The sequence below is a fragment of the Protomyctophum parallelum genome (genome assembly GCF_964188405.1).
Source record: "Protomyctophum parallelum genome assembly, chromosome: 3".
NCBI classification, from domain to species: Eukaryota; Metazoa; Chordata; class Actinopteri; order Myctophiformes; family Myctophidae; genus Protomyctophum; species Protomyctophum parallelum.
The window spans coordinates 11,237,295-11,372,327 of NC_139698.1; the positions used below are offsets into that span (position 1 = coordinate 11,237,295).

At 43.6% G+C, this 135,033-nt stretch overlaps 3 protein-coding genes across 3 annotated transcripts; 1 reads left to right on the forward strand and 2 right to left on the reverse strand.

The window, feature by feature from the left end:
- Positions 1 to 2,908: 2,908 nt before the first annotated feature.
- Positions 2,909 to 81,865, reverse strand: eny2 (ENY2 transcription and export complex 2 subunit). Its single transcript, XM_083760936.1, has 6 exons — positions 81,853 to 81,865; positions 5,553 to 5,638; positions 5,315 to 5,392; positions 4,895 to 4,965; positions 4,288 to 4,362; positions 2,909 to 3,247 (listed from the first exon to the last, which is right to left on the reverse strand). Exons 3-6 carry the CDS (start codon positions 5,380 to 5,382, stop codon positions 3,174 to 3,176), a joined length of 288 nt encoding a protein of 95 aa, XP_083617062.1. The 5' UTR covers positions 5,383 to 5,392; positions 5,553 to 5,638; positions 81,853 to 81,865; the 3' UTR covers positions 2,909 to 3,173.
- A 1,857-nt stretch (positions 81,866 to 83,722) lies between these two features.
- On the reverse strand, positions 83,723 to 91,725 carry trhra (thyrotropin-releasing hormone receptor a; the record flags this gene model as incomplete). The annotated part of the gene is made up of 2 exons (XM_083762007.1): positions 83,723 to 84,148; positions 90,913 to 91,725. The coding sequence occupies 2 exons, from the start codon at positions 91,723 to 91,725 to the stop codon at positions 83,723 to 83,725; spliced, it is 1,239 nt and encodes a 412-aa protein (XP_083618133.1).
- Positions 91,726 to 108,419: 16,694 nt separating this feature from the next.
- On the forward strand, positions 108,420 to 109,416 carry tmem74 (transmembrane protein 74; the record flags this gene model as incomplete). The annotated part of the gene is made up of 1 exon (XM_083760237.1): positions 108,420 to 109,416. A coding segment is annotated over one exon (711 nt), but the record flags the coding sequence as incomplete, so codon positions are not given.
- Positions 109,417 to 135,033: the final 25,617 nt, after the last annotated feature.

Genomic DNA, 135,033 nt, shown 5'->3' on the forward strand with positions numbered 1-135,033 from the left:
GCAGCCTCATTAGTGTGTAGAAAACAGTTCCCAGGAGACACAACAGAGTGTAAATACATTTAAATCCTGTCACACTGCAGGTCACAGCATGCCAAGTTCTCGCTATTCTACTTTTTGCTTCTTTTTTTGTTCTTAAAATGAGAATATAAATGCCACGGAGTACTGCAAGTGTGTAGGCTTCAAAAGAGCTGCAACCCCATGTTGCACGTCTCATAAATTCTAGAGAGGGAATTCAAAGAGAACTTTATCGAGCATGGCATTCACACATGCTGACAGTAAAGGGAGCCAACTGCATGCTGGGCCTTGGGAATTTGTAAGGGCCTGTGGCCATTTTGTTTTGCTTACAAACACCCTCTGTGACCTTTTTTGTGCTTAAAGTGCTTTTGTGCTCCGTGTTGACTGTGACAGATGCAAAATAAATGAAAAACTAAATCATGTGTATAATTTCTTACATAAGATGGATAGACTTTGTATTTAGGGTGATATGCATCCAATTTGTACCGTCACAGCATCTGCACTTGTGAACATACACCCAAATCTGAAACTGTGATATAAATCATGTACTGTACCACACTGCATGTGTGCACAATTTGAAAATATTTCTGACATGACTCAATTTTGTATCGTCTTCTGTTATATTGTAGGCCAAAACCCAGTTGTTTGTACAGTAAGAGAGGTGTTTATAGTATCTAAATGTTGCCAAGTTCCTTAGAGAAAGGGCTGCCAGTGGCTCAATATATAGAACCACACTTTTGGCTCCGCATTAACTGTTGACACAGCTGCTATCATGCTGAAATGATATGATTCCATGGGTCCTGACTCCTGACCATATCACCCCTTCTCGTTCTCCTACACACACATGCACGCACGCACGCACACACACACACACACACACACACACACGCACACACATGCACGTGCGCACACGGGGTATATTTATCTTTCCCTTTTAAATGTCATTGGGCATTGCTCTGACACAGCTTGATATTGACATCAGGGGAATGAGGTCATTCCTGCCCTTTGTTGTTCAGAGGGACCAGACACTGGACAAATCTATTAGCCACAACATGCGATTTGTGGTTATCTTTCTGTCTCACTAGAACCCAGCTTCACCAACTAACATCTGAATTCTATTTATTATTACTATTATTATTTTTTCTCATTGTTTCTCTTTAATTGACTTTTCTAGCCTTTTATGATGTGCAGAGTTGTCTGGTTACTGTACAGCACCTCGGCAGAGCTCTGCGGGGCCTTGAGTGACGAAGAAAAGCTGAGAACAGAGAAAGTAAATAAAAATCTTGTATGATAATAAATTGCATCACCTGTAATTCTACCCCGCAAAAGGTTCTGAAGTTTACTGTATTGTGTCGAGCCCCCGTGTGCACGGTCCAGGGAGATCTCCTGATAACATGGGGATTGATGCAGGCCATTAAAGTAGCGTGTGCGCCCGGGCTGGACGGGTGCGTTCCATTTGGCCTCCCCAGCAGCACTGTATATCAGCATGTTGTCACCTGGGCTGATGTCACAGTGGGTCCTTCGGCTAAGAAAGCACGCCGTCTGTCTTCGGTGGGTGACCAGTGCAACGACTCACTCACTACCCACTAATGTGCTACTCGTGCCGAGGGGTGTGTTGCTCGGGTTCACGTCCCCTCTGAACGTCATATATAACCAATTAGCCATTCCGCATGTGTAACTAGAGAGGTTTTAACAAAACAAAAATGATCTGTGTCAGCTTGAGGGGGGGATTTTGTTAATTTTGTAAAATCCATGACTATTATCTAAGCAGGCAGCTCAAGTCTTTTATCGCTTTGATAAGAGGTTTATGATTTTGCACAGCAGCATGCAAAAGAATGGATATAGCCGAGATGGTGGTTGAACATGTCATTGGCAGGACACAAAGGTGCAAAGGTCATGATCCAGCTTTTTACAGATTTTGACAAACCATCACAGCTAGGTGATTTTTTTTTTTTTTTTTTAATATACTTGTCCACCCAGTGACTCTCCCATTGGAACACTTGTGTGCACTTGTTCACTGTGCACCGAGGACCTTGAAACAATTCGACAATCCTGTTCTGGGAGGGCAATTTGTCCTTGGTGCATCCACATGAGTTATACCTTTCCGTGTGAACAGGGTCACTCCTGTTTATCTTTTCATAATCTCCCTCTTTCTACCCCAATCTCTCCCTTCTGTCAGGAACACCCTGTTATTCTAGGAAGTAAAGCAGCAGCCGTCTTGTCATCAGGGGAGCATGGATGTTTGGATATAAGCACAGGGGATGTGTCATTTAGTCAAAGGACAACCTTATTTCAGTGCACGAGCCCAGTGCGTTTCAAGTTACCAGGGTAAATTGTCCATACAGCTCCATATATTCTGTCAAGCATTTGATAAAGACTCTTTTCATGACTTTGTGATATTGTTGTTTTGACTCTATCTTTGAAAGACTAGGCATGAAGTTGGCTACTGTACCTCTGAGGTTAGGCTACACATACACAGAGCTATGAATGAATGGAACTCTTTTGACAAGAGTGTGCTATAACCCATTCTGACCTGAGATCAGATTCATACGAGGTTTCCACTGGACACACATTGGTCTGATTGACCCATTCTGACCTGAGATCAGATTCTAAAAAATGTCAGTCGTTCTTCGATTTTTCAAAAATAGCAGACCTACAAGCTCGTATCGCGCCACTCGGTGGCGCGATATGAGCTTGTAGATCTGCTATTTTTAAATAGCTAAAGCATAACATGATGCCGACACCAAAATGGGTGCCCGGTCAGAATGGGATAAAGCCACTCAATTTCATATGAACTATGACAGCACAGATAATATTTGTCAACTTGAACATCACTCCAAAACGTTTATGTGCCAACCTAAATGTGTGAGGTCATACACTTGTCAAATAGGCGTAAGATATGCAATTAAAACTTTATTCATACAAGACATTTCATAAACAATTGAGAATTGAGTGTGCAAGGTACATGATGCATTTGACAACACTGGTTTAAATGAAAACAGAATCAAATAGGTAATGTTAGACATTCAGTTAAAACCAATACAAAAAACTGCGCAAACATCCAAAAGACAAAAAAAAGAAAAAGAACAAACTTCTACATCATGACAGCATAGGCAGGTGTGAAAATAACGTGTCAAAACAATGGATTGTTGTTTTGTTCATGTGGCATGCTGAGCCAAAAAGGATCTTATTCTCTGAAGAAGCTCCTTCTTGACACTGTCTGGCACTAAGGCTAAAAAGACAGAGAGACATTGGTCAGCATGACATTACAGAACAGCACAATTTACAAGTCCTCTAGCTAGCACAGTGGTTCTCAAACTTTTTCATTATTTGGCCATCTGATGATCTGAACTGATGCCAACCAGCCACAGCCCCACGTCCTGTCAATGTAGCAGCCGCAATTTGCAACACTAGATCTATTTCATAATGGGTTGAATCTAGAGTTTCAATACCCTCCATTGACAGCCCATAGATCCAAATCGAATTTCCGCTTGGATTAAACAACGTCAAACTCACCAACATTGCAGCTGTAGGGCAAGCTTGAATTGTCCCCTTTCATTCTGCAAAGCGTTTGTTTCATAAAAATCCACCATAGACATGCTATGAGCTACTTTGTCAAGAAATTCTGTGCGGGTGATTACGTTTTTGGAAGCGCTCGTCGAAGTCACTGAACGGCCCTGCGTACCATCCGTTTCGAATTTGCACATAATGCAGGAGGCAGCAGCACTACCCGTTAATAAAACCCCAAAAGAATTTATCACGGCATGGAATTTCTTAGCGGAAAGTAGCTCATAACATGTCTACGGTGGGTTTGTATGAAACAAACGCTTTGCGGATTGAAAGACGATAATTCAAGCTTGCCCTACAGCTGCACTGTTGGTGAGTTTAACGTTGTTTAATACAAGCGGATCAGAAATGGGCTGTCAATGGAGGGTATTTCAACTCTAGATTCATCCCATTATTAAAAAGAAATCTAGTGTTGAAAATTGCACCTAGTCAATGAATTTGATAGAACAATTCAGGCTTACAGAAAGAAACGTCTAGCAACGATACTGCATTCCAAACAGAATAGAGTTATACACATAGTGCACATTTGAGACAACCTGGCCGTGAGTGTTTTAAATTACATGCATCATAAATAAAATTCCTCATAGAACATGGCGCTCCCCTGCCGCTTACATTTAGCACAAGACATGGAAAAGATGTGTTGAAAAGCTACAGTATAACCTTGCTAGTAATATAAGTGAGCACACTGAATATAGCTCTACCTACCTCTTCCTTTGGGGGTGATTTCCACCACAAGGTCCTCTACAGTTACATGCTCCAAGCCCTTCTCTTTGATGACTTCTGCAATGAGAGAGAGAACACTTCATTACAAACTAGGATTTTTTTTTTTTTTTTTGCTAGCCTGCAATCTGGCCACCAGATCTACATGAATTAATCTAGACGACTTTAACACATTAAAACTGGGAAAGCATCAGGTTTTACTTTTAACCATAGTTTATACTTTGACTATTCAATACAAGCTCATGGTGTGCCACACTATAAGCTTGTAGATGGCAGATGCTAGATAGATAATTAGATAGATAGATAGATAGATAGATAGATAGATAGATAGATAGATAGATAGATAGATAGATAGATAGATAGATAGATAGATAGATAGATAGATAATTTATAAAATGCTGGAATAAAATATTGAGATGGGGTCTGCAGCCAAATACAAAATTTATTGGGAGTGGCATTGACATGAAAACTTTGAGCACCACTGAAACACCCTAAAAAACCGTTTAAAAGACATTTGTAGAATCAGCCTCAGGTCAGGTCTTCATTGAGTAAAGTGCATGCATTTTGGTATGAAAGGTGCTCTCATTTGTACCTTTGCAGTGAGCCTTCATTTGGTCCTTCCATCCACATTCAGTCAGCTTAGTTCTCAGCAGCTCCTTCAACCTGCCGACCAAACAAATCCAAAGTGCAGGTAAGATTACTGGACAGTCAGTGTGTGTGTGTGTGTGTGTGTGTGTGTGTGTGTGTGTGTGTGTGTGTGTGTGTGTGTGTACTGTCCAGTGAACAGATTAAAAAGTAATGTTCAGATGAATTGAATATGAAGGATCCCAATGGAAACAATTAAACCATAGGCCTATAGTGGTTTCTTGGGTTATAATTGTATAAATCCTCCTTGTATTGAACTGCACTTTACTGTGTGTGTCCCCCCCCCCCCCGCCTGAAGACTGTTAATACAATTAATAAAATCCATCAATCTTGTTGACATAACAAGAAGTCTGTCTGCATCACGTACCTCTCTCGCTCTCCCATTTCAGTCAATTTCTGGTTTATGGTTGCCCTCATTTTGGAATCTTTACTCATATTCGTGTACCTGCGAGATAAGGAAAAGGACAGCATGTCATTTATGGTTTGTTAGTTAGTTGGCGATGCATTTTGATAATGCTAAGAGTAGCTGCTAATTAGCGAACAACACTGTCGGCTAGGGAAGCTAAGTAGCATATAGCCTTTAACAAATTCCTTAAACCACTCACCCCAAGCAATAAACAAAATGAGCATGATGTGTTTACCACATCAAATTACCGAGGTCAAAATTGGCAGATTCAATTGTTATTGATATAACACAACAACCTAATATTCCTACACAAATCAGATTCCCGCATGGAACAATGTATCGGCTGAAGTAGTTCCTAGTTGCTATACCTACTTGCAAGTTGCAACATGTAATCCTCGTTTACACCACTAGATGGTGGTATTGGCCAACAGATGAATCGTTAAGGATGGCGACGAACGCTTCAGCTCTTTATGCAAGAAGAAGATGCTAAATTAAATCGACATTGATTGTCTTAACGTTGTATAATTCACATTCTGAATAGAGCATAGCAGTGGGCGTGGTTTTCTGGTTCCACCGAAAAATCGTCCATTCATTATTTACCATAGAGATTTACAAAAATATTATATAATATCTATTATTTTAAGCCTAGAATCAAGCCATCCAGGATCCTGGTGAATCATGACCATAAAACCTTGTTCACAGAATCAAAGGTTGTGATTGATTGATTGATTGATTGATTGATTGATTGATTGATTGATTGAATACTTAATACAGTTTAATAACAGTTTGCAAGTACAGTACAGTACAGTGGAACAATTAATACAATGATGCTAAAAGGATAACACAAAAATCCCTAAGGGCTTGTTTCCATTGTGGTGGGGGGGGGGATTGATTGACTGACTGACTGACTGACTGACTGACTGACTGACTGACTGACTGATTGAATACTTTCCCAGCCAGCACGCCCACTTGGTGCCCATGCGGGATACATGGGTACCAAGTGGGAATGGGCTTGAACTGGGCAAATTATGAGGGTCCCACGTGGTCTACACGTGGGCTAACTGGGCATGGGTTGGAAGTAGGCAAGCCCATGAAGGTCCCACATTGTCTACACGTGGGCTAACTGGGCATGGGTTGGAAGTGGGCAAGCCCATGTAGTTCCAACATGGTCTACATGTGGGCTAACTTGCATGGGTTGGAAGTGGGCAAGCCTATATAGGTCCCACGTGGTCTACGCGAGGGCTAACTGGCATGGGTTGGAAGTGTGCAAGCCCATATTGGTCCAACATGGTCTACATGTGGGCTAACTTGCATGGGTTGGAAGTGTGCAAGCCCATGTAGGTCCAGGTAGAACCCACTGAAAGCCCACATGGGCAAGCCCAGTTAGGACCCACTAGGGTCCCACATAAAATTGCCTAGTTGGGTCCCCCTTAGGGCCCATGTAGAACCCACATGGGCAAGCCCAGTTAGGACCCACTAGGGTCCCACATAAAATTGCCTAGGCGGGGCCCAGGTAGAACCCACTTAAAGCCCACACGGGCATGCCCAAATGGGAACCATCTGGTGCCCGCTGACAAGCCCACTTGAGGCCCATATAGTTCAGCCCACCTTGAAACCATAAGCTACCCATGTCAGCCCCACATCAATTGCCAAGGTGGGGCCCACCCATAGAGTATTAAAAGGATAGAGACTGATCTGGCGCGAAGCTCCGCCCCCTCCTCTATTCATGTCAGTGGAAGTTGCTCAGTGGCGTTTTGAAGCACCCAGGGGGACCGTCTATTTCCGCCTTTTTGGGCGCATTTCCGCATTTGACCTCCAAAATTTGGAGGTGAAATGCGGAAGTGCAACCGAGCGCTCAATGTTAAAGCCCAGCTGCACGGGGTTTCCTCGTCATGAATCCACGGGTCCGCCTGCAGTCCTTCCTCTTACCACTAGGGCCCAGCGCTTCAACATTGGGATGCCTAGCTGGCCCCTTGGGCCCACCTAGGACCCAGGTAGAACCCACTTAAAGCCCACATGGGCAACCCAGGTGAGAACCATCTGGTGCCCGCTAACATTTCCATGTGGGTCCCATATAGTTTTCCCACCTGGCTCCCACATAGGCAGCCCACCTCTAAACCATATGGGACTCACGTCGGTGTGCTGGCTGGGTAATAGTTTGCAAGGACAAGTACAGGTAAGTACAGTACAATACTGTCTCCTAAAAGGATTTATTCAAGAAAGCATTATGACTTGTTTCCATTAGGGTCCTTTTATACTCAATTCATCGAAAAGTGAGATTGGTTGTGACATCATAGGTAGATAGTCTACAGACACAATGAGACAGTGGGACAGTAGCCTGCTTTTGTCTGGAATTTTGGACCTGGTGCACTATTAATCCTAGGCTAAAATGTAAAAATGTTCCTGTCTACTATGTTGAGGGTCTTTGGTAAACATGCATTATCGTAATTGATTTGAGTCTTATTTCTCGTAATGTGGCTCTGCAGCAAGGTCACAACAACAAATGCAATAGGCTATGCGCCCTGTTCTTTTGTTGTATGCTTTGTATTTCTGTGTACTGTGGATAACTGTCTATCTGCAAAACAGGCGACCACATTAAATTATCTTATTATGCCCAGGTATAGGACTATATCAGTGGATTTGCAACGTTGCGACAGATATGCCTTTCAGTAGTCTGGGCTGCTTCTAAACCCACCATATCCTTTCTATTCCAAATGAATCCCAATATTTTCTTTTAAAACGACCCTAAGGACATCATTTCAGTTGAATCAATGAGGTGTGTCCACTTTTACGTTTCACATATCTTTTCTGCTCTTGGGCATTACAGTATACCTACGCTCTGTGAGCTTCTGTTATCTAATCTATCACAAGTTTTGGTCGAGTGAAGGCTCAATGGAAGGGTAACGAATGGATTAGTTCTATTTATTTGAGATGTAGAAAAGAAAGTGTGATATTAGAAATCTTCACACAAAGCCACACATTTTTCAAGAAAGCAGACAATAAAGACAATAAAGTAGGGATGTCTGATATTATATCCCACAGTATTGTGTCACAATAAAATAAATATTGTGTTAATTCCACGACTGCATATATCGGTATCGTTTGATATTGGTATCGGAAATTAGGAGTTGAACAATGTCAGGATATTGACTATCGGAGAAAAGACAAAATAAATCTGACAATAAAATTAAGATAAGACCGATACTGACTTTGGCTGGTGTCGTTCAAAAGTAGGGAAGTGCAACGATAAGAAATTGCAGAATAAGCAAACAAACAAACAAATCCCTAATGTTGAAGCCATGATTGATAAATATATTTGTTGGTTGTTTTTTTTTTTTTTTTTTTTTTGCCTTTTATTGGTAGATGTACAGTAGGTAGACAGGAAACGGGGAGAGAGAGAGATGGGGGGAAGACTCACAGCAAAGTTCATCGGGATCAGGACTCGAACCCGCGACACACTGTCATGCAGGATTACCAGCCAAGGTGCTTGGACCACTAAGCCGGCCCAGACCACCATGAATGAACCACTTAACTTAAAGTCAAACTTTCTCCGGAGAACAAAAGACATTAGATTGTCTGACTGCCTATCTGCTCAATTAAAAATCTGGAACTTTTTGGTCTCTATAGTCTATAAAGTTGAAAACCGTCAGATTTAAAGGTTGGAGGCTGAGCTCTTCAGTCTTATTTCATAGATGCTATATGACAGCCTACCACCACTTCTGTTCTGCTCTGCTCTGCAGCTCAGTTTAATTAAACACTTTACTGACTTCTGCAAGGCCTGTACAAGTTTAATAGCCCACGCTTTATTGAACTTAACCCAATAAGACCGGCAAAGTATTTGTGTCATTTCTTATTTGAGCTAAAACGCATTATTTTATACTTTGGCTATGCAAAAATAGCAGATACACATGAATTTGGGAAAAATGTAATACCGGTATGTATTGTATATTATTTTTAAAGCAAATCATTGCTTCTGGGAGGTCCCTGGAAGAAAATATTTTTAGATGGGGGTCAGAGGCCAAACGCAAATAACTTTGGGGCCCTTAATTGACATGAATAAGTTTAATCACTTTAGCAAGTAGCAACATACGTTTTTCAGAAAACTGTAGAGAATCAGCCTCAGGAGTTAATGAGTTAAAGCTCCCTATAGCAGAGTCAGAACATTTCCCAAACTGACAGGTGGTCCAAAGATTTGCATTGTTGGAGACGAAAGACCAAAGACGGAGGTATAGCCAAGTTTGAAGAGAGGGGTTTCAAAGCTGTTACACATCCAGAGAGACAGGCTCTCATGCCCCTTACAGAAAATGATGGTGTGAGAATACTTTTTTTATTGCTCGTACAAGGTTGACTCCGTTTAAATTTCATGGCTAAATAACCGAATCTGTCTTCTGGAATCTCGTGGAGAATTATTTCCCATCTGCCACAGAGCCATGGATTGAAGTGGATTGCCATCTCCTGTGTGAGGCGTCTATGCCGTGCAACACTTTATGACAGACTGATGGATGGGTTGCAGGTTAACCTTCCTTGTCAGCGGGTCTAGACTCTAGAGGATGGAGAGAGACAAGCTGTCCATCAGCAAGTGAAGTTTGATTTAATTAACAGCTGGCATTTTAGTCGGTGGTGGTTGGACGTGCAGAGGATGATGACATGATTGTGTGTGTGTGTGTGTGTGTGTGTGTGTGTGTGTGTGTGTGTGTGTGTGTGTGTGTGTGTGTGTGTGTGTGTGTGTGTGTGTGTGTGTGTGTGTGCCACTCTTTAGATTAAAGGACCTGCTGTCAGTGATCTGCCTTTGGAGATTGAGAGGGAAGGGACATAAGGTGTGTGAGGAATTGTCCCCCCAACCCACATGCCGCGAAACCATCCTTATCTCCTCTCCCCAATCCCCATCCTCCACAAACTGGTCGAATCCCCATAGTATACTTTAGCTTTAGCTTAATTACCAAAGTTATCTGGCCGGGAGCAGCCCAATGCAGCTGGACAGCATGGGGGGAGGGGTGGCGGGCGAGTGGGTGGGTGAACTTTCAGCACAGACGATGCATAGAGACTCTCTCTGAAAGGCTTCTGCATGACTGGGTGACCATAAACCACCAAACTGATGCAGGGGAAGAGAAAGTTAAAATAATCTTTAAAGAATATCATAACTAGACTGATGCAATCACCCCAAGATACTTTTATGGTTTGCCTTGCCCTTGTAGTCAACAGCCCTGCCCTTTTCCAAGAGGCCAATTAAGCTACTGATGTGCTAATAACAGTTATATGTTACTCCAGTTCACGCTTGGCACTATTAACAAAGCAAACACCCACACTTCCGTGAAAGCAAGATGCAGGCAGGGAAGAGTGAACCAGCTGCAGCAGCCCACACGTTGTCTAATGTTCATTAATTGTCTAGTAATGTGATGACAAATTATTCCTTTTCAACGATCATAATTAACACACAATCAAAGGCAGTGTTCATTTAACTGACAGTGTAAAAGTGGACACTTCTTACACTCGGATTTTGCTTCTTTGAGGCACCAGCCTAATGATTCTTTCTATTTGATACTTAAACAGAAGGAGCAAATATATTATTCAAGCTTATTGAGGTTGTGAAACCGTGAGGGTGTGAGGCTCTTGTGGTCTGCCTCAAGTTCTCTGAGTCCAGGGAGGAGGGAGCAGGTGCTATTGCAGTTTGTTGGATATGATTCATCCCATTCCATGGATTTTGTGGAGTAAAATAACTCTGTATTCAGTCTCTCCAGTCAGCACATAAGGCAACTACTTCACATAGATCAACCTTTATTGTTCCCAGCCCCAGGTGTCATATAGCAGCAACAGCAGAATGCATAAAACACAGGAAGGGTGCAGGAGGAGTAGAGAGATAGATATGAGTAAGAAGAGGGAAAAAGTTACAACCTGGTCCGCAAAGCCATGACAGATAAGATGGGAGGCAGTAGACGGTGTGTCGTGACTCGTGAGGCACATAACAAAGTAAAAAGAAAAACTGAAAGGAAGCTAGCTGCATAACATAACCAAAAGTGTCCCTGCAGGGAGAAAGAGACTGTATCAGCCACAACTTTATAGACTGGACCCAGGTGTTACCAGGTGTTACCAGCACTGACCTGACAACCCAACAACGATATGACAACTACTGTAAGTAGACTGATTTGCAAGAAAAAGGAAAATCACAAAAATACATATATCGTCTATGAACGGATATTAGTACAGATTACTGGTAGTGGGGGGCATGGTGGTGCCTGCAGTTGGTAGCGCTGTCGCCTCACATCTAGAGAGTCCTGGGTTCGATTCCCGCTGGGGGCGTGTTCTCTCCTCAGTGCCCATACCCTAGGTGGGGTTGACAAAAGGGCCTTTTTGTGTGGATGTTTTTTTTCCTATAAGTTTTTGCAACCCATTTTCTCACCCAGTGTCAATTATCTAATGTAATCCTGGGTGCTACACTTCCTCTGCCAACTTGGGGGGGCAGCGGACTGACCTCATGCTTCCTTCTATGCATGAGGAGTCCAAGCTGCTTCTTATCACCTGACAGGGGGAGTTTCCCCGGCCAGACGTAGCGCGTGGAAGGAACACGTTATTCCGAAGTTTCCGACCAGTTCCTTTCCCCTCCATCAGGTGCCCCAGCTGGCCAGGGGGAGGTCGTTTCGAGACCAGGATTACTGCATGTTTTTTGTCAAGGTACCTACCCTAGGGGACACGGGGAGAACATGCACACAGAAAAGCCCTTTCGCCAACCCTACCTCGGGTGTGGGCAGTGGGCACTGATGGAGGGGAGAGCACGCCCCCAGTGCCTACACAGCATCCCCAGCGGGAATCGAATCCAGGACATTCTAGCTGTGAGGCAACAGCACTATGGACTGTACACTACCCTTAACTGTTCCTCTATTTACAAACTACAATTAGTACAGAATACAGCCGCTAGAATACTCACCAATACAAACCGCAGAGCACACATAACACCGGTACTGGCTGAACTACACTGGCTCCCTATCAAATATAGAATCGATTTTAAAATCCTTTTAACAACATATAAAGCACTACATGGCCTAGCCCCACTTTATATTACAGATTTATTGGTGGCAAAACCAAATGTAAGACCCCTCAGGTCCTCTGACAAAGGCCTCCTGAATAAAAAAACTAATTGAAAACTAAGGGGGACCGGTCCTTTGCAGTGGTTGCTCCCACACTGTGGAACGCCCTACCCCTATCAATTAAAACTGCAGAGTCTGTTGAAGGTTTCAAGTCCAAGTTAAAAACTCATTTATTTAGGTTACATTTTATCTTGTAAACGTTTACTTTTAGTTTGACTATTACTGTTGTCAATTTATGTTTCTGCTCTTACTCTTTGTTGTTTGCTCCTTGTGCCTTTGTGCCTGTTTTAACTTGATTGTTTTTACTGTACAGCACTTTGTAACTTTGTTTTGAAAAGTGCTCTATAAATAAAATGTACTTACTTACTTACTTACTTACTTACTTACTACCGACTGTGCCACCGTGCTCCCCCTTTCTGTGTGGAGTTTTTATGTTCTCCCCGTGTCCCCTAGGCCTAGGGTACAAAGGTACCCTCACAAAAAAACATGTAGTAATCCTGTTCTCCAAGGGCAGATTCACACGGGACACTGACTTGGCAGATGTTGTGGTAGTGTGAATGCCTTGTACCGTTCCCCGGACCACATAACATTGAAATAATAATAATAATTAAAAAGGATAACCGCTAGTGGAAACAAGGCTGAAGGCTGATATGCAGTGATATTCAACTGGTGGCCCGCAGGCAAAATTCGGCCCATGGGGAGTTTTCTTGTGGCCCTGGACAATGGAATTCCATATTCAAAAAAATATATCTTCGATAGTTGGTTGTACAGGATGAACATTTTGAATGTTTTTCATAACTGTTAACTGAAACTCTTTACTGGTTAATAATTAAGGCGTTCACATCAAGGCATGTTGCTTGCTGTCCACTGTGTGCTATAGCCTAGTACAAAATGATGTCCATTGTTACAATATGTGCTATAGGACCAATGGACCATCATTTCCATTTTGGTGACTCATAACTGCATTTACGCATTTTGATGTTTGATCATTTCTGTGCCAGCTAGACCTTTCATGCACATGCAGGCTTTGATTTTGGATTTGAGAAAAAAGGAATGATGTATTTCAATGTGTCCTGTTCACCGGGCCCTGCAGGCTTGGAATGGTCTTTGTGGGAAGAACAGTGCAGCCGAGCTGGCATGGAAGTGTTTCCATGCATGTTGACGTGTTTCATGAATCTGTTGAGAGTCACGGCATTCAGCCCGGGACGCCCTTGAGAGATTGAATGAAACATATGACTATGTGTAAAATCCAATGGGTGGACATAGAGAATTATTTCGTTGGTGTGATGGTCAAAATCCAGAAATAGCTGAAGATGGCATGTTAATTAAAGAACCACCTCACCGATTTTCAGCCTATCTTCATATAATTGATCCTCAAGTTTGACCATTTCTCTAAGACATTATTGTTATTGTGTGGTTATTGTAATTGTTATTATAATAGGAGGGCTGTGGGTAGTAGAGACAGAGACAGAGACAGAGACAGAGAGACAGAGACACAGAGACAGAGAGAGAGAGAGAGAGAGAGAGAGAGAGAGAGAGAGAGAGAGAGAGAGGATGATGTGTTTCATGAAGAGCATTATGACATTCTGCCTCGTACACTGTTGAGTGATTGGAGTCTATACTCAAGACTCAGAGAAAGTGGTTGCTGCAAATAGAGGGAGATGGCATGTGAAGGACGCACTGCACTCCCAACTCCTGTTGTGGTATGTCATGTTGATGTGAAAAAAAGTAGCCAGCGAATCACCACAAACTACTTGGAAATGTAAGCTAGATTTTCAAAAAGTTAAAATCAGTTAAAGACCTGATATGTGTACTTTTACTATATGCTCTTCTTCTGTCCTTAGACCTTCAGCTCCGTTGCAGCAAGCCAGTCCAGTGTGTCATTGTCTAGGTCAATTAGCCCACGATCACCATTCGGTGGCTGGTATATAGGGCAGCTGGTCAGCACGTGTTCCACATGGGGGAGATGAAGACAGCCTCCACGTGGCCTCCCCCGCAAGTAGCTAAAGAGTAGTTGCAAGGTTGCATGCTCTTTAAGCGAAACAAGTCTTTAGAACGTCCACCGACCACAGCCCCAGAGCTAGCGCTCCTCCAGCTCAACGTCAAAGGTCTCACCACTGCCAAGATCAACATCCTTGAGCAATTAGTCAGCAAAAACAACGTGACAGTGATCACCCTGCAGGAGACCCACCAGGAAAACAAGAACATGAGGGTCCCTGGGTACACCTTGGCCGGCCACATCGCCAGTAAACATCATGGCATGGCCACATTATGCTAATTTAACACGTTGACCCAAGGGTCAATTTAACTTTTACTGGAGTAAAACTATCTGTTCTTTTACTCAAGTATGGCTCTCAAGTAGGCTACATTATATACCACTGTTTAAAAAAAAAGATAACTTGCAATGCAGAATTTGGAGCATTTGCGTCATTGTTACATAATGGCTACCTCCAGGCATCACTTTAGATGGGAAGTACCTTCACACCACAAAAAAATAAATAAAGTAATTTTACAATTGTGGTTCGGGTCCCTGCCTAATCTAGTTGAAAACCCCTCATCTACAGTGTCCTAATCTAAATCTCACCAGTGACAGAGAGATCATTTCTCCATCGAATAATATGTGTTTGCTGTTTTCCTTGGCCTGCTGAATGTGATGCTGAGTGAGGATTATAATTATTCTACATAGCGAGACAGCATTCCTGGCTGTGTATACCTGTAACTCCATCCATGCAGTCAAATGCAGGGACCAGCTGTACTGTTAAGCCCAGCTGTGGATTAGGCTCTGAAATATAATTATTTTCAATTTCTCCCTATATGGGCATATAGTAAGATCGCCTCGCTCTCAATGAGCTTTACATGAGTAAAATCATGTGAATGCATTGATTTTTCTCAGTTTATAAGGGTTTACAGTCCTATATTGTGACTGGCTACTGCTGAAATAGCCTGATGAGTCCAATATACCAATTTATACTTTGTAAAAAAAAATGTGCTGAAAATAGTTCACAACGCGTCACATTCCATTGTGTATTCGGCACATTATGGCACATAAGTATGAATCAGTCTATAATCGGCCACGGTTTTGTAAACCTGATGTGGGAGAAAAACATCTGGAGGTAAAGTTGTCAGTGAAGTAGACTGGATAATATGCCTCTTTGTTGCAATTCAGACGTGTGATAATACGTTGCTGCTTACATTTGACAAAAGCTGAGACCCCTGCACTGGCTGCACACACATGCGCGCAAACATGTAGTTTTACAATTAATTTATGACCACTGCATGTACAGTGGGGCGGCGGTGGCTCAGGGGTAGAGTGCCTGGATGGTAACCGTAAGGTTGCCAGTTCGAACCCGGGCTCCCCCAGAGTTACTGTCGAAGTGTCCTTGAGCAAGACACTGAACCCCTAATTGCTCCCGATGTGCTAGTTGGTGCCTTGCATGGTTTCCGCTGCCATCGGTGTATGAATGTGTGTGTGAATGGGTGAATGTAATGCACAATCTCTGTAAAGCGCTTTGGATAAAGGCGCTATATAAATGCACCATTTACAAGGACACAAATATTGAAGGTGCAGTGGAGTATAATTACAGTATGAACCAGTGGCATGCGGTAGGTTTTCACAATACAGAGCATAGTACGGAACGGCAGTTCACTGGAGTAGAACTAAGTAGCAGCATCTTTGCCATAATGGTGGCCAGTGATAGCAGCCAGAGACAACACAGCGGAGCCCCCTTTTTGGGCATCCTATGTTGTTGAAGCCCTCTTACGCACTCAAGCATGCGCACGCACGCACGCCACACACACACACGCATGCACGCACTCACACGCACGCACGCACGCACGCACGCACGCACGCACACACACACACACACACACACACACACACACACACACACACACACACACACACTTTCTCAGACATGCTTACAGTTAACACTATTATTACTCTACTTACAGGACAGCGGAATAATTATGTTCATTTATCATTCCCCCCGGTGACCATTCATTTTGTGTAGTAATTGATGTCTTCAGAATTCTGAATACATTTTGAAGTAATGCATTCACTAAATGCTTTAAGAATTAGTTCCCAGCCGGCCAACAATCAAACCGCTGACTTATGGTGTCAGGCCTTTTATTCGCGCCCTAATCACTCCGCTATCAGTTTGCCCCAATTCTTTGAATCTTGAATGTTGAATCAAGAAATGCTGAATCACGAAAAGAGAGCTGAGACAGAAGGCAAAGCTCTCTGTCTACCGAGCAATCTTCGTTCCTACTCTCACCTATGGTCATGAAGTGTGGGTCATGACTGAAAGAATAAGGTTGCGAATACAATGATGCTCTTCATTTCAACAAGGTAGAAATATATACTGTAGGTTACATGAGTAGCCTATATATTTCTATAAAGTGCAGTGCTACTCGGCCCATGCATGCAGGTCTTATTGTTGTACAGCCAGACATCCAGAAATAATTATAATTATAACCGAGGAGTGGGAACTACTCTAAGATAATTGCTCAGAAACGCCTCCCAGGCGCTGTGACGCGTTGTGAGCTTGTAGATCGACTATTTTCAGTGTAAAATCTGTCATTACGACGGTGTCACAGTCTGAGTGGGAGTGTGGGTGTGTCTGAACCACCTGCATTCTATCCCCTGCAATCATGCTCACAGTATTTAAATCTAGGGTGCGTTTGGAAATAGTGGTGGGCGGTGACGTGACTGACGTCACAGAGTGAGTTCAGTGTGCCTTATTTACGAACGACCACAGCTCTGACGCATTCATTCCGGTGCGCTCGGAAATGCGCCCTGAACGCACTGGTGTGCTCTCTTGTCGTTCGTTTATTCAGTGCACTCGGTGCGTTGTCGTTCGAAAATCCAGTGCGCTTGCGCACCTGGTGTGCCGAGTGCCCGCACTGAGCGACCCTACCCTGAAGCTGGGGTCGTCTGGTGTGAATGCGTCACAGCTGTGGTCGTTCGTAAATAAGGCACACTGAACGCACTCTGTGACGTCACCGCCCACCACACTCAACAAACTGACCACATTCCCGGTGCGCATTTCCGAACGCACCCTTTGTCTCTCTGCAATCCTTGCCAGATTGTCTTGTGACCTTCCAAGCACCCAAGCACTATTCAAGCCTTGCCTTTGCCATACTGATATCTGTTTTGCTTTTTCTAGACCACGGTTTTTGCCAAGCCCTTGCCGATACTTATGCCCTCGCTGACTGCCTTTGGATTTTGACCTTTGCATTCTACTGTTTAGATTTTTTTGCTTGCCCCTTGCCTGTTTTTTAAGTTTGTGGATTAAAACCCGTTTTCAGTGACTTTGTGTCTGCATCCTGAGTCCTTTCCACGTGTGCCTGACAGACGGCATCAAGGCCCGCCAAAATACATTTTAGTCGACTAAATCAACTGTAGATTTAGTCGACTAAAATTGTATGATATTTAGTTGACTAAAACTAGACTAACACTAAAATATTCCAGGTGACTAAAATACGACTAAAACTAAATGAAATTTCATTCCAAAGACTATGAGTAAAATAGACATTTGCTGCCAAAAACAACATTGATACTGTGTGATGAAAAGATCTACACTACAGTATTGTATACTGTACAATTGGGGATCAACAGTATATTGATCCCTGTTGTTGACAAGTGGACTGGACACAGATACATACGTTTTTTTTCCCTGATGTGAACATAATACAGTAAAGCCTCCTTCCACTGCACACAGAGCACGTGAAGCAATCACTGCTCTTAAATACAATCACTCTATAGCTTGTCCATGCTTGGCACTTTTGACAGCATGATGCCATGGGACATAATCTGTGTGTCTGTGCGTGCATATAGATATATAATTGTCTGATATATCAGTCAGTCTTGATTAACCCATTCTGACCGGGCACCCATTTTGGTGTCAGCATCATGTTATGCTTTAGCTATTTAAAAATAGCAGATCTACAAGCTCATATCGCGCCACCGAGTGGCGCGATACGAGCTTGTAGGTCTGCTATTTTTGAAAAATCGAAGAGCGACTGACATTTTTAGAATCTGATCTCAGGTCAGAATGGGTTCATCAGACCAGTGTGTGTCCGGCGGAAACCTCGTATGAATCTGATCTCAGGTCAGAATGTTTTAATAATAGAGCTGCAGTGGCCAGTGCTTTGACTTACAATGGGGGGAAAAGTAATTATAAAATGTTGCTACTAGATTAGATGCTTATCTAGCCTGTGGAGCTGACTACAACCCACAGTGTCAGTACACTTGAAATTATGCCAACTCTATTGTTTCTAAAGCATGACAAAATGTCTATTATTTCCAAGAAAATGGATTCCATTAATTTCAGTACGGTAGGAAAATGTAAATTTGAAGTTACAGGATAGCAGATTATGTTAATGTATGATGCCCCCAGTGACCTTTGCTTTTGTGTAGTAATTGATTGAGTCTTCAGAATTTTGAATACATTTAGAAGTAATGCATTCATTAAATTCTTTAGGAATTAGTTTCCAGCCGGCTGACAATCAATGAAACCGCTGACGTGGTTTTATCAGGTTGTCCCAATTATTTGACTGTTGAATATTGAATCAAAAGCAACATTTAAAATGTCCCTCTTCAACTTGCAGAGACTTGAAACTTGAAACACTATAGGTAATCCCGCATGAGATGGGTAATCACTTATTGTCTCCACCAGGCCGAAGGCATGGGGGGAGAGTATGTTTTGCACTCCGTCCGTCCGTCCGTGTGTCCGTCCGTCCGTGTGTGTGTGTGTGTGTGTGTGTGTGTGTGTGTGTGTGTGTGTGTGTGTGTCCGTGAGCAGCTAATCTCGGCCACCGTTAACCCGGTCGATGCCAAATTTTGCACACAGACTCCCTGGATGCCAACGATGAACCTCTGCCCCAAACTTTCCAGAACGGCCTGTTATAGCGCCACCAGGAGGACGCTTTGTGCAAAACAAGTTGTTGCACAGTACACCTACAGATTTTGTCCAAACATCACGCAAATTGGTACACAGTCTCTCTAGAGCCATTCAACGAAACCGGTCTTTCAGAGTTTTTACTTTTGTTGCCCTTTTATCCAACCACCAGATGAAGGCAAGCTGCAATGTCCTACATTCCTATCCTGGTGGAGACCTGTGCCCAGAATGGCACTTTTTCTAGTTTCTTATTTTTTTATTGTGTACTATTTTTGGGCAATGCTGTCATAATGATGTTATTGCATTTCTTTCTTCAAATCATCTGCGGTGCATCCCGCTTGTCCAAGCAATACTTGTATGCATGACTTTGGAGAAAACAAATATACTAAAAAATAATGGGAAAATGTTATGTTTATTTATGATTATGGCCGCGTAGCTCTCAATAGACAGTGACATTATATTGGTCTTCTAGAAGCCCTTATTGAATTCGGATAGTAACCAAATGCCTTTGCTTTCCTAAACGAGACAGAGTAAAGGGGTGATTTGTTGCTGGTGATGAATGGGAGGGGGGTGGGGGGGTGTTGGGGTAGACGGAACGATGTGATCGCTCATGCTTTCTTGTCTGGGGTAAGGGGGGGGGGGGGGGGCACCAATGCTCCCAGAGTTCATTTGCTGGAAGGCTGGCCATTCTTGATTAATGGCTCACTTTGTCACTCGTGTCTCCTCGCACCCGACCTCACACACTCACACACACATACAGTTATTCTATAATGTATGCACGTACATCCGCATGCACACAGACACGTAACACACAAGCAGTCGGTATAAGGACAGGTCTTTTGTGAAATCGTTTTTAAATTGTTCTGCTAGCTGCTATCCAAAGACAGTAGCAGCTATCCTGCTGTCAGTGATGAAGGAGCTGAGGTGCAGTGTTTGCCGCTAACGGGATGTGCTGTCACAACTCTGCATCCATCATGGCGTTGATGAGCCTGGGTTCACCATGATTCACCACTACTTATGTCTGTGCAGGATGAGAAATGAGCACCATTTGCATAGATTTTCTATTTTGGTGTGGCTTGGCAGTTTCGGTTTCAATTTGCAGTGTTACCCAAAGTGCTTACATAACCAGAATGTGTTATTGAATGGCAACCATCAGGCCTGTGTGTATAGGCTGTATGCCCTGGAGGAGCTGGCTATCAATGAAATGCATCCCTCTGTCTGTGGACTGTAATTTGGCACAGTACATTTTCCTGTTGTTTTATGTGAATTGCACCACACATACAGTAACTTCATAGTCATATTCTTTCACTTTTTGCTGCAGTTACATCATGCATGCTGACAGCCCTTCACAGTAGGATAGTATTTCAGTCTTGACAGCTCAGTGCTAGAAAAGCCATTTTATTAACTATAAATAAATAAATTATATTATTATATATTAATATTGGTGAGCAGTCTCACCAATACACTTCCCTATACTAGTGTAGAAATTGAGGCATTGACTTTCTCAGCAATTTAAGACCAAGCAGAGAGCCCAAGGAAAACAACGCAACTCTGAAGGTTTTATTTTCAGTGTTAAATTAACACTCACTGCACATTCACTATCTGAATTAACCGTGTGTGTATAATGGGCATTTGAGCTAGAGCCCTATTTTAATCGTAATTTCACCTACAACATAAGGCAGAGAGTCAGATAAACATGATTCACTGACACCCATATTTATTCACCAACACTCCTTGGGCTATAAACGGCCATAGCAGCAGCTACTTGACATCATCACATTTGTGATTATGGCTATGCCCGTTTTAGCCTAAGGAGTGTATTTTGTGCAAAACTAATGCTTGGAATGGATTCAGCATCAAAAACCCCTAGTTTGACATGTCACATGCTACATAAAGCATGATGAAATTTAGATTTATTCCCCTTATAGGTTGTTAATGGTATGGTCAGAAATGATGCCAATGCAAGTTGGCATCCGGCAGTTTCTACATACTAAACTTTTTTTTTTTTTTTAATACTGTTTTTATTAGGCATTTTTTGTATATGACAACTTCAGAATATCTTTGACAATAATAATGAGTTATTCAGTTATATAAAATGAAAGATAATGACAGGTAATGTAAATTCCACATACAATACATAATAAAAAAGATATATAAATGTGATAAAAACGAAAAAACAAAAAAACAGTTAAACAATGACAAATGTGAACAGACAAACAAAACAAAGACCAATGCAGGACAGACACTCTTGCTCTCAAAACTTTCCCAACACGTGTTGTAAATTAACTGAATTACAGACATTTCTTTTTAAATGAGAAAAAATAAAATAAAGAAAAAATACTCAGTTCCTTTTTTTTCTTTTCTTTTCTTTCCAATTTTCTAATATGTTATCTATTGTGTAGGAGGGGTTAGCGTGCACCTATTGAAATGGTCAATGAAGGGTTGCCATGTCTGGTAAAATCTATCTTCACTCCCTCTCAATTCAAACTTTATCTTTTCCAATTGCAAGTAGTGCATAACATCTTTCATAAGTGTAGTGTGAGTGGGAGCCTGTGCTTGTTTCCAATTCAACAGTATCAGTCTGCGAGCCAGTAGTCACATATTTTACCATGTTATATTGGAAAGTAGACAGTTTGACCCCGGGCCCACTGACCCCCAGAACTGCTGTCAGTGGATCCGGGTCAAAAGGTCTTCCAACAATGTCTGACAGTGATTTAAATATACTTTGCCAATATGATGTTAGTTTAGTGCAGTGCCAGAACATATGAGCTAGAGTGGCCGGCGACTGGCCACATCTGTCGCAGGCTGGATTCACATTTGGAAACATTCTGTTGAGTTTTTCCTTTGACAAATGTAACCTGTGTAATATTTTAAACTGTATAAGACCGTGCCTGGCACATACTGAAGAAGAGTGCACAAACTTTTGAGATGTAGACCATTGCTCGTCAGTGATAGATATTCCTAAGTCGTTTTCCCAAGCAGTTTTTAAATACTCCAAGGAGGCATTATTATCTAAACATGAGAGAGAATTATAAATAATAGAAACACCTCCTTTGAGCAATGGGTCAGGTAGAAATATAGATTCCATTGATGAGTTGGGAGGTATGTTTGGAAATGAAGCAGTGTGTTGTGTTAAAAAATGTCGTATCTGTAGAAATCTAAAGAAATGTGATTGGGGTAAATTGAATTTGCGTCGTATTTGTTCAAAGGTCGGAATTAACCCATCAATATAAAGATCTTTGAAGGAGTGAATACCATTTCTATGCCACACTTTAAACAATGCGTCAGAAAGGGACGGTAAAAAAGCATGGTTAGCGACCAGAGGTGCGCGCACAGAACCCGGGTGCCAACCGAAATGCCTTCGTATTGAGAGCCAAATTTTGAGAGAATGCCAGACTATGGAATTATTTGGCAACTTAGTATATCTTGAGGCCACTGGGGAAAAGATTAAAGCTGACAACGATGTTGGGGGACAACATTGACCTTCAATAAATGCCCATGTAGGCAATTGATCTTGGAGCCAAAATGAGAGCGCACGTAAATTACACGCCCAGTAATAGAGTTTGAAGTTAGGTAATCCCATTCCGCCATCTGATTTAGGCCTCCTAAATCCTTCCTTATTCGGGGGTGTTTCTTATCCCAAATGAACTTGGAGATAATTTTATCCAGATTCTTAAAAAAAGTGTTGTTAACAAAAATTGGAATACATTGGAATAGAAACAGATATTTAGGGAGGACATTCATTTTAATTATATTAATTCGGCCGGCAAGTATACTAAACATTTCTAACATAAAACGTTGGTGTACTCAACATGTCCGGGTTCACATTCTGGCTACTAGACTAAGTGGAGATTATTGAAATACGATGAGCATTCATCCACGAGCCCTATAGACCTTGATTAATGATCTCTAGCAGGTGAGATGGGGACATGGGGCCTGCAGAAGCCTGGGGCCTGCAGAAGCTAGTGACATTTTAATGTGCTCAGTGAGCATGATCGAGTCTCATTGGATTGGTAGGAATTTCCAAGCCTTATCCCACATTTATACAGGACACACCAGCTGCCCAGGAACTGCTTTTGTGTAAAAAAGATATACAACGCAGGTTGCCAACTGGCATAAGAGACAAATACCCACTTTCAGTTAATATTTTAAAATCCCACCTGTGTGAATTGAGCAGTGCAACTATACATTTATTGTTATAGTTACTGGACTGTACTGTGCTCTGAACTGTATTGTAGTGTACTGTGCTGAGAAATGACAGAGTTACGGTGTGGGGGTCCCTGGAACATCCAGACCCACAGGAACTCACCCAGGTGGCCAGCCCGGTTCCGGCGAGCCTTCCCACGTCCGAAACGGTGCAGAAATGACAGAGTTACCGTGTTGCAGCTTTCCGTGCTCGGACACAGTGGCCCACGCCCGGTGAATCATGTTTATCTGCCTCTCTGCGAGGGAGGGTGAAATCCATCCGACCGTCGAACCTACCGACCGCGCTGTCGGTCGGGTCAAATGGATTTCGCCCTTGCTGCTCTCTGCCTTATGTTGTAGGTGAAATTACGATTAAAATAGGGCTCTAGCTCAAATGCCCATTATACACACACGGTTAATTCACATAGTGAATGTGCAGTGAGTGTTAATTTAACACTGAAAATAAAACCTTCAGAGTTGCGTTGTTTTCCTTCTCTGCTTGGTCTTACACTAGTATAGGGAAGTGTACACAGTAACTATTTTGTGTGTAAGTATAATTAACCTGTGAAGTATAATTCACCTGTGAATATTTAGTATCAAAATTGATTTTGATACTAAATAAGGTTGATGCCTTAATTTGTGATGTGGAAGCAAAATATTTTACCTTTTTCCCAGAATAATAATATGACAGTCAGCTTCACCGTCTTTAGTAGATGTAAATGTGAAATGAATGAAGATTGAGCAACTGCATGGCGGATATTTCTCTGCTGCAATACATCTTTTATAAAGCAGTCAGACGAACTCTGACTTCAGTGACTTGTTTTGTAATCTGGCTGGCTGTCAACCTCTCTCCTCCTGCCATGGCTGCTGGCTTCCTCCATTAATAAGTCTGCCTTCAGGAAAATACAACTCCACAATGAACATTGCAAATATTATATTAGGTAATAATATATTTAATACACTGTTTTTGTTAGGCAAAGGCGAAGGAGGAATGGCAGGTGGTAATTAGGTGCGGGTGATTCCGTGGCCGATAGCGTATACATACAGAGCATGAGATGAGATATACTTTATTAAACTCACTGTACGATGAGATGAGATATGCTTTATTCATCCCAGAAAGGAAACATTGGGTACATTGGGTCCATTAGGAAATGATGGTGGTCTTATATAAGTGCCTTGTTCTTTTTTGTTATTTTAGCACCATTTTGAACACAGCCACCCTCTATTTGTACTGAAGGAAATTTCACAGCCATTGTCATCAGAGCCTTTTGAAAATCCCTGCATATGCCTTGCACCCACTGATCTTGCTGTCCCTCGTGCAATCAAAGGAAACATGCAACCTTGTTGTGGGTGCACTCGATCCGTTTCCTGCCGTAATATCCTGTCCTTTGCTGTCTCCATTATCCTTGGAACGCATCACGAGACTCACGACTGAATCATTCTAGAACTATGCTATGTTATGCTTAGGTTGCCATAGTGACTGATAAAGGTACGGCACTATACCTGTGGATCATCACCGGATGTTGTGCAGCATGGAGCATGGTGAGGGTCAGCATATGACACATTATTCTGCGATGAAAGGTTAATGCACCGCCTTACTAATTCCACTCCCCACCTCCTGTTGTTCGCAAAGCTTTTCATCTTCAATCAATGACCCATTATCCCATCTGGACACCATTTTGAATGTTACCAATACTGCATGTGAGTGGTTAATGGGCTCAGTCCAGTCAGGGACGAATTAAGCCCTACGAGGCCGGTCATTTTTGCAGGGTCCCGATGGCTTATTTGTCCCTGAGTCCAGTGAATGTAATATTTTCTGTCTCTCACTTAGAGTGGATAGAGGTTTAAAAAACATTAAAGGAAAGGGAAGAGGCCTCATGGAGGCCAACCCTCCAGAAGGTTCTAAGAGCCAATCTGCTGTAAAACATGGGCCCTCAAGGTTAGGACATGTTGGTAGCTGTGTGTGTGTGTGTGTGTGTCTGTGTGTCCTGGGCATAACTTGAATGCCGTCTTACCAAGCGGCCTCACGGCTTCCGAGAACCCAATTAACGCATTGACTGCGGAGGACGCACAGATTCTGCGTCGGAGAGACCACATTTCTGTGTGTTTGGACTGGAGAGTGTATGCACCGGCTTCCATGACTGCCCAATCCAACCTGTTGGCTATTAGTGGAGTTTCGCATCACGTGCTTAACTGATTGCCTGAACTTTGTCTTTGTGACACATAACATTTGTGCCAATTTAAGTTCTATGGAACAGAAAGTGTGAGAGCTGAGAACATGGATGGAGTGAGCCACGGTGAACGAAACAGGCGGCACAATGCACATGGGGCTGAATCGCCAGATGCGTGAGTGAAGCGACGACCGGTTAATGCTGCACGTACTGTAGCACTGACGCATGAAAGAGGAAGAGCAAGCTAATCCAGTCTGAGGGCTAATGCAGCGCGCAAAACCGACACACGTGAGAAGGAGGAGGTCTTTCCGTAAAAGTGAGATAAGACCTCAACATGTCAGACAACATGTGTAACAACTACATCAGGTGTATTGCGCATGTTGGTGTATATTCCCAACTTGCATGGTTCCCATTTTGCATGGTCCTGACTGAGTAGGTTGGCGCCCGAAGGGGTCGCCATATTAATCATGTGTGTGTGTGTGTGTGTGTGTGTGTGTGTGTTTGTACGTGCGTATGCGTTTTACATACCCATATTAACAATGAACTTGCACTAGAGAAGCCAAGCACTCAGGTTTCTTCTAGTAATTTGTTACCAGTTGCATGGTTTAGTTTTTGAGTGGTGCAACCACTCCAAGAAACAGCAATGTCCATGTTCACCTATGTACCTATGTGTCTATGTGTCCGCCTATGTGTTAATGAGCACGAGTATGACTATTAGTACCAGTAGGGGCGCTGTTGTGCCAGAAACGGAGAGAGAGTGCTGCACTGTTGCCTGCTAATGAGAGAGAGAGAGAGAGAGAGAGAGAGAGAGAGAGAGAGAGAGAGAGAGAGAGAGAGAGAGGAAAGGGGGGGGGGGGGAGTTTCACCACTCAGTTCACACGGGTGTAAAAAATATATATATATCAGAAAGATTACCAGCACTCAAGAAAATGTCCTTCAGGCATTTTATTTGGTTTTGACACAGGCAGCATACAGAGGAACATAGCCTACGTGTTTCAGCTTTGTCTTAACACTGAAAACGTCTCTGTATGCTGCCCAGCATGTGCAAACTAAATAAAAGATTCCTGAAGGGCATTTCCTTTTGTGCTGGTAAATTAATCCCTGTCTTATACCACAATGAATAATAATACCTTTGGTGTGAAAGTCAAGTAAGGTAAAAGACAAACTGGAACAGGTAGCAGGACCTGAAGAAAGCACCCAATCATTCAGCAAATACTGTATATGAAAAGTGAAGGGGTTCGTCAATAATTATATCATATCATATCATAATAGACAGTGGAGAAGGCCCTTGACATTAGCCTGGCTTGGCCAGCCTCATAGCGGGGATTCACTGAAGATTATTCCCCGCATCAGTGAACCCTCGCTATGAGTCTGGCCGCGCCAGGCTACCTTGACATACCCTTGACATGCTTGCTTTACCCTTCATAAACAATTTTGTCAATTTGACATTACTAACAGTAAAAAGTGATGAAACACATGAGAGACAGAGTTTATAGCCATGCAGCATCTCAACTGAACACATGAAAACTAAAACTGATGTAGAAGTATCACAGCCAACTATAGTGATGAGCTCCTTTCTTCACACTGTTCTGAATCTGACACCACTGAAGACAGTGAGGAGTGGGAGGAGACCAGGGAACATCAGTCAGCTTTAAACACACTGAAATCGCTCAAGACACAACATGTAGAATGACAAAGATTGCATTTTAGTAACAAGCTGAAATCATTAAAACAAACTCCATCCATGAAGAGTCACACAGCGAACACTATACTGATTGATTGATTGATTGATTGAAATATTTATTAACAGAGTAACAACTCAATACAAACTGTGAGTGGAGAAAGACCTTTTACTTGTACAGTTTGTGAACAAAGATTCGTCAAAGTGGTGATCTGAAGAGACTGATGACTCGTACAGGAGAAAAAACCCTTTACTTGTACTCTTTGTGAACAAAGATTCAGTCAGAATGGTGTTCTGAAAGAGACACATGAGGACTCATACAGGAGAAAAACCATTTACTTGTACAGTTTGTGAACAACGATTCTGTCAAAGTGGTCACCTGAAGAAACATGTTAATCCATACAGGAAAAGCCCCATACTTGTACAGTTGAAAGGATGATCTGAAGATAGACATGACTCGGTCACATGATGACTCATACAGTACACTATAATTTAATTTTAGTTTTTATTGTAATATTCGGTATTTGTCTCAAGGGAGATTAAAAAAGTTCAGAGAAATAGCTCACAATGCATCACATTGAGATGCGTTGGGAGCTTATTTCGACAAAAGCGCTTACAACTGGCTTAAAATATTATATATACGGTGTGTGTGTGTAGGCCATTCTACCGAATTGGTTCAAATATATATATATATATATATATATACACAGAGAGAGAGAGAGAGAGAGGGAGAGAGAGAGACAGTGCCCACTGCGAATGTGGGGACCCATTACAGACTGTGGAACACGTGCTGACCATGCAGCTGCCCTATATACCGGCCACCGAATGGTGATCGTGGGCTAATTGACCTAGACAATGACACACTGGACTGGCTTTCTGCAACGGAGCTGAAGGTCTAGGTCTATAGGACATACGAGAGAGAGAGTAAGAGCACATACAAAGGGCCACAGTCCTTTCTGCAGCTGATCACAGTTCAAATCACTTTCCTGTAAGTATACACGTGAGTCATCTGTGTGAGTAAGAGCGTGTGCCACATAAATATCTATAGTCCTTCCCACAGCTGACCCCAGTTCAAACACCTAATGTTACTTTACTACAATCACCCATTTACACACTGACGGCACAGGAAACCAACCATCCTGCTCACCGGGAGCAGTTTATGGTTCAGTGTCTCTCGAGGACACTTCGAGGACACCTTTTTTGAGCCTGTTTGATGCTTTCTAACCTGAAATAATACTGGCCATAGATCAAACCCACGTTGCGGTGAAATGCATGCAAGTCGGACCAAACAGGTTTTGCCAACGCATGAGGATGTGCTCTGGTAAATGCAAATTCACCCTAAAGGTCCCTGCACACTTTATAAATTATAAAGTTTTGTGATTGCGACCGAAGGTCGCATTTACTATGAAATCCTGCTTCTCGTGTCCGTCACATAGACTGTAAAAAATATGGACAAAGCGTTCTCCGGGTCTAACATGAACGTAAAATGAAGCCTGTCAGTCCTTGCACTGTAAATCGCCATCTTTCTAGATCCGTTTGGGCCCAGCTGGCCATTGGCTGGCCCAGACAACGAGGCGGGACTTCCCCCCTTCTTCTCCGTTGGTTTTTATTTTGACTCGAGTGGGAGGGGAATCCCGATCATAGACTGTAACGGTAGCCACGCCCCTCAGAACATACGCAACTTTATGATCATTTTTTTAATAAATGGGACCATAATTTTCCAAAAAGAATATTATGACATTAGAAATGAGACTTTAAACTAGTGACTGGAAGCAGAAAGTATTCATGACCATGTTTATTAAGGTAATACAGTCTAGGTGAAGTTGGGCCCAAATACATGGACTTCTATGGGGCTATGGGTTTTTCTGGGTCCAATGACAGCGCCACAACAGGCCATTGTATGAACTTTCAGGAAATCCCGATTTCCTCAGTGGCTTCACAAAATATCTGTCTGACTACCCCCCTGGTCCGTCACACCACCATATATGGTTGCCAATCCATTATGCCTTGTGACATCACGTGACGTGACGTCATGGAGACCCTTAGAATCCTGCGTCTATAGCGTCCGTCACACGCACCACCATATATGGTTGCCAATCCATCATCCCTTGTAACATCACGTGAGACACTTAGATTTCCATATATGGATCTGACCTCGTGACATCACGTGACATCACGGAGACCCTTAACGCCTCCATGGTCATGCCTCATGACATCACGCCTCGCGACATGTCACGCCACCATATATGGCCCTCTCCATATATGAAGATCACGTCAATTTGTTCGGGAGTTTCCATAGTGGAAATTGTTGATGCGTATACCTGGTTGCTACAGTCACATTCAGCATTCATCATGTAATACTAATACTTAAAGTGATCAATATTGTAAAAACTCATAAAGTGCATGCAGATAGTACCACTGTGTGTTAGAATATATGGTACACACTATTAGTATAGTACATTCGCAAACACTTAAATCCCCACTGGCATGTGTCTATAGGGTCCGGTTTAACTTGGCGTTGCTAGTCTTGTTTTCTTTGTTGTTGTTTTTTTGTTGCTGTCTTTTCAGTATTTACATGGACTGTACGTTTGTTTGTCATGTATATTTCGAATATGCCAATAAAACAAACAATTCTATGCATTTCGCATCACAAAGAAAACAATTCAAAATAAATAGATTAAAATATAGCAAGAAGAAATAATAGGAAAAGACAAAGAAAGAAATCTAAGCATATCCGAAAAGGAGTGAGAATAGGTCAAACTTATAAACTCCCACCCCTCTGTAGAGTACTCATGAATTAACCATTTTCTTCCTCCCTGTATCTTGAAAATATCATGTTTTTGTACAATGCTTTAAATTGATTGATACAAGGAGATTGCTTTTGTTCCTCATTCAAGCTGTTCCAAAGTGTTACACCAGAAATAGATATGCAAAAACTTTTCAATGTGGTATTACGGCTTAATTCTAAGGGGTCTGCAAGTATTTAGGGAGCACGCTGACAAGTAGGCAGGTGCATTCCCACTCAATGATTTACGGGCTAATGGGCGTAATGAGTGCATTTTAATATTGTATGAATATACTTTGCTGGCCTTGAACAATTCAAGGGAAAGTGTGGCCTTTACAAGTTCATTTCAGAAGAGCCACTCATTCATATGGGCTGCAGCACGTTGCTATCTGTCTATGAGGAAGAGAGCGATGAAGGGTGTGCATGGATTGTGTCTCTCTCTCTCTCTCTCTCTCTCTCTCTCTGTCGTTGTGTGCTTTTGTTTTGTCTTGTGTGTTTGCCTGTGCTTATCTATGCACCTGGGCCTGCAGTGCACATGCATAAATCTGCATGTCCTCATGATGCCATACACAAGCCACTCCAACGACTCCAGTGCCTCTTGTTCTGGTCTTCCTTCTCCCCCCCTGATGGATACATCCACATCTGAGTGTCTCAAGTTCTCAACTAGTGCTCCCATCTGCTCCTGGGTGACTTGGATAGACTCTCAGCTGATTGGAGGGGATGTTAATCAGGTGATTTGGCTGAATCAGTTCAGTTGATCCCATCTGCGCGGCCGTGTGCATCTGCTTGAGAAAGCCATAGATTTTTTGAATGACCATGACTGTGGTTGTATTGGGGAGCCAACTTGACCCTGCATCACTAAAGAGGCTTATACTGAACAATCCAGCCGGCGTTACACACAAATAAACAACCCCTCTGAGCTGCCCACAGTGAGGTCTGATGGGGTGAGCAGTTCCCCTGTGCTTTATTTAAGATCTCCTCAAATCGATCTGGCAAATTAATCTCAAAATCATTCATCATCAAAAGCATTTTCAGCACATCAATTCATCACACTAATTGAAACCGACGGGGCAAATACCTGCATATTAAGACCATAATGCCATATAATAGTTTATTACATTATCAAATGCAAGACGTTGGGCTTATTGATAGTGACATCTCATTCCTAGATTCCCAATGGTACATCAGAGGGCATTACTGGTGTTGATTTAGAGATGTATATGGGTTACGGGTTTATACTTAACTGTGTGATGGTGGGCACCAGAAATAGTAGATCAACAAACTCATAATGTAAGAGCCATAGTGGGGGTTAACGAGTCCTATACTCTGCACCTGTGTGATATTAGGAGGTTAAAATGACCTGTAGAATGCAGCTCTGTGAGTTCTGAGTTAATTGTATTAATGAGCCTTAGCCAATGGGATGCTGCTTATTGCCATGTTGATTAGCAACTCATATTGTCTGGGGGGTTTGCTGGCAGTGTGAAGTGAAGTTTTTGACCACACGTACACACACAGAAAGGAAATACGTTTTTGTATTGTTTTTTGATCAAAGTAAAGAACCTTTTTTTGTACAATACTGTGAAGAACTCCATTTGTGCGTCAAGCTTTTGCCCTAGCCATAGACTGCTACATTTAAGTGTGCAAACTTAAAGAAGAGGAAGTTTGCCTACGCATAACATATTACATATGTCATGTTGCGACATGTTGTTAGCTTGTAGATGAATTATCAGGCAATAGAGCGGACCACCTTCCTGTATGTGACGACCACTTATGGTAGTCAATGATCAACACTTTCACGCTGATTGCACCAAGCGCAAAAACGTTTCTTTCTCTGTTTGTGTCTAATGTGAAAGTCATCCCATCGCTGGTGAGTAACAACATCTACTATATTATTATATTATGGTGGTTTACAGAAAAGGGAACTGGCCCTTTACTTGCTAGGTGGCACTGGCTTCATATATCTATCACTGAATTTCAGGCTGTGGAATTCGATCAAATGAGATATCCTGATGCTGGTCGCTGCGGGGAACAGCAGCAGAGATTTTTCAAACCACAGTCTGCCCTTGATTTTCTTTTCAACACGTTTTTCCCGCCCCACCAATCTTCCTATATCCACTTTAAGACAGCACAACTTAAAATACAACTTAAAATGTTAATACTGTAGTTGCTGTAATTTAGTTTCTTTTTTTTAAAGGATCCATTGCTAATAAGACAAATATGCCTTAAAACATTATATTTGCCCTCTATAACTAAAATTTAAAAAAATAAAAACTTGAAATATATTTTAAATTTCTTTCATAAATAGAGAATTTTCACTCAATAGGATCTGCTCCTATGTCACAAGTTGATGATGTCATATGTCTATGTGTGGTCCAGCCTTAGAGTATATATTAATAGAGACGGCACCCGGAGGAAACCCTGAGGCGAAATGGACATAGTGGCTGAATTTGGTATTTGCAGCGCTGGGCCAAACACATGAACGCGCTGGTCCGTTGACTATCATAGCACACGTTCATGATGATACGTGAACGCTGTTTCAGTGATAGTCAACGGCCAGCGCGCGCATGTGTTTGGCCCAGAGCATGGAGCATGATGTAAATTAGCCGTGCCGTGTGCATTGAGCGGCTCGGAGCGGCTCGGAGCGGAGGACAGTTCTCGCTCCGGAAGTCAATCTGACACATTTAAAAACCCGCTCCGCGCTCACGTCAAAATCCCCCCGCTCCGCTCCTCGCTTGCTCCGCGCTCCGCTCACATGCTCTGGTTAACTTTGGCCCAATCAATCCCAGAATGCACTCTGTTCCTACCTTGATCTCATTGTGAGCTTGTAGATTGGCTACTTGCAATGTACCGGCAATGCATGTCAGGAGCCACGGGTGAGTCTTAACCAGCCACGCATGATGTCATACTGTTGCATGTCGGTCTGTTAGTACCTCTGACCAACGCATGCGCCCCCACACACTCGAACACTCACACTCACATATTGACGTCCAGCGTGCTTCATGAGGAGTGTTTTGGCAATGTGGTGCGATGGTCCTTAAAGACTGTAAGGCCTGGTCTAACAATCCCACTCTCCTGACGAGCTGGGAGCTTGTATAAATTCACTCAGACTAAACCAATATGTTTAATACCCCTGCTGGCACATGGCAACATGCTGTTTCTTCATATTTCTCAAATGGATGCCGATTTACCAGGGGTCGTTTACACTCAGAGAATGATATGAAGCCCTGTAATGCCAGCTGCCCTTTTCCCTCCTCTTGAGTAAATCTTCTCTCATTTCCCGTCCTCTTCCCACATTCCCTCTTGTCACTGATGATACACTCACTTTCCACTCCTCTCCCGCTCTACCTCCTGCTGCCAGACACACACACACACACACACACACACACACACACACACACACACACACCCACATGCATGCACGCACGCATGCGCGCACGCACCCACAACTCTGTCCCCACATTATGGAAAATCCAAGCGGATCCCAATGTATCATGATGTGCCTACTGTATATGTCTCAGCTTGGTATGCCTGCCCTTGGTTGGATAAACTCAGGCAGCAAGGAATGCCTGGGTGAGAATATACAGAATAAAATCTCAGAGGATTTTTGAATTTTACATATTTTCTTTTACATATTTTTCCAGTAGTCGGTATTATTATTTTTTTTAAATAACGCGTTATGATTGTAACGTGCACGTGATCTCTTGATTGTTCAATGCCGTCATGACGTCATCGCGTCAGTATGTGACCAGTTTGAACGTGCCCAAGGAAGATTAGAGAAGGAAGTGACATGGTCATGATGTGCACAGAGTGCACAGTACATCATTTTATTTGAGGATTTAAACAGCAGCAGGTATAGTTTCTGTTCCGGAGGTATCGCGAGATTTTGCTGCCAGACAGGAAACGAGGAAACAGTGAACAGTCTTGCGATAATTGGCACGTTCATAAACATACTTTTTGCTCTTTAGATACCTCTATAAAGGTATCTAACAGTGTACACATTGAAAAGCAACACAGCAGACAATAATGTGTTACATGTCTTCTGTTATTTGCCAGAAGCAATTGCTTTACAAAAGATCTCAGTCATTCAGAAATAGTGTTTGTTCATGAGCTGGTCACTGAGCTCTCACTAAGCTCAGATCTGGTCTGTAAGCAAAGCCAAAGAAGGATGTGCAAAGTCAGTGAAGTGGTATCACATCGTATCACATCCATCATGTTAAGAAAACAATGATGTTATGAAAAAACAGTTGCTTCAATGAAATATAATTTATTTATGCCATGTTTAATGGCGTTTTTAGCATTTACGGCATCCACGGTGAGTAACAGTTACTTTCAGTTTAATAACTCACAACCTGTTTCATCAATTGAAAACCTTTAAGTGGTTTATGATAGCAGACATGTGTATGTCCTTTGCCTGAAACTATTACATTATGTAGGTGAAAGGATCTCTGAGTAAAAGTGTGATCTCAAAACGTGAAAAACTTTACAATCTCGCAAAAATAAAAAGTAGCCTACCAACTGGCTTTTCAACACGCAGCCAGTCCAGACCATTCAATTGTTTCGATAGAGCGAGGGGAGGGGGAACTGGGCTATTTCCCCATCAATTTACATCTGTGCAGCATTTCGTTCATAATGTTGGCTTGGCTACTGACAGCAGGAGACCTCAAAACAAATTGAGAGAGAGAGAGAGAGAGAGAGAGAGAGAGAGAGAGAGACGTCGCATTGCGCTATGACAAAACCATAGCGCAATGCGCATAAAGCCCCATGGTTCGGTTTTAGTAGGATAGACAATTCGAATACAAAACAACTCGCCCCTTTACCAACTCGCCCCGGGCGTACAACCTCAGTAAATCAAAGCCTAAACATAAAAATAAAATACTTTGCCCCTATTTGATCAGGGGAACTGTCATATAGGACATTCACCTTTTTCTTTCTTAACCACTCTAGTGTTGTTTTGGCCTTGTGCCTGGGATCCTGCTGAAAGATGAACGTTTATCCAAAACTTCAGTTTTTGAGACTGAAGCAGGTTGCAGGAAGTATCTCAATTTATTTTTCTTTTGCTCCAGTCCATCCATTCTTAATTCAAATATAACACTTGTATTTGCAGTTCTTGATATGGTTGGGTGGTGCACTCCACTCTCAGCCACTGAACTCTGAGCTCCTTCAAAGTGATTGTTGGCCTCTCTGTGGCTTTCCTGACAATTCCCCTTCTGGGGCTCGGATGCTGAGTTTGGAGGGATGACCTTGTCTAGTCAGTGCCTGTTTGTTATGATGCAGCTTCCATTTTCTCACTATTGATCCATGAGTGCTACTCACTGGGATGGCCAAACACTTGGGCTGATCCCAATTCCCAAAGCTATTAAACAGTAAGCCACTGACAAGCCTCAAGTCTGGATTCCTTTATGCCTATATGAACATGTTTGAAGCATCAGTAGTAGAATTAAACTTCCTCACATCACAAGTAGCCTACGTAGTAGTAACGTGGTTGAAATTAAAAAGATTTAGACTGTGGCTAATGTGCATAACACTTTAGAAGTCCCAGTATGCACTGGCACACATTAAGGCATAATTATAGGGTTCACATATTACACGGTAACGCTACAGAACAAAACATTCAACAGATAACACAATGCCTATACCGACTTTTCTCCAGTGAGAGTAAGTGAAAATTAATAGTTTAAAAAACATAACAAAGAAATGCTATAAGAAACAACAATTAAAAAAAAAGTTACCCTTAAAGCAGCTACTACTAGCGAGGACTTCCGCTGTAATGTTTTAAAAGGACTCCTTATTGAAATAAACGAGGACAATTTGAGGCGAATGGCCAAAGGGATACAGGATTTGCATGTTCTCCCAGTGTAGGGTAGGTACTGTACACTCACAGCTGGTCAGCTGGGGATATGATGATGGAGGGATTGGAATAACATGTTCCTTCCACCCACTAAACCCTTCTAGTTCTATTTTTGAATAAAGCACAGAGCTGTCGTAGTGATGTTCAACACAACACAACAGGCTTTTTCCCTGTGCTTGTGCCTTCCTGTACTGTAATGTGAAGTAAAAAAAAAAACAAGCATTGTTTTTATGCCATGAAATTTTTATTTGTTATGCATGATAAATGAGATTGTCTTTTTTATTTTACACATTGTTGATCATATGGTGGTCAACAATTGAGATCAAAAAGAAAATATGTCAAAAACACAATACTACGTTGATTGCACTTTTTCAGACGCCTTTCGCCCTTTTGCATTTTTGTTCTGTGTAATGTAATCCCCCCCAATGCCAATAACAAAACCGCCTCTGCTTGGCCTGGCAATGGCATCCATTAACATTTAATGTGGCCATGCACTCCTGTGATAAAGCCCTCAATGTGTTCCAAGGCTGGGGTGAAGGAGCTCGGCTGACAGCTCATTGCAGCGGAAATGACTAATGCCTCTTTGCATTAGATGGTCATTGAGGGCTAACAGGGGAGCTCGCCATGCTCTTCAGAAATTAAATGTCAGACTTTAATATAACTTTTTTACAAGGCTCTTGAAAATATTGGATCCATATACTTGTTAAAGGTAATTTCACAAAATGAAATCTGAGCTTTTGTGCCAAGACCAGAAGTGCTTATTGTAAAAAGGCTACTAGTGGTATTTCACAAAGACTCTCCTTTTCCTGTAGCTGTCCACATGAATCAGATTTCTCTCCAAGCTCTTATGGGGTGCGTGTACACAATGTACATCATGCTGTGTTGAACAAGCGAGGACTCTTACCCTGCAATTGTCGCAGTGCTCATGGCAACGAGCAGGATCTATATTTTTCTATCATTGTGGTGTGATATTTTGCTTGTCACGACAGTACGGTTTCCCTTTTAGCTGAGTCAGAGCCATTAGCCGACAGCCCCTTCCCACTGAACCAGCAGCCGCAGCCTCCCACTATAACCTTCCTTAGCTGCAGAAGCTCACTAGCAGATCTGACGAATGACTGCACATAGTGTAACAATGCCTCATACATAATACATAATTCAGTCTTGTTGTGGATCCTTCTTCCACTGAACGCCATGATCAATCAATGCTGTCACATTTGTTTGCGGGATGTTTCCATTGCATTTCCCCTTCCTCAGTGGGGGAGCATACTTTGGTCCGACATACTGTACCATTGGTTTGAAGGAGCATTGGTCCGACTAGGGATAGCGTTGGGGATTAGGTTTAGGTGTGCTGCCCCGTGCTCGCGGTTATGGTTAGGGTGAGGGTTTGGGGTAGGTAGTCGATCGGACCAAAGTAGAGTACCCCCTCAGTGGCAGGGTATGCATGCTCAGTGCTCTGCTGCCAATTGGTGGCCATCGAGATTGCTATTTGCAAGTGTTTTGAATGGACTTTGAAGGCATCCACAGGCCCTTTTTGAAGCCCTGTGCGGACAGAGCTTTACGCGGCCCCGTCCAAAGCCAAGCTCCCAGATACCTTATTGAATTATACCCCACCCACGGTGAATTATTGTGACCATAATTGTGATTTCATGGAGGACTTAAGTTTCTCAGTTCTTCTCAGATTGGCAGTAGGGCAGGACCCGTAGTGGACATGTACGGCCCTTATTTATCAACCCAATTTTGGGTGTACACCGTGTTGATAAATAAGGGCCGTAAAGTGTACAGATTTTATGCAAATTGATAAGGAGAAAAGTATCCTGTTTGAGGCCAGAGTCAGGCCCATATACCGTATGTGACATTAATGTGGAGGCTTGGAACTGGTGTGCCTTTGGAACACGAACACACAAACACAAACGGGGCTCTCTATAATACTAATGACTGCACATAGTGTAACATTAATGCCTCTTCATGGGGGGGGAGGGGGGTGAATGAGGGCTGTAGCCCAGGCCACATAATTCAGTGGAACTTTTGTGGAACCTTCTTCCAATTGGTGGCTTTTTTTTCCAGAGCATTCTTTTCACTCTTGTACAGTATAGTTACTGTCTTAGTGATCACATTAGATCACATGTACGTAAAGCAGCCTCTCCTGCAAATGAGCAAGGTGAGGATGACTTGCATTCTTATGAGCCATTATAGAGGATAACAATTATATTACCCAGAGTTCTACCAAATAAACCACCATCAGATGCTGCAGATTGGAGGAAACAATAGGTGAAATACGTGCTAAGTTTAGTTATATGATTAAAAACAAAGACAGTATGGAAAATTTGGATCATCATCACAGTCACTGATTGAGTAATGATATTATGCAACCCATCTGCAAAAAGAAATATCCTTTGATCCTTTGATTTTGTCTGGGGGCACCACAGATGACATTCTGTTCAATCTCCTCCAGCCCTCCTATCGGTGGTGCTCCTTTGTTTTCATTCCACAGATGACATTCTGTTCAATCTCCTCCAGCCCTCCTCTATCGGTGGTGCTCCTTTGTTTTCATTCCACAGATGACATTCTGTTCAATCTCCTCCAGCCCTCCTCTATCGGTGGTGCTCCTTTGTTTTCATTCCACAGATGACATTCTGTTCAATCTCCTCCAGCCCTCCTCTATCGGTGGTGCTCCTTTGTTTTCATTCCTAATAACAACAACTCTATACGTAACGTGAGATGCCGACAGATTCAGCTGCGGAGCTCTGAATCTGTCTTGAGAGACATATAGGCCAGGGGATTCACACTGAGACGGACTGAGTCTGTTTGATTTGAACCGTTCCTGAATACGGTTGCCTGGTCCCCGCTGGCCATGATTCACATTGGCCGAGATTCAACAGCGCACCCGGGGTACACTTCATTCAACTTATGTGTCTCAGAGGGGCGCTGTGGACTATGGGGCTTTGGGAGACAGAAAATGTCATGTCACGGAAGAAGAGTCACTTTCAGAGTTTAGAGCAAATAATAAAGTTTGGCTGTGTTCCTGACGTTGTTGTCTTGAGTTATAATAATAACATAACAACAATACACAACTAAAGCTGACGTCACTCGCTCATCCCCTGGTTCTAAGGGGTTCACGGAAGTAATTTCTCTATGGAGAATAACATGGGGTCATCTTAAAATCGTTTCATGTAAGCATTGTGGTCCAAAACAAGCTGTCTCTACGTTATTGTCAGGGAGGTGTCTCTGTATCGTTTGCGACCGTCAGTCATATATGATACAGTCTGTTTCTAGCGAAAAACTAATTCAGTAGCAGTAACAATAGCGTTTTCTCTCAGTCAGTTGATTCTTCATATGCATATGAGTGAAACGGCCTGGATAATTAGTTTATTTTTCAAACAGTCCTTAGAGACAATCTAAAATCCCCCTATGGGGATTACAATGGAAATAATAAAGTACATGAACCCGTGGATTTGAGGGGGAATAGGAAGAAAGAATAGAAGAGAGATAGACAGGGAAAGAGATACAGGCAAATACAAGTAGTAGCAATAACAATAATAATGAATTATATAGGATAATAATGATATGTATGATAATATTAGGATATAGTGTAGTGGTGTAATAATAATATTATTACACCACTACACTATATCCTAATATTATCATATTATATTATGATAGCAGTCCATGGTCGTGCACTGTGAGAGACTAATTACTTAGAGCGACAGAGAGAGAGAGGAGTGTGTGTGTGTGTGTGTGTGTGTGTGTGTGTGTGTGTGTGTGTGTGTGTGTGTGTGTGTGTGTGTGTGTGTGTGTACATGTGTGCGTGTGTGTCAATTTAACAAAGGTGCAGACGATCAGAAATCAGCAGAGAGTGAGCAATGTTTGCGCTACTCTATGCCGAATTGAAGTGGACTCCCTGGAAATAAAAACGTCTGGGTTTCCGAGGCTACACTTTGGTGGGCTCCATGAAGAGGCCTGGTCCATGGTCACACTCGGCAGTCAGTTGGGGTTTCATATTAGAGGTCCAAGACTTGAAGACTCCAGGCTCCATTTTCCCTAAACTTATCCCTAAACTTCTTTGCCTTTTTTTACTATTTTGAAAAACATTTTTGAATAGTTCAACTAGCCAATCCACATTGACACGTTGTGAGCTTGTAGACTGGCCATTTTAACTATTCAAAAATGTTTTGCAAAATAGTAAAAAAGGGCAAAGAAATGTAGGGATATTGGGTTTTTACTTTTACAGGGCTAGTATAGAATCAATCTTGAGATATGGTATGTGCAGCTGGTTTGGCAATCTAACTGTGAAGTACAAATCTCATAAATAATAAATAGGCTAGCAAATATGTCTGGGAAGATCATGGGCATATCCACACCCCATCACTCACAAGGCCATTTTTGAACAAGCAGTGATACGACAAGCTCGGAATATTGTTAATATCTGACCCTTTGCATGTATTGAACCGAGAGTACGAGCTAATGCCACCCGGTAGGAGATATAGAACTCCACGGTGTGTGTGTATAATAGATTTAAACACTCATTCATTCCCCTGTCAATCAAAATGCTCAATCAGAGATTGCTGAATGCAGGGGGGAATGTGTGCAATATCTCAGTTTTTTATGTTGGTGTGTTTCATGGTGTTTTACTTTTCCTTCTGTGAATGTGTATTTGTTGTTTGTACTCTGTCTCCAAGACACATTTCTCCTTAGGGAGACAAATAAAGACAACCTTGAACTAAACCTTGGTATGTTTGTCCTAGCTGCAGTGCATGGTATGTGTTTTTTTGTGTTTTTCTTCCCATGGCTCGTGCTGTGCTACTCAAACACTAGTGGGTTATCAATCATTCTTTGTCAACATTCAAACTACCAGAAGTACAAGTAAAAGTAAAAGAATGTGTCATTATAAAAATATATTAATTATGATTATAGTCCACTTCCTCCTTTTAGTACAGATGGCTTTCACATTGCAGCAATCTGTATCCGAGACTTGATTGATTGTGATCCCGGGTATGGTTGGGCAATCCGTTCCCAGGAACGGTACGCATCATTCACACTACCACAACATCTGCAAAGTGGTCCCAAGTGCGCACCCGGGACCATAGTGTGAATCCTCCCATAGACTCGAGTGGAGAGGCTGGAGACTCTCCACTTGATGCATATACTGTATATAGACGACAAATCCACAAAGGGGTGCCCTGGGCACGGCCATAGCTGAGGTGTATTAAGCACAGCTTTACACCGCAGCACTGATTATCTACACCTGGCCTACAGGGCACTCCTTCATGGATTTGTCTATATCCAGACCACTCTTTCAGTTCCAACAGTCTCAGAGTTTACAATGAGGATTTTTGTTCTGTATTCTTTACCATCTCACTGTTTTTCACCCGGTGAAATCCTGCCTATGGCATCAAATTGCTCAGGGCACTGCTCCTGTAATTGTTAATGAGGGCAACAAAGCCTCTTAGGCTAATACTTTGCAGGTCATGGTTTAACAAGACCAGTAATGAGTAATGATTTCTAGTAATCTTGGTAGCGGGCAGGGTCAACAATACCTCCCCCTCCCTCCTCCTCCACCACCACCAAATGTTTTTTCATTGTTTCCTCATTTAGTTTCTCACATTGCTTGTTTTGGAAAATTGAAATAATGTGACTCGGTGACATTTCATTATGTGGATTGACGTATATTTAATCTTGTGGATCAACAGACAAAACTCCAGCTGCAGCTCAATTCCTGACGGCCATCGATCTGTTCTATTTGTAGAAGAGAACGGCTTTAAAGGACCACTTCACCACTTTTCAACCTATCTTCATATGATAGGTCCTCACTAATAATCATGAAAAAATGGCACAATTGTTTTCTATTCATTCTGTGTCTCATAGGAGGTCTGTGGGCAGTTCAGAATCCGTCTTCCAGTGACATCATCGATGGGGAATACAAGCTAATAGGAACTGCAGGCTTTCTAGTCCTGAAAAGTTACAATGCGAAAATGGAAGCCATCGTTCTCACAATAATGAAAATCTAAACATTTTTGTAAAAAAATCTTGTTTAAAAAAAAATCTGCCTAATGATGATGTCACTGGAAGACGGTTTCTAAACTGCCCACAGCCCTCCTATGAGACACAGACTGAGTAGAAAAGAATTGTGCCATTTTATCATGATTATTAGTGTGTACCAATTATACGAAGATAGGTTGTAAAGTGGTGAAGTAGTCCTTTAAGTTTGAAATAGATTGAGCATAATGCATAATGCAGACAGGCCATCGCATCATAGGGCATGTGGATCAGATTATTAAAGCAAGCTGGGTAATTGATTTCCTGTCAGGTGTCTGCCATGTCCTTACCATGTCCTTGCCATGTCTGTATCCCGGCATATTTGTATGCACTTTTTGTCTCTTTCTCTGTCTCTTCTCTTTTGACTCCTACTCTACTCGACACATCTGTCCTCATTAATCAGGCTTAAGCGGCAGCATGGAGAGAATGAGCTTGTTAATGTTCTCGTCAGAATCGCACTCAGTGCCGTGCTCGTGTCTGCTCACTTGCTTTGTCCTTCCTGCCTCCGTGTCTTACCGTCTCATCTATTCGCAGGTGCTTATTCCCCCAGGAGGACTTAATGAGCCAGAAGTTTGGACATGCACAGTTGCTTAGGGCATCCATTTCAACAGCCCATATGTTTTCACAGTGCAGATGAGCTATCACAGACCAGAGTGATCCTCACCTCTGGCTTGTCACTTTGCATGATCATGACTGACGGGAGTGACAGCCAGATCGAATTGACACTGTAATGTGTCAAGTATAATCAATACAGGCTGCACGGCGACGGTACAGGTGTGTGACCATGACATTAAATGGTCTCGCCAACTCATACGTCTAAAATAGTTCATCTCGTCATTCCATCCCCGGAGGTCCTATTCTGTCGTTAAGTCAGACGTCACTTTGTAGTCCTACTACGTCACGTCCGGGTCCAAGAGGCACCTGCTCCCGTTCGCTTCTTATAGGAACGTGTGAGTAACCTTTTTCAGAAAGGAACCATTGAGGGTTAAAATGGGTATGGAGTTATTAATTAATGAAGTGTTCTCTGGCTCTGACGGAGGCACATGCGGCATGCAGGGCTCCAGACTAACTTTTTTCACCAACGTCCCGGAACCGTCCCAAAATACAATTTGAACCGTCCCAAAGTGAATGTATACCGACGACCGTCCCGGGAAAAAAAGTTTAAAAAAAGGACCACTCAGATTGCGAAATTAATAACTGTATACCTATTGCATAATAGAAATACAATACATGCAGTAGGCTACATTATTAGTTTGGCTTCATGTTTCTTCAGTAGATAGAGAAAATACACTGATTTAGTCAAAATGCTCCCAGATGAAAAATAGGGCTGGGTTAAAAATGTTAATCGAATTAGAGGCTTTGTAATTAATTAATCTAAATTAATCACATTTTAACCGCATATCAATATTCGACCTGAGAACAGTGATATTTATTTTCATATGGATTTTGTTATTTTGGTGAATCAATGAATAGTGACTACAGTAGCTATACAACTTTGGTGGTAGGCTGCTTGATCAAGACCAAAAGATAAACGTGCAGTAATGCTATGAATACTCAAATGATTTACATGGGTGGCATGAGAAAACAAATAAAAAAAACTTTTTTAGGGGGAACACTAAAGATGAAGAAATAAAATCAATAAAAACTGTGGAATGAGAGCGTTTTTAGGAGTGCATTCTACAGTGTTGGGGCAGCAATTCCAGAACAATCTGTTGCTTCAGAGGATACCAACATATTATTCAATTTGCCGTAACCATTTAATCTGGTCAGCTGTGGGTTGGACCGACGTGGATTTGACTTGGACTAACATTAGCCCCATATGGAACCCGTTATAATGTAGCTCTATCAGAGGGAGAGGTTCCATGCGACACATGTTAAAGCAGCTAGCAAGCCTAGCCCCATATGTGCCCTCTCCCTACGCTCATCGGAGCTACAGAATGAGCGTAGGGAGAGGGCACATATGGGGCTACTAGCAAGCCTAGCATGGAAGCTAACGTTGGTGTAGTGTAGCGGTAGCCCCGTGTCCATATGGAACTTTTCCCTCCGCTATAGCACACAAGACACGACCATGGTTTTATCCACGCTTGTCCAACCGATAGTTTTTCAATGTAAATGTCCCATCCACGGGGCAGAAGTAATATAAGCAGCTTATTGATTCCTTTGGATGAATGGTGGTGTGTTCATGTTGTCAACTTGTCTGACTGACGGCACTGCAGATAGTGCAAAAAGTGTCAGCAGCGCCTGATAGTCTCATGCTGCTCAGCGCTGCACGCGATATACGCATTTTCAATGCAAAAACTTCTCTCGTCCCGAGACCGGCCCGAATGAGATACATTTACGTCCCAAATAGATATTTTATAGTCCCCGGGACGTCGGGACGCCGTTAATCTCGAGCCCTGGCGGCATGTCTTAAAAACCGAAAGCGAGGTGAGTTGGGAGGCATACTATCATCCGACAGAGCATTGCGCCGAAGGAGCAATGCTCCGAGGTGCGCTGCGGGTCGGGAGAGGGTTGCGGTTAGGTTTAGGTGTCTGCCCCGGGGGAGGTTAGGGTGAGGGAGGAGGTAGGTTGTCGTTCGGACCAATGCTCCGTCGGATGAAAGTACTGCACTCAGGTGAGTTAAGGTCATCCGGTCTGTGGGCTTCACTCTTGGGAGTGAAGCTCCTGAACTGGGTCTGAAGAGAGAGACCCAGGGGGGCTTTTATTTTTGTCATCTTGACGGTCCAGATTCCTCCTAGCTGCATGTCTGGGTATTTGAATCATGTGACATTTCCCCATGTTTATCAAATCTGACAGGATGGTAGGTCAAAGGGCAAAAGCAAGTTGAACTATATTTTTCACTAACTGTCATGTTATTGTATAAATACATATTTAACCTGTTTTGCAACTCAAGATGCCCATTTCATTTATAGTATAAATGTCAGCTTGGTGTCTGACCTTTGGGATGTAACACAGAGTGCATTCATTCAATTATTGAGAGACTTTTATAAAGACATTTTGCATCAGGCCTACTTTTATCTGGTGGATTTCACAAAGGTCAACAAATTCATTCAAGTTGTTATATTAGTGCAATGTCTCCCTCCTGGTGGGAAAGTGGGATGCTCAGCGGTTAATAAGTGGTGTTCTTCAGCGAGACACCTGCGGCGGTGTGGCCGATGTTTCTAATTCAGTATTTAAGTCAGACGTCATTTTGTAGTGCTACGTTACGTCCGGGTCCAAGTGGCACCAGCTCCCGTCCGCATCCCATTGTAAATAGAATATCTAAACGCGTGAATCTTTTTAAATTGACGTTATTTTTCAGAAAGGAAGCCATAGAGGGTTAAAATGGGTCTTAATGCTTCCAACTCGAGTAGAATTATTAATGTTTTGTACAAGTGTCCATGACAACAAAAATATATGATGTGGAGACAATAAAGACTATTATTATCATTATTATTGAAGGTGGCAACAGTCCATTTGCTCGGTAAAATATTTCGGGGGATATTTACAATGTGTGCAGGCTTGAGTATGTTGAATCTAGTTTGCATTAATGAGGATTTAGTTGACACAATCAAATAAAATGGCGATAGTATTCCATGTGGGGCAGACGGCCTGTCACAGCCAGATTTTGGAGAGCAGCGCAGCTTTGTTGTTGCGAGGAAAGCGGTAAAATTAGACTTTCGTGGTTGTTTTCGTCTCAGATTTAGTCCGACGGAGCGTCACAGTATAACTCCATGGGGACACAAAAGCGACACAAAAGTAGGACCCGGAAGTATCTCAGGAGGGGGCGCTCACGTCACAGCTAAAATACTGAATCTATCCATTCCACGTCACCATGCAGTTTCTTCAACACAGATCGACAGACAGGTGAGAGAGTAGGCTACGTGAGAAGATTTCCTTCTTAAAACAAATAGCATGCGCTATCACTTCAGGTCCAGAAGTTACACCAGAATAATGTAACAAAGATGTATTGTTTAACGGCGGCTGCATTTCAAAATAAGCTACTCCTACAAATCTGTTTCCATTTGTACATTTGTAGTTAACCATTTAAACTTTAATTTGAAAGAGAGAGAGAGGTTGATGAAATGCTCCACTCTGAAAGTGTGATCTGTAACAGTGATGACGTAATAGGCAATCAAACATCAAAATGTACATGGGTGCATGCATGTGTATGCAGTTCACATATCAACATATGTCAGACAATTTGTTATCGTTTTCTAGACTAATTTATACATATCTATACATTACAGCCGTGATTGCATTTATGATTGTCTGTAGACTTAACATTATTTATAATTCATGTAATTAGTTTACTGTAATTACATTTTGTTTATTAAGTTACAGCAGTGCTCGGTGTGTGTGTGTGTGTGCGTGTGTGCGTGCGTACGTACGTACGTACGTGTGTGTGTGTGTGTGTGTGTGTGTGTGTGTGTGTGAGAGTGTGTGTTTGTCTAAAGACTGTCCGCTTTGTTTACAAAAGGCTTTGTTCTAAAGACGTCTGCTCTTGAAATTATGCTTAGCTCAGGTGTGGTTATAACGTGCTTTCTTTGCGTGCTTATAGCCTTATACAGTAGGTGCTTAGTAAGTGATTAGTGAATAAGTGTTAAATAGCTGTGTGCTTTCACAAGTTGGGTAGAAACACTATTTAAAGCAAGGACGGCGACTCTACGTCCATGACGTCCTCCCGGTGGATGCACATTCCCCATAACCAGTAACAACCTAATAACACAACAGTAAAACATAACAGAGAATGCCCACCGAGGCACACGCTCTCATCACCCGAGGGTTTCTCAGAGTGGTTCTTGAGGGCGCTCCAGGGGGTTCCCACCAAAATGAGAACAGTGTAAAAGAAAACAGGTGATGGATCGCACCGAGTGCATGGCAAGAGTACATTTAAATTATTTTTTATTTTCTACAGACAGACGTCGCGGCTATCCAGCCTTCACCAATGTCATGCTGATGAAGGCTGGATAGCCGAAACATCTGTCACTGCTATGTAGAAAATACAAATTATGTAAATGTATTCTTGCCACTGTGTGGATAACGACCCGAGAAGTCAGAGCGCGGTGGTCACAAGAGAAGTCAACAGTGTAAACAGCCCATGCATCTACTATGCCTGTGTGTGTATCAATTTTGTCACGATCTGGTGGTGAGGAGTCAGGACCCAAAAGCTGGACAGCCAGGCAGCCAAGGCAGGTAGTGATCAAAACCCAATGGTTGGGTGTTTTGATACTTGTGAACAGAACAGAACAGATAACACAAACTAACATGAAGTGACACCAAACAATAGCTCAACAAGGACTGACTGGGGAACACTAATGTACTTTCCCCCCGAATATGCATACTGAGCGATAGAGACTCTCTTTCATACCGATTGCCATCAGACTGCATAATGCATACGAATTCTCTCCCTCAGTCAATGCATGGTCTTGTGTGATTATATGTCCATCTAACCCTGTCTGCTGTGTTTCTGTCTGTCTGGTATATTATTTATTTTATCACATTTTATCACATTATGTTCTTCTGGGATAAGAGATGAGATATCTCATCTTCATCTCATACACCCGACAGGATTACACATAGCTAGAAAACAGCTGGGTGAAGACAAGAACAAATAACCATGAAAATTAAAACATGAGCAAAACACAGAAATATATCAGGAAAAGTCCAGCCATTGAACTCCAGATAACCCAGGCCTCATCCTGGTTTAGAGTATGAGTATATATATATATATATATATATATATATGCAGATATATAGTATATATGCAGATCCACAGCAGCTCAAGTATTTATAGTTAGTTTGGTTTTTACAGTATTGCATCTTCCATGTGGTTCATTCTCCATGCTGGTGCAGCTACCATGACATTTGAATTTATCTTTGTGGATCAATAGCTTTATTAGTGTTGGTGACATTCTCTTATCTTATCTTATTAGGCCTATAAACAGACCAACAGTGCTGTTGGGTTGGCGCAATAAGCGGCTGGAAATGAGCACAGAGTCAGGAGGTAAAATGCAGCCACACCGTGATTTATTCCCAAAAGAAGGTTACAGCATGGGAAATGGCATGACACAAGCAGCATACAGATAGGACATGTTGGTGTGCAGCTCCACCATGTCCTCTCACTGATCTAACACTGAGTGTGTGTGCTTGCTGGCAGCGTGAATTCCGTTTGTGTCCGAGCATAGGCATGGCAATGCCCCGCCTGCCTGTGATTGGCCTACCGACACTGTCCTCCGAGGTGGATATGCTGGATGCCTGGATAGTCTGATGCGAGAGTGGTGGGATAGTATGTTTATGCCGTTTGCTTTGATGGAATAATTGATTGAACATGCATGGCAGCCTTTTATAGGCAGCTGAAACAATCAGTGCAGACTCTACCATATTACCGGTCAAACATGCAACACTTCTGAACCCCACATAACCCACATCACATGAGCCTATAAATCTATATCACTACACCGGTAAGTAAATATCAATTATGCCCACTATTGCAAGATAAACCAGAAAGATAATCTCCCATTATCATTAGCAGCTCCAATGCTAGACCTAGAATGCCTGTGATCATTGAATTAACTTCGTAAATGTTCATGTATCAGAGGCATAGAACGGTCCTGCTTCATTTCTGGTCGGACGTAAAATGGGCGGCCTAATAAATGCTCTGTTTGTACTCACCCATTAAATAATTCCAAAGACGTGGAGTGAAATATGGTCCTCTAGTTTTATATCCATGTGAAAGTTCTGGCACAAAACATGTATTTAGTCAATTATCTCCACTTTTTCAAGAGATGCACACGGACGTCTTTCTCTCCGGGCGAGCTGGGGGGCCGGAATGATCGATGAACTGATTTTAGCAATACTTCCTGTTGTTTGTCAGTGCACCTGTCAATTTGTGATGACGTCTTCGGTAAACAACAGGAAGTATTGCTAATCAGTTCATCGATCATTCCGGCCCCCCCTCGTGCAATGATCACAGGCGTTCTACAGTAGGTCTACTCCAATGCATAACTCAAACACCCCCTGGCCATTTCACTGTGGTCCAGTCCAGACCAATATATGGTGCTCTGGTAGCCTGAGGACTCTTTCGCCCGAACACACTGGAACAGACAGAACAGAAGCAGTAAGTATTCAATTACCCATAACACAGTCTCATATTACATAATTGTACTTATATATTGCCCTGAAAAATATTGTACTCTTAACTGTATTGCACTTGCCCATCATGACCAAACCCTCTGTCCCTCTGTTTCCCCAGGTGGTACTGTCCAATGCATGGCCATCCTGCCGGATAGGAAACAACCCATGTTCATAATACTTTCAATGAACCAGTTCAATCATGACTTTTCCTTTGTGTGCAAATACAACTGACTAAAGTGCATATATGCTGTGCAAATATAAATACAAATATAAATACTATATAAGTAACGGAGGACCACTTCGTTACAAGTGCAATTAATTAAATAACATAATGGAATATTAGCCTCACTTTATCTCGTTTGATAGCAACAACTGTCCTGCAAGGTAACATGTCATAAACTGTTGCCCCATTCTTCATATTGATCGCATTCAGTCGCGTAGCACTCACATGCTGGACATGATAACGTTAATTAAAGCGTGTGAAGGTTCAGGACATAGACGGGACAGATTGGGCCATCTGTTGGGTGACGACGGTAGGAACTGGAGATGAACACCCAAAACAAAGGGAGGTGCTGACAACTGATAAGAATGCCAGGACAAAAGAAAAAGAACTATCATTGCACACTCCATAACGTTTCCTTTTATGCTTAAAATGTGATGACAGTGAGTGTACTACTAGGGTTATGCAACCTATAATGTTTTATTTTATATTTACAGTAGCTATCCACATAGCAATGAAACAGCAATGAAAATGGAAAAAGGACCATGCCAGTGGTCTGGCATGTTTAACTTACTGACTAGCCTATGACTCAACTTGTCATTTCCACTGACCATTTTTCAAAGCTTACCCTCCTGTGGTTTGTATGGTCTTTGAGGAAGCCAATGTTTTCCATTAATTTCAGTACAGTATGAAAATCTACTTGCAGGGACTTGAAACTTGCTTGAGGCAGGTAATTCCAACACAATATATTGTATTGCATTGTTGTTATTGTTATCAATCATCTGAATCCTGCCGAATGCATGTCGCCACAGGTGATTTTTAACCCACAGCATGGATTAGTTGTAACCCGCCATGCATGTTGGGAGCCACGGGTGATTTTTAACTTGCAGCACGGGTGAGACTTAACCGGCCACGCAGGTCTGACTAACTGACCGACTTCAAATTCGACGTGTTATAAAGGCTTTCACCTAGAGCTCCATATATGGAGACAACCTATAGCCCTATGTATGGAGACAACAGCAATATCCAGCGCTGACATCATATATGGATATACACGCCTGCCTGACACGCATCTAGTGAAACATATATAAGAAGAATCCGAAGAGGTTTAGGCAGCTACAGTAGCAGCATTTGCTATGCTCCTTGCGAGAGACTCTATTGCTTTCCGTACAAGATATTTGGATATTTGGTCATGCATGTGTAGACCTATTGTGTTGCCTGATTTACCAATTACCAGTTACCACACACTGTTCTGCATGTGCCTCTGCTCTCCAGCTATATCGCTTACTGTCAGCCTGTGCTGCTCCCTTAAGCAGCAGTTTGGAGAGGCAGTGCATGGCTGATGACTGGTGTCACTCACAGAGTGTCTTTATCTCGGAGAAAAACCCAAGCAGATAAGACCTGAAGAAGTGGCAGGGCGTTGACCAAGACGCTGCTGCACATATCTCCTCCACACCTGTTTCACTGAACAGAGGTTGTTGTTGATGCCACTATATCCTAACCTGACTTTGCCAGATGGGGGCGGTATTGGGTAACCATGTTCCCCAACACCACAACCATCTGGGACCTCTCAGGGAGTTCAGCTAACACCGAACAGCTCCCGGTTCGAACCAATCAGTGTGAGCTAAGGGCGGGATATGTGCGAAACTGGATGTGAAGCTATATAGACACGTCAATATGATTGGTTGTGTTTGCACGCCCACACGGTGATAGACAGACGGTCCCATCCAATCATCTACCAAGCATCTTGAAAAAAAGGAACAGCCCCGTCATCGAATTTGCTTCCGCGATCCCAGATCCCAATAAGCTGTGAAACAAATTTGTGTAGCAAGCTTCTTGGATCTGGCAACGTCAGGTTAACTATATCCTGCATGTGAAGAATGCATGGAACCGCTAGAGAATGTACGTTTGAGGGTGCTTTAGAATAGATCACTGTTTCACGGTTATCACGAACACTTTACTTGTTCGGGACCCATTTGTGGGTCGCAGACACATATTTATGGGTAATTTTTTGTTTTTTTGTTTCCTATATTTTGTTTTGAACCACTGCTCTAGATGGAGTTAGAAATGGGGGTGTTCAAGCTGTCATATGACAGCATCGCTTCTGGGCCGTCATCCACATTCATAGCCAAAGTTGACCACTTTATTATCTATACATAAACCAGACTACTATAGGCCATCGCAGCTCCCGCCCACTTTCAGAATGGCGAGAGCTCCAGAAGAGGATTTCACATTCATTTAGTCCATAGACGTTTCAGAAAGTAGCCTCATGACAATAAACAAAAAATATTTGCGCAACAAATAATTACAAAGCAGAAAGAAAGGGCAGGGTACAACACTGTGTACATATGTTTTGTCAAAAATGCTGAAACTACAATCATTGCGAATGATGTTGAGTGAATTACGTATCCCACTATGTTAAAATAAAAACGCCTGTGGTTTCCGAGGCTACCCACTATGGGACAAACAGTTTTGGCGTCAAATGCGTCTGCGTCGATTTTGCAGTGCAGTAATCTGGGGGCGGTAACTATTTCCGCGAGAACTGAAACCTCCACCAAACACAGACATCATCACCGGATGTTAGACTTTAGCATTGTGGCCGGGTACTTCTCTGAGGTCACGAATGAAACATGTTTTTGCTAAAACTAGAGTGATATTATACATATGGGATTATACATTAGCATAATAGAACCATTTTACAAACAGGATCCTAGTGGTAAGTGGCTGATAATAAAATTACCTGTGGTCTAATTGAATGTGGCATTTACTTCTGGAGCCTCACTGCAACGCCCTATTAACTGGGCATTGGCATACTGCTACTGCAAACTGCATAAAAATAATAATAATAAAATGTATTTATATAGCACCTTTCATGACATAAATGCAGCACAAAGTGCTTTACAGAGCAATTTTAGAACAGTGTTTGACAGCTGCATTAATTAGGTGCATTAATTAACACATTTGCCCCAGCAACCAAAATCACACAAATTAAGTGACTAGAAGATTATCTTCGCTTCCGTGAACACACCTACAGTATAGGCCTACCTCAGGTTGTTAAGGAGTCAGTGCTGAGCAATGAAGTTGATAAAGAATTCCTCAGGGAAAAATATAGCGGGAGTGAATCAGTGACGCAGTGGCTGAATTCTTAAATTGAAACAATTGGCTCAATCATTTTGAATGAAGTGCTGTAATACGGCATAACTGCTCTGTTTATCAAATAGACAATCTTCCCCTCGAAGCCTGATAGAGACGCATGGCAGCACAAGATGTCACACTTAATATACTCAGAACATTTTATCTCTGTGATTGTGAATGAGATATTCAAATTGAAATTACTATGCTCACTCTCAAATGTTTGTGGAGCTGGGATTATTTCCCTTAGGTAGGAACCTTTTCAAAACAACTGTGTGCAGACAACTGTGTGCAGGCCTGTTTTCGGAAACAATTGGCAAATCGACTAAATTGGGGAGAAAAAGATAAGTTAACTTACTAAACTACGTTTTCATCAACTTATAAACATCATTTTTCGACCGCAGACGAGATCGTGGATTTCACAATGCCACGCCAGACTTCCCGGTCCTTCATTGCCATCCCCAGTTCCTGCTTACTGTTCCTGCTTACTTACTTATCAACTCATGGAGAGATGAGTAATAGCAATGATGAACTACAAGCTGTGAGCAATGCCCAAGAACTATGGTAACAGTGAATGGTTTTGCTTTTTCTGTGACGCTCATACCAGCCAACAATATTGTCTGGCATTATTGTCTGGCTTTCCTAATCATCACCTTTCCAATATTGTTAATAGCCCTAGAATGTCTGTAATCTTACATACATTTAATGTATTCCAAATACCAAATACACAGCCATATATCAGTCCTATCAGAGCAGTTAGCAGACTGACCACGTCAGCATGTCAACTTGTAGCACTGCGTGTATACTCACCCAGTAATTCATTAATAAGACTTTGAGTCAGATATTGTCCTCTAGTTTCATATCCATGTGAAAGTTCTGGCAGAAAACATATATGTTATGTAAAATATCGCCACTTTTACATGAGGAAAATCTAGACTGTGGCTCAGGAGGTAGAGCAGGTCGTCCAATGATCCATGGGTCGGCGGTTCGAATCCCGGCTCCTCCTGTCTACATGTCGAAGTGTCCTTGGGCAAGACACTGAACCCCAAATTGCTCCCGATGTGCTGGTTGGTACCTTGCATGGCTTCCGCCGCAATCGGTGTATGAATGGGTGAATGTAATGCACAATCTATGTAAAGCGCCTTGGATAAAGGCGCTATATAAATGCACCATTTACCATTTACCATTTAGACTGAAAACATAAATAAACATAAATGTCGATGTACGTGACTGTACTCATGTAAGAAAGACGCAGGAGCGCAAAGATGTATGGAGAACCGGGATGACTGGAAGCGACGATGGGGGCTCGTCTGTGGTCGACCTACTGTAGAGCAGGGATTCCCAAACTGTGATGTGTGCACCCCCTGTGGTGCACGAGCACCTTCTAGGGGGTGCGTGACATGAAAAGGCTAATGGTGCAGAATATAACTGTATGCCATATTCAGGTCATATACTGCATATACAGTATGTGGATATGCATATATTTGGATATAGGAAATATCACCTTATGTGACATACTGTATATGCAGGCGGCCAATTTCGAATATGTCACACAAACATTTCATTTCCATGTGGGAGTTGCGTCAGCTAGGTCGGAGGTAATGGCCAAAAACGTTGGGAACCGCTGACCTAGAGAGAGAGGTGCAGGAGAAGTGAGGGACCTGCGGGAAGGAAGAGGTTGTAATCTCAGGAGTTGATGGCTCCGTCATCATGCCTCACAATGCCCCTTAGATTATCCACTATCAACCATGGCCTCATGGGGCTTATTGCTTTACTTTATCAGTGTTTAAAATTAACCTCATTGGGGCATGAGAAGCTAAACTGATCATGAATGAAACATGACATGGCATGATGTGCCCTGATTCACCAACGTATGATCAGTGACCTTTTGAGCATTCCACATATAGATTTACTGGAAAAAAAGAATAATTTTGTCTCTCCTTAGTAAGTCACGGTCCTAGGTAACTAGGTAAACAACATTTTCATCAAGTGTGAAGAATAATAGCAGTGATGATTTGAACCACACACTGTGAGCATGCAGTGCCCAGTGAGTATCATTTAATTAGGTGACTCACAATTTTCATGTGTACTGATGAAAAAAAGAAAATGTAGAAAATTGACATTTTGCCAAAGTTTCGCATGAGCACACTCAGTCTCATTAGTAGGTTATGATGTCCTTTCTTCAAGCTTGTCCTTGGGTAATCATCGACTGTGGTGTAATAAGGTCATTTAAACAGAATAAAATGGCCCTTATTCAGTCATTTGAATGGGCCCCTGCAGACTATGGTTTTTCTCCTAATGAATACACAACATGAAGCATCATTCACAGTGCTGTCTGCAATTATTTTAATGTCAAGGTGAGTTATTATCTAACCTAACATATATTATATCATCACTGAGTAAAGCATTTTTGAGCCTCTGATCAGTTCAGCAAAGGTTTCTGTGTGCTAATCTAAATCTGTACACAGACCGTTTGTTCATCATCGAGTTCTCAAATGAGAAACTGTTTTCTTTTTTACAAGGCTACTCTAATACTGGACCGGTTCGCAGCCGAGTGTACGGTGGCTGGGATGAGGATCAGCGTCTCCAAATCTGAGGCCATGGTTCTCAGCAGGAAACCGGTGGATTGTGCAGTCCGGGTAGGGAATGAGGCATTACCCCAGGTGAAGGAGTTCAAGTATCTCGGGGTCTTGTTCACGAGTGAGGGGAGAACGGAGAAGGAGATCAGCCGGAGAATCGGAGCGGCAGAGGCGGTATTGCAGTCGCTGTACCGCACTGTTGTGACGAAAAGAGAGTTGAGCCAGAAGGCAAAGCTCTCTGTCTACCGAGCAATCTTCGTTCCTACTCTCATCTATGGTCATGAAGTGTGGGTCATGACCGAAAGAATAAGGTCACGAATACAAGCGGCTGAAATGGTGGCTGGCATCTCCCTTAGAGATAGGGTGAGAAGTTCAGTCACACGAGAGAGACTCGGAGTAGAACCGCTGCTCCTTCGCCTGGAAAGGAGCCAGCTGAGGTGGTTCGGGCATCTGGTTAGGATGCCACTCGGGCACCTCCCTAGGGAGGTCCTCGACGCATGTCCCACTGGGAGGAGACCCTGGGGCAGACCAAGGCGCAGTTGGAGGAAATACATCGACTCTCTGGCCTTGGAACGTCTCGGAATCCCCCAGGAGGAAGTCACTAATGTTGCTCGGGAGAGGGAAGTCTGGAGCTCTCTGGTGGAGCTGTTGCCCCCGCGACCCGACTACGGATAAGCGGTTGAAGATGGATGGATGGATGGATGGATGGATGGACTCTAATACTTGGAATTGGAATGCGTGAATTTAGACGATGTTTAGATGTTCTATATTTTTGTTCCATATTTTTGTGTAGTTGTTTTTGTTGCACTGTTGTTTCGTTGTTTGAGTGTTTGATGTTTAATGGACCACATGGAAACAAGCCTTTCCACAAAAGGCTCTGGTCAGGCTCTGCCAGTGGGCCTAATCAGCCTAAATTCCCTCACCTGTGCAATTTCCAGCCTCTGCCTCAGCCAATTGATTCCCACGGCAACCCCACACCTGACAATTGATTAGCCTACTTAACCACAGTCACAGTCAGTCCGTTTGCCCTCTTCACACACAGGCAGATACAGAGATCTCCATGTGGGACACTGATAGACAGTTAAAAAGGGTGCTGTGACAATGGGTATTATTAGGTTCCCAAGTTGCATCGTTCTCAAGTAGGCCGGTAGCCGACGGGCACGTACAGGTCTAGTTATTAAGAATTTGATGATGATGTTATTGATATTTTTTTATGGAGGGACAGACAGTAGGCTGACAGGAAATGGGGAGAGGGATGGGGGGGAAGACATGCAGTAAAGGCCGTCGGGATCGGGAGTTGAACCCATGGCACACTGCCAGACTGGAATACCAGCCAAGGTGCCTGGACCACTGAGCCATGGCCCAGGCGATGATGATGTTTGATGATGATATATAGACCCACATGACGTCACAGGGGAGGAAAGCTATTAAATAGCAATAATGGAAATAACATAGTGGGCTCGCCTACTCTAGTAGCTTGCTGCTCTACCATGATGACGATGTATAGACATGATGTCACAGCAGAGTAGCCAATGAAAACGGGCTGAGAATAAAGAGTGACTCGCTACTCGAGTCCACAATAAAGGATGATAATAATATAAGCTTAAACAGGGTTACAAAGTGCTTTACAATTTCATTTCATAGGAACCAATGAGGCTTTACTGTGACAGAGCAGCCTCTGTCAGAGTAATGTACAATATACATTCATTGTATTGTTGCTGTATATTGCTGTATATATATATAACGGGTTGATTCTCAGTCCCACAGAAGGTGCACATTCTGCTGTGACATGTGAATTAATACTTGTGTTTATCTATGCAGATGCTGTAGTTGGGAAGCTGCCTTGATTGTCTGAAGAGAGCTCTGATTGCTTGTGGTGTTAAATGCCTTGTGATTCGCTGACTGCTTAGCCAGGGGTGGAGTCAGGAGTCTATATAGAGGGGAAATGGCTCAGTAGTGTTGGTGCTGCCATGGGGAGAGGTTGACACCAGTACCTCTCTGTTCACAGTTAAGTTGTGTTATGTTGTTTGAGTTGTTTTGAGTTATTTCTTTTCTTTATTATTCACTATGTTGTCCAGGCCTGGAACTTAATTAAAACTTATCTTCACCTGCAAGTCTGCCTCCTGTCCAATATGTCATTTTAAAGGTTTTATTACTGACAAACAGCCGATCCACAATCCCACTTGGTAACAATTGGTGGCAGTGGTGGGATTGTAAAGCCTCCCAGGAGGAATTGTCAGTAGAAAACCTAAAATGGCTGGACGAGGGCGCGGTAGCAAACCATTACGACCTACCCGGAAAAACGCTGTGCAGATGACAGAAGAGGGTGAGGAGTCTGAGGAGGAGCCTGAGGAGGAGCCAGAGGAGGAGCTGGTGGCTGGGGCGAGTGGGGGAGGGGCCACAGCATCAGATGGATCCCAATTAGCGGCGGACCAGCACCTGGTGCTATACCCAGATCCTTCAGTAAAGCCAAAGGGGCCACCTGAGAAAATCCTTCCAACTAAGTTAAGTACTACTCCTTCACAAGGGGACCTTCCTTTTGGGCAACAATTTATGAATGAAATGAGACAATTCATGTATAGGCAACAAAGAAATGAGAAAATGTTGTTTGATGGGCTTGAAGATCTGAAATGTGTTGTATATCACAAACCCAAACAGGATAGGGGGACTGATGACCCAGCTGGTCACCAGAGTCCCTATGATCTGCCCACTCCAGCTCAGCAACACCAGCAGCCCAGCCGATGGACAACGCCGACACATGCTCAGCCGGAGCAGCAGCCCATCCGCCGGTACGACGGGGCCCGGATTCCAGAATTCAGTGACGGTGAAGACGTGGAAAGCTTCTTCATCCGCTTTGAGCGCATCGCCAGGACATGGGGGTGGAACCATGACGAGTGGGCTCCTCGTGTGGTCACCCTTCTCACCGGTAAAGCATTGGAGGCCTATGCCAGCATGGACGAGCAGCGTTCTCACCTCTATTCAGACATCAAAGCTGCTGTCCTTGCCAAATACAACGTGACCGAAGAGACCTACCGCCAACGTTTCAGATCTACTAGTACCCCAGCAGGAGAGTCGACCAGGGAGACCTACAATAGGTTGAAGGGACTCTACAGGAGGTGGATGCGACCAGAGACCAAGACGAAGGAGCAGATGGCCGAGGCATTGATTCTAGAACAGTACCTGCGTGTTCTCCGCCAAGATGTCCGAACATGGGTAAAAGAGCATCAACCACAGACGGGAGAGGAGGCGGCAAAGCTGGCCGAGCGGTATCTAGCGGTACATCCGGAGCCACCTCGTGAGCCACATCGTGAGCCTTCTCGGCACAACAAGGTGACTGTGGGTCAAGTTAAATCAGAGGGTGTTAAAGGTGATGCGGTTCTACCCAAGTATGATACAGGGGGCGGGGCAAGGTCTAAAAATGGGACATTTACCTGTTTCTATTGTCATCAACCAGGGCACAAAGCAGCTTTGTGTCCGCTTAAGAAACCTAAAGAGGTTAATATGTGCTATGTTCCTAGACCAGAAATTCAACCCACTATGCAAATTGCTGGTTCAAAATCTCCATATGCAACCTCAGTTCTTGTTAATGGGCAGGTTGCTAATGCACTGTTGGATACCGGTAGCTCCCAGACACTGGTGAAGGCAAAGTTTGTAGATAATGAGTCTTTAAACTTTGAGAACCTAGTAGGTTTGGGGTGTGTTCATGGGAAAGAACAAATGTATCCTACTGCTGTTGTGAATATTGGGGTGGAGGGCCAAACATACATGATGATGGTGGGGGTGGTTGATCAACTGGCTTATGATGTAATTTTGGGGGAGGATCTACCAATTCTAACTAACCTTGTTCAGGCTGTGTCAAAGTCATGTGCTGTGGTTACTAGGTCTCAGGCCAAGGGTTTGCAACCCCTTCCTGATGTACATCAAAGTATGTTTGAAGGTGGTACAAAGGTTAGGAATGATAAAAAGCAGCGTCGCCAAGCCAAGCATGTGGGGAAGGCCAGGGTGCAGGATCCAGTCCCAGTTGCTCCAGATCCTGACACCACGCTGCTGGACCCACAGTGGCAAGTCCCTGACAACTTTAAGGAGCTACAGAGAGCAGATCCTTTGCTTCAACCTTTGTTTGATAAGGTATGTGAAGTAGATGGTGAACCTGTTAAAGCAGCTAATTTCATTGGTGATAAATACATTCTCAAAAATGAGCTTTTGTACAATGCAAACAGTGAGGTACCTAGGTTGGTTGTCCCTAAATTGTTCCATCAGTTAATTCTAAATTTGGGACACCACGTTCCATGGGCGGGACATCTAGGCCAACAGAAAAGCTATGACAGAATCAGTCGCAGGTTCTATTGGCCTAGACTTTACCAGGATGTTCAGGACTACTGTAGGACATGTGCAGAGTGTCAAAAAGTAGCTCCAATCCGGAAATCAGATCGAGGACCGTTGCAGCCTTTACCAATAATTGGCACACCATTTGAGCGTATTGGTATGGACATAATTGGTCCACTGGTGAAAAGCAGTTCTGGGCATCGATTCGCTCTTGTAATCTGTGATTATGCAACAAGATACCCAGAAGTTTATCCATTACGCTCTATCCAAGTCAAACATGTAGTCCGGTGTCTAATTGATCTGATTTCCAGAGTGGGTGTGCCAGTGGAAATTTTAAGTGATCAGGGTGCCAATTTCATGTCAAAGCTGATGAAAACTTTGTACAAGCAGCTTGGTATCACGCGCATTAGAACTACACCGTATCATCCGGAAACTGATGGGTTGGTTGAACGCTTTAATGGTACACTCAAAAGCATGCTGAAAAAGTTTGTGGATGAGACGGGTAGGGATTGGGATAAATGGATTCCATTCCTGCTTTTTGCATACAGAGAGGTTCCACAAGCCTCAACTGGTTTTTCACCTTTTGAGTTGGTTTATGGCAGGCAGGTTAGGGGGCCCCTGGACGTACTCAAGGAGGGTTGGGTGGCTGGAGAGCCAGCCCAGTGCAGCGTTGCCTCATACATCCTCCAGATGCGAGACAAGCTGGACCAGATGAGAGAGATGGCCCAAGAACACCTGAGGGAGGCCCAAACCAAGCAAAAGGTGTGGTATGACAAACATGCCAGAGAGAGAGAACTGAAACCTGGGCAGAAGGTACTGTTACTGCTCCCATCCGGTACATCTAAGTTACTTGCTAAATGGCAGGGCCCTTATGTTGTGTCTAGAAAAGTTGGACCAGTAACTTATGAAATCCTGTGCCCTGAAAGGAAACGCCAAAAGCAGATTCTGCATGTCAACCTGCTGAGAGAATTCAAGGAGAGGGCTGTGGCCCCAGCTGCCAAACCAGTGATGATGGTGCAGGTAGCAGAGGATGGAGATGATGAGAGTGACATGGAACCAGTTCGACCACAAGGGGGTGCCATCGAACCTCCTGAACATCTGAGTGGGGAGCAAAAACAACAACTGGCCCAGGTACAGAAGTCATTCATTCCCCTCTTCCAGGAGACACCAGGTCTCACAGAGGCTATCAGCCATGACATAATTCTGAAGGTCCCTACACCAATCCGGCAGAGGCCCTACCGTGTTCCTGAGAGAATGGTGGAGTCATTGAGGAATGAAATAGCAACCATGTTGGAGATGGGTGTCATAGAGCCTTCAAAAAGCGAGTGGTCAAGTCCTGTTCTTTTGGTGCCTAAGAAAGATGGAAGTGTTCGATTCTGCACAGATTTTCGTAAGTTGAACAGTGTTAGCTGTTTTGATTCTTATCCAATGCCTAGAATCGATGAACTGCTCGAACGATTAGGCAAAGCCAAGTACATGACCACATTAGACCTTTGTAAGGGTTACTGGCAAATCCCACTCACTACTGCTTGTAGACCTTATACCGCCTTTCGGGCACCTACTGGTTTGTATCAGTACACAGTGATGCCGTTTGGTCTTCATGGGGCACCTGCTACATTTCAGAGACTCATGGACAATGTTCTAGCTGATTGTGGCCAATATTCAGCATCATATCTTGACGATTGTGTCATTTTCAGTGAGTCATGGCAGGAGCATCTCCAGCACCTTGAGCAGGTCCTCCAGAGACTTCAGAAGGCGGGGTTAACCCTCAACCAAAAGAAATGCTCATGGGCACAGGAGGAGGTAACATACCTGGGGTACCGCATCGGGCATGGCCAGATCAAACCGCTGGTGGAGAAGTTGGAGACCATTAGAGGGATACCCAGACCGCAAACCAAGAGGCAAGTACGGTCATTCCTTGGTCTGATTGGCTGGTACAGAAGATTTGTGCCTCATTTTGCCACAATCGCTACGCCGATAACTAATCTCACTAAGAAGACTGCTTCGTCCCACCTTCCGTGGACTGACGAATGTGAAGAGGCCTTTAAAAAGTTAAAGGAGCTATTATGTCAAGATCCTGTTCTGAAGAGTCCTGATTTCAATGACAATTTTCTTGTACAAGTGGATGCCTCTGATGTTGGCTTAGGTGCTGTTCTAGCCCAAGGAGAGCCTGGAGAAGAGAGGCCCATTCTGTTCCTGAGCAGAAAGCTGTTTGACAGAGAAAGGAAGTACTCTACTATTGAGAAGGAGGGACTCGCCATAAAGTGGGCAGTGGATTCTCTTAGGTATTATCTGCTCGGACGGGAGTTCACTCTTCAAACCGACCATCGAGCCCTGAAGTGGATGCACTCGATGCAGAGTCAAAACTCAAGAATATTGCGATGGTGTCTGGCTCTTCAGCCATACCGCTTTACAATTGAGTACTGTCCAGGGGGTCGAAACATCATAGCTGACTATCTGTCACGTTTACCAGGTATGCACAACCCAGAAGGAGAGGGGGTAAGAAATGTGACAGAGCAGCCTCTGTCAGAGTAATGTAATGTACAATATACATTCATTGTATTGTTGCTGTATATTGCTGTATATATATATAACGGGTTGATTCTCAGTCCCACAGAAGGTGCACATTCTGCTGTGACATGTGAACTAATACTTGTGTTTATCTATGCAGATGCTGTAGTTGGGAAGCTGCCTTGATTGTCTGAAGAGAGCTCTGATTACTTGTGGTGTTAAATGCCTTGTGATTCGCTGACTGCTTAGCCAGGGGTGGAGTCAGGAGTCTATATAGAGGGGAAATGGCTCAGTAGGTTTTGTGCTGCCATGGGGAGAGGTTGACACCAGTACCTCTCTGTTCACAGTTAAGTTGTGTTATGTTGTTTGAGTTGTTTTGAGTTATTTCTTTTCTTTATTATTCACTATGTTGTCCAGGCCTGGAACTTAATTAAAACTTATCTTCACCTGCAAGTCTGCCTCCTGTCCAATATGTCATTTTAAAGGTTTTATTACTGACAAACAGCCGATCCACAATCCCACTTGGTAACAATTGAAGGGACTCTACAGGAGTGGAGTCAGGAGTCTACCGTGTTCCTGAGAGAATGGTGGAGTCATTGAGGAATGAAATAGCAACCATGTTGGAGATGGGTGTCATAGAGCCTTCAAAAAGCGAGTGGTCAAGTCCTGTTCTTTTGGTGCCTAAGAAAGATGGAAGTGTTCGATTCTGCACAGATTTTCGTAAGTTGAACAGTGTTAGCTGTTTTGATTCTTATCCAATGCCTAGAATCGATGAACTGCTCGAACGATTAGGCAAAGCCAAGTACATGACCACATTAGACCTTTGTAAGGGTTACTGGCAAATCCCACTCACTACTGCTTGTAGACCTTATACCGCCTTTCGGGCACCTACTGGTTTGTATCAGTACACAGTGATGCCGTTTGGTCTTCATGGGGCACCTGCTACATTTCAGAGACTCATGGACAATGTTCTAGCTGATTGTGGCCAATATTCAGCATCATATCTTGACGATTGTGTCATTTTCAGTGAGTCATGGCAGGAGCATCTCCAGCACCTTGAGCAGGTCCTCCAGAGACTTCAGAAGGCGGGGTTAACCCTCAACCAAAAGAAATGCTCATGGGCACAGGAGGAGGTAACATACCTGGGGTACCGCATCGGGCATGGCCAGATCAAACCGCTGGTGGAGAAGTTGGAGACCATTAGAGGGATACCCAGACCGCAAACCAAGAGGCAAGTACGGTCATTCCTTGGTCTGATTGGCTGGTACAGAAGATTTGTGCCTCATTTTGCCACAATCGCTACGCCGATAACTAATCTCACTAAGAAGACTGCTTCGTCCCACCTTCCGTGGACTGACGAATGTGAAGAGGCCTTTAAAAAGTTAAAGGAGCTATTATGTCAAGATCCTGTTCTGAAGAGTCCTGATTTCAATGAGAATTTTCTTGTACAAGTGGATGCCTCTGATGTTGGCTTAGGTGCTGTTCTAGCCCAAGGAGAGCCTGGAGAAGAGAGGCCCATTCTGTTCCTGAGCAGAAAGCTGTTTGACAGAGAAAGGAAGTACTCTACTATTGAGAAGGAGGGACTCGCCATAAAGTGGGCAGTGGATTCTCTTAGGTATTATCTGCTCGGACGGGAGTTCACTCTTCAAACCGACCATCGAGCCCTGAAGTGGATGCACTCGATGCAGAGTCAAAACTCAAGAATATTGCGATGGTGTCTGGCTCTTCAGCCATACCGCTTTACAATTGAGTACTGTCCAGGGGGTCGAAACATCATAGCTGACTATCTGTCACGTTTACCAGGTATGCACAACCCAGAAGGAGAGGGGGTAAGAAATGTGACAGAGCAGCCTCTGTCAGAGTAATGTAATGTACAATATACATTCATTGTATTGTTGCTGTATATTGCTGTATATATATATAACGGGTTGATTCTCAGTCCCACAGAAGGTGCACATTCTGCTGTGACATGTGAACTAATACTTGTGTTTATCTATGCAGATGCTGTAGTTGGGAAGCTGCCTTGATTGTCTGAAGAGAGCTCTGATTACTTGTGGTGTTAAATGCCTTGTGATTCGCTGACTGCTTAGCCAGGGGTGGAGTCAGGAGTCTATATAGAGGGGAAATGGCTCAGTAGGTTTTGTGCTGCCATGGGGAGAGGTTGACACCAGTACCTCTCTGTTCACAGTTAAGTTGTGTTATGTTGTTTGAGTTGTTTTGAGTTATTTCTTTTCTTTATTATTCACTATGTTGTCCAGGCCTGGAACTTAATTAAAACTTATCTTCACCTGCAAGTCTGCCTCCTGTCCAATATGTCATTTTAAAGGTTTTATTACTGACAAACAGCCGATCCACAATCCCACTTGGTAACAATTGAAGGGACTCTACAGGGGTGGAGTCAGGAGTCTATATAGAGGGGAAATGGCTCAGTAGGTTTTGTGCTGCCATGGGGAGAGGTTGACACCAGTACCTCTCTGTTCACAGTTAAGTTGTGTTATGTTGTTTGAGTTGTTTTGAGTTATTTCTTTTCTTTATTATTCACTATGTTGTCCAGGCCTGGAACTTAATTAAAACTTATCTTCACCTGCAAGTCTGCCTCCTGTCCAATATGTCATTTTAAAGGTTTTATTACTGACAAACAGCCGATCCACAATCCCACTTGGTAACAATTGAAGGGACTCTACAGGAGGTGGATGCGACCAGAGACCAAGACGAAGGAGCAGATGGCCGAGGCATTGATTCTAGAACAGTACCTGCGTGTTCTCCGCCAAGATGTCCGAACATGGGTAAAAGAGCATCAACCACAGACGGGAGAGGAGGCGGCAAAGCTGGCCGAGCGGTATCTAGCGGTACATCCGGAGCCACCTCGTGAGCCACATCGTGAGCCTTCTCGGCACAACAAGGTGACTGTGGGTCAAGTTAAATCAGAGGGTGTTAAAGGTGATGCGGTTCTACCCAAGTATGATACAGGGGGCGGGGCAAGGTCTAAAAATGGGACATTTACCTGTTTCTATTGTCATCAACCAGGGCACAAAGCAGCTTTGTGTCCGCTTAAGAAACCTAAAGAGGTTAATATGTGCTATGTTCCTAGACCAGAAATTCAACCCACTATGCAAATTGCTGGTTCAAAATCTCCATATGCAACCTCAGTTCTTGTTAATGGGCAGGTTGCTAATGCACTGTTGGATACCGGTAGCTCCCAGACACTGGTGAAGGCAAAGTTTGTAGATAATGAGTCTTTAAACTTTGAGAACCTAGTAGGTTTGGGGTGTGTTCATGGGAAAGAACAAATGTATCCTACTGCTGTTGTGAATATTGGGGTGGAGGGCCAAACATACATGATGATGGTGGGGGTGGTTGATCAACTGGCTTATGATGTAATTTTGGGGGAGGATCTACCAAGGCTACCTTAGGTAATTTGATGATGATGTTATTGATATTTTTTTATGGAGGGACAGACAGTAGGCTGACAGGAAATGGGGAGAGGGATGGGGGGGAAGACATGCAGTAAAGGCCGTCGGGATCGGGAGTTGAACCCATGGCACACTGCCAGACTGGAATACCAGCCAAGGTGCCTGGACCACTGAGCCATGGCCCAGGCGATGATGATGTTTGATGATGATATATAGACCCACATGACGTCACAGGGGAGGAAAGCTATTAAATAGCAATAATGGAAATAACATAGTGGGCTCGCCTACTCTAGTAGCTTGCTGCTCTACCATGATGACGATGTATAGACATGATGTCACAGCAGAGTAGCCAATGAAAACGGGCTGAGAATAAAGAGTGACTCGCTACTCGAGTCCACAATAAAGGATGATAATAATATAAGCTTAAACAGGGTTACAAAGTGCTTTACAATTTCATTTCATAGGAACCAATGAGGCTTTACATCACATAAAATGACTTGAATGGAGATCAAAGATATATCAGAAAGGTTAGTGTATGTGGGCCGGTGTTGATTGACCTCTGAGTATACAGGGCCAGATCCAATTCAGGACCAGAGAGAATGCCAAAGAGACAGGCCATGTGCTTTGTTCGTCTCTCCCTCTGTGAGCACATGGCAAATAGGGCAGCTCTTGACCGGCTCTGAGGAAAGACCGTCGAAAGAAGTACCACTTAATTTTCCTTTCATACATTCAGACTGCATGCACACTCATGCAACACAATGTCTTACATTGTCCACAGGAGCAGGCACTATAATTTGGATTTAGAGTTAAAAACAAAATCTCACCCGTGTGAAGTGAAGCCGGGGCACTCTTATCATCGTACATCTTTTATATAATTTAATTTATATAATATATAATATAATACTTTTTTTTATATACTTCCTCATGAATTAATTTGTCAACATGCCCTATAGTTCTTTCAAGTCACTGAGATAAGGCATTACACAATGCCACACACTATATCACTTCTCGGTCATGTTATACATGATTTGCTCAGACACATATGATGTGAATTCTCCTTTCATTGTCAATGGCAAATGTGGCACGAGTTAGGACAAAAAGCTGTATATATTTATTATATTATTATAAAAAATCACACCCGTGTGAAATGAGGGGCTCTTGTCATCGTACATCAATTTATGTTAGCTGTCACGGTTCGCAGGTGTTAGGACCCAAGTGCAGAACTCAAACAAAGGCAGGACAAGAAGATCACATAAACTTGACTTTACTAGGGAAATGACAAAGGATAACAGAAGTACATACACATGATACACTGAACTTAAAACCTGACACTAACTTAAGATCCAGCACTGAACAAACACAAGGCAGAGTTTAAATAGTCACTGGAGCTCATCACCCAACCTGGCTCAGCTGGTCCCCACAGGTGATGGCACTCAGGGCAATCAGAGTCAGAGGAGCAGGACTTGGGAGAGACAGAGGAAACTCATGGACAAACAGGGGGGCTCAGGACGTGACCATGACATTAGCGGACATTTGGTATTGCTACATAAGGTATATAAGGTGGTCCCTTATTGGCCAAGCACTCCTACCAACATGTGATTGGTTAGCTGATTTGCTCGTTTACATATGACGTACATTTTCCCTTCAATGTGAATGGTGTTTAATGTTTTGATGTTTAATTTACGTCATATTTAGCGGAATTCTGACGTCATTTCTCCGTTCATCGTCAATGGCAAATCTTGAGACGTGTGGTGTAAAAATCACACCTGTGTGAAGTGAGGGGCGCTCTAATCATCGTACATCATCATCAAGAATGGTGGTTCCCACCGACATACAACACTGTAGCTGTTTATAGGAGGGGTCGAGGGGACCAGTTAAGGTCTTCATCAGGGAGAGAACTAGACTGTCAAACACACAATGCATTAAATAGTGTCTAGTCTGTTCACGTGAACTTACAAATGGTTACCATGGTTACCATTGGTTACCAATGTTGACACACCTGACCGGGCTGACTCAACACCGCACGTGTGTGTAATGCATAGATAATCAGTCAAGAGATGCACGTGAGTGCATGAGCAGTATTACCAAGATACAACCAATGAAGAACATGTTTATTCAAAAGGAAGCAAATGACAGAAACATTTTAAAAGGAAAATTTGCTTATTTCGAGTTGACTTACTTGTTTCTATTTTACATAATTTCCCAATCTTCCTCTTTTAATGTATCAATTGAGTGAGAAGCGAGAGAAAGTGAGTGAGTGAGAGAGACAGGGAAACATCTAACAAATTAAGTAATTAACCCACTGTTGTTCTGTTGGGCGTCCTCTCTAGCCCATGGTTTTGTCCCTCTGACACTTCAATCCAGTTAGATGAATTAGATTAGATGGGGGGGGGGGGGGGGACCAGACTGGATGATGTGAGACACACTTCTATAGGAAAACCTCTCTTGCAATCAACAAACCACTCTCACATCATGTAATTGCAATTGGACATCAATCAATGTATTTTTTTGTCTGACCTGTCCCAGACAAATAGGTGTGTTGTAAACTAAATACTAAAGTACTGGACCCTCGTCTGGTTTGACAGACAGGTAGTGTGTGCCGGCTGGGTGGTGTGTGACAATCCGGTTGAAGTATACCTTTGGTACGGCGACAGCGGCGGCGGGCCCGGGAGAACAATAACGCGACACGAGACAGTATCAAATCACGCTAAAGGTTCACAAAGTTTATTACACATACGTACAGGAACATATATATAGAGCTGGATCCCAATGACGTGACAACAACACTTGAGACATAACAACCGCTAACTGCCATGCCATGCCACCCCCCAGACATCTACATGCCTAAGCCGTTTCCTCATACAGTAGTTGACCCTAGTATAGTTGCTATAGGGCTGTGCCTGGCGTTGAATAATCAGATGTGGTACTGAAATGACAATTCAATTTGTTTTATTTATTAAGGTGATGATCTATCGCAACTGCATGGTATTTACGTAAGCCAAAATACTGCTTTTAATCCAGCCTTAATTTCTTTACAATTTACAATCTACATTTTAGGCATTTAGCAGACACTCTTTTTTTTTTTTTTTTTAAGATATTTTTTTTGCGGCTTACGCCTTTTATTGATTTTTGAAGGGACAGACAGTAGGCTGACAGGAAACGGGAGAGAGATGGGGGGATGACATGCAGTAAAGGCCGTGTCGGGTCCGGGAGTCGAACCCGCGGCACACTGCGACTGGATTACCAGTCCGGTGCCCAGACCGTTACGCTACGGCCTGGGCCTTAGCAGACACTCTTATCCAGACTTCGTAATATCAGAGTGATATATAACAAATTATAGGTTAAATGGTCGTGTACAGAGAGAAAAGAAAACAATTACCGGTAAGTGCTACATAGTAACTAGGATACTAGGTAAACATCAAACCTAGAATCTGTCAAAATACTAAATGCTGCTATCTATCTTCCTTCTGTTTTCATTTCGACAGACAGCTTCAATAGAAATCAGTCAACTGAGGGGACTCTGACAGATTATTCTAATCGTCGACTTTCAGGGCCCAGCAAAACTAATTGTAAATGTTATGGTCACTCCAGTCCAATTCAAAGATTAGTTTGTTGTGACAAATGAGATTTAGCATGTCCAGACCTGAGCACGGCTCCATGCTCTGACCTTTTGATTGGACCTTGATAAGTGTGCAGATGACTATCCTGCTGGTGTGTGTGTGTGTGTGTGTGTGTGTGTGTGTGTGTGTGTGTGTGTGTGTGTGTGTGTGTGTGTGTGTGTGTGTGTGTGTGTGTGCGAGCGCGTGCGTGCGTGCTGCAGTTTTGTTCTAATTATGTCTAGCTGCTCTTCAGTCGGATCTTCATGGAGGACTTGACAATAGAGCTAACAGACTTGCAGATAAACCATTCCACATACAGTATAAAGGTGAGTCATTCCCCATTGAGCCAACATGCAACAATGGCTGTTTGGTAAACAAACTCCAGCAGCCCTGGGGGGCCACTTCTAAGAAAGGCGATGCGGTCGGCTAAGTGCACCACAGGGAGCACCTGCCCTCATATGCGTCCCGCCGTCCCCTGTAGGACGCATACGAGGGCAGGTGTTTGAGTAGGACAAAAAGGATTGTGAGGGACAGACACCACCCCAGTAATGGACAGTTTGTGACAATATAAGAAAGAAAGAAAGAAAGAATAGAAAAGTCGGTTGAAATCTTTACTGTTCATATTGCATTGCATGGAGAACCTGTGTAAACCTCCACTATGTCCAAAACTGTTCAGAAACGGCACAAATACAGATCTACAAGCTTCATTGCAAGGGCACAGAGCTGGTTTCCCAGCTGTGACTACTAGAAGACTGTAGGGCACCTACAGTGTCAAGGGAATGATAAAACTGAGGAACATATACAACACGATGTTTTAACGATGAAATAAAAAATGTATGGTTTTATGGTTTATCTGCAAACACATGTCAGTCTGTGCTCTTATGATAATGCTCGGGAGTCCTCCCATGTATCCTTGGATTATCGTTTTATGTGGTGTCATCCCATATACTGTAGAAATAACAAGGTTTATTATGTTGTTCCTATAGCATATCGATTTACCCCAGTGCAAGGGGCTCTCGATCTGTTCCTACCTGTATATCTCTTTTCACCAGCCCAGCCCTGTGTTCCATTTTGTTCAATAAATATGTGCCTTGAAATATCCAGCATTGCAGTTACCTCCATTCAGAGCATTGTATATCTACTGCATGCGTTGTGTGATGTGGTCCAATTCAATTCACGTGAATAAAAACATTATAGTCAATCAAATACAATTGGGCCGGTGGTAAGTGTAGTGTACAAAGGAGTAAGGTTACAGGCAAACAATACAACCTTCGTTGCCCCTTTCCACGTATTGCATGAAACCTGCATGCATGAAGTATGTTTACACACTGCTGTGAGAAAGGTCCACTTGCCAGAATATGAATCCTAGTATTTTATGTACCCTAACGTTTTATGTTAGAAATGTTGAGTATGGGTCGCCATGCAGCATCTACAAACTGCTGGATGCTAACTTGCATATTTTCATTTCATATTTTCAATTTTCATAATTGGCATAATATGTGACCATACCATTAAAAATCTATATAAGGCAAAAATAACTAAAATCATGCTTTAAGACAAGTAGCATGTGACGACGACGTGCCAAACGAGGGGATTTTCATGATTCTGAATCCTCCAAGCATTAGTTTTGCACTAAAAACATTCGTTGGCCTAAAAACAGCCGTATCCGTCATCACAAATGTGATGAGGTCAGCACAAATGTGATGAGGTCAGCACATTTGGGCTGATAAAAAAAAAAAACTTGAGGCAGATGTTCTTCCTTGGCCTACTGAGTGCTCAGTTTCACGTGGATTGGTCTAACGGCGCCAGATTAACTGTTCAGGGACAGACAGACAGATGGACGGACGGACGGACGGACGTGATGACATGCTAAGGGTTCATGTATGCATTTCAAAATCTTGATGAATAGGGTATAGGTCTTCTGGCACCACTGAAAAATCTGCCATTAATTTTTCCCATAGAAAATTTCAAATATTAAATTATTTTAATCCATCCAGGATCTTGGTGATTCATGACCATAAGACCTTTGATTCTGAAGAAAAAAATATATATATTTTTTTAATGATATGATATACTAGCCTACATAATAATAAATATTCTTTGTTTAACATTACATTTTTTTATTCTTTCACAATAGCAAAGGTTTTATGGTCATGATTCACCAGGATCTGGATGGCTTGATTCTAGGCTTAAAATAATGTAAATATTGTAATATTTTTGTAAATCTCAATGGGGAAAAATGAATGGAAGATTTTTCAGTGGTGCCAGAAAACCACACCCACAGACCTATAGTCATTTCTGATCCTAAAATGGTCATGAGGTCCAGATGCACTTGAGCTGAATGGACAACTGGCTGTTGTTGCTCAGCAACACATCCTTCCACTTGTCATATAGTGGGACACCGAGGGCAAGGGCAGAGACATGACTACCATCAGAGGCATGCAGGGAATGCAGGTTGAAAATTAACCACGTTGTGATGTACACGTCACACACCTAACACAACCACCCAACCCCGCATTTCCCATACAATCACAAATGAGTGTAATCCTATGTGTTTTGTGTGTGTGTGTGTGTGTGTGTGTGTGTGTGTGTGTGTGTGTGTGTGTGTGTGTGTGTGTGTGTGTGTGTGTGTGTGTGTGTGTGTGTGTGTGTGTGTGTGTGTGTGTGTGACATCGATGAAAAACTCAAATTGAACCGTTTATAAATACTGCAAACTAAAGTATTAATTATGTCACATGTACTTGTGCATACGCTGTGTTACAACACAACCGTTTTGATTCTCTGACCTTCTGCTTGCCTACAATGGAATATTTAATTCCAAATTATTTTGGGATGAATCACAGTGACTCACCGCTCCAAGAGATGGGTCAAATGCGGAGAACAAATTACATTGCGGTAACGTGTGTGACAAATCGTACAACTTTTTAAATTGATGGCACCGATGTTTGGCAAATCACCTTGTTCATGTATAGTAGTAGATCAATAGTCCGACATTTAAACTATGTATACAGCCTTGCTACTAGATGCTGTAGGGTTAAATGCACCTGGAACTCAATGCACATCCAGATGTCATTTTTCACATGTAAGGCATAGAATCTGGAGTACCAGCAGAGGAACACACATGCTTTCTATGTGAGTCTGGAAGTATAGGCACTGTGACAGGGAAGAATGACTTACCACTTCACGTGTGGAGTGAGTGAACCAGTACTTGAGTCAAAGTATAGATACTCCTGGTCAAATATAAATTTTATTACAAGCAAAGGTAGCTCTGTCAAACTTGCACTTGAGCTACTAGAGTACTTAATTGCTTTAAAAAAAAATCAATAATAAGTATTCAAAAGTACATGCTTTTAAAAGTACTGTATTTAAAGTATTCAATAGTACAAATTACAAATACAACTTTGGTCAGGATTGCAATAAATGCATGCATTACCTTTTGGGAAATGTACTGAAGACCGTCTGATGCTGATTTAGTTGCTGTGGGGAACACACTATTGTTCTAGGTCTGAGAACTTTTATGTCACTTAAAGTAAACCTGTTTTTTGTTAACCTTTGTTTTTGTCCAATGGATGTTTTTTTTTTTTAACCTTTTCTGTAACCTCAAAAGTCCCTTTTCTGATTGGACAAGTCTGAGTGAGTCTATGCTCGGACGTAGAATAGATATACGCGTTCCACAATGAGGGGGCGGCCACTGCGAAGGCCCTGTCGCCCCCCTGTCAAGGTTGAGATGGCAATTGAGAAAGGTTGACCTTTTTACGGTGTGGCAAATGGGCATGCTACATGTGTCACGGTTCCCACAAAAGTATATAGACCAATCACAGTAAACCACACAGCTCAGGTGCTGCTATGCTAATCACATCACCTCATGCTGACTTGATACAGATTGCATGCCGTGCCATTATTAGACCCTGTTGTCTTTAATAAAAATCAATTCAGAGGAGATAAGTTATATGTGTGGGGAAACTGATAATAGATTTTCTTTCTTCTGAATTCTTTCTTTGGGGAATTGATTCCCTGTGCACTTGTGCAGTAGAGAGACAAATCAAATCAAGTGGTCAGTGTGTGTGTGTGTGTGTGTGTGTGTGTGTGTGTGTGTGTGTGTGTGTGTGTGTGTGTGTGTGTGTGTGTGTGTGTGTGTGTGTGTGTGTGTGTGTGTGTGTGTGTGTGTGTGTGTGTGTGTGAGTGAGTGAGTGAGTGAGTGTGTGTGTGTGTGTGTGTGTGTGTGTGTGTGTGTGTGTGTGTGTGTGTGTGAGTGAGTGAGTGTGTGTCACATTATGTTACTTTAACTTCCCACTAAACAACTGCAAAGCAAGTCAGGTTTAAGTGTAGCAGCACCGAGCAACACATATCACAATTTCAACAATAAGCCGCAATTCAACAAGCAAAGGCCTTAAAACAGGCAAGGATGACACAAAGTCAGACATATAGATCTACATCCATGTTGGGCAGCATTAAATAGAATCATGGCAATGGCTTGGCATCACATACAGTTCCATCAAGAGGCAACATCATCCACTACAGCGAGTGGTACAGGACTCCAAGAGTGATCATGGCACGGCAGCCATGCACCCATTAAGCCAGCAATGAATGATTGAGTGTGCATGTGTGTGCATGTGTGTGCATGTGCGTGTGCGTGTGTGTGTGTGTGTGTGTGTGTGTGTGTGTGTGTGTGTGTGTGTGTGTGTGTGTGTGTGTGTGTGTCACATTATGTTACTTTAACTTCCCACTAAACAACTGCAAAACAAGTCAGGTTTAAGTGTAGCAGCACCGAGCAACACTATCACAATTTCAACAATAAGCCGCAATTCAACAAGGCCTTAAAACAGGCAAGGATGACACAAAGTCAGACATATAGATCTACATCCATGTTGGGCAGCATTAAATAGAATCATATTCTATGGCATTGGCAATTGGCATCACATACAGTTCCATCAAGAGGCAACATCATCCACTACAGCGAGTGGTACAGGACTCCAAGAGTGATCATGGCACGGCAGCCACCCATTAAGCCAGCAATGAATGATCGAGTGTGCATGTGTGTGCGTGTGCGTGTGTGTGTGAGTGACAGTCATTTATGATGTTCAACAATATACACATTTACTTTATTCATGATGTTCAACAATATACATTCATGGTCTAGATTAATAGATTATAAACAAGACTGACTCACCACATTAGTAGCTGAAGGCTGACTTCAATCACTGCATCATCCTCCAGCATTGGTCAAAACATGTCAAACTTGTCAAAGCCCTCCTCTCGGTCTTCAGACCAGCAGACTGCATGCAAAGGCAGGCCGGGTTCTCCCACAACCCTACAGGCCTTTATTCTCCATGCCAACATTGTAGGTTGAGCCTCTGGACATTTTAAAACACACACACACACACACACACACACACACACACACACAAATATTATACAGTAGCCTGCCTGCCCATGCCTACCTGAGACTGACTGTGACAGCTGACAGGACTTGCAGGAGGACATTTTAATGTATCCGCATAATGATGAGGTGTTGGTCAACGAAGCTACAGAGGCTTTGAACCTTTTAAGTATAAACAAACACGGTACATTACAATGATTACATAATTACATTACATATTATACATTCTATTTCTACCTGACTGCGGCAGTGAGTGATGCCGGCCCGTGACAGACATGTCCCTTAATTCTCCCTTGTCTTCTGTATAAGGTCCCTCGAGGCTCAGAGTGAGAATAAGTGTAGTGTCAGACTGTCAGTGGTATGGCGGCAGTAACTGACTGTTCCTCCTCTCGGTAATATCTTATATAAAACAAAGTGTCTATAGTCGTCATATGACTTACTTCGAGTGACTTATAATTGCTAAAATGAATTTTAATTCAAGTAAGCTATAGGCTCAGTTTTGTTTGTTTTCGTCCTTAAAATATAGCCTACTTTGAATGTAAAATTAAATCAACATGACTCATGTCGCCAATCATATCACAAATTAAGACACCTGCTCCACTCTGGGAGCGGATCCGCTCGCGCCTGTTTTGACAACAGTGCGCCTGCGTCACGCGCAATAATAAGACGCCTGCCTAGTATCAAGCAAACGGATCTCGCCGAGATGCTATAAAAGTCCCGGAAAAGTTGGAAAACTGCACGGACAGACGCACTGCACTGGTGTGTGTGTCGTGTGTGTGTGTGTGTGTGTGTGTGTGTGTGTGTGTGTGTGTGTGCGTGTGCGTGCGTGCGTGCGTGTGTGCGTGCGCGCGCGCGTTGCTTTCAACTTATGTTTCTTGAAAGAAAGAAAAGGAAAACCAATAGTATGCTTTGGTCGGCAGTAATGTTAAAGGACCACTTAAGCCATTTTCAGCCTAATTTGATATAATTGGTCAAAATGCAGGCTTTCTATTCCAGGAAAGTTAAAGGAGAATTCCATGCTAGAATGCTTTCTTATCTTTCTTACCTTTCTTTGTAGTTGTTATGTCCCCACCAAAGAGGTCCAGGTGTTTTTTTGTGCAAAAACTCCTTATTGGCTATTTCCCCTACCATAAGCCCTCAACGAATTGCATTGCATTGAATGGGAATTGTATGGGGCTATGGGGTGTTATGCTAGTTCGCTTATTTCCATCAAAATAAGTAGTAAAGTGTGCCGCTTGGGATATTATTTACATTATGAAGAGAGGATATATACAAAGAAATTATAATTTTGAGCGATGGAAATAAGCGAATTAGCACAACACCCCATAGCCCCATTCAATTCCCATTCAATTCAATGCAATTCATTTAGGGCTTATGGAAGGGGAAATAGCCAATAAGGAGCTTTTGCACAAACACCTGGACCTCTTTGGTGGGGACGTAACAATTACAAAGAAAGGTAAGAAAGCCTTTTAGTATGGAATTCTCCTTTAACATGCTATAATAGAATCCATTGTTCTCACATAAATGTAAAACAATTACACCCGTTTGAAGTGAGCTGGGCACTCTTTCCATCATACATCATCTCATTCCAGCCAATCACAATTTGCGTCCTCACCTTCGTCTTCAATGTTTGTGTTTACACAAACACTCACAGCTCGCCATTCATTGTCAATGGCATTAAATGTTTGTGTTAACACAATGTGTGTGCACAAACCCTCAAAGCTGGACATTGGAGGGGCTATAGTGCCCCTCAAAAATCTATTAACTAATTTTAAATATTGTTTGAACAGACTAAACCCGATGGAGACACAGACTCTAGAATGGGGTTGATTACTTTGTAATGTATCGTCACTGACCACTGACACAATTTTCATAAAGGCCATCCTTCTGCTCCCAATTACCTGAGATCCAATATCGCCTTTTGTCTCAGTGTCTTTTGTTTTTATGACACACAAAATTGATGCGTCACAGTTTAACTGCAAACAGATTCTGGAGGAACCAAACTGATACAGCACAAGCTAATGATGAGATTCTGCACTTGTTTATTATATTCTTCCTACATATGCATCTCTTTTATTGCAGACTGCAGTAAACTGTTTAAACAAAAAGCATTTCCACCATGATTTCCAATAAAGACATTCCTTATAGATACTGTATGTCAGAGAACAGCATTCTCGGGTAATTCGAGTTTTATGTTTTCAGGGAGTAACTTACGGTTGAAGTTGAGGTTGAACCGTGCTATCTGGAGATTGCATAAAAGTTATTTTGCGCATAGGTTTTGAAACAGCAGCCTCTTGGACAGTTCAGCCCCCCCCCCCCCCCCCCCCAATAAAAACTGACAAAATTATCCAGGGCTCTCTTCTATGGAAGCCCCAGGGAGAGGGCCTTGTCACAGCCCCAAGAGGCATGGTGCCATTCACCAAAAACACATGGGAAAACCTTTCAAAGTGGTGTCTGTCTGTCTGTCTGTCTGTCTGTCTGTCTGTCTGTCTGTCTGTGTTGCAATACCTCTGGGTGACCTAAAGTGGCAAGATTTTTGTAGTGTTCACTTTACTTGTTCTTGTGCCCTACTTAGTAGGCCAGAAATAGCTTGTAAGGGTAAGGTGAACTGGAGGGTGACTGACAATTTCCACTATCGAATATTGAGAGTTATTTTTATGTTATGTTACAGTGAGGCTATACACCTCCTTGTGTATAGCCTGTATATATAAGTGTGTCCTTGCTCATTCATGAGGTGATGACTCTGATTATAAGCCAATAAGTAAGCCTTGCCGAGCCATGAGGCCCATAGGGGCCTTGGCGTGAGGCAGCATGATGTACTAGTACACCCCTGGACATGACGCTAGTACTGTATGTCACAGGGACTTACCAGACCGAATCAGCCGTTGGCAAAAAAAAATTTGCCTGCCGGTGGATTACGGTCTGGAGAGGCTCAATTGTGCTTTCAATGCTTGAGACCTTTGACTGACAGTAGCTCTGACCAATTGCGTCAAAGAGAAAATGTTTCAACCCGCCCCCCTGGAAATGAAATCCAAGCTGAGCCTCCCCAGACTAATATCCCGCGGTCCGTGCGATATTAGTCTGGTTTATTAACCAGGCTAACAGGGACTTACCCCAATTCAACCCTTGATGCTGAGTGCCAAGCAGGGAGGCACTGGGTCCAATTTTTTCAGAGTCTTTGTTATGACCCAATAGCCAAATAAGCTAGTCACTCACAAATGTATCACAAAAATAAAGCATTAGTTTGCTAGAACAGAAAACATGCACCAGTCTTAGGTCAGGGTGGAATACTATATGTTTGGAAGGAAGCCTTGAGCAAGTTCAGAGCCTGATCAATCCTAACTATTTCCTTTAATTATTTCACCTGCATACAGTGGCTCAATAGCTCATTTTAAAGTAATGATTATATGTCATGGTCTGTCGAATGCTGCCTCAATTGAAATTGATATATCCCTTTTCTTTCTGGAGACACCATGTATCACACATCCATACACCACACTTACTGACTCCACACTCCATAGGATCCGTATAGTTGTGTTCAGTACTGCAGTTCCTCTTTAGTTCCCCTTGTTATAGGCCTATTATTTAATAAACATATGTTGTTCAACTTTTCGACTGTCTCCTGCTCCTGATGTGTTGTCATAGCATGAGCCAGCTATGACACAAGACCTGATGTAAATGAAGTGAGACATGGGCATATAATTATTTCATTATCTTAGAGATGTGCTGGAATACTGTATGACTAATTGAATATACAATATACAGCAGTAACAGCACCTCATCTCCCCGCCCTCTGCTTGCCTAAACTTGCTTGTATTCTGCTGACCACAGCTTGCTGAGATGAACATCATTTGTCCTTTATCCTCACAATGAATGCAAAATGATCAGCGTTTTGTGAAATATAGGCCTAGCAATATAAAGTATGGCAAGAAACTAGGCAGTGGCATATAAAAAGGGCAGCATTTACATAAGTATAGGTATTGTATTTCATCTAGTAATGCAGGGAAGTGAAATGGCTTGAGACAAACTTTCAAATGCAACCTGGTCTGGTCTCATCCTTCTATGATGAATCGTTTTGTATTGCATGGACTAATGTGTACTGTTCATCAATAATTTATCCTGTTGACACCTTCGACCAACCACTTACTTACAGAGTACAGTATTGAGTTAGAAATCTAATGACATTACAATTCCGTTGCCTTGGGTTGTGATTTGATAATTCAATTGTCTCCTTCCTGAATCCTGACACCGACAGGTCGAATGCCGTGGTTGGAGACTATGTTTACGCCCCTGTACGTCCGTCCGTCCGTCCGTCCGTCCGCCCGTCCGTCCGTCCGTCCGTCCGTCTATCAGCTAATCTCTGGCATCTTTGGACCGATCAGAGTGTAACTTTCCACACACTCTCCCTGGAGGCCAGAGCGGAACCTCTACATTTTTTGTCTTCCAATTTTGGAAATCGGAACACATTATAACGTGATCGAGACGGATCTGTCAGATTTTTCATATTTCATCCTGATTTGCTAAAATGCTAAGAAAGTGTGCATTATTGGAACACAGCGTCCAATTGCCGTGAAACGTTTCCCACACATTCCCATTAGGCCAAGGAAGAAACGGCCTAATTTATTTTTAATCGGCCAAAATGTTGGCGCTACGAGAGGAAGACCCATGTTGTGGCCTATAACTCTAGGTCGTAATTCCTTGGTTTCCGTGATTCCTTGGATCATTACAACTTTGTCTGCCATGTTGCATTTTAGTTTCTTGCAAAACAGTACTTGCTAGTTGCTACTACTCCTACCGATTTGATCCAAACCTCACCCAAATTTGCATGCCATCTGTATAGTCATGTGATCAAGATGTGTCCGATTTCTTATATTTTATTTCAATTGGCTATGATTGCAAAACTATGCTGGAGGGGACCAATTTGCATGAAATGCCACAAGCACTTCTACGGTGCTTCCTGGTGCTTCCTTGTCATAATGGTTCCAATGGAGCTTCCCTGTCTTGAGTGTCTTCTATGGTGCTCACTGCTTTACTTCCTATGATGTCCTTGTCTTCTATGGTGCTTCCCTGCATCTATGGTGCTTTCTATATAGTGTTTCCCTTTCTTCTACTTTAAAATGTGATTAAAATCTAATTTCTAAACGTGTGTCTCAGCCTGGACACTCTGACAATGAAGCCTGATGTATGGGCGTCTTATTTATACTTGAGATGGTATAGTATACAGCAGGAGAAGAATGCACACTCTGCCGCCACACCAATAGTTAATTAATATGTTCCAGGGTGTCATTTTGGCCATAAAATGTATTCCATCAAGTCAGTTCAGATTGCTGATATGGCACTGCCACAGTATATATTTTAATAGAACTATCAATTACAGTAAGAATGTACTGTGTGCGTGTGTGTGTGTGTGTGTGTGTGTGTGTGTGTGTGTGTGTGTGTGTGTGTGTGTGTGTGTGTGTGTGTGTGTGTGTGTGTGTGTGTGTGTGTGTGTGTGTGTGTGTGCGTGTGTGTGTGTGTGTGTGTGTGTGTGTGTGTGTGTGTGACAGAGTCATTTATGACGTTCAACAATATACACTTATGGTATTAAATGCTGTATTGTATTTGTAACATGTGGATTCTCAGTCCCACTGAAGGTACACATTCTGCTGTGACATGAATCTAAAATGTTCTATGCAGATGCTGTTATTGGGAAGCTGCCTTGATTGAAGCCGGTGTGGTGGGCTGTGGTGCCTGAAGGCTGCATTATGGGGAGCACCTTGGGTGGATTGCTAGTACATTGTGTGATTTGCTGATTACTTAGCCTGGGGTGGAGTCAGTAGTCTATATAAAGGAAAAATGGTCTCAGTTGAGAGTAGACTGCCATGGGGAGAGGTTGACACCTGTGACTCTCTGTTTAAGTTACTGTATGTTTGTTTCAGTTGCCTTTTCTTCAGTTGTCCCGTTTTTTCAATTATGTTATCCAGGCCTGGAACACATTAAAAACTTGAACATTTCACCTACAAGCCTGTGTGTGTGTCGTGGCTGTGTTGTTTGGTTAGGGTCAGATCGCCTCACTGCCCCAAAGAGATGAATGTACGTGTTACAGGGGCCCCCCATTCGTGTATACTAGTGATGGGGAGACTGCTGAAGCAAGGAATGTGTCCTTCAGATTGATGTCCTAAATTGTCATAGCTCAACTCTGGCCCAGGCTGTGTGTGATTCATTATAGAGGCTTTAGATTATGTCGTTTTCATCGCAGCTCCCAATGATACACGATCAGCCACGGGTGGACAGCAATGGAAGCAGAAAAAGCTCATCTAATGCAGGGATTCTCAACCTGTGGGTCGCGACCCCTCGGGGGGGTCGCCAAATTATTTTGGGGGGTCCCCCCACCAAAAAAGAATAACTTTTTGGCTGAATGGCTGTAAAATGGAAATGAATTGTTTACATAGTACACAGTACATGCATACACCTTCCCTAAAGATTATATCTGGTTTCAGTATTTATTTGTGTCTATTATTAAGGTTATTGTAGCAGTCAATTTATATTGGGGGTCGGGAGGGGGCGGGGGTCCCGAATCATTGCCAAAGCATTTCCGGGGGTCCCCGGCCAAAAACGTTGAGAACCTCTGATCCAATGCTCTATCTACAGTATAGGAGCATGCTGCTCACAATGCATCGGGGATGCGTCACATTCTGAGCTTGATCTATTTTCTTTGGCGTGCTACACTGCCATACGACGGAGCATTCATTAATTAGGCATAACATGGGCCAAATATATTGACAGAGCTGCACAATTAGTTGTTCCACATTGTAGTTTATTATAGACAAATCACAATACAAAATACAAAACGTATCCATCAAACAGCAAGAACAACATTGTGGTCGAGCAGAATTAATTAATTCTGCCTTAAATAGAGAAAGGGAAAACGACTTTCACAAATGGTAAATGGACTGCATGTATATAATGCTTTTCTCCGAATCGCTTTATTTACACATTGACCGAATCACACACTCGCACACCGATGGCGGAGGAAACCACGCTGCATGGCTCCAACCTGCTCACCTGGAGCAGTTAGGGGTTCAGTGTCTTGCTCAAGGACACTTTGATACAGTACATATAGCCAGGAAGAGTCGGGAATCGAACATGGAACCTCAGTTTTTCATGATGGCCGCTCTACCTCCTGAGCCACTGCCGTCCCTTTATCTAATCCGCGACATTATAAAAAATATGCTTTAGATGAAGTCTGCACACTGTACATTTCTTTTTTGTAAATGTCACAATAGCTTTTGGTCATGCTGCAAACTGGCTACGGGCTGGAGAAAAAACATCCTGTTTCTTAGTTTCTTCCCCTAAAAGGAAAACATTTTAGTACTGTCTATAGCCTATAGTGGAAAATGAGAACAAAAAGGAAGAAAATCGACAAAACATTTCCGAGAAAAATCAACAATGCACATCTGAGAGGGATTTTATACTTCACAAAGTGACAAACCTTGAAGTTTCTTTCCCTTCTATTGACCTTGAGGAGCATAATAGCTTACAAGGTGAAATGGTAGAAAAATACACAACAACCCACTGGCACACAACACTTAACACTTCAAAACATCGATTTTACACTATCACTTTCAAGCAATTTTACAGCATATAGACAGGGAAATAATCTGTTTTCATTTTTCAGAATATTCCTACATGACTTGTGTGATTTTGTGGGTTTGCTTTATTGCGACCAAAGGTCTCAGTTAACTATGGAATCGTGCATTTCCCGTCAGCGTGTTGGTTGGTCGGGGTGAGAGAGCACGTGACATCATCAGGGATGGAGCACGTGACATCATCAGGGATGGAGATCCCTCATGTCATCAATATTGTTTAGCAACTCTACATCTGACCTCAAACCCTTAGATCTCCATATATGGAGTTAACCTGATCCTTCCCCATCCATCCTTCCTGGACAGGTGTCCATTTAAACTCTAGACGGGCCTGCCCTAAAGTTATTAGTGCAGCCCGGCCCGACAGCCAGCGAAAACTAGAGTTCTCAACAGGCTCGGAAATTAAGATCTTACCCCCCCCATGCCAAAGCGCCAGCGCTCGCCCAGCAGTCTGCTGTCACCCAGGCAGATATGTTGATCTGACCCCCATATTCCAAAGGGCCAGCACTCGCCCAGCAGTCTGCTGTCACCCAGGCAGATATCTGACCCCCCCCCCATTCCAAAGGGCCAGCACTCGCCCAGCAGTCTGCTGTCACCCAGGCGGATGCGTGCACGGGTTACGGCTTCTTGCCCTCAGGAGTCTTTACTGGTTACATATATACGTATATATACGTATACTGTATTGTGTATGCATTATATAGTCCACCATTGCACTGTAGGTTTTGCTGCAATGATAGTATACCACAAAGAAGCCGTAATTGCACTCTGTGGTCTCTTTATCAATGAATTACAGCCTTCTGCTATCATAACAGATCATTTTGCGAACAATCTAATGTTTGGATAACATGCAGGCATCATTCCCTTGAATTAGCATACATTGGCTGCTGATCTTTACAGGCATTTCACACAGGCCATAGTAGTCGGATAAACATACATTTTATTATTTTGATGTTACTTCCACTGTAGGATTCATGTCCAATTTGTCCATGTGAAATACACTGAATATTGTATTAACTTTTCGGATTTCAAAGACTCCTCTGGAGTGGAGAGACTACATTGAAGTGCCAAAGAAGTAAAATGCCAGAATCCTGAATACATTCAGGCCTGCCTTGACGTGCAAATGTAGCCATGGCTGAAGATCAGAAGCCCAATTCCAAAATATATATTATTATAAACCTACAATACATTTTTCACATAACTAGCTTGTACTGTTATTATATTGTTCTGGCTACTGATATACAATTGTCTGTACAAATGAAAATAAAGTTTTCTTAATCAAAATCTAAAGGTGCTGGCAGCATTTTGCTGAAATCAAAGGTTTGTAATCAAAGGTGTAACTGATCTGTGGGAGAGATCATGGTAACAGTGGGAGGGTGTGATGATGGCAAGAATCAAACATGCAGCTTTCAAACATAATGAATTCAAAGGTTGCCTGCCTGTCTTTCTCATAAATTAGGTACCAGCTTGTTTTATTCCCTCTAAAATTGAGAGATGAAAACTTGTTTTGAAGGCATCATTGTCGTGATGATTCATCTACGTAACTCCCTTTATTACTCAGGTTCAGGTGAAGTAAAATTGTTTTATGCAGCACTCCATTTTTTTGGATGCCATATTCAGCTTCTGTCTAATGCAGACAGGAAACCTTTCAAGCAACATAAAGAAAATCCTTGGTTATGGAAATGTTTACAGTTGTCTGCTTAATACTTTGAATCCCTTCTACAACTCTCTGTGGTGGGAGAGCACCTGAAGTTCTGAAAATCTCTTTCAGTGTAAATGCATTCAATTCAAGCTGTCTCAGCTCGCCCTGATGGGGAGACATCCTTATTCTTGGTGTTCGGCAGGATGCTGCTGGGTAAGAACTGATCGGTTGGCGTAGACAGCTCATCCAACACCGTGGTGAAGTGGTCGGGGCTCTCCCCATTGGACGTGTCCTTAATGACACTGTAGGTGAGCGCTACGCTCGCTGGCTTCTGCAGCCGCTGAGGGCCACAGTGGCAGAGCTTCTTGAACGCGGCACGGAACTTCTGGGACATGGCGTTGTAGATGACAGGGTTTATGGCACTGTTCATGTAGATGCAGAGGCGGCAGAACAGCAGGAACCAGGTGTCCAGGTAGGCCTTGCCCAAGAAGGAGTTCACCACCACCAAGGTCCGATAGGGCATCCAGAGCAGCGCGAAGAGGACCACTACCACAGCCAACATCTTTGTCACCTGAAACAATGCAAAGAAGATAATATTTAGAAGCAGGAACCATAAAAAAGACAGTATCGGTATATGACTATTTTTTTGTGAGAAATCAATAAACATAGTTTTAAAAAACAGCAAAAAGAAGTGGGAACCATGCATGCACACAGCACCTTCAAGCATCTCAATGTGTGATCTGTTGACTAATGACTATGCACACGTTGCTATTCTTTAGACAATTTGATGTTGTTATTCTTGCTGCTCCAATATTGAGGAACCAAAACCAAAGAATCTTACACGAGTGTATACTCGTATATAAGATCTAACAGTAAAGAATCTTGATTCTTGAACAAGCCGATTCAGACATTCAAGTTGAAAATGTTAAGTCCCCCGAGTAAAAGCTGGTTATAATAATATTTGTGTTTCTCTCTGTGATCATGCACACTTTCTGTAATCACTGAGCTAGAAAATTCCATTAATTTGTGGAGTCAAATGTCTATAAGTTATTCAAAAGACAATTGGATGTCAAATGGATGTAAATAATGCAGCAGCAAAGGCACATTTTTGGCACAGTCTTTGTTTTTGTCCAAACAGTTCCTTGTGGAATTTATTTATTTATTCAAACAGGCTTTTATGCGCTGCATGAAAAACTTCAATTTCTCATTTTATTTCAACTCTTGTATGACTGGACTGTTAATTAATTTTGGGACTGACAGAAGTAAATATATATGCACAACTCAACAAAGCTTGCATTTGTTCATTTGTTAATTGCAGACATAATTACCATATTGTTTTATACTTAATAATGTTTTAATGTTTTATAATGTTTTTAAACTTAAGAGTAATTATATCCTATCCACATTTATGTTGTGGGGTCTGATCAGCTCTAGTGATGTGAGGCTAATTGGATTGGTTAAGGCCAGTGACAGCACCATCATTGACTACAATACCTCCCCAGTACATTTGGAGTAGTGGCTAATGGTATAGATTTAGCATATTCCACAAAGACCACAAGTTATCGCTGTCACTTGTCACACAATACAATGCGTATTATCGTTTCACTCTGAGGATGTAATTAACCTTGCAGGTAAAAAAAGAATTGTGCAGAAAGGCGTGTAATTGTGTTTTGTGTAGATGTGGTGTGTGTGTGTGTGTGTGTGTGTGTGTGTGTGTGTGTGTGTGTGTGTGTGTGTGTGTGTGTGTGTGTGCGTGCGTGAGTGCAGCGTGTGAGCTTGCGTACGGAACGCGTGAGCGCTTGTAATATAGGTTGAAATAAAGGACGGGGAGCAGAACTATATTGTCTGCAGACATTCCACTTTTTCTTCATTTGATAACTTTTTGGGCCCAGCACTGTATTTAAAAACTGGGATGTGCATATCGTTTTCCTCCTTTACATATGTGTGTGTGTGTGTGTGTGTGTGTGTGTGTGTGTGTGTGTGTGTGTGTGTGTGTGTGTGTGTGTGTGTGTGTGTGTGTGCGTGCGTGCGTGCGTGCGTGCGTGCGTGTGTGTCACAACAAGTGCTTGTTTTGTATGTTTGTATACAAGACAAGGCTTTGATCCGTTCCTGTGGGAGGATGAGGAACAAGCCAAAGCCCAGTTTGATCCATGTGCACACAGGTTTGGGTTTAACTATGGTATACTGTCCAATCAGACCCCCTCTACTAGCCTCCTTGGGCCACCACACCCCACACCACACCACACCACAGGGATCTGATAAGCAAACACACAATTCAATTCAAACACACACACACACACACACACACACACACACACACACACACACACACACACACACACACACACACACACACACACACACACACACACACACCTCAGTCTATCTGAATGTTTGGTTTGTGGAACAAACAACACTGCCCTACCTCCTGGCCAACTCGTCTTATTGTGAAAATAATTGTTCAACGTGTTCAAAATAATTGACAAGATCATGCTTGTAGGATAGGTTTGGTCTGTGTTGTATAGGCATTAACCACTTTATCCCTGGCCTCTCTATTTGGGGCATGTCATTATGGGGGAAATGTTCGAAATGTTTCAAGAAATAGCCCATCTACAAGCTCACAACGAGTCATGATGCGATAAGTTGTGGGCTTGTAGTGGTTAACCATTTTGAACACTGCATGGCATCCCTATATTCTGGGGCAAACATTCCGCAAAAATAGAGGATCTACAAGCTACGTGATATGATGTTACCCTGTAGATGTGGCTATTTCCGGGGGGGAAGGAGGGAGGGCTATGATAGACCCCTAGGAGACTCAATTAAGTATATAGGGTTTAAGTGTTTAAATGGTTTGGAGAAAGAATTACTGCTGGGCTGCAGGGCAGTAATGGAAACACTGCATGCATTGCACACCCTCATAGCCCCCCATCCCCCCGTGCAGTAAGTAATTGAAGTAGACACCATGATTTTGCCACAAAAGCAGGGCATTAACTTCCTAGTAAGATTTGTGAAAATGGAGTCTTCAATCAAAAAAGGACGGCTTTAACTGTCTCTAGAGGGGAGGGGGGGTACAATGTTCTGTAATAGAATGCATAAAAGATATGGGAATTTAATAAAGTGATGTTGTACACCAGATGGCACTGGCTGATTAACTAATGACTTGTTTTAGTTTGGGATGAAACCCCTGTGGCATCCCATCCTATATACAGCAATATTCCAATTGAATTGATGCCACATTTAGCTTCTAACAAAAAGGAAACCCTCTGAGATAATGGATATGATTATTTTTTTTGCAGTTGACTTAACGGGGTAATGGGTTATTATAATGCGCAAAGGGGGTCGTGTTTTTTCAATTACTTGTTTCATTTGTTTTTTTATGATTTGTTTTGAATAACTTAATTGAAATATAGTGATTGAAAAAATACATGAGTCTAACATAATGAGTCTAAATTTAATGGGTTCATATAGGGGTACGGTGCACACGAAAGCCTGCAGAAGTGTTTTAAAGTGAAATACCCCTTTAACAAATGTTCCAATCTTGAGGCAACCTAATGAAGCATTTTCCTTAATATGTTCTCTATAGTCTATACAGTGCATTAAATGTAACGTTGGAGGAAAACAATAATGTAGCCATAATAGAGCACCGAAGTCCTGACGTAACTCGCTCATCCCGACGATTCCCCTGGTTCGCGGAAGTAATTTCTCTATGGAGAATAACATGGGGTGATCTTAATATCGTCTACTATAAGCGTTGTGGTCCAAAAATAAACAAGCTGTCTCTGCGTTATTGTCAGGGTCAGGGAGGTGTCTCTGCATCGTTTGCAACAGTCAGTCACTCATATATGATACAGTCTGCTTCTAGAGAAAATGTAACTAATTCAGCAGCAGTAACATTAGCGTTTTCTCTCAGTCAGTTGATTCTTCATATCCATATGAGTGAAGCGGCCGGGGTGACATGTTTATTTTTCAAACACAGTTGTTATATGAGGCGACCTAAAATCGCCTCAATGGGGATTTCAATGCAACTAAACAAATACATGAACCTGGGGACTGACGCCCTCTACTGAAAGTGACGTCAGACTTCGGTGCTCTATGTAGCCTACACCAGATTGCTAATTGATTAACTAATGTGTATTGAATGGAATTTGCTATTACATTTTGTCTCAGAAGCTCTGGTACCCATTTATTTTTAATGGGGGGAGGGGGGTCACTTTCATGGCATTAAAAGGGAAGCATTAATTATGATTTGGTCAATCACCGCTAACCAACTGGAGAGTGTTGTGGTTAATGGTCGAAACACTTTTAAGTGCGGTTGGGGACCACCTAGTGTTGCCAGACTGTGTTGTCTCTCGCAATTTTCAAATGCTTGCATACAATTTACAATTTACAATTTAGGCATTTAGCAGACGCTCTTAATCCAGAGCAACTTACATTTAAGCAAGAACAAAAAGCATGGGAATACATCACATAAAAGCATTTATCATGAAACATGCGTAAGCTAAGAAGGTAACAGTGGAATATCTATATAATGAAACTATACATACACTATACATATAAACTATACATATTTACTACTATGCTATACATATGTACTATGGCGTGCTATGACTATATACAAGAGAGCAACGGATATATCATGAGTAAGCGATAAAGCTGAAGTGCCAGACTCTAGCATTCAGAGAATGTGGAATAGTTGTCTGGCTACACAAGACTAGTGGAGAGAAAGAACATCCGCTCCGAGACTTACTTTATTTAAATAAAGTAAGTCTCTGAGCTCTAGAAACTAGTGTGCGGATGTTCTTTCTCTTCCTTGATGTTTGTTTGCCTTGACGCCCGACATCCAGCACCTGGCCTAAATATAGGCATTGAGATGTGCACACAATCTTCTCTGTACACAAGTCTAGGGAACACCTGCCCTTTCTTCCAGGCCAAGGCTTTATCCATTACAGATGGATTATAATCGCTTCTAAAATGGTTAGTCCCAATACTTCATTCTGATTGGCTGGTTACCGTTGTAAATCTCACGATAATCCACACCTTCAATCACTTTATATCATTCCCAGCTGATCCCACAGCTCTGTAGCTGCACTGGGGAATTGCCTTACAAACCCTCGCCGTGCGGGCGTCTAAGCACCGCCCACGCTCATATGACTGTGAATGTGTGTCTCCGGGCGCTTTCTGTAAAGACATCAAGCGCCTCCTATTCTTGTCACAGAGACTGGCCGAGTAAAAACAAGGAAGTGTGGCTCCAGTGAGGCAAGGCCCTAGTGAGGCTCTCCAACGTTGAGGCGCTCGGCCCTAGTGGTAAGAGGAGGGACTGCAGGCGGACCCGTGGATTCATGACAGGGAAAACCCGTGCAGCTGGGCTTTAACATTGAGTGCTCGGTTGCACTTCCGCAAATGCGGAAGAAGAGGGTTCTTCCGGCTGCTTCAAAATGCCACTGAGCAACTTCTACTGACATGAATATACTCTATGGGCGCAAAGCATAAGAGTTAGGATATAGGGAGGACCGGAGCGACAGCCCCGCCCCCCCGCATTTCGATGGAAGTTGCTCAGTGGCGTTTTGAAGCATCCGGAAGCATCCTCTTCCGGGCACCAACATTTGGTGACCAAAATGTGGAAGTGCAAACGATGGAGAGCCTCACTGGGCCTTGGCGAAAAGCGGCGCAAAGTATAGCTATACTTTTGTGAATTATAGCAACAGTTTTATGGTGTTATTATTGCTAATTGTTTGTAACCGTTTTAGAACAGCAATAGGCCACGCGAGGTTGCCTGCGTTCGTGTCTCACCTGCACGCCTCTCAGCCATTATAAAATACACGATAACCTCACACCTCTTGTGGCTTATTGCTTTAATCTTTGATGTATTTACAGACCCTGGGCAACCAGTGACCTCCAGGAAAGTCTGGATGGCAACCGAGGAAGGTCGTGATGCTGGAGAGACAGCTGACCTCCAGGAAAGACTGGCAGGGTAACAGGGGCCAGCAACCCCTGTTGCAGCACTCACAAGAGGGCACCGGGCAAGCTACAGAATGTAGAAATGAGCAATACCCCCAGAGTCTCCAGAGAGGAGGGGAGGAAGAGAGACTCGCTATAGGACAGATCCAACCAACGGCAAAGGACAGTGACACAGACACAGAGAAGGCTCAAACAAACCACCTTGACTCAAAAATACCAGCTTTAAGGCAGGCCAAGTGTGGACAAGGACAGACGCACGGACACCGCACAGACTAGTCTGGTGAGACGTATAGGAGGACCCTAGGCAGGAAACAAACCTGCACTGAGAGTGCTAGAGAACTCTCAGTGCTTGTAATCCCACAAGAACACACAAGGCAGAGACAGCGTCCTGCTGGCTCTGGCATAAGAGAGAAGACATTAGCTGGAAGCCTGGATGAGAGGGGCAGTGATTTGGCCATGGATCACTGCTGACCCGTCAACTGGAGATTGTTGTGGATAAGGGTCGAAACACTTTAAGAAGGTTTCCATCTCTGATGTATTTACAAACGTGTGTGTGTGTGTGTGTGTGTGTGTGTGTGTGTGTGTGTGTGTGTGTGTGTGTGTGTGTGTGTGTGTGTGTGTGTGTGTGTGTGTGTGTGTGTGAGCCTATACTGTGTGCAGCTGCATGCATTTATCTCTATAGCCACCCCCCCCCCCCCCACACACACACACACACACACACAATTCAATGTCAATTCGCACACACGCGCACACACACACACACACACCAGGGACGGAGTAACCCCCATGAGGGCCCCTGGGCCGGTCATTTTTGCAGGGCCCCCATAGCGCAACATTTTGTGTTTTTCTGTGTTTTTATCATGTTTTTGACCTAAATTTAACTAAATCAATGGCCAATGAAGGGCCCCAGGAGCCCTTTTCAGGGCGTCAAACATAGTGCTGCGCGGTCTAATTTCCCAGAAGGGCCCCTGAGAGCCAAGGGCCCCTGGGCCACGGCCCCACTGGCCCAATGGCTAATTTGTCCCTGACACACACACACACACACACACACACACACACACACACACACACACACACACACACACACACACACTTCAATTCAATTTAAATTCACAAGAAGCACACACTCACCGTCTGAGGCTGTCTGTCTCCCTCGCTCACTCTTATCTGCTCTCCTCTAACGGATGCATACACACTCATGCGCACAGTTACGCAGAGAGCGCGAGAGAGCGTGTGTGTGTGTGTGTGTGTGTGTGTGTGTGTGTGTGTGTGTGTGTGTGTGTGTGTGTGTGTGTGTGTGTGTGTGTGTGTGTGTGTGTGCGTGCGTGCGCGCGTGTCATAAATCAATCATATCGCAATATGACAGAAGAAACCCACCTGTCGACGCGAGGCAGCGGTTGCGCTGCTAGATGAACATGTGCCAATCATCCTGCTGCCTTGGCACGTGTCCTTTTTCCACTTCTTGGCGTTTCCCTTGGTGTCTGACGGCAGTGGGTTTAGGAAAAGTATTCTGGCAATAAGTCCATACAGAATCGTGGCCAGCATGAGAGGCAGCACGTAAAAAACGGCGAAATCCGTGAAATAAATGGGCAAGTAATTGTTCCTGGATATCTTGTACGCGCAGTCGTTCAGGACGACATTATTGTCATAGACTAACTTTTTCGTGTCCGCGAGGAACAGCCACATGACACAGTAGATGGACGTGAGGGTCCACACCGCGGCGATAATCCGCTTCGCCCGGGACAGGGTGCACAGAAACTGCGCTCTGATCGGGTGGCAGATCGCTATGTAGCGCTCGATGGTGAACGCGGTGATGGAGCACGAGGACGCGTTGATGCCCAGGTACTGGAGATAGGTGATGCCGAGGCATCCGAAGTAGCCGTACAGCCACTGTCCGTACAGCGCGTCGGTGATGTTGGGCAGCCCCGCCGCCGTTAGCACCATGAGGTCAGCCACGGCCAGGCTCACCAGGTAACAGTTGGTGGGGGTGCGCATGTGCTTGGTGGTGAGCACCACCAGTATCACCATGACGTTCCCCACTATTCCCATTCCACATATTAGAGACACGAGAAAGATGCTGACCACTTTGTATTCGACCGTGTAGTCGGTCCAAATTCCAAGGGTTTGGTTGTCTCCGCCAACCAACGTGTCGTTCTCCGCAGTGATGTTGTCCATGGTAATGTTTTCCATGATGAGTGCAGGTTTTCTATTTCATCATATGGCATTGCACAAAAAACGCGACAATGCATCGAAAACGCCTGGTCGAGTGTCAGAAGCCCAAGAGAAATAAAATTCAAAAAACTTCATTTCAATTATTGACGGCAAAAATAATTAGTCTAAAGACCTTTCTCTGTATTTAGGCTATGAACAACCATCTTTCGGATTTGTAAAGGAATACAAATTAACGGAGAAGTTATAAGTAGCCAATTCCATCTAGGAAGGGCGTATTATAGATAAGTATTCCACTGATTCCAGTCCTTGCTCTTGGTCGAAGTTTGCAGAGAGGACTCATGAGGAGAGCAAAAGTGTTGCACCACCAATCTCCGTTCCAGCCACACTGATCAGACAGCAAGCATGACTGAGTGTCCCCAACACAACACACTCTCCTTTTATAGCCTAAAATTGTGCTTCTGGCAATATGGTAACAACTAACAAGCAACCACTAGGCCTATACAATAAGAACATTATGCTGATAGTTAGAAGTATGATTGCATTATTATGCTGTATAGCAAGACTGTATTATGGTAGGCCTAAATCATTATTTTTCATTTTGTAGCTTTTGCCTAAAGCCTGCATATCAAATAGTGCGTGCGTGCGTGCGTGCGTGCGTGTGTGTGTGTGTGTGTGTGTGTGTGTGCGTGCGTGCGTGTGTGTGTGTCTTCTCTCCAGCTCTTTAGCTCTTATTTAGTACACACATTTTCAGGTGGGACACCAATTCCATCTAATCAGGGGAGAGAATTTAATTGAACCCATTTATCAGCTTCACATTTGTTCCACTTCCAGTACCAATTTTGTCTGTTGGCTTTTGTTTTGTTTCATCACTTCCAAGTTTACTTGTTTATCTTAGTTCTCTCCTGATTGGATGAAAATTGATTTTCTGTTTACTAAAGAGCTGGAGAGACTGGGGCACTCCTTTTTGGCTACTTAACAAACACTCAGTGTTTGCTATCAGAATATAGCATACTATAGTGTTTAGTGTTTCTGCCCCTAGTGTAGAAATAAAATGTTAATGCAGAATTAAGTTTGGACAGCAAGCATAGCCATCTCTGCTTGTTTTCTCATGCGTGGTGTCATTGAACAATGTCAATTGCCCTGTTGAGACTAGACGCTGGAGGTGTTATTTGAATTGACGCAGCATGGTGCAAAGGGCAATGAGCATTTTCACAGCTGTTGCTTTACATTTGTCTTGCACTTGTCCATAAATGGCCCATTTAGTTCTGCAATTCAATACTGCATGTTTCATTAAATGATTGACTCGCAGTGTTCAATCTGCTGGGGAAATGAAGCTCATGGCATAATGGTATTGTCTACAGCGCTGTTGTAAGCACCCTGGAGTGAGTCGTGGAGTGTCTATCTTCCTATCTTGCGCTCTTCCTCTCTGCGTCTCCTCATCTCTCATCTCTGTCTCTCTCTCTCTCTCTCTCTCTCTCTGCCTATCTATCTCCCTCTCTCTCTCTCTCTCTCTCTCTCTCTCTCTCTCTCTCTCTCTCTCTCTCTCTCTCTCTGCCCATCTATCTCCCTCTCTCAGTCTGTGTCACTGCAGCCAGAAGACTAAGTGGCAGTGTGATGAACGATGTGGAGTTTCATACTGTACTGTTCCACTAAATTACAACGTTGTCATGTGGAAGGGCCAACTCCCTCCTCCCCCCTTCGGGTAGCTTCAGTGAATCAGATGACCCTATAGGGCTATAACACAGAGGAAAGGTTGCGAGCAGACTGTGCCTGCGCTGGCTGACCGTATAGGCCTATACTGTATGGTGTTTGGTGAGTTTGTGCTGTTTCCCTCATATATATGGGTGAAGTGTCTTGTACTGCAGTAATCTCCATTCATAAATGCACGCGTGCACACACGGCACGCGCGCACACGGCACGCACAAACACACACTTGCTTGCGTATGGTTTTCCATCGAATCCGACATCTGTCGTGTTCTCTATAATAATGGAATTTCCACACAGATATCGTACTATTCTGTTGGCTTTATCCATTCACGGGAACATACATAGAAAGTCTTGTGACATCCTAGTGCACCTATATGCTATCTGGTTGTCATAGCAACACATAGAATCACACAGCATAGAATAGATATCACCACATCTCCCCTCTTTAGAGAGCAACGGTATAGACGTTATAGAGGATTATTTTGCATCTTTTGTTGAAAGATCTACAGTGACTGCCATTCTCAACAATTCCCTTATTATAGGGAACACGACAACATCCAGACCACTATCGGTGTGTTCTTTGGTGGCTCAAACGCCCTATCCTGCACCCACACATCCTATTGCAGGTAGTGGCAACGGCAACCGTAATTGGTTTCTTTTGTTTCTCTTCTCCTTCATGTCTCCCTGCTGTCCTTTCCTCCTCCAGCCAGGTGTTACGGTCAGCAGACACAGCATCCTCCAGGGACTCAGGTCTGATTTTGCACTTCCTTAAGTCTTCCAGTCTTCATCTGGTCTTTGTACCGCTTCTTCGGTCCTCCAGCAGAGCGTCGACCGACCGACCGACACACACACACACACACACACACACACACACACACACACACACACACACACACACACACACACACACATTGGTATTACTATACTTGTGAACGTAATCATTTTAGGACGGCATGTTGTTTTGCAAGTTGTACTTGGAAATTGCCAATCTACAAACTCACAACGTGTCGCACTGCAATGTTTTGTAAGCTTGTAGATCTTCTATTTCTGGCACGTGACACCATCGCTCAAATTCGACTGTGTGGGGACATTTGGCCATCACAAGTATAGCACACAAGTATGCACGCACGCACACACACACACACACACACACACACACACACACACACACACACACACACACACACACACACACACACACACACACACACACACACACACACACACCCACACACACACACACACACACACACACACACACACACACAATGCACAATGAAAAAACTGTTATGTTCACCCTTTCTTATTCATAGCCCTCCATGGGCAAACACTCGATCACAAAGAAACGAATGAAGGATTTTAGAGAATGGCTCAATGCAGAGGAGTTCAATGCTAGTGCCATTGTTATTACTCTGAAGACTGTGCCGAAAATGGGCAGAGGGCGAAGGTTATTATTCAAATCCCACTATGCTTTGTAGCGGTTAATGACGCGTTGACAACCTTCCCAAGAGTCTGTTTGAACTCACCAGCACTCGTCATACGATAAGCTGTCAAACTCCATTAGGCTTGCAAGCTGCAAGTCGCTGATTGTGAGATTGCCCTAAACGTTTTTTTCTTTTTGTATTGTGTATGTTTTATATCAAGAATATTGTGTCTATTATGCCACAGACACAATTCTTTGGTCTATCCATACTGTAGCTTTTAGAATAATAATTCCACCGAAAGAGGAGGGTGGATGCAGGTAAAAGGTCAGCCTGTTTGACCTGCACGTCATTACAATCATCACGTTTTCAGCAGGTTAATTTTCTTTGGTTGACCCTGCAACACTTGATGTTATATTAAGTGTGTCCTGTCCGCATAAATTTATAGTTGCTTCACTTGCTTGACAGGCTGGAACGATATCTACTCTTCCTGTGTGGCATTAATTTACTGTCCCTCCTCTATCGATCCTTTCCTGCTGTCATGGAACGCCAGAGGAGTGAGAAATTCAGCATTTTGTTAATCATCATCACTTTTAGGACAGATCACCTCTGCTCGCTCGCTGGCAGAGGCCCTCTAATAGCCCATTCTGACCTGAGATCAGATTCTAAAAATGTCTTCTACATCCTGACAGTTTTCTGAAAAAGCTATGTTTCTATGACCGTCATTCTTCGATTAAAAAAAAATAGCAGACCTACAAGCTCATAGCGAGGCGCGCCACTCGCTATGAGATTGTAGATCTGCTGTTTTTCAATAGCTAAAGCATAACGTAATGCTAACACCAAAAGGCGTTCCCGCTCAAAATGGGATAGAATCCCCAAATGATTCATTGAGGCAACAGACGTGTTGTAATCACTGTATACTAAACTGTTTCATTCATCTAGAGGATGGTGGTGGTCTGCAGTAGCCTATTAATTCTAAGTGGCTATTGATCGCATTAATGTGAATGGCTTGTGTTTATTGTGGTGATAGTATAAGTATAGGCTATGGAGATGTAAGTAAAGGAAGTGAGTGACTGTGTTTGTCTTTGTTTGGTTGATAAATAATGGGATGCAATCCAAATAATCTCTGGCTTGATTTAACAGTATCCTTAGCATATCAGTTATTATAAATAAATATCATTGCTTGACACACTTGCTCAAACTACATACTATACATACAAGTAATGTCATTGGCAAATTGGTCATAATTCTGTACTTTTTATTGCTACTATGGTTCCCTTTTTTTTGTACTGGGAGTGGAGTTACACTGCCACCTCATGGCCAAACCCTGCTCCACTCTCACCCATGAAAAGATACTGCATAGTACCACAAATCTTTACACAAATAGCTACTCTGTACTGGACAAGTAGGCTACTTCTAATAATGAAGTGATATGAGGTCTAAGATACCCTCCACTGCTGCTGCTGTGTGTGTGTGTGTGTGTGTGTGTGTGTGTGTGTGTGTGTGTGTGTGTGTGTGTGTGTGCGTGTGCGTGTGCGTGTGCGTGTGCGTGTGCGTGTGCGTGTGCGTGTCTGTCCGTCTGTCTGTCTGTCTGGCTGTCTGTCTCTCTGTCTGCGGTCCTCTGTCTGCAGCTAATCTCGCTTAGAGTATATGCAAGAATTATTATTATACACACCACTGGACACCACATTTCTGTCGCCCTAAACAAGGGGACAACTGGAGGCTTCCAGGGCTAATGGGTCTGGCACAATGTTAGCACAGTAGCGTAGCCCACACTACTTTCACGGTTGTATGGAAAGTTCACTGCATACATTACAAAGCTATCCTTATTAGCCTTAGGGCATGCCTCCTGACAGAGATTTCTGCTCTACTGAGCACAACATTCTAATTTGCACTAGTAAAGATCACACCTTCACAGTCACACATCTTGTTATGTTGCTTGTTTATTTATCGATATGAAATAGAAGAGCTGAAACCCGCATGGAATAATGAATGAAGGATGATGGATGTAAGGAGGGATGATGGGGTGAGGGGATGGATATGGGGGTCAGGGGAAGGATGTATGAAGAGAGTGAACAATGATGGGATGATGAGAGTAGGAAGAAGGTGAAGGATGGAGGGAAGGTGGGATGCGATACAAAGCACACATGATAAATGGTGCATTTATATAACGACTTTATCCAATGCGCATTACAGAGATTGTGCATTACATTCACACATTCACACACCGATGGCAGAGGAAACCATGCAAGGCACCAACCTGTACATCAGGAGCAATTAGGGGTTCAGAGTCTTGCTCAAGGACATTTCGACACAAACTCAGGGGGAACCCGGGATCAAACATGAACCTTCCGGTTCCCAACACGGCAACTCTACCCCTGAGCTAGCCTGGCTAATAAGCCAGACTCAAATCACACTGTCGTCGTAATCCGCCGGCAGGCAATCTTTTTTTGCCAACGGCTGATTCGGTCTGGCTTAGCCATGGGCTACCCCTGAGCCGCTGCCACTGCCCACATAGGTAGACATGCCATGGCAACACTTCCCTGATTAGCAAGAGGAGAGGAAAAAAGAGAGTTCTAGCTACAGTGTCAAGGTGATTGGAATCAGGTGAACGAGGGAGGCGTTATTATCAGATGGATTGGCAACAGGTGAGAGAGGAATAGTTATTATCAGATGGATTGGTGACAGCTGAGCGGGGGAAGAGTTGTTATCAGATGGATTAGTGACAGGTGACTTGGTGAGTGAAGTAAGAGTTGTTATATCAGATGGATTAGTGACAGGTGAGTGAGGTAAGAGTTATCAGATGGAAGATCGATTGGCAGCAGGTGAGCAGGGTGAGGAATTATTACCAGGTGAGATTGAATCAGGTGAGCAGGTGTGTCGGTTGTGTGATCAGATTAGCAGTTGAGATGTTATCAGTTGCTTTGTTAAGGCACAGTTTCCTTTGTTTTTTTGGTCCAGTAAAAAGCTTTATTTGTATTTTCTATTGTGTTGATATTATTATAATTTTGAAAACATCTAAACGATTTCCAAAAATCTGATTTTACATTACACTGGGCTGAGGAGGCTGAGTTACATTATCAGTGGAATTGTATATGGATGTCAATTCCATTCAAAGGCATGAGAAAACATGTGTTTACATTGCCAAAGCAAGTGTCAAAATATAATAAGAGCAGTTGAAAATGGGGAAAGTATATACAGTTGGAGGGGGTACAGTACAGGCATTTTATAAACAGAGGTATGTTACATTGCATCGTTATAAAGATGTTAAATGCTGGGTATAAAGCTTTTTTGAAACAAATAGCAGCAATCTATAGTCACTTTGGGACAAATAGCAAGACTCACAATACTATTTAAATAGTATACAAAAAATGCCTCAGATTTAAGATGTGACATCTTAAATCACATGGGCGATAACGATAAGTTGTTGTTTGGTTGAATTAATAATACAAATAAATAAATAAATAGCCTACAATTAGAGAAGACGCAAGCAGCCTATCGTGTGACTGTGTGGACATTCTCTTTTTCTCCACTTGATTAGTTTTGGGTCCAGCACTGTGTTTAAAGAAACTGTGGGCGATGTACATGACTGCATGCATATCCTACCCCCTTTTTCATGTCATATCATACTGTCATATCATACTGATATGATACTGATGATGATTACTGACATGATATTGATGATGCTGACATGATACTAACAATACTGACCATGACTAACCATGGTACTGATATGACACTGGCCATGATATTGACCTGCATGATAGTACTGACCATGATACTGACATGATAATGACATGAATGATACAGACATGATACTCACCTTGATAGTGACATGATACTGACATCAGTACTGCTAATGCCATTGCATCATGGCTCTACTAGCCTTTCCAGACATGTGTCCATGCACCGACCCACACAAACCCCATTCAAACACTTGCAAATCTAGATCATCTTCCATCATCATCCAAAAAAACTAAAGAGCAACAACACAATTGAGAAACCATGCCTCGTTTTCTGGAGGAAAAAAAAAGAAAAAGGTCTAGGATGAAATGAAGAAGATGTGCACTTGAATATTAAACTGCTCCCCTCCCAAGAGTACCTCAGTGTTTTTTTAAAGGAGGGCCTTTAAAAAATTGCTTCCATCACCCCCAAACTTCTCTGTATGCCCCTTGAGGGTCTGTACCGCCTCCGTTGAGAAAAACTATACGATTTTCTGTTTGTTCACTGTATGGCTGTTAAACAATATATGCCCTACTTACAGGATGGTAATGAGCAGGAAAGTGATACCATTAATAACATTAATATATTATTGCAATATACTGTATAGTGTAGGTCTATACTATACAGTATATTGCAATAATTTATAAATATACATACATTTGGTTTCATGTTACTCGAGTAGAGAATTTGTACTTGTCTGTGTACTATGGTAGGTTTCCCTCCGTTTCCATTTCCTTGAGAGGATTGCTATATCAGTTGTGCACACTCGTTTCCCCCCCCCCCACACACACACACACACACACACACACACACACCTATCTCCATCTCTCTCCTCCCTCCCTCTCTCTCCCTCTCCTCCCTCTCTCCATCTCTCTATCTGTGTCTGGAGATTATAGTTAACGCTGTCTCACCGTAGATTGATTTGGCCCCGATCTAATAAAGTGGGTCGCCTACGAGACCAAGACGGCCGCACGGCACGCACGCACGTGTACACACACACACACGCACGCAGACACGCACGCACACACACACACACACACACACACACACACACACACACACACACTTTTATTTTAATGAAAAATCACATAGGCTACTATAACCACTTTCAACCTGTGAATATTTGAATTTCCTTTCCATCACTATACGCATGGCCCCTTTATACCGGTTGGGAACCGGTTCAGTTCAGAACCAGTGTTTAGGCCATAAGCCAGACCTCCAAAATTGGAATGTTAATTATGAATTGATTGGGCAAAAACCATACCTAACCTAAACTATATTAAATAGTTTTTAGGATCAATATAAGTAAATTAATACATGATAACCCTTCCACAGGAGTAGCCTCTTCATATTTATCACACATTTTGTCATTTTCACCTACAGTAGGCCTATACGTGATAGGTGAATAGGTCAAAATGAAATTAATAGTTATCACCATGAAACTTCCCCAGTTGATTACTTACAAGTTGATTACTTACACGAAGACAATGATTTATTGTATTACAATAATCCATCCATCTTCAACCACTTATCCGTAGTCGGGTCGTGGGGGCAACATCTCCACCAGAGTGCTCCAGAGTAGACTTCCCTCTCCAGAGCAACATTAGTGACTTCCTCCTGGGGGATCCCGAGACGTTCCAAGGCCAGTGAGTCGATGTAATCCCTCCATCTGCACCTTGGTCTGCCCGGGGTCTCCTCCCAGTGGGCCGTGCCTCGAGGACCTCCCTAGGGAGACGCCCGAGAGGCATCCTAACCAGATGCCCGAACCAGCTGGCTCCTTTCCGGGCGAAGAAGCAGCTACTCTACTCCGAGTCTCTCTCGTGTGACTGAACTTCTCAGATGCCCGCCACCTGTCGAAGAAAACTCATTTCGGCCGCTTGTATTCTTGACCTTATTATTTCGGTCATGACCCACACTTCATGACCTATAGGTGAGAGTAGGAACGAAGATTGCTCGGTAGACAGAAAACTTTGCCTTCTGGCTCAACTCTCTTTTCGTCACGCATTTTCTGAAATTGTGCATTTAAATATGCAAATTATGCATTATGTATAGGAAAAAAATGAGAAAAAAGCTACTATACTGTGGAAGGGTTATCATATATTAATTCACTTATATGGACAATTTCATATCAGGTATGGTTTTTCCCACACAATTCATAATTAACATTCCAATTTTGGAGGTCTGGCTCATGGACTAAAAACTGGTTCTGATCTGAACTGAACCGGTTCCCAACCGGTGGAAATGGGGTTATTGTGAGTTTGTCGGCTATTCCCACTATGAGTACAGGTGTGTCTTGAGATTTTGAGTTGCCCTAGACTTGTGTGTATCTGTCTGAGTAATATTTTTGCTTCATGGCCCAGTAACTTCCTCTACCGCTGTTTGTCTCTTTTGTGTGTGTGTGTGTGTGTGTGTGTGTGTGTGTGTGTGTGTGTGTGTGTGTGTGTGTGTGTGTGTGTGTGTGTGTGTGTGTGTGTGTGTGTGTGTGTGTGTGTGTGTGTGTGTGTGTGTGCGTGCGCGCGCGTGCGTGCGTGTGTACTTCGTCTTCACCTGGATCATGCACACCTGCCTTTAATCGGCTGCTCACCCCCCTCAGCCAACACACCTGCCATCTATCAGCCCATCGCCTCTCCTGCATGTAAACCCCGGGCACCGAAAGTTTGCACACTCATCGCCAGATCGTTGTCTCAGCTCCAGCTGTGGTGAGTATGACACGCTTCAGGCCTCCAGATTGTACTAACTGTCTCTTTGTGAGTTCACCATCATTCCTCGTCTGCCTGCTTACCTGCTTGCTCCCGGTCTGCCTGTCATTCCAGCCTGCCCACGCTATTCACCATTGCTCCCAAACGCCACCAGCCATCCTCTACAAATAAACTCTGTCTGGGTTTCTCACACACACACACACACGCACGCACGCACGCACGCACGCACACGCATATACAAAGGCCCACAAACTTGTATCACAGCACCAGTGCCAGCAAGCTACTCAGTGCTTGGCACACATTACATATTTGGCCTGAAGTCAAGCATCCTTCATTTGCTTAATGAATGAAACCCACCCTTCCTCTTAAACGTTTGTCTTTATCATCTTTAACATTATGATATCACCATAATACGTAGAGTATGTGGTCAGGACCATATTTTGCTGCATTTGAACAGATTGGAGCACCAGATGCTGGTGAAACTTCATCAAAGGCAACTTAAATCATTAGCGTGCAAAACCATCTGCTGCATTGGGGAAACTTCAATTGATAGCAGCACCTCAATTATGATAACAGCATCAAGATAATCAGGGTAGATAAAGTGTTATTATCACAGGGCACTACTTTAAGGCAAAAATTGTTTTATATCAAGTCTTATCTTACCATGCATATGCACTCACTCACGCACGCATGCACGCACACACACACGCACACGCACACACACACACACACACACACACACACACACACACACACACACACACACACACACACACACACAAACAGGAAGATGTTACTAATCCACACTGCTTGTGTTGGGACACTGTCAATGAACCCCAAATCCCGAGTGCTAAATATGTAATGCCTGTTACCTAACCTAAAACAGCACCTCCCCTGATCCCCTTCTCTTAATTCCCCTGCCAACCTACTGTCTTGTACGGAAGTCTCCTCCATGGAAGGCTTTATGCGACTGACCCGAGGGTTTGCATGCCTGGCCTCCAAAACATCACAGTAACACGGTGCCACCGGCCTTATTAATAATGTACCGTCTGCCAGGGCAGACCAGGCCATGTCGGGCCATGTGCTCTGGGGCCGCTGTCAGTGTGATTACATGCAGTACAGTATGTTTGACAGTAGGCTATAGAAGAGCTGCAGCTCTTGTGCTCTAATCTAATCAACTTAACCACCACTTCAAAATGAATAGTTGGAGAAGCATAATGATTCTGATGGGGTCTGGAGGCATGTTTTATCTTCCAGACTCCCTCGTTCGTTATGGCTTCTTCACTCCATCAGTCGGACACTTCCTTTAACGCTTCCATTCACTCAGAAGCACATGTTCATGTCCGCTCACCCCTGTCACTCTCTCACTCTCTCTCACTCTCACATGCACGCATGCGCGCACGCACTCACGCTCTCTCTCTCACACACACACACACACACACACACACACGCACACGCACACGCACACGCACACGCACACACACACACAATTTTACAATTTACAATTTAGGCATTTAGCAGACGCTCTTAATCCAGAGCGACTTACATTTAGGCAAGAACAAAAGCATGGGAATACATCACATAAAAGCATTTATCATGAAACATGCGTAAGCTAAGAAGGTAACAGTGGAATATCTATATGATGAAACTATACATACACTATACATAATAAACTATACATATTCACTACTATGCTATACATATGTACTATGGCGTGCTATGACTATATACAATACAATTATAGTGCTGTCTACATAACATGCTATAAGTCTAAGTCAAATGCTATCTAAGCCAACAGAAATTCTATCTAAGGGGTTAGGGTAAGTGCTATGGGCCATGATGGAGTCTGAAAAGGTGGGTTTTCAGGCTACGGCGGAAGATTGGGAGTGATGCTGCAGTTCTGACTGCAATGGGAAGTGCATTCCACAGTTTTGGAGCCAGAAGGGAGAAGAGTTTGGGACGTGTGGAGCGTTGTCCCGGCGTTTTTAGTGAGGGTACTTCCAGTTTCCCTGCGTTGGCTGATCTGAGTGCGCGGGAGGGTTTGTAGGGTTCAATCATACTTGTAAGATATGGGGGAGCCATACCTTTGGTTGCTTTGAATGCCAGCATCAGAGTTTTGTATTCTGTGCGGGCAGCGACCGGGAGCCAGTGGAGGGAGCGGAGCAGGGGGGAGACATGTGAGAATTTTGGCTGGTTGAAGACCAAGCGAGCTGCTGCATTTTGGATCAGCTGGAGAGGCTTAAGTGCACATGCTGGTAGGCCAGTAAGGAGGGAGTTACAATAGTCGAGTTTTGACAAGACTGTTGTCTGGATTAGGAGCTGGGCTGATTCCTGGGTGAGGAACGGTCTAATTCGTCGTATGTTATAGAGTGTGAACCTACATGATCGAGTGACAGCTGTGATGTGAGCTTTGAACGAGAGCTGACTGTCCAGGACAACACCAAGATTCCTGGCTGTTGGGACAGACGTTACCAGGGCGTTGTCTACGGAAATAGTTAGCTCCTGCATAGGGCAGGACTTAGCTGGGAAGAAGAGAAGCTCAGTCTTGTCTGGGTTCAGCTTGAGGTGGTTGGAGGACATCCACTGTGATATGTCAGCCAGGCATGCAGTGATGCGCTCTTCCACCTGAGTGGCAGAGGGGGGGAAGGATAGGAACAGTTGTGTGTCATCGGCGTAGCAGTGATAGGATATATTGTGAGCAGAGATGATAGTGCCAAGGGATTTAGTGTACAGTGAGAAAAGGAGGGGACCAAGTACAGATCCCTGTGGGACCCCAGTTTGGAGGGTTCGGGGGGATGATAGCAGACCTTTCCAGGAAACCTGGTAGGTCCGATCGGTGAGGTAGGAGGAGAACCACTTTAGTGCCGTTCCACCGATGCCTAGCTCCGCTAGGGTTTCTAGGAGCAGCTGGTGGTTCACTGTGTCAAATGCTGCTGATAGGTCTAGGAGAATCAGTACTGCAGAGTGGGAAGCAGCTTGGGCAGCATGTAGTGCTTCTGTGACTGCCAGCAGGGCAGTTTCTGTGGAGTGGGCCTTCTTGAATCCGGACTGGTTGGGATCCAGCAGGTTGTTCTGTGAGAGATGGAGAGAGAGCTGGTTGGAGACGACACGTTCAATGGTTTTAGAAATAAATGAAAGGAGTGATACCGGTCTGTAGTTCTTGACATCTGAGGGGTCAAGGGTTGGTTTTTTGAGGAGTGGTGTTACTCTGGCTGACTTGAGGGCAGATGGGACGCAGCCTGAGGTTACTGAGGTGTTGATGATGGAGGTGATGAAGGGGAGCAGATCAGGTGCGATGGTCTGGAAGATTGGAGACGGGACAGGGTCAAGAGGACAAGTGGTAGGTCTAGAGGATGTTACTAGTTGTAGAACCTCGTCTGGGGAAAGAGGAGAGAAGGAGGACATGCATGGTATGTTGGGGTTGGTGTTGGTTGAGTCAGATGCCACTTTATGTGGGAGGGGAGGAAAGGAGCTGCTGATATCATCAACCTTCTTCTCGAAGTAGTTGACAAAAACATCAGCAGTGAGGGATGAGGGTTGAGTGGGGGGAGGGGGTTTAAGGAGGGAGGTGAAAGTGGAGAAGAGCTTCCTTGGGTTAGAAGTACAGGATTGGATTTTGGTGTGGTAGAAGGAGGTTTTAGCAGTGGTTAGTGAGTGGGCAAAGGCAGAGAGGAGTGAGTGAAAGTGTGAAAGGTCATCTGGTAGCTTTGACTTGTGCCACTTTCTTTCGGCTGCCCTTAGAGGTGTTCGTTCAGATCTGAGAGTTTCAGATAGCCAGGGAGCCGGTGGACATGAGCGAGCTGGCCTGGATGAGAGCGGGCAGTGTTGGTCGAATGCAGATGAGATAGAGGAGAGGAAGGATGAGGTTGCAGTGTCAGGTGAGAGGGAGAGGAATGACTCCAGGGAGGGTAGAGAGGAGAGAATAGAGGATGAGAGGGAGGAGGGGTTTAGGGATTTGAGATTGCGTCGGGAGGTGACGTTCGGGGGGTTAGTATGTTTAGGCGGGAGGGTGGAGAGAGAGAGGGAGAAGGTTATGAAGTGGTGGTCAGACCTACTTAAGGGGGTAACAGAGAGTGTGGAGGGAGAGCAGGCTCTGGAGAACACAAGGTCCAAAACATTACCAGCCCTGTGAGTGGGAGGGGAGGGAGATAGGGAGAGGTCAAATGAGGCCAGAAGGGATGTAACGGGAAGATACTTCTCTGCGGTAGGAAGGTTGAAGTCACCCAGTAGAATCAGAGGGGTGCCATCTTCCGGAAACGAGCTGATCAGAGAGTCTAGTTCTTCCAGGAAGTTCCCGAGAGTTCCAGGAGGGCGATATAGCACAATGAGGATGAGGGGGACTGGCTGTGATATTGAGATAGCATGAAATTCACATGTGGACAGAGAAAGGTGAGAGAGATTTACACACACACACACACACACACACACACATACACACTTGTCTCTCTGTCACTCACTCACTCACTCACTTTTCTCCCATCTACTCCTGCTCCCCCTTGTCTGTTTTCTTCTTCTTTTTTTTCTACACTCAGAGTTACATTAACACGGATCATTTTACAGTGTGAATCTCTGTGATCTTGTTCCTAACAGGCAGAAGCTCACGCTGGAGGAGGGGAGCGCTGTCATACACGCCACTTCCTAATCTACATTCCCTCCGTGGGCGTATTATCCCCGTGGCATGGAGACGCGCCACAAGGATTTATAGCCTGCCTCGCCCTCAGGCAGCAGAGCTGCCTCGCTCGCCCCCCCCCCCCCCCCACCTCTAAAGCCTGTGTGTGTGTGTGTCCTTGCCAGCAGGAGAAGTGGTGCACTGTAGCAGATAACATCTGATAGTATGCCGTGCCGTTGTTAGCTACTGAGTCAAGCACACAGCCACGCATCAGCATACAGTAGTCTCTCTCTCTCTCTCTCTCTCTCTCTCTCTCTCTCTCTCTCTCTCTCTCTCTCTCGCTTGTCTCTAACTATCTCTCTCTCTCTCTCTCTCTCTGCCTGAGGTTGACTAAAGTTAACTGCAGCCCGATCATGACATGCTCACAATGCACTGTCATCAGTCAAAGGGTGGGCACTGGGCACAGTGGGCACAGTGGGCAGTATACTCTGCAAACAACTTCTTAAAGTATAGTGGTATAAGTCTTCCAACTGGCTAAGTCTCTGTCAGTCCATCTGACCATCCATTTTGCTCTCTGTATCTCTCTCCCTCACACACATGCACGCACGCGCACACACACACACACACACACACACACACACACACACACACACACACACACACACACACACACACACACACACACACACACACACACACACACACACACTGTTAAATGGAATCTTGTTGGGAAACATGCCAAAGCTATTCTCCTGGCCACTATGACTCTGGGCAAATTGGTGACTCCATATTTATAGCTGATACTGCATGCTTGTGCTTCTAAATAAGGTAGATATACTGTAGCCTGCATGCCTACATATTAATAGGCGAGTTAAAGTGGGACAGCAAAATAGTTGAGAGCTTTTAAGCCTTTCTTTTCAAAACTGTTTGTTCTCTGTTTTTTATTTTTTTCTGTATTATTGATGGAGTTGCAGGGAACTACTGAGACAATGACTCTGACTGAAAAGCATGAATAAAAGAGATGACATGTTCTACTAAGAAATTAGAGGAGGTCACAAATCAGATGAGCCCCTTCACTCTCTAGATTAAACATGGATTAGAGGATGGCTTTGACATTGTGACCAGTACTTATCTTCTGCTGCTGGCAACTGGTGAACAGATGGTAGGCTATACATGATATGTACACTGCGGGTTTGCAATGTTATCTGAATTTCACTAGCCTTAGCCTATACTACATTTATTTTCCTCTCCAGAATGATATGATGGCAGCTGCTTTTGTAATCATATAGAGTCAGAGCTATTCATCAAATTGAGACTATATAAGAGCCTTATGTGCAGGTTCGTGGTTTTTTATATTTTGTATACGGCAGGGCTTTCAGTTAATTCACAATATACTGTAGGCAGAATCAAGACGGGATGCAAAATATGAACTTCAAGTCCCAGAGTTCCGTTGAGATTCTTTTCAAATCCCCCCCTTAGCTCTCGTGTGCTTCTCTCTGTGAGCGGTTGTGTGATGCGATCTCAATCGGTCCACGGATACCGGGAGCTCTTTTCAGCACCACAGAGGCTGGCTAAGCCGAGCGTGGGAGGGACCTACAGACAGACACTCTGCACAGCATCGAGGAGGGTTAATATTCACCTACTCGTAAACCGCGTTTTATCAGCCGCGCCTGTTTGTAGAATCTGTCTATGAAGAAAACCAGAGGCGAGGAATGTTGAATTACCCGAGCGTAGTAAGTATACTTTTATGTATTTGTTCCCGGTGAGCTTCAGTGGCTGTGATTATAGAAAACGGTTGTGGATGATCCACCCTTGCATTGAAAAGCATCTTACCTAGCCTACTAGCCTACTGCCCCATTCAGGCTAAAGCATGCTGTTGTAGCTAATCGTTTTATTCTAGATTGACAATAATTATCTTGCGGTGTGATTGTGTAACCTATACACATTTATGAAGAAGCTATAGCCTATTTCATATGTTGTTATGGATGTTGATGGACCAAGACATCTTATCCAAAGGTTCAACCGTTCATCTGTTCTGCTTTTCTGATAGGATTTCAGTTTGTCTAATCTAGGTTTACTAGGATTGCTTTCCTAATTGGATATTAAAGGTTCTCACAATTACACCTTAAGCGCATTTCACGAACAGACCAGGGATTTAACACATAAACAAGCGGACAAACTTTTAAGTAGGCTCGTCGATAAAACAATAGTGCACTTTGATAACTTTTGCATATAGGCTATATACACGGTCGGTAACACACCACACTGGCGCATTAAATTGCTCTATAGGGGCCAATCTTAATTAAGTCCTGTCTGTGTGTGTAACTCAGTCAGAACTGATGTCTGTCCTCTTATCAGGAATGCTGCGGACTGGAAACGCCGCGGAGAAATAATTAGCGTGAAGTCAACTGGGGAATGGCTTCCCAGGAGCTGCTTCCCATAGATAAGGAAGAAGACGGACAACCCGGCGATGATGACGATCGGCGCGGCGGCGCCTCCGGCCCGCAGGGCCGCTCAACAGGAGGAGACGCGCTCCTCTCCAGAGGACGGGGCTGCAGCCGGCGGGGACGCCGCTGTAATTCAGCACCAAGGACGGCGCCCAGTGCGGAGGTTAAACTAGGTCACCTGGGGGAGGAGAGAGCGGCGAAAATCTGCTGCGACACGGAATTGGAGACCTCGTTCACTTACATCGATGAGAACGTTAACCTGCGACTGGCCAGCCCGGGGACGACTCCGAGTTGCAAAGGTCTCCACAATAAAGCCATGCAGTGCAATGGCGACAGCTGCTGCCTCGTCGAGGCGTTGCCGGAGCCCTCGCTCATGATGTCCGAGGACGACCTCTCCTCCGCGGACAGCTCCTCGGTTGACTATGGGTTCATCAGCGCCGTCACGTTCCTCGTGACCGGAATCTCCCTGGTGGTCATATCCTACGCGGTGCCGCGTGACGTCGCGGTGGACAATCGCGAGAGCGTGTCGGCCAGGGAGATGGAGCGCCTGGAGATGGAGAGCGCGCGCGTGGGCGCGCACCTGGACAGGTGCGTGATAGCAGGCCTGTGTCTGCTGACGCTGGGCGGCGTGGTGCTCTCCACGCTGCTCATGGTGTCCATGTGGAAGGGCGAGCTGTACAGGAGGAAGCTGGTGGCTTATTCCAAACGCTCGACCAAACTGTATGGCTCCATCAACCTGAAACCAACTAGACCCAGTCCCACTCAGTCTTCGGCACACTTGCCATTGGAGGACGAAATGGAAGAGACTTTGGCCTAAAAATGAACTAACTGAATGAATGAATGAATGAATGAATGAAACTTTTTTTCATGTATTATATTATGGCATAACACCTAACCAACATTTGATATATAGACTAAACATAATGCATTGGCAAACATCATAATACAATTTAAATGCCAAGTGCAATTCTATACAGACCCATACAAGTGGTATTGTTTAGTAGATAACTAAAACAAGGCTGTATATCACTACTAACAGAATGGATAACACAATATACTCTGATGTCAATCAAGTGAGGAAAAAATATTTATATCAAATTGTTGCCACGTCGAAAAGCATGTATGGCTGCAAAACATACTGTATCTACTGTAAATGAGCAGCACAACCTGCAAACAGCTTCATGTCACAAAATAATATATTGGACCATATTTTTATGTACCCTACATGCAATCCCAGAGAGTTGTCATTTATTATTAAGGATATCCATATTTAATGTGAATAGTTCCAACAGTGAAGCGCTGCATACACACTCTTCTCAGGGAGAGGTGAAAGTGTCAGTCTTAATGGGCGCGCACAGTAAAATCCTGAGTGATGATTTAACTCGGAGAGTATAACATTTTATTTTGCTGTGCAGACAGCAAGAACAGAGAGCTGTTTAGCCTGCTTTAGAGTATGATTTACTTTACTTTTACAGGTTAAAAAAAACCTGTAAGGGTTTTTTTTGGAAGTCCATTATTTTCCCATTTATTCCATATTTACATGCACTCTCTGAGATAAAAGAAAATAACATTGAGGATTTCACTGTGTATCAGGTCCGAAATGGCAGGACATTATGGTCAGTGATGCATGGGGTAATATCCAGTGGCAGTTGCTCTGGTGCAGTGCTGAGCTAGAGCTTTTACAACCACTGGTACTTGAACCCCCCTCTGGTGGTATACACAGAGAGAGGAGTCTCCTAAAAAAGGTGAAAAAAGACAGTGGAAGAAGTGGAATGAAATATTTACATTTACTACTATAGTTCTTCTGACCGCAAGCAATTGGTTGAAATAGGGCGGCGGCTATATCCAGCCGTGCTGAAATGAGCATGACAGCACATAGCCGTTAATAGAAGATTAGAGAAAGGATTAATCACATTATAAATATGAATATCATCAGCTGTGCTGATGATTATAGTGATTAGACGGTTTTGTCAGCGCAGCAGCGTTATTGGCTTAGGAATAGAACAAAAAGGGCAGGTCTACGCTCCAGTATTTTAATCAGTTATTATGGTGGAACCTGGAGAGCCAAATAGTTTCTGAGGTGGTACTTAACACATTCTGACCTGAGATCAGATTCACACGAGGTTTCCGCCGGACACACACTGGTCTGATGAACCCATTCTGACCTGAGATCAGATTCTAGAAATGTCAGTCGCTCTTCGATTTTTCAAAAATAGCAGACCTACAAGCTCGTATCGCGCCACTCGGTGGCGCGATATGAGCTTGTAGATCTGCTATTTTTCAATAGCTAAAGCATAACATGATGCTGACACCAAAATGGGTGCCCGTTCAGAATGGGTTAAAAAGGTTGGGAAGCAATGAGCTAGTGAACCCAGGTTTGATTGCCCTTTGGCAGCATTGACACCTACAGCACAGAACCACCAGCCTCCTCTCCTCCCTCCATTCCTTCTTCTAACACCAGCCCCCCGGCCCTCCCACCCCTTCTGATCTCTTCTTGTTGGTTAGTCAACAGTGTCTGCAGTGTATATTCTGTCTACACCGCTGATTCTCAACCCTCTCAAACCCAGTTTGATGTACAGTGCATTAGGCCACAGACTGCTCCCTTTGATAGGATTGTTGGGTCCATTTGGTTCTTAACTATCAATAACTCACCTGGGGACCCCCTGTAACCCCCCGAAGGGCCACTGGGGGTCACGGACCCCACAAAATGTACGGTTTAAGTGCCTACAAAGTATGTTTAATTAATATTTTTTTCAATGTTTTTTTGTGGCTTTCACCTTTATTTTTTTATGGAGGGACAGACAGTAGGCTGACAGGAAATGGGGAGAGAGATGAGGGCAAGACATGCAGTAAAGGCCGTCGGGATCGGGAGTCGAACCCACGGCACTCTGCCAGACTGGATTACCAGCCAAGGTGCCTGGACCACTGAGCCATGGCCCAGGCCTGTACGGTTTAAATTTAATACATCCCTCCATCCCTCCCTTCTCTCTCTCTCTCTCTCTCTCTCTCTCTCTCTCTCTCTCTCTCTCTCTCTCTCTCTCTCTCTCTCTCTCTCTCTCTCTCTTACTCTATCTATAAAGACAGTATTAAGATCTAGAGAAGAAGGGTATCATACGTTTAAAAGGTTATATTCAATGTTAATGATTTGCTGAGTGCTTACCATAATTTAGCAGTGGAATTTATAATGAAGCAAAGAGCATGCCATGGCTAAAGAGCTTTTTAGACGTGAGGAATAGCCTATTTTATGGAAACAAGCCAAAATCCTGAGCCAAAGTGCTGAAGGAGCATCTCCATTCTCCACTGGAAAAAAAACATCTTGTTCTCTGAAGCGCAGCCATTTCTATGAACCTTGCCACCAGTTGTTTTGTTTCAGTTTTTCCCCTGGGAGGGAGTTCTCTGTATTGTCTGAAGACCGCTGCAAAATAGGCTACTTTTGTTTAGACTTACCACAAAAGCAGAGCAATTTCATGGACATAGAATTCACATTTTCAATTCATGCCAATTCGTGCCAGGTTCTCTGGCACAAACGTTTAACAGAAATGTGATCACGCATAGCAACTCGCTACACGGAATATAAGACAAGTGCCAATGAGCCTGTTGCAACGATTCAAGTAGCAAATGGTGTCCTGTTACCTTGTTTTCTCTCCTCGTCTCTTCATTCCCCAGGCGGCGCGGCCCCGTGACTAAAATTCAAGGCGTATATTCAAAATGATATGAGTCAGCCTGCATTAATGAGCCGCTTAGACAGGCTGATTACTCAACGGCTCGGGGCCAAGCTATTGTTGTGCTTCTCCGTGTGCTGGCCTGACAGGAGGAATCATAACATGCAGAAAGAACACTGGACGAACTACACTGAACAGGCTTGGGAGTCGGGACACACCGCTAATGAAGCGCTTAGGGACACTTTTCTACAGTATGAGAGAGGAGAAATGTATAGCCATTAAAAGCCTGACTACTATCCTATGAGACTGGGGTTATTATTTTGAAACCATCATTTGTTTGGGAGGAGAAGTAACTGCTGCATGAAGCAATGATCATTGAGTCTTTCCATAGCTGGCTTGTCATTCGCTCACATGCGGCCCACTGGGAGCCAGCAAGTCTGTGCATCCGTGACCAACTGCCACCGAGTTTTTAAATGGGATGTGAAATGCAACATGAAGAGGTTTTCCAGGAAAGGTAATAACAGAGAATGAGGCAACAACAATGTCCTGTTGTTTTCACAGAAGCGTAGCAGCGTACTGTAGATACAAACTGCAGGGCAGCAGGGATGCAGCACTGCTACAACACTTCACTCGGCAGGGAGTCCTGAACATCACAGACCATGTGGGCTTCTGTTCTGGGAACACCTGGAGAGCTGATTTAACGTGTGCTGCTTGCCATCTAGAGCTACTGTAAAGCTCTCAGACACACAGCTCTTTATCTATACCTTAATTTATTGTATATGCTGTAACTATTTTGCTCTTGGCTCACAATGACAATCTTATGAGCAGAGACCTTATGAGAGAGGACGGAGAGATGTTAGTGACTTTGTGTCACAGCAGTGCCAAGGACATTTTTTATCACCTGTCAGTCAGTACCACATGCATTCCAAAGTGCCCTCATCTGTCTGTGACTGTGACTTTTGCAATGCACAGGCAAACTACACCAAAAAACCCAACTGCAGACATCAAAGAACTTCAGTGGAAGTGTAAATGCACTGGTATTTAGTTACACTATGCCTCTCCATTTTCCTTTCTATCGTCTTGTTTACCCCCTCTTCCAGCCGCGTCATCCCGTCTCTCTTCCTTTTCATTCCCTCCCTCCTCTTTGTCCTCCTCTTCCCTCCCGCTTGGCACAGGGCCTTGGAACCCCGCACCAATCCCTCTACTCATCTAGCAAGCTCCTAGATGTGTTTTTGTGGATTTAGTGGAGGATTTACTTGAAGCGACAGCGTTTCACACGTCAAGCTCGAGTGTGTGTTTCCAGGGGTTTCACGCGTAAGCTCTTTATCCTTGAGCTGTGTGCAGCTAAAAGCGGCCTTATTGATATTTGGTCGGCTCCACTGTGAGCCCATCCCTCCTCCAGGTATCACCAGAGAGCCGCTCAGCTGCTGCCATCAGCATCATTTCCCCAACACAGTCAAATCCAGAGTGTTCATTTTACTCTGAAAGTCCATTTGGCATATTCTCAGAGTTAAACTGACACTCAGGATTATGCAGTGAAGGTATTATATTATTACACTCTGTCACCTCTGGCAGTGATAATGCTGTGTGTGTGTGTGTGTGTGTGTGTGTGTGTGTGTGTGTGTGTGTGTGTGTGTGTGTGTGTGTGTGTGTGTGTGTGTGTGTGTGTGTGTGTGTGTGTGTGTGTGTGTGTGTGTGTGTGTGTGTGTGTGTGTGTGTCTTTCAGTGTCTTACATAATTGGAAGTATAGCCATAACCACTGGCACTTCCCTATAATTCATTGACCTGGGTCTCCCAGGGGTCTCCCAGGGGTCTATCGTCTCCCAGGGGTCTATCTATATCTGGTCCCTTCCTTTTTTCCATCTACTGAAAATGGCCCTTCTATAAGCTCACAACATGCCGCTTTGCATTGTGTAGTGAGCTACATCTTCTATTTGTGCAGACTGATCGGACATTTTTGCATTTCTTTCCCTATTTTTGTAGAATATTCACCTATGACATGCCCAGAAGGATCATGTCCCTGAGACACTTAACCCCTAAAACTGCCCCCAATACAGTACGTAGGACGGGTTAAATACAGATACCATTTCACTTCAAGTACCACAAAGGAGTGTGGACTAAATTATGCATTATTATGACTAGAAATGTGCACTCATGGAGCAGATACAGTATGTATACAGTATGTATATGTACAGAAGTGAAAAGTGCTTTTGGAGGTGTGCCGTTTGGGGGATAACCATATGTTGCAAACAATGAGTTGTCACATGACTCACAAAATCATTGTTACCTACTGTAATTTGGTGAAGATTGGTTAAAAATACAAATAAAATAAAATAAATCTATAACATTTGTGACATTATGGGTGTAAGTGAACTCTGATTTGGCATTTGTTTGATTTGGCAACCTCCCACAGCTTTTGGAAGCCATTATAGACAATCGCTATGGAATGTCACAAATTGTTGATACATGATGATGATACATGTTCATCACATTACTCTAGAGATAATCTCTCAAAACAGATTATGCTATTACCGCCCTGCATGGGCGAAAAGTTGTTGTTTGGTTCAAATAAATATAAAAAACACGCAGGAGAGCAGCCTATCGTACTGTGCATACATTATACCTTTGTCATTACCGAACAAGTTCCCAGATTGCTCCAGAGATAATCTAGCAAAGTGTCAGTTTTGGAAAAGAAATCATGAAAAAAACGGTGTTTTGAAGAACATGCAAAATGCCGTATATCGGAATTGGTCAGCAGATGTGACCCTGCAAATATTGGATATCGGTCATAATTTCATAATCGTGCACCCTTAAACTGTCGACTGCTTAGGCAGTTGCTCAGGATACACTTAACCTGGCTATGTTTTTCTGTTAGTGTGCTTGCAGCTTCATCGGTTCACATTGTTCAGCCTTTCTAGGCCTGGTCACATGGTTTCATTTCTTTTACACTAAATTAATGTTCAACACGTTGGAGAGATCCCCCTCCCTGTCTTTGTATTTGGCACTGCTTTTCACTTCTGCTGTTGTGTTTTGGAATACTCAATGGTTCAGTGGTTTATTATGCTGCGTGTATAAGTAAGACATATTGTTTCCACTGGACAATGCCCGTTCTTAGAGACAGCACAACGATGCATGCATCCATGACAAATGGATTTGCATTTCTGGTTGGCCATGTCAGGGTGGCGGTCTAGAGAAGCACTTTGTCACTCGGCCGTGTCAGGGTGGCGGTCTAGAGAAGCACTTTGTCACTCGGCCGTGTCAGGGTGGCGGTCTAGAGAAGCACTTTGTCACTCGCTTTAGTGGCCAGACACAGTGCTCTCCCTCAGCTGCATCGTCCATCCTTCAGCCTGCCATACCCAGACACAAGAATGTCTATGAAGCCATTTCCTGTGTTGTCCTTGGCACTTAAAATCACTTTCTCGGGCAGCTGAACTATCAGTCTGCTGACTGCTATGGTAGGCGAAAGAGGAAATGAGGTGATTGTTTGGGTCAATCTTACAGTAAAACCACTTAACCACTGCAAGGAGGCAGCAGAGGGTAAATCTCTCTTCTGTCTCTGACTCTCTGTCCATCTCTCTCTCGTCACAGTGTGTGTGTGTGTGTGTGTGTGTGTGTGTGTGTGTGTGTGTGTGTGTGTGTGTGTGTGTGTGTGTGTGTGTGTGTGTGTGTGTGTGTGTGTGTGTGTGTGTGCACGCCTGCAGAGTTGCAAAGCTGACTTTTACATTGGGCAGTGAATTTTATATGGGCAGTTTGCTACACTGTAAATGGCTGAGTGTTCATTTAACTGAAGCACTTGCTTTAAATGCCCCTCCAGAGAAGTTTTGAAGTTTGTAAAAACACTCTGATGAATATGTTGTTTAACATGGTTTTCCCCGCATATTAAAAAAGAACCACACTCAAGGTACGGTCATACGGTCATACCGAACTATATGGCTGCACAGTGCAGACCGATAAACGCAGATTGTGCGCGGCCACATGTTTTGTGTAGCCAGAGCAGCGTTAAAAACGGAGAACTTTGCAGAAACTTCTGCCTTGAAGTTGCCAGGTCGCAAAACATAGAAAACCGTGCAAGCTTCCCATTGAAATGAAGGTTGGGAGAGGCTTATTGTTGGTATCAGCCGATAACGCAGGAGTCTGTCATTAGAATGCCCTCTAGGGCCTAGACTGATGGGAGATGCTGAGGTGGAGCCCCAAACACCTACCATCAGCCCCCAGTATTTACCATTACCCCACAATTTGCTACACCCAAGGCATTCGTTCACTTTCACTGAGTTGAACCCACGACCTTGTGGTCCAAAGGTGAGAGCTCTACGACTGAGCTACCCAGACATTGAAAAGCATTGGCAGAATCCACTGCATACGCGGAATCAATGTTTGGCGGGACCGTACCCTCATTGTGAAATTCTGGATCTATGAATATTCAAATACTGTATGCAAATATCAAGGTATCATCCAGCTGCTGCTGCTGCTGAAACCAAAGTGGTTTTATTTCAGCAAGTGGCCAATTTGCATATATTGGTCCAAAAGAGCTCTCTGGTGGCAAGTCCTGCACATATAACAGTATATAGCTTAATCAAAGTCATGTATCCAAGAAACTGCATGGGAAAACATATTATTTCATGGAGGGGGACTTTTAGTTGGTTTCACCTTTTTCAAACAATGTATGTGCTAAATGGGAGATGGAAACACCTTTGCCAAATAAATTCTAAGTAAGGTCTGTCACAGAAAACATTTAACTCACATGCCTAATCAGCTGTTTCCGCTGTTGGTGTCTTCCTAGGTATTCCCGCAATGTCTGAAATCATAGCTGGTAATAACAACAACAGGTTGGCCTACGTGTGGACTGATGAGGGAGACCAAAATATTCCTCAGACTCTTTTTTTTGTTGTTATCAAATGTTTTTTATTTTAAGACAAAAATCACAATAATACACGTTAACAACATGAATGACTTAAAGAAAACAAAACACATATAAAACAACACAACAACAGCAAAAGCAAGGAACACAAAAACAAACAATCCCACCCACCCCTCCCCCCCGAGACCAAAGATGCCACAAAATGTCATTACTCCTACTACTGTGCAATGGAGACAACAAATAAATAAATAATAATAATAATAATAATGATTAAACCATGCCCTTAACCAAATCTGCAATACCAGACCAAATCTCAATGTTTTCCTCTTTTGCACCATGCAATCTTGCTGTAGACATCTCTAGATAAATGATGTCTAGAAAGGTCAAAGCCCATTGGCGAAATGACAATGTATGAGGCGGTTTCCAGTGCGAAGCAACCATCTTCTTTGCGGCCGTTACGCCAGCAAAGAAGACACGAATACGGGTGTTATTTAATGGCAACTGGGATACATCATTTAATAAGAATAGAGATGGGGAGGGTGTGATGTTAACTAGTCGAAAGGTTAGTAGCAACCAAATTCCAAAATGTGAGGACACTCGGACACTCCCACACCATATGAAAGAATGTACCTATGGCGTTTGACGTGCAGAAAGTGCAGTTGTGATTATTTAAAATCCGCATAGCACACAATCTGGGGGGGGTTAAGTATGTCCTATGAACAAAATTTAGATGAATTTGTTGATGATCAGGATTCCTAGAAGACAGGACAACATTAGACCTTCCTCAGACTCTTTCATATTGTTGTATATTTCATAATATATTTGCCAATATCAACCAATTACCCACTTTGGGTGTTGGCTAGATTGAGGCCACACCCTGACGAGTGCACCTTTGTCCCAATCACTATAAATGTGAGCAGGTCCTGAAGGCATTTCTTTGTCAAAATGTTGGTACTCTTACTACGAGCTGTGCAACCTTTCTTTTCTGTTCATGTTTATCACCTGAGGTCAGCACCTCCCCACTTTTGGTGTGCGCTCCTATGCCTTTGTTTGTTCAGTGTCAGCCATTAAAAAAAACTCCTGTTAGGGCCGGAAATGACTTTACCTGCATGTTTAGTGACGTGGAGAATTTATTACATAATGATCAAGGTTCATACGGATTCATTTCTATTATGTACTCTCTATTGCGTGGCCAATGCCCAAGCGAGGGCATACACAAATCTAGAGAAAGGTGGGAGTCAGATTTAAATATTATTATTGATGAAGAGCTATGGTCTGATTTGTGTCGTGACAGCCTCTCTGCTACTGTCAATTCTAGGTATAGACTGTCTCATAATTTTCTCCACCAACTTTATTATACACCTCAAAAGTTGCATAGATACCTACAAACCTGAGATCTCAGATTTATGTTTTAGGTGTGGTACGGAAGAAGGCTCATTTTTGCACTGTACATGGCAATGTATAAAAGTTAAAACATTCTGGCATGATATTTGTGATACACTGGCTAAAATTATAGATGCTCCCTTCCCGTTGGATCCTGAACTTTGCCTTTTAGGAAACTTCAGTGCAATCAGTGCAAATTTAGGTAGACACAAAATAAAATGTATAGAGGTTGCTAGAAAATGTATTGCAATAACGTGGAAGTCTGACTCCCCCCAACCTATCGCAAGATGGTTCTCAGAATTGAACAGTTGTGTCCCTCTTGAGAAGATTACATATATTTTGAGAAGTTCAAGGGGTTTTGAGAATTCTTTGAAGATTTGGCAGCCCTATTTGAATTACATGGAGACTTTGTCCTTACCTGTATCAGTATTGTTATAGCTATCTCAGTCTGGATCGATTGCTACCGGAAACAATTTTCTCTGTATAGTAGATTTGTCGCTTGTTTTGTTTTGTTTAGTTTAGTTTAGTTTTTTGTTTGTTTTCCACGTTTTTTGTATAATATTATTATTGTTATTGTTATTATGCTTTAACTGTGTTGTATTATATGTATGTGGGTTTGTATGTGGGGAGGGGGGAGGCCTGTGGACAGGTGTTCTGTGTATTTTGTGAAAATTTGAAAATAAAAACAGAATATTCAACAAAAAAAAACTCCTGAAGATCCCTCCTACCTTCAACTTTGGACAAAACTAGTCTACACCTAGTTTATTCGCTCCAAACCAATTGATGGAAACACGCCTATTTCACATTTTGTTTAAATTGTTCGTAACAATTTAGGGAAGCAGAGCAACAGACAACTAGTGCCATATATATATGTATGTGTACCACTGAATCGGATGTTTCCACGGCTTAGGCAGACATTAGCATGCTAATGAACGGCACAAACAGATAAATTGCATGATCGCTTAACCTCCTGATCCCCTCGCTCTGCTTTCTTCCTCCTGTTGTGAATCAGGCGGTCTTGCCTATCCTCTGCGCTCCTCTTAATTTGATTTGTATCAAATTGCTAATGCAGTTACTGTATATGTCATGCATGGCTCCGTGTGTATGTGTTTCCCCCATTATGCCTGTGCATTTACCTCTAATTACAGTGAATAATGATTGCTTGCTGGTTTGTACTGTGGGAAATAAGTGGACCAGAACACAACCTTTAGACAGCCATCCAGTGAGCCAAAGGCACTGTATGTCTCATCTCATCCTGCTGAAACCAGGACCAACCCTTGACTAACAAAACAATATAGACGGATAGGCAATAGGCATCCTGAGTCATCTGGCATGTTCATCCCTATATACACAATCCACATTATGTGTATACGTGTGTGCATCAGCATTCCGTGTGTGACCTTGTGTGTCTGCTTGTTGTGTGCTCGCATGCATGTGCATAAGGCGCGTGTGCACGTGATTAGCAACACCAAACTGTATACAGGCTGCTCATCCATTCACTGTGTGTGTGGTTTCCCAGCCACCTCCAGTGCACTACACGGCTCACTCACGACGTCAACATGGCCCGCTGACAGCCGGAGAGAAAGGAGAGTACACAATCAGCTCTGTTTAGACTAGGCTGATAGGGGATAGGCCCCTGGATGGATGGAGTCAGTGGTGTCGGGTCTGAGTCTGGGTCTGGGGGCCGGAGAGCCCCTGAGCTGGAGACTGGAAGCAGGCGCAGGCCGGGCTGATTGTCTGCGCTGCGTTCCATTTACTCCCAGTGTTGTGTTACCAGGGAACATCATGGGACTGGTGAGAGATGATACCGGCCAGTGGGAGAGAGCCAGCAGGATGTGGAGAAGAGGGATGCTGACAGGCTGAAGGCGCATGCACCAACACACGCACGCACAACACACAAGCATGCGCGGTCGACTCGTCACGCTAGTGCATGCGATGCGTGTGCGCAGGCATGCTGTCTGTTTGGGTCTGCAGTCCGATGCAGGCTTTTGTTTTCTCTCTCTTGTTTTTGCTTTTGTTTGTGTCTTTGCCCATTTGATTTTCCTTTTCAACATGCATGGTGCACAAAAGCTAGGCTGAAACAGCTGGTAATGATTCTACTACGACGAGGAAATAATTGTTTAATGTTTTCCGAACATTAGAATTTGTTTACCAACCATAATCTACTTTTTTGCTCATTGTAGATTATGTTGAGTGAAGGCAGGGGCAGCCCATACCAGGAGAGAGCAGCAAAAATGAAAGCAAATTTTATCACACTGATTATTACATTGACACTGTATATATACACTGTAACAATTAACCCAATCAACAACCAACACTCCATGTGTTGTTGTGCATGTACTGTATGTGTTTCAAAACGGTATAGGGAACAGGAACTCCGAATAATATCATGTAATAAGAGTCTGTTTTATACTCATATGCTGGTGTCTTGCTTTAATGACTGCAGTCATCCTGAAGATGGCAGCATGAGACCTCGCAAATAGAATTTAGCAGCCTGAACTCCCAGCATCATTTTTGCAGGGTCCTGAATGTTCAGAGAAAAGGCTCTGTCTATGAAATGCAGAGCTTTATAATTCACGTTGGACAACAAAAAGAAGGGGGGGGGGGGGGGGGGGGGAGCAATAGAGTGATAAAACAAATGTCCAGTTAAGGTTCAAGTTGACGTTTTGAGCTATATAGAAACTTCAGTGCATTAATTTGTCGCAATGTATTCAGTTAGCCCATGAGTACATTTATGAATGCAGAGACACAACTTCCTCCAGAGCTCTCCTCTGAGAACCCTTCCATCCCCAGTGTGCTATTGTGCAACATCTGGCTCCGTCTGAGTATTGATCTTGGCTGGGGTCAACATGCGAGGCCTAGTGTGAGTTAAGTGCACAGGTTCTCTGTAAGGACCTTTTGTTTGTCCCACTGTGCATTTACCATCAAGTGTTGCTCTAACATGAGTGAGGAGAGAGAGAGAGAGAGAGAGAGAGAGAGAGAGAGAGAGAGAGACAGAGAGACAGAGAGACAGAGAGACAGAGAGACAGACAGACAGACAGAGTTGGTCCCACAGGAGATCAACCGACCAGCAGCTGAATTATTCATCCTGGCCAATAGCTCTTCAGAGCACCAGGAGTCTGGGATGATGAGAGACTATAAAACACTCAAGCACCTCCACACAGATCTCTTCCCATGTCTTGCATTCTCTCTCTGTAGATCTGATTCTGTATACAAATTAAACACACCTCCTTTCCCGTTCTCCTATATCTTGTTATATATGTATGTATATATTTTCTCCTCCTCTAGCTCCTCTCCTCTGCCCCCCCCCCTTCCTTTCCTCCTCCTCTCCTTTCCTCCTCTCCTCTCCTCTCCTCTCCTCACAGGTTTCTTTCGTTACCTTTCTGCCACAGCAATGGAAAGTGTTTTGCAACTGATATACAGATGATGATGCCTAGGATCTGATGTCTTAACACAATAATACCTCCACCCTGCCCCCCTCCTTGGTCTCCGTGAAGGAGGCTCTTTGCGGGAAACACTAGCATACAATCCTATCTGCTCACATCTCAGGTTTCCCAGTGGCACAGCAGCACCCTGATGCAAGGCGATGCATTCTCATCATTCTAACCTTCAGAATTTGCCCCCCACCCGTTCTCTTGCTTCATGTATACTCTGTTGTAATGACGGCATTGCTCACTGAAAACGCCAGATCTACAAATCAGGCTTCTGCATTCCTCTGCATCCCTCTCGTCTCCTCCCCTCGTCGCGCCTTGTAACAATGCACTTAACAGGGAACAGATCGTGCAGTAATTGGACAAGCAGGAATTGAAATCTTGTATGTTCAAACACGTGCTTCGACATGAGAGAAGTCCAGCAGAACAGCGACGCTGTCGAGTGGCTGCTGTGAGCGTGTCTTTGTACTTTTTGTAACCCATTTTTTTCACCCGGTGCCAATTGTCCTAAGCTGTATTCCTGGGCGCTACTCTCCCTCTGCCAACCTGGGGAGAGGCTGAACTGAGCTCATGCTTCCTCCATTGCATGAGGAGTGAGCAGGCCGCTTCTTATCACCTGACAGTAGGGAGTTTCCCCACTAGGACGTTGCCGTATCATGTGGAAGGAACATGTTATTCCAACCAGTTCCTTTCCCCTCCTTCAGGTGCCCCATCTGACCAGGGGGAGGCAGTATAGAGACCAGGATTACTGCATGTTTTTTTGTGAGGGTACCTACCCCCTGTCTTTGTACTGACATCATGGATAAACTACCAGCTAAAGATGGGATTTGTTCTGAAACTTTCTTCCCACCTTTCCAATAGAAAATATCTGGACCTATCAAGTAGCAGCTGTGAGTCCCCATCCATTAGACGTCCTAATGACAAAGCTTCATGTCTTGTGACTCCACAAAAAAAGGAGGCATTGCGTTGCATCATGACGCCTTGTGAGCTTGTAGATAATCTTTCCTCGCTCCACGACACTATCATATGACGCGTGAAATAGGGTAGAGTTAAACTTGGGGTCATATACTGGATGTTCTCTCGCCTCTATGTTCCCCCAGTTTTGGATTAGGCTTATGTTGGTGTTAGTGTTGAGGGAACATATGGCTGAGGGAACATACTGTAGGTACATTCCCGTTAAACGTGAGAGTTGATAAACAACCGTAGCTGCACCCAGCAGCAGCATCGGAGACCTGAAGAGAGTGCTTGGGTAATGAGAGACGTTCTTACTGACACGAGGAGTGTAATCCCGTATTCACTTTGCGAACAGGTCGGCATGTCTACAGGGAGAAGAACATGATCACAACATGATGTGCTTTTGCTGATTTGCTAGGCGGCTTTTATTACTTGCTTTGTCATCTTTCACCTTGATTCAGTGTAAAAACCCCACCAACGCCAAATACTGCACAATGGTCTACTGTCAGCTCCTGGCCTTGATGGAACGTTTCTTTGTTTCTGGTATGGCTGTCCTAATGATTAACTCTGGATGATGTGATTACGTCCTTTGAGTCGACAACACATTGAGGCTAATATAGATTGGAAGGCTAAAATCAGACTCGATATACTGCCGATCCATTACATCACCCCATTCTGCACTGTTATTCATATTTTGCAAAGTAATTGAGGCTGGCTTGCGGGATGATGTCATCCATCCAAACAGAGGACTTCCATTCCATTCAGGAGTTCTTTTGTTGCTCCTGTTGGTGAGCTGTGTTGGACTGGTCCCATCACCATAACTCTGATAACCCATTCTGACCTGAGATCAGATTCATACTTGGTTTCCGCCGACACACACTGGTCTGATGAACCCATTCTGACCTGAGATCAGATTCTAGAAATGTCAGTTGCTCTTCGATTTTTCAAAAATAGCAGACCTACAAGCTCGTATCGCGCCACTCGGTGGCGCGATATGAGCTTGTAGATCTGCTATTTTTAAATAGCTAAAGCATAACATGATGCCAACACCAAAATGGGTGCCCGTTCAGAATGGGATAAATGGACCGAGCGTGGCAGCATGCTTGGCCTCCGCTGAAGAGATTGGCAGGTGTTTGATATTCACGGAAGCAACCCCCCCCCCCCCCCCCCCCCCCCCCCCCCCCCCCCCCCCACCGCACCCACCGGTTTGTCTGTGTCTCTTAACTGCAGTTCAAGACTCGGAAACCCATTTTAGAAGTTCCGGATGAGTCATCTTCGGTAGACAGAGGTGGAGGGTTGATATCTCCAGCCCTCCCCGCTTATAATATACGAGACAAATCACCCGTCACCCCATTTATCCACGCAAATAACAACCACTTCTCTCTCTCTCTTCACTCTACACTCCCTCTCTCATTCTTTCTCTCCTCTCGTATATTGGTGTCCAAGGTTAGAGGGGTGTGGGGCGGAAGTATGGTGAGTGAAGAGTTTGTGGCGAGGGTGTTGGGGTCCAAACAAATCAGCGTCCTGCCCGGATGTCCTCCTGCCAAGGTTTCTCCATGGCTGGGTGTGTGTGTGTGTGTGTGTGTGTGTGTGTGTGTGTGTGTAGGGGGTGATAGAAGGGAGGAGCGGGGAATGGAGGGTGGGGGGTGTGGCACTGGAGGGGGTGGGTTGGGCGGGGGGAGGGGGGGGGGGGGGGGATGACGCGATCCCCTTTATCCCAGCCAATAAAACAGAGTGGCCGGTGAGATCTGGATCCGTACGTGCCGTCAAATTCAATAAGGTAGTGCTTTAATGTTTTCTTTTAATCAACCAAATTGCATTACACACTGCCTCCTCCGGCGGGGCTCCGCAGCAGGACAGCCACGGGAAGGGGGGGTGGAGGGGGGGGGGGGGGTGGGGGGGGAGTCTGCATATTCGAGGGTGGGTGAGTTGAGGGGCTGGGTGGAGGGGGGGGGGGGGGGGGCTGGACACAGTAATGGCAAATGTATACTGTGTCGTACTACTGTGCTGCTTGCCGGAAAATAATAAATATCACACCCGTGTGAAAGTGAGGGGAGCTCTTTTCATCATACGTCATCATGTATCGTCTCGTTCTGGCCAATCACAATTTGCGTCCTCACTTTTGTCTTCAATGATTGTGTTTACACACTTTTGTCTTCAATGTTTGTGTCTACACAAACCCTCAAAGCTGGACATAGGAGGGGCTAGCGCCCATCAAAAATGTTTCGGTAGACAATCTTTTTCACCGTTTAAATCATGCTTGGGGGTGCCATTTCCGAAACACATGGGCAAGGGTGAGAAGCGACCTCGCACTGGCCATATATGGAGCGTCTCTTGAGTGTTTGGTGAGGTCAGATCAACATATGGAATGTCAAAACAGGTCAGCTCCATATATGGACATCTAAGGGTGGCAGCGGGTGGCAGTGTTTTGAGTGTATATGGTTTGATGAGGGCCCAGGTAGGGCCTTACCTTTCGGGCCTGTTGAGAACTCATTGTTTTCACCGGCTGCCGGGCACTAATATTTGGGGGGCTTTCCCCATGTATGGGGATTTTGAGTGACAAAACTTCCCCCATGTATGGGGATTTTGAGTGATAAAAAAACGCAAGATTTCATTCACTAGTAGGAATAAACATGCCATTGGGGAGGTTTAGGGAATGTATTGACAGTGAAGAAATGGAGGGATGAAGGAGGGATGAATGAATGCGGATGTGTAGGTTCGGGGGGGTCGCCGACCCTGGAGTCTTTGGGGAGGAGGTCGAATGGCACTCGTCGTGTGGCGTTCGTCGTAAGGCGTTTGTCTTACGGTGCGCATGGACGATATCCCCCCGCAGGAACCTGATAAGGAGAGGAGAGAGTTTTGTTTTAATCGTTTGATCCACTTTTGGCGAGGTGGATGTAGTAGCTCCTTTGGGGGGAGCGGGAGAGGAGCTGCTATGGAGGTGAAGGGGTGGGGTGGTTGCGAGAAGCCTGTAGGGAGGCGGCTGGTGTGCGACGCAGCGAGGCGGGCGAAGCATGGAGGATTCTGGGTGGTACTGGGCAGGTATAAATGGGGGCAGGTAGATTGACGTGGAGGGCGGAGAGTGGCATGAAGTGCAGGCGCAATGGGCGTTTCTCATCCTCCTGAACATCAGTTGTTCCAACTCCATTAGTTAATAACCTTCGGTCGCAATTAAGTTATATCCACAGGACATCTCCTCTCTGTTCCCTTCAATGAGGGGTGGTTGCGGGCACTCCGTGAATTCAGGGTCAGCTTGGGACAGACAAGGTGTGCAGACGGAGTACGTCATCCTGGTAATGAATGCCAGCTCGACACCGATAGTGAAGGCAGAGCACGCTCCTCTTGGACCACAGTGACTCTTATCGTGAGCGATGCCGAGGACATCGCTCTCCTCCTCCTCCTCCTCTACAGTACCTCCTCTCGACTCACAGTCATCGTCCACTGCTGCAATCTCCTCCTCGGCCCCATCCCTCCTCCTCTTCCATCTCCTCCTCGGCCCCCACCCACCCAATCTGATGACTCACCCCCGAGTAAAGGTATATCATATATAATCTCCCAAACACTTCATCCAAAAAGGGAAGGAAAAAAAAAGTCTTGTTTTCTTCACAACCAGAGCAGGGATTGGACTGTACATCTGCGTCATACATAGTAATAATCGCCAGCTCAGCTTAGCTTAGCTTGCCGCCTGGCCCACTAAAGTTTACAAAGGATCTTAATTCTGATTGGGGTTTTACAGGCGTTCCACCTTGGATCAGGTCACTTGCTGTTGTGGCCTATAAGGATTACAGCCTGGCGTCACCGCTGGCCATTCATTCACAGACAGATGAGAGTTCACAGGGAGTGGTAATCTGCTGAAGAAGACCGCTTTGCTTCACAGCTGACATTTAGACGTACTGTAATCATCGCTCATTCAGAGTGGCCCGCCGGCCGGTGTGTTTACGTGTGAGAAAGGTTTCCTGGACACTGTTAGACCTCAGCCGTGCAAAGTGGCAAAAACTGAAGCACGATAAACAATGTCCTCTTGTGCGGTTTCATTATCCACGTTATGGTACATGGCATGCTCAGACTCTGAGGAAGCGGCAGTTTATTCAATGCTGTAGTCAGTGGCAGAACAGACATAACTCCTGCTGAAGTGAGCTCTACTCCATTTGAAGGTCCTGTGTCTCCGTGCAGATGGCAGTAATGTGAAATGATGACTAAAAGGGTGATCGGTGCCATTACATACGGTCAATTTAAACTTTGATTGCAGACTTACCCCCCAAGTGTCTGCAACTGTTTTTAAACATGTATTAGATCACAAAAATGAGGAAATGTTGCTGTTCTGTTTTGTTGTTTTTGTGTATTGCTTTGAAAATGTTGTAGGCCTATTATGTTGTACTGTATCTCGACGACACTGCAAATGAGGGAAACCTCAATGTCTCTCGAGAATAAATAAAGGTTTGAATGACTTAACTATCAAACAATCACACCTGTGTGAAGTGAGGTGGCGCTAATATATTAAAGTCTAACTCATGTTGCTATGATTAGGTGATGTAATGATGATGTAAAACAAACACAGACACAACAAACATTAAACTCTATTTATTGTTAATGGCATTTAATGGTTGTGTTAGCAACTAAACAAACATTAAACTCTGTCCATTGTCAATGGCGTTTTTAATGTTTGTTTAACTAAAAACAAACATTAAACCTGTATAACAGTGGCTCCCATGTGGATCTCCGACTTCATATGGCAGTCTATGACGTCAGTCTACTCTAGGACATATATCTATGTCATATTTGGGCAAGGTTTCAGCCAATCCGCGTCCACCCTTGATAAAACTAAAGTTAAATATTTCAGAAATGATAATATTACATGATGTGCAAAGAAAATAAATGTGGAGGTACTTCCTTGGCATGATACTGCATGGTAGCATGCACAAGACATCTGTGCACTGATCGGTACTGCATGCGGTTTACAAGATTATAGCCCCGGACAGGCGAGAGACACCCATTTGTAGACAGCCACAACGTAAAAAAAAACAATGTGTGATAAAAAAAAACAATGTGTGATAAAGAAAGTCTCTCTAAGATGATATGCATGAGTGTTTTACCCACAATTAGATGCGATCACATCCACCAGCAGATCTGCACATCAAGTTGCCACTGCACAACACAACAACAACAACAACAACAACAACATTTAACACGCTGCGTGCGTCACCATCGAACTCGCCCCGAGGTCCCAGATGGGTGGATGACTTCAGCTGCAAAGTCACTTTGACTCCGTGAATCAGGAATCAGGTAACGGGATCAGGCTTCATTAGGTGACTTCAGCCGAGCTGGCAGGCGGCCAGGTGAGCTGGACGCACAAATGGACATTGATTTTTCAATAAGGGCCCTGAAGCTGTCAGCCAACCAGGCTATGGTGATATCTTCTCTCATGGGAATGGCCTTCTGCTGCCTGGATGGCATGACTGGCACCCGACCACATCATCATCCACTCTATGCACCTTTCCAACATACCTCTATACCCTGTCCCTATCTGCCCCGGGCCTGCAGGTGTTGATGGAGCTCTGGAATGGATGTAAATTTAATTCACTGTGCTGTGGTCTCAGTATGGTGTTGCAGTGTTGATTATTTTAATGGGTGTCTTTGGTGAGTCTGAGGTGATTTGAACCATGAGCGCTTGAAGCGCATGAAGCGCTTCCACAGCAAAATATCATGAGCGTTGATTGTAACTGTAAAGTAATAAAGCTGTGCCCTATAAAGTGTGTGTGTGTGTGTGTGTGTGTGTGTGAGGGTGTGTGTGTGTGTGTGTGTGTGTGTGTGTGTGTGTGTGTGTGTGTGTGTGTGTGTGTGTGTGTGAGTGTGTGCGTGCGTGCGTGCGTGCGTGCGTGCGTGCGTGCGTGCGTGCGTGCGTGCGTGTGTATTGTGTATTTTGTCTTTGTACGTGCATTAGTGTTTGATCTGGCTCATATTACACTGAAAGAATGCTCAGTTTTCCACATTTCTACGGCAGTGCAGGGTGAGCGGGGTTACAATCATCCTCTCCTGTCAGGTCAGCCATATTTATCTAGTCCGGTTCTCCTTTCCCTGGCCCTTTCTGACCCAGGCCCAAAGGGGCCCTGGCTGTACCCATAACAGTTTCCATCCATCAGGCCTCCCTCTGGGCCTGGCCTCAGCCCCCCCACCCCATGCACCCTGATGGCTTCAACCTTCACTGGGCTGCCCTCATTCTGAACCCCTGCAGCCAGCGGGGCATCTTGAACACCATAATGGTGTTAAACATGCCACTGGGAATTGTTGCATCACTGGGAGAGAGAGTTTAAAAAAAAAAGTTGAGCAGCCAAGGAGGACAGCAGGAATGAGAGGGAGACAAGACGAAGGAAATAAGAGAAAGATGCAGAACGAGATATAGGGAGAGTTGAAAGAGTCTACTCTGAACCCATCTTCTGTTGGAGGATGGCTCTAAATCATCCAGTAAAGGATGATAATAGAATTTCAAGATAAACTCACAAACAACAAGAAGATCATATTTATTGCGACATCACGTTTGTAGCAGTTTGTCTTACATGGAATGATCAGATTTCAAACTGATATGCAATGAACTGAGATGCAATCTTTACCCAGAACAGCTTGAATTTAGAAGTGCAGTAAATTGTGCCAAAAGGCATAAAGGGATGGATGCTTCTATTAATGTGTATTCATTTTTTTTCATTTGTACTCAATTTTGAGAGACCATTATAAAATAAGACCAAGATAAAAATGAGATAATAACTATGCGGTCAAATCACTATGGTTTATGAGAATGGTATTGATAGATAAGCAGTTGGAATGTCTTCAACCACCTGTGGTGAGTGGTTCCAGAACAGCTATCCGTCAGTGTTTCACCTTCCAGTTAGTCCATTATTATTGGGCCATGCATCACCTCTGTCCACCTAAGGTCATGACAATGTCTCTGTTTTGTACAATGCAGTCAAATACAGTAAACCGCTGACACACAGGAGACAAGGAACGTTGAATATAATATAAGACACATTTGGTGGGACTTACTTTCCAAAAATAATCTAGCAATTTTATAGATGGATGGAGTGTTAAAATGAAATGTCCTGCAGTTTATGTAGTGAAATCTTATATGAAAGAAAGCTTATAAATCACACTTTTGAACAGGCATCACGTGAGCAGGCCTTCATTTAGGAAATGAGCCCTCCTGTATCAACAATTTTCGTCTAATAAAAACTCCACTTCGAATTGAATATCGGGCTGTAAAAGAATCACCTGCAGACTTCTGGAACTATTCTACCTTCTGACATCAATCAAATCACACTTTAGTGCTCATGCTGGCCAGATTTAGATTTTTCTCTAAGGTTTATTGGAACTTGATTTGCCAAGATAAAGCTAAAGCCATTAATCTGCTTGCCCATCCCACTCCTCCCACACCAATAATCTCAATGAAATAGGCATAAATGTCTCTTTACTATGTACTTGTGAACACAGCTAGAGCAAGAGGGTATAAGTAATAATAAGTGTGCAAGCATTTTATGACAGAATCTTGTGCTTTATTCAAATGCTTTCTGCCAATATCAAACGGAATAAAAGTGCAACAGACATTTGAAACAGAGACAAAACCATGACAGTAATCACTTTCACAGTTTTCAATGTCACCGCGATGCCTTCAGGCAAAGCAGCCTCGTGCAGTCTCCAAAGAAAGTATATAGCTAGGCCTACTCTGCTAAATTCAACCAGGATGATCTCGTTAAAACGTAATGATACAAAATTACAAAACTTAAGACACAAAATCCACTGTGAGAAATTGAATCCCCAAAACTAAACTCACTAACTTAAAAAAAGAAGAAGAAAAAACCTCTTCCAGCTTTAATTAGCAGGCTGCGGTGTGTTGACTGCATGTCTATGGGAACTAGCTTGGCTCGCTGCTCTTCACAATTGTTTCCCTTAGTATCTTGGACCAGTTGTCTCCATCCACATCTGTCAACATCAATTACGCCAGGCTTATCCCTGCATCTACATAACGGCTCCCCTCTATCCCTGAACTATTCAAACGCATACACACCCTATGCATAATTGGTCATAATTCTCGAGTGTTGTCTTAACATGGCTGGGGGCCCAGCAGAGAGCATCTGCCACACAAGTGGCCACTGTAAATGCCAAATCTATGCTCCATTGTGCAGCGGTATCGTGTGCTCAAAATAGACGATTGACAAGCTCGCATCAACGCGTCACTGATATGGCTCGTTGCGAGCTTGTCGATCGGCTATTTTCAGCGTGAGATCCTGTCGTACGACAAAACATAAACGTGTCTTTGAGAGCAAGCTCAGAGTCCGCTGGCTCACACACTGCCTGCCACATTCGCCTCGCCTCGCCTCGCCTCCCATCTTATTATCCGCACATTTCTCCAACAATTTTTCCCCAAAACTGTCTAGATTCTCGCAGCAATTAAAGCATTTCTCTCATTCCCTCTCTCCCTTTCTTCCCCGTCCCTTTTGGCAAGATGCGCGACCATGTTGGTCAGGTTGTCTCGACGTTCCCGAGCCAAAGCTGACACAACCAATTTGCGGAGGCAGCGGTGATCTGACAAATAAAAGGAACAGAGGATTACTGCTCAGAGGACGTCTGGGGTTCGAGGAACAGTGAGAATCACACAGGGCGTGCCATTGTTTCTCAACCGCCGATCGTTTTTGGCAGCCATCGCTCCTTTTCTTTCCTAAAACCCAGAGAGTCGGGGCCCACTCTGGCGAAACCCTCATAAAAGAGACATACAGAGGTTGCAGTGAAAATAAGAAGCATTTGTGTGGCTCGGGGGCTATTGGCGTTATTTCGCGTTGAATTGGAATGAAAACTTCTCTCTGGGGAGAAAGGGTGAACGCGAGGGGAATGGGGAGCTCTGACGTGAGCTAATGCCTAATTTATGCTCTGTCATACGGCGGTGTCGTGCACCGCAAAATAGCAGATCCACATAAGCTCACAGTGTGTTGCCGCCACAACGCATTGTGAGTTTGTGGAATCGGCTATTTTTGTCGTAGGCCTACAAAGAAGTATACATCAGGCTTAACAGACACTCTCAACAAAGCTGATGTGATGTCACTCAAACTAATATTCACATGATAATAACATTATATGAAGCTGATGGGGCGATTCGTCGCAGTTGCAGCCTGGTTTACCTCTAAAAACACAGTAATATTTGGATCCCCTTGCGTCCAAAATAGCACTTGTTTCCATTGGTCTCATATTCATCCCATATTCAAGGAAACTGGCCAGACACAACTTGGAGACTGATACCAAATGACACATTTTCCACTGTGTTTCTACTTTGTTAATATGTGTGTTATTATCTTAACTTTATTCTCCATTGATTTAAGTGTTAGGCTAATATTTTAACCAATGAATGCAGTAAAGATTCCTTGGCTATCCTGTATGAGAGGATCTACATGTGGAATGAAATGACCCACTTTAAAACTCAGTGGATCTCTTCGGTTCAGGACAAGGGGAGACAGACGGATAGGCAGGACAATGGAGACGGCCAATGTCAGACTCTTTTTAATATCGTTAATCGCTTGATTCGCTTGTCCATTTCCATTTGCTCCGGGATGGGAGGGCACAGGCCGATTGAGTATATGCGTGTGTGTGTGTGTGTGTGTGTGTGTGTGTGTGTGTGTGTGTGTGTGTGTGTGTGTGTGCACGTGTACATCAGCGTGTGAGAGAGAGTGAGAAACAGAGAGGTAGAGAGAGGAGTCTCTTGAGACAGAGCTGGGTGGCTCTATCCATTTGAGGCTGGTGGATAGGCTACTCTGGATGAAGTGAGGTCATCATTTATCATTGTGTTTTCATTACGATAGCCTCGTCTCCAACGATGGCTAATGATGGCATCACCATCCCATCTTGTTTATAAAGCCAGGTGCACTATAAGGGTTATGGCACTGAACTACACTAGGTATGCTCCTGCAGTAAATATAGTTTATCACCCGGGCATTCACCAGCTCAGTCTGAGGTCGGATAATGATGGTCAACTACGAGTGCCAGATGATAATTAGCTTTTTGTTTATCACATACTAGCCATAATAGCCTTTTAGGCACATAAAACCAACATTTCATAAATATACTGCCCTTTCCAGATTTTCCTGACAGTGTGTGGGGCTGAGAACATGGCAGGTGCTGCACGCAGGGACCTTGGTTTTGTTTATTGATGTTTTAGTAAAAGTTGGCCTGTTTCATAATGAGGAGGAAAAGCCTCTCCTGACATTTTATCCAAACTGCAGTTTTGACAGTTTTTTGATGAATTGGGATGCCAGAAAAGAAGGGAGACAAAAAAAGAGGTAGCTGGCAAGGGCTTTAGACCCAATTAAACATTTCACTCTTTTTCATTTGGCTAAGAGTTACACCTATAGCAATTGCTTGCTATTGATGTGAACCTGCGATACAAAGTGTCTCAGTGAAAATTAAAGGACTTAGCCTATAGTTTGTCAAAGAGTCGAGGGATGTGTGTGTGTGTGTGTGTGTGTGTGTGCGTGAGTGTGTGTGTGTGTGTGCATGTCAAAGAGTCGAGGGATGTGTGTGTGTGTGTGTGTGTGTGTGTGTGCATGTCAAAGAGTCGAGGGATGTGTGTGTGTGTGTGTGTGTGTGTGTGTGTGTGTGTGTGTGTGTGTGTGTGTGTGTGTGTGTGTGTGTGTGTGTGCGTGTGCGCGTGTGCGTGTATGTGTGTGTGTGTGTGTGTGTGTGTGTGTGGGTGCGCCCACGCGTGTGCATGTGCATGCACACGTGCGTGCATGTTTGTGAGTGCGTGTATGCACACTTATGTAAACCCATATCTAGGGATGGAGCTCGTTAATTCTTATTGATAACGATCACCTTATGGATCAGGCTTATCGAGCCGGGTTCTTATCAAGCCCACTATCAAGCATTTTCTATTATTTTGTGGAAAAACGAGAGACATAAAATTCTGAAAAGAACCAGTATATTTTACTTCAAATACAGTACATTTCTAACATGCAATTGACCTTTTTACCAATAAAATAATATTAAAGAAACAGTTAAACTTAAGTGTTATTTTGTTTACCCTGGCAGCGCTGGTTGGTAGTTATCAATATACTTTTAGACCAACATGTTTTTGCCAGCATGGATGATTACATTTATTTCTAGATCGCCTCTTGCCATGATTGTTTGAACATGACGTCATAGACCGCTATGCTCGATAACAGGCTTGATAAGCCCAAAGCTTATTGATAACAGGTATACTCAATAAGCTTGTTATCGGATTTTATCGGGTATCGGTTATCGAGCTCCATCCCTACCCATATCTGTCTCTTAATTTAAATGTGTGTTCATGTATCACTCACATGCAGTGATAAAGCAGATTTGGACTGGATCTTTTCAGGGGTCCAGCTATACCGTATCCGCATGTCTCGACTATTCATTAAAGACCCACTAGATTTGATTTGATAGCCAAAAGCTGTGACAACAACCTTGGACTGTATCAGCTAGGTGAGAGAAGCTGCGTGCACAATGTATTTATATCGGCCACATGACGCCTGGCTGGCAAACGATTTACGTCACAAGTAGTGCTCTAAACAAACATTAAACAATCCCATAGAATTCACTCTCTAAATAGAGAGAAGGATGTTTTGGCTTTCGTCACTCTATTGGCTAGGAGACTAATCTTGACTAATTGGAAATCACCCACTTCCCCCTCACACTGGATAAGGGACATCTTGTACTGTCTGAAATTGGAAAAGATTAGATTCTCATTAAATGGTTCTTCTGATAGATTTGGAAGGGTATGGGCTCCATTCTGTCAATTCGTCCAGAAATTGAATCCTTCTCTGCTTGAGGATATGTGAAGTCTGCTGGAGTGTTGATTTGAATTGGTCTGCTGTGCTGTTTATTATTATGGATGTGACATGGACATGTACTGTTTTACGGATGTTTTGTCTTGTTTTGTCTCTGTATTTGTATCATGCTTTTTCATTTTTTCATTCTTATTGATACTCTGTATTCCTTGTATGTTTGTTTTTGTTTCTTTGTTGTGTTTTCTTTTTTTGGGGTGCTCTGTCTATCTAAAAATGTAGGCCTACTTGTGGGTTTATCATGAAGCTGTCAATGTTGCCATTTTTATTTAACTCATGATTTTAATGCTTCTCAGCTTCTGTAAAAAAGAACAATAAACAAAGTAAAAAAACAACAAAAAAAAAACATAGAATTTGCTACTCTTCAAAAGCCATGCAAATGTTTGAGAACTACTACTGATGTTGACGGTATCCAACTTGGAAATATACCCACCTCACGTGAACACCATTCAAAGTAATTGGGCTGGGCAGCAGAACTTAACATGGCGGATGCGTCCATTGAGTTCAATGAAGGAGTGGCGCCATGTTATGTTGGGTTCCACTTTCCACAAAATGCTAAAAGAAAAGTGTCACTTGATGCTCAAATGCAAAT

Coding starts and splice junctions, on each gene's coding strand:
- eny2 (XM_083760936.1), bottom strand. CDS start 5,382: ATGAGTAAAGATTCCAAAATGAGGGCAACCATAAACCAGAAATTGACT. Junction 4,363..4,894: donor AATGAAGGCTCACTGCAAAG/GTACAAATGAGA, acceptor CTCTCATTGCAG/AAGTCATCAAAGAGAAGGGC. Junction 3,248..4,287: donor AATCACCCCCAAAGGAAGAG/GTAGGTAGAGCT, acceptor CTGTCTTTTTAG/CCTTAGTGCCAGACAGTGTC.